Consider the following 144,179-nt stretch of genomic DNA (forward strand, 5'->3'; position numbering starts at 1 on the left):
TCATGGAAATCATCACAGCCAAGGTTTCTCCAAACCTCAATTGACATTTTCCTTGGCGACTTTAACCTGCATTGGAACAATCCCAAGGACCCTCTGGTCAATGCCATCAGAGACTTCTTGGCCGACCAAGCCCTTACCCAAGCCTGCTCACTCCCTACTCATTCGAAAGGCGCCACTCTAGACTGGATCATTGCTAAGGAATCAGTTGTCAAACTTCTCTCTCTTGACTCCTGCGTGTGGTCTGACCACCACACCATCACCTTCCTCCTGCCCAGCACCCACAAAACATGGACACCTCAACCTGTGATTCCCAAACAATGGGTTAGAGACACTAAGAACTTTGATCACGAGAAACTGGCTGCGCATTATGTGTCCAACCTCCCCCACAACCCCTCAGTGCACCTCTGTTGACAACCTAGCGACTCATTACTCCTCAACCATATCTGACATTCACGATGACCTGTCACCACTAAAATTTAAAAGAACCCAGGTCAAAGACTGAAATCCCTGGTTCAGCGGATCCTTCAACAAGAAGAGGAGATCCCTTTAACAGATTGAACGAAACTGGAAACAACACCCTTCAGCAGCACATCTAAAACTTCTCCGCCAGACCAGAAATGCCTACAATAAGAAAATCCTCAACACTAAAAAATTATTCTTCAGATCTGAACTAGTGAATACCAAAATTGACCTCGCAAACTGTACAACAAACTAGCGAAAACCACCAAAGAAACACCTAAACCCCTATTATCTAGCGAGGAATTCTCTTCCTTCTTCTGCGACAAAATCTCTGCCCTTGGAAATGAACTTAGATCCGCTACTCACAACAAAAATCAAAATCTGCCTGCTCCACCTTCTCTCTCCGTGCTGTCCTCCCAAACCTCACCTAAAAACCTAGCGCACTGGTCCAAGTTTAAAATCTATGACGAACATTCTATCTCGAGAATTCTTGCCTCCTTAAAACTGAACAATCACTTTAATGATCCTCTAACTGCCTAGCCGCCAACTCCCAGGCTAACATCCCTTCCTGTACCTCAATAATCAACGCCTCTCTCCTACGGGGCTTAATTCCTGACTCGCTCAAGGCTGACCAAGTTATCCCCATCTTAAAAAAACCAACACTGGACCCTGCCTCCGCCGAGAACTGTAGACCCACATCCAACATCCCTCTCCTTGCCAAAGTTCTGGAAAAATGTGTGCAAAAGCAGCTAAGTCTACACATCAACAACTTTCACCTGCTAGATGACTTCCAATCAGGGTGCAGACCTGGTCACAGCACAGAAACCACCCTCCTCCACATAATGGATGTCGCCCTCCAAGCCCTCGACCTAGGCAAAACCTGTCTCCTAATCCTCCTAGACCTGTTCTCTTCCTTTGATACGGTTAACCACAAATTCTCCTAGAACGCCTCAAATTTAGGATGGGGTTAGATGGCACGGTCCTTGAATGGTTTAGATCCTTCCTCCAGGACCGCTCACAGACAGTTTTCATCAACGGTAATCTATCCGCCCCCTCTCCGGTTACGGTTGGAGTGCCCCAAGGATCAGCCCTATCCCCTACCCTCTTCAACCTTTACCTTGAACCTCTCACCGAGAAGCTGTGTGCCGCCAACATCTCCTACCTTATGTACGCATACGATACTCAGATCTACATAAAAATCTCTTCCCCTGAGGACATTCTCTCCCTGAACAAGGGCTTAAAGCTGACAGTCCACTGGCTCACCGCCAACCACCTAAAACTCGACCAAAATAAAACTGAATTTCTCCTGGTCACCCCACCCAAACCCAATCTAGACACCCAGGAATGGATCAAGACCATTACAGAACTAAACTGCCCTCCTACCATTGTTGACTCAGTGAAATCTCTTGGAATAACCCTTGACGGCAGCCTGAACATGCGCGGCCATACAAACTCGATGGGCAAAACGGCCAGATTCTACCTGAGTTACCTAAGAAACCTAAAACCCTTCCTCGATGTGGCCGACCTTAAAATGGCAACCCAGGCACCAGTCATCTCCAGACTAGAATATGGATGCTCTACTCTTGCAGGGCTACCCAAGAACTCCCTAGCCCCTTCGAAAGCCTGCCTTAACACTGCCGCCAGACTCCTAACTGGCTCAAAGAAATTGACCACATCTCCCCCACCTCAAAGCTCTGCACTTGTTTCCCCTAGAGGCCAGAATCCGATTTAAACTGGCCTGCATTACTCACAAAGCACTTTTCTCCAATTCCCCTTCCTTTCTCGCACACAACTTGTGGTATCCAGAGGATCTCAATCTGCCAAAGACCTGCTGCTGCAGCCAGCACGCTTCTGGAAGAACAAAACCTACAATCGGGCCTTTTCTGGGGCCGCACCAAGAATTTGGAACTCTCTCCTACCCGCCATTATAAGACTTCCGTCCTTGGCACACTTTAAGAAGGAAAACAAAAAAATTTTTAATGGAAAAATACCTCGCCTAACGAATACTTTCAGTCACCACATTGACTTGCCCCACTCTCCAACTCGGCAATATCCATGGTCTCTATGGATGATACCTATTCTGTACTCCTGGGAATCCCCCCAAGAGCTGAAACTGCGTGCCTTCTTGTATAATGTATCTACCTGTTTTATTTTTATGTCACATGTAGCCTGGACTTTAAACGTGCAGCGTGCTCTTCCTGTATAATGTATCCCCTACCTTTCCCAATATGATCCCTCCAGTCCCTACCCTTGTATACTACCCCTTAAACCTGTAAATCGATCTGATACCCTCATGGGTCTGGTTCGTGCTCTATAAAACTATACAATAAATAAATAAAACATCTAAAAATGTGAGGCTCATGGTGCTGTGGTTCAGACTGAATTGAATGTCTGGGTTTCGTTCCTTCAAACATACATGAAATCTCAAAAGTTCATCCTCTGTGCCGGTCCAAATGCACCAGATATCGTCTATTTATCGATACCATTGGGCCACCAGATGACCAAAGGGATTATTGTTGTAGACGTACCGTTCTTCATACCTCGCCATGTAGAGAACCGCCATCTCCGGTGCGAATGGACATCCCACGGCGGTACCTTTGACTTGGACAAAGAAGTCAAACTCAAATTTGAAATAGTTTCTTTTGAGGGCCAATGATGCAAGCAATAGTATGAATTGAGTGGGGACCCGATGGGGGCATTCTCTGCTTTCCAAGTACGATTCTAAAACATCCAATGCATCATCCTGAGGTATTTGCGTGACACAACATCCAAAGAAACTAGTCTGTGCTGATCCGGGTTGAAGGCGAAACCTTCAACTTTATTAACCCCTTCACTGCGGCGGCAATTCCGCCGCAGTGCTAGGGGGAGGAGGGGGATGCGCGGTGCTCCCATGCTCGTGACGGAACCGCTCCGTCACGAGCCTCGGGCGCACTGTGCTTGTGACGGAGCGGTTCTGTCACGGCCCCGCCCACTCAATGGAACGTCCAGCGCAGGCGCGAAATCAGCGCCGCGCAGGCGCGCCGAGCGGGCCGTGACGGAACTGCTCCGTCACCAGCACAGCGCGACCGAGGCTGGTGACGGAGCGGTTCCGTCACCAGCATGGGAGGGGTTAATAAAGTCAGTCAAATCTCTCAGATATGATGGAACATTATGCACAAATTCTTTCAGAAATACATCTACGTATTTGGAAATGGGTTCTAGCTCTGATTCACACCCGAGACTATGGGGCAACCCGGGGGTACAGTTGCGTTCTTATGAACCTTCGGAAGGAACTAAATCACAGGTGTCCTTGGATGTTTCTTTATAAGATACTCGTGTTCACTGGGTCCAAGATTCCCAGATCTAGGCCTAAAGCCACAATATTTTTGATTTCATTCTGGATCTGTTTGACCGGATCTGATTGAATTTTTCTATACCATGTTTGATTGAGGACGTGTTTACGCCCCTGTTCCAGGTATGCTGCTCTTGCCCAGACAACCATGGCCCGCATTTGTCGGCTGGTTTAATCACCACATCTTTGCCCTCCTGAAGTCGTTTATTAGCTAGCCTTTGGGAAGATGACAAGTTGTTTTTAACAAACACTTTTTTGGTCTTGAGTTGGTTGAGAGATGAGAGCACAGTTTGAACAAATGAGACATGTTTTTGGGGACACTATGGAATGGATGTAGAAAGGTTGATTTGTTTCGAAGTCCCGATACTTCTGCCATGATTGGCTCCTCTGTATCTTTGAAAAAAGCATGCAGTTGGATATTCTAAAAAGTTGCATGGCTTCAATTTAAAGGTACGCGAGATCCTGCTTACAACTAGGAATACATTTTAATCCGAGTTCTAGTACTGCTTCTTGTTCTGGTGTTAATGTCTTCTGGGATAAATTAATGATAGATGTTTTTTTCACGATTTGTAACATTGGCGCCGGGTGTGCATTTCCCATGGTTGTGATTTGTATTGCTCCTGTTTTTGTTGTTGGCCACTACCTAAAAAAGAATTATTATTTTTTTGTTGTTGATTGTAGCCGGATGGTCCCTCTCCTGCGTCTAGTTCTCCAATCGATTTGGATGAAGATGTCTTTGAGAAGGAGAGGAATTTACGCCTTGATCTCCCCTGATTCTCTGGTAGAAAATTGCGAGAGTCCTCCCTAGTTTAGAAATCTTCTCCTAGGTATGGGTATACCATTTCAAGATTAAAGGATTTTTTTGTCACGTTCAAACTTGGAGTACTTAAAGTTAATTGAATTATCTTTGTGGAACTCGCGTTATCAACATTACCAACGGGGAAGGCGGCTGGAGACGATTCATTGCCATTAGAATTCTATAAATCTTTTAAAAGAGTATTGCTTTTGCGTATGTGTAAAGTGATACAATCTGTGGCAATTAGCGGGCAGGTACCGGAGTCATGGAACACAACACAAATTGTATTTTTTTTTTTAAAAGGGCAAACTACCAACAGAGTGCGGATCATATCGGCCTATTTCCCTTATCAATACTGATGCTAAGGTCTTTTAAAAAATCTTGGCGACTCGCCTAGCTCCGCTTATGCTGCGGCTAGTTTCTGATAGACAACATGGGTTCATTGTGGGGAGAGAGACTACCGCCCACGTCAACATGGCCATTGGGGCATTCGATTTTGCAGATAAGAAGGTAATCGACTTTGGCATGATATTTTTAGATGCCGAAAAGACCTTTTGACCGAGTTAGGTGGGATTTCTTATGGGCCGTACTGGCCAAAATCGGCCTTGGATCTCAATTTCGGTCTTGTGTACAGGCATTATACGGTAACCCACAGGCCAAGCTGTCATATGGGGGAGTGTGTTCCCCTCCATTTCAGATCTTGTGTGGGACGAGTCAGGGATGCCCCCTGTACCCGTTATTATTTACCCTTTGTATAGAGCCATTTCTATGCACACTACAAAATTGCACACAAATCAAACCATTAGAAGCTGATATCTCTAAACTTAAGATCACGGCTTACATGGACGATATTGCAGTTTATGTAATTAATCCAGAGGAGGCCGTGATAAGTATCAAGGAAGAAGCAGGCAAATTTGGCAAAGTTGCAGGCTACAAACTGAATGCTGACAAAACTCAGGTACTTACCTCTGCTGGGATTCAGAATTCTACTACTGGATCTTGTGTTACTGTGATTTATTTGGGTGTAAAGATAATGGCTAAAATTAACCGGATTATCGATTTAAATTACGAACCCCTTTTAAAAGAAACTACTAAATTGTTAAAAATTTGGTATAGGCACCCTATAGGCTTGCTAGGCAGGTGTAACTTGATCAAAATGAAAATTCTACCTAAATTTTTATTTTTGTTTAGTTCTATTCCTTTGAAAGTCCCTAATATATTTTTCAAAAAACTCAAAGGGGTTTTTAGCAGGTTTATTTGGGGATATAAAAAACCGAGGAGTGCGAACGAGCTGCTTAAAACCACATTTGATCAAGGTGGGCTCGGCTTTCCAGATTTTAAACTTTATTTCTGGGCTGCTTTCACGGGCTGCTTTCATAGTCTGCTTGCTGTAGATCAGACTGATTCCATGTTTGCGTGTATGTTAGGGAACCAGAGGGATAAGTTCCTATATGGAATTAGAGATCCAAATTACTTTAAAAGGGTAACATTTAAGGTCGTCAAAGATACTGTATATATTTGGCAAGCAATGTCTACTAGGTGCAATTTACCGATATTCCATAAAAACTACCCATTGTGGGGGAATCCCACTTTTCCTGAGGTGTTTCAGGATCAAGCTGGTAAAATTTGGGTGATTTATATAATGATAGAGGGATTAAATCATTTGAAAATTTACGACTAGCTTATATACTTCCGGCCCATTTCTTTTTTAAGTACCTGCAGATTAAGGACTATTTGGCCTCTAATGTGGCAGCAAAAGAAATAAAACACTCAATCGTCTGGGATTGCATTTATGGGGGGAAGTCCAAATCTCTTATCGGCTCAATGTATGCTCACTTACATAGTTTCAGACCAGATGGAAGTGAGAAACTAACGGAACGCTGGACTCAAACCCTGGGGATAATGGTTTCACCTAGAATGATCTAACGGGTCTTAGGCTATGCTAAGGACTTGGTTCATTCTGTTAGTTTGCAGCTCCAGCAAATATATATTACCTGCATGTTGTATTACACTCCAGCTAGAATAGCTAAATGGGCCCAGGGAAATAATATGGGGGATAAGAGAGATTGCCCAAAATGTGGACTATATGCTGCTAATTTGAAACATATTTTTATGGAATGTCCAGAATTGAGTGGGTACTGGAAGAAAATCGAACAAATACTTCACTCTAAACTAAGATTGGATCATTCACTTACGGATCTCGAAATTATGTTGGGATATAAAGATGATGACCCAGCAGTAGCACGTCTTTTTACAATCTTGATGGCGGCTGCTAGGCTGGCTATTGCCAGGGTATGGGTCTCTGCTACACCACCTGTGGTGCAGGATTGGTGGGCAATCATTAGAGATACTTATGGCTTAGAGGCAGCCCTGGCAAAGGCAAGGGGTATTAGATCACTAGCCAAACTAGAGGCGCTATGGGGACCATTGGCTCTGGATGAACTAAGGTAGTTAGATCAGGTTAATATGAAATAAGATGTGTATCCCTTAAAACATCTCCGTATTCGTTATGTTATTGTGAGGTTTCTTTTTCTGGCTTATGTATTTTCATTTTTGTCTTTTTTATACTAACTTCCAGATTTTGTTTAGTGTATAAATTTGCCCTTTTGGATGAAAAAAAAATTTAAAAAATGAATTATCTTTGGATATGGCAATCTCTTTATCAATATTTTCTAATAAGCTGTCGGCTTCAGTGACTGAATGATTGTCTTTAATCGACTGAATGAATTGTTTAATTTCCTCTACTTGTGTGTGGCAAAGTCTCTGGGGAGTTTCAATAGAGTGCACCATAAGGTCTCTACTACATTTGGGGGGTCATTAGGATGACGGGCGAACTTTGTCTGCCCGTCGTCCTAGCGGTGAAAGGGACCGCCCGCCAGAAGGGCGGGGGTCCAGTGGCCAGCATTAGGATGCGCCCGCCACAGTGGCGGGCTCATCCAGCATTCCTACCATTGTGGCGGGCGGTGCACTCAGCACCGCCCGCCACAATGGCAGGAAGGCATGCTGTGTGTGCACTTCCATACACAGCATGGCAGGCACTGCGCGGTGCCTGCCATGCTGTGCATGGAACTGCTGGGGGTACCATAGGTACCCCCCATGTGCACCCCCCACACCCCGGAGTCCATGGGGGACCGCATCGGGCCACGAGTAAAACTAGTAAACAAAAGGGAGGATTAGACGTATCAATAACTTGAGTTTCTTTAGAATAAACCTTCTTTTTGACAAATAAACAAGGTTTGGTGTTCTTATTTCACCTTTATACTTTCACCGTTAGTTTTTGACATAAAGAGAGACATTGATTCATGTCATAAAAAAAGAACAGACATATACATTATACAATACATCAAAGATTAAATACAGTCTTTTTTCCAACTTGTGGTGTTAGTTGTTGTCATTAATGTCTCACTGTCATGTAAATATCAAAAGTTAAATATTTTGTATTTAGTCTTTGATGTATTTTTTAATGTTTATGTCTGTTCTTTTTTTATGACATGATTTCAATGTCTCTCTCTATCTCAAAAACTAACAGTGAAAGTAAAAAAGTGAAATAAAAACACCAAACCTTTTTTATGTCAAAAAGAAGGTTTCCCAAACACCTAGTGGCCTACAGAATCTGCTTCATAGCCTTAATGAATATTGTAAAGTGAAAGGACTCTAGGTGAATACCACAAAAAACGGAATACATGACTATTAGGCCCCCACAGAAGTTTCAAGAACAAATTATACTTGAATGGGACAGAGCTAGAACGTGTATCTAATTTCACATATCTGGGGGTCACTTTGCACTCCTGGGCCCCACAGATAGGGAAGTCAAAGCCTATATTGACACAAAATGCTACCCCCACCAAAATGGGGTCGCACACTGCTAATACACCAGCGGGATCGCCCCTAAGGACCATGGTAACTGTAGTACTGTTCTCTGCGATGCATCTTCTTTCGAATTCTCGCGTATCTTCAAATCTTCGCCATCCCTGTACACGTGTTTCGGGGTATTTACCCCTCATCAGCAGGGATTAGGCCATCTTCTTATCTTCTGGGGTTGCTGCGTGCTGCCAAATATTACCAGGTATATTACCACACAAAGGCGCGCAGGTGCGGGGTCCCGAGCTCGTCAGCTCAAAGCTCCAAGGAGCATAAACATTCACCAAAATGGGGTCGCACACTGCTAATACACCAGCGGGATCGCCCCTAAGGACCATGGTAACTGTAGTACTGTTCTCTGCGATGCATCTTCTTTCGAATTCTCGCGTATCTTCAAATCTTCGCCATCCCTGTACACGTGTTTCGGGGTATTTACCCCTCATCAGCAGGGATTAGGCCATCTTCTTATCTTCTGGGGTTGCTGCGTGCTGCCAAATATTACCAGGTATAGTACCACACAAAGGCGCGCAGGTGCGGGGTCCCGAGCTCGTCAGCTCAAAGCTCCAAGGAGCATAAACATTCACCAAAATGGGGTCGCACACTGCTAATACACCAGCGGGATGGCCCCTAAGGACCATGGTAACTGTAGTACTGTTCTCTGCGATGCATCTTCTTTCGAATTCTCGCGTATCTTCAAATCTTCGCCATCCCTGTACACGTGTTTCGGGGTATTTAGCCCTCATCAGCAGGGATTAGGCCATATTCTTATCTTCTGGGGTTGCTGCGTGCTGCCAAATATTACCAGGTATAGTACCACACAAAGGCGCGCAGGTGCGGGGTCCCGAGCTCGTCAGCTCAAAGCTCCAAGGAGCATAAACATTCACCAAAATGGGGTCGCACACTGCTAATACACCAGCGGGATCGCCCCTAAGGTCCATGGTAACTGTAGTACTGTTCTCTGCGATGCATCTTCTTTCGAATTCTCGCATATCTTCAAATCTTCGCCATCCCTGTACACGTGTTTCGGGGTATTTACCCCTCATCAGCAGGGATTAGGCCATCTTCTTATCTTCTGGGGTTGCTGCGTGCTGCCAAATATTACCAGGTATAGTACCACACAAAGGCGCGCAGGTGCGGGGTCCCGAGCTTGTCAGCTCAAAGCTCCAAGGAGCATAAACATTCACCAAAATGGGGTCGCACACTGCTAATACACCAGCGGGATCGCCCCTAAGGACCATGGTAACTGTAGTACTGTTCTCTGCGATGCATCTTCTTTCGAATTCTCGCGTATCTTCAAATCTTCGCCATCCCTGTACACGTGTTTCGGGGTATTTAACCCTCATCAGCAGGGATTAGGCCATCTTCTTATCTTCTGGGGTTGCTGCGTGCTGCCAAATATTACCAGGTATAGTACCACACAAAGGCGCGCAGGTGCGGGGTCCCGAGCTCGTCAGCTCAAAGCTCCAAGGAGCATAAACATTCACCAAAATGGGGTTGCACACTGCTAATACACCAGCGGGATCGCCCCTAAGGACCATGGTAACTGTAGTACTGTTCTCTGCGATGCATCTTCTTTCGAATTCTCGCGTATCTTCAAATCTTCGCCATCCCTGTACACGTGTTTCGGGGTATTTACCCCTCATCAGCAGGGATTAGGCCATCTTCTTATCTTCTGGTATTGCTGCGTGCTGCCAAATATTACCAGGTATAGTACCACACAAAGGCGCGCAGGTGCGGGGTCCCGAGCTCGTCAGCTCAAAGCTCCAAGGAGCATAAACATTCACCAAAATGGGGTCGCACACTGCTAATACACCAGCGGGATCGCCCCTAAGGACCATGGTAACTGTAGTACTGTTCTTTGCGATGCATCTTCTTTCGAATTCTCACGTATCTTCAAATCTTCGCCATCCCTGTACACGTGTTTCGGGGTATTTACCCCTCATCAGCAGGGATTAGGCCATCTTCTTATCTTCTGGGGTTGCTGCGTGCTGCCAAATATTACCAGGTATAGTACCACACAAAGGCGCGCAGGTGCGGGGTCCCGAGCTAGTCAGCTCAAAGCTCCAAGGAGCATAAACATTCACCAAAATGGGGTCGCACACTGCTAATACACCAGCGGGATCGCCCCTAAGGACCATGGTAACTGTAGTACTGTTCTCTGCGATGCATCTTCTTTCGAATTCTCGCGTATCTTCAAATCTTCGCCATCCCTGTACACGTGTTTCGGGGTATTTATGCTACCCCCATTGTAAAAAAACAATTTGCAACGTCCACCAAAGCCATCACTCCTGCTCTGGAAGTATAAAAGGCCAGTGCCCAAACTGCAGCTCTATATGGTGCAGAGATTTGGGGAATTGGCACTCTTAAATCCATAATTACTGTTAAAAATAACATTCTGAGAATGTTTGTTGCCCTTCCCCAACATACACCATTGACACCCTTGTCCTACGATCTGGGTATTAAATGCATCGAGCCCCTAGCAATTTTGAGAACTAAATAGTTTTGTTGCCTAATGGTCAATGTCAAAACACAAGGAGGGTGAGTCTCAATGTACCTTATGCAGAATGGGGTTTGATGAAGACATTGCACATGTTTTGTTTTTCCGCCTGACTTACAAACCACAAAGGTATTTAGGTCAGAGTGCACTCCTTCTCTTTCACGTAATCCATTTGTTTGCTAAATTTTTACTTGCGTGCGTCCGTTCAGAGATCCGTCCCAGGACTCTAGTTCAAAAGTGAAATTCACAATGGACTGTCAATGCAATCCAGACTTCCGCACTACTGAATTGGGAACTTTTCCCTTCCAAGTATCATACTTATTGCCATCTTTCATCAACAGTTTAACCATATCCACCAACATTATTTGCTCCTCCACTTGCTTGAAAACATCATGGAGACAGCGAAATCTCGTAAGAATGTTTATTACTCATTTTCATAAACCAGCCAGAAGGAAATGGATAAAACCAATAGCTAGGTGCCTCAGTGTTAGGAGAATGAACATCATGATGAGAATATTAAAAACCGATAACTCGCGTCTAATAATTTTTGCCCTCAGCCGATTCCTACTGGCTGTTAACTTTACAAGGGAAAAGGGAGGGAAAAAATTATAATTTTACAGTTGGTTACCAACCCAATGCACCCAATAGGAGGTAACACTGTGAATCTGGCAAGAACAATCTTGATTAAATTACTTGTTCTGTTTTGTATTGGCTCATATAATTTTAGTAATGATTCAATGATTTTAAGAATTGACAGCCCCTTCCCAATATATGCATTTTACAGAATTTTTGGGGGGAATTTTAAATCCTCCCTGTGTATTCTATTTTTCGAAATATAAATTCACCCAAGTCGATGATCGAGTTTAATGGTAGAGTATAAGATTCTGCTACATCAAGCATGTATTGCATATGCACTTTTTAGGAACCAGATATTAATGTAGAACAAGCAGTATTTTACTTTGATTACATTGCACATGCACTTTATAAGCGAGTTATCCCCAGGTTGTTAAGACCAAAAATGGAACTTATCTAGACTTAAAATGAATTATAAAGAACCATAAGTACATAGACCTGATGAGGTGAATATCGGAGGAATGAGTTTTTTTTTTAAACATTTTTATTCTCTATGTATTGCATTTTTTTGTTCTTTTACTTTTATGGCCCTACAGGCTGAAATAAAGTATTTTGATGATGAAATAAAAATCAACTTTTGACATCTTGGTGACATTTCCTGCATAGGGTAAGAACCCTGCAAAGCAAGAATAGGATTAACATGCGATTCAAACTTGAAGTTGACCTTCTAAGTATTGAAAAATAGAAATCCAAAAGTCATCTAGTTTGATACATTGCCACATAAAGGGGACCCAACTTCCACTGTCTGCAGATTTGCATATAAATTAAAGATTGGGGCACCCTGCATTGATTTTGTTTAAGAACTGTGTCTGATATATAATCACTTGGAGTAAAATTGCTTTACGCAAATCTTTGCACCTCTTAATGCAGAGAAATGTAATTCAGACATTGTTCCCCACTTTTATAAGTTTAAAACAATGTCTTCTCATTTTACCCATTTACTAGAAATGTTCGGAAAGATATCAGTATTATCAATTGACAGCAGAAATTTGTTCCAGCTCCCTAACTTCATAGAGTGAGGACTGCCCATTAACTACACCACCAAGTCATTACTACTAATTAATGTTTTGAGATCAGTGTTTTTTAACACATTATGCAGGTCTGGGCCAACCCTCTTACCATTTGTTATCCGTGGACCTTTTCTCGCCGACTGAAAGGTAAAGGGGGTTAGCAATAAATCAATCAATTTAATTAACAGTGCAACCAATTTGGCTACACAATAAGAACCAGAAATCAGAGACTATACTTAAAGCAGATTTAGCACAAGTTAGCAGTCAGGTTAAGATAAACAAATCTTACTATGATGCTGTAAAGATACAGAATAACAATCGGGTACCTCAACCTCCCAAAAAAGTTTTGGCAGACAAGAAGTTCAGTCACTGCAGTACAAAAGACCAATAACAGAATGTGATGCTCAGAGAAAGGTTTCTGATTCTTGCTTCTATACATGAGTGAAGTCATCTTAGTTAAAGTCAAACTAATGAGGAAGGTTTAATAACCTAAAGGAAGATGCGTGAAGGTGTTAGCATTTAAGGAGCTTAGTCAAGAGTCTTCTTGCGATAGGGGTATACGTGTTAGCCTAAGGCACACTCAGCAAAGAGGAAGAGGGGATAAGCATAGAGGTCTACACCCGTCACAGTCCAGCGGAAAGTTCTCTGACATCAATCAGTGAGAACAACAGTTATTACCACAAAAGTCTCCAAAGTAACACCCCTATGGTCACATCATCAGGGGCTCCTTTGTCCTTTCCAATCTCACGTTAGCAGTTGAAATATTAAAAACTTCTCCCAGGCCACACATGGGAAAGGTATTGTCCTTTGTTACCTGTGATTCCTTGCAACAATAATAAATGGACACTTTCAGTTGACACTCTGGCTCTCTGTGTTCCTTGTCAAGGTCCTTTTTTCAGGCTCCCACTCTATCACTAATACAGTGTTGTATATATTCAAACTAACAAACCCTCTGAATTGTACCTGCAAAGAAAAGACATGCAAGCAGAAAATGGAAAACAGCATTTCATGCAGAAAGAAACACCTACATCCCAACCGGTCTGCACACCTTCCCCTGACCCATGTTACTAAAAGACCTTGGAAGACACACTTACCGGATTTATGCCGTCTACATCGCTGCTCCTCGCTACCGCCACTTGGGACTTGAGCAGGACTCCAAGACCCCCTCTAAAGGGTCTGATCCACTGCAGGAAGCTGTGGAAAAGTAAATTTTGCCATGTTGTATGTGCCTACGTGTTCCCCATGTTATGCTATATGTGCATGATCGATATGCATGTATTCCCCTCTGATCAATTAAAGACGCAATTACAGTTGTGTCCATCTCTAGTATGCCAGTTTCCAGTCCTCGTGAATACAACGAATATCAGGCCTATGTAATCCTACGTTGCCACATTTTACAGTGTGCACGTAAATTCATTGAATTGTCCCCGTTTCTAGGCCTCAAAAGGGCCCGGACTCAGATTCAGCTCCTGTCTCCTGAACCCTCTCCGAGGAGCGATACAGCCCCCACCTGTATCCCTGACCCTTCACTTACTTTCATGCCTCGCAGTGCCCAGCTCGGCCTGGCTCTGCCTCCCAGTCTGCCAAGAGTATGTTATGATTCTAGTTATCAGTCCAGCCCTCCTTCTCTGCATTCCTAAGCTACTGAATCGCATCAATAGTTTCCGTCATGGTCTAGCCTTTATGTCTCCATGTAAGAGAAATACTGTATTAATATTCATAGAATATTCCTCGCACACACACTACATGTAGAATTATGCATGCACCAGTCTTAATGTCTGTTAGCCTTTGCCCTGATAACTTTTGGATTCTATCAACATGTTCTCTAAACACGAGATACTAGATAGGCTTTAGGTACATGTCGCTCTGACACTCCAGACTTTCGTCTCCTCTTCTAGCGCAGAAGTCATAGCCCCCCAGTTCTCTCTAGTAACACGTCATTGTCAGTTTGCGCGCACCACTAGGTTAGAGGTCCCAGCTGCTCAGGTAGCCCCCTCCATGTTTCCGCCCCATTTATGACATATTCTGTTACGTTTGCATCACATGTCTATGTATACGCCCTGTACACACCTCTTGTTACACCCACTTTATGCCTTATCTTTCGCGACTGCTACAAACTCCGCCTACTGCTACGCCTACTGTATTGAATTCAATGTATTTTGTTTAACTATATAAACCAATGTACTGTTATTAAAAGTCATGCGCATCATTCCCAGATCCTGCCCCGGCAGCTGCCGGGCCCTGCCATCCTATTCCCGTACAGGCTGTCCTGTTCCAGTCCTTTATGCTTAATTAAAGCCTGTCAACTCCAGCTACCTCGAATCTTGACTCTTATTTATTGAGCTATCTGTTTATATTATATCCAGTCAAAAATAGAACCGGTAATTAATTATTTATTTACCACATAATGGCGCCCGAATAGGGACTTGCCCTTTCCCCACGCGCCGGAGAAGCCACGCAGGCCCCCTGATCCTCTGCAGCCGTGACAGAACCATACCGTGCACGTGCAGATATTTCTGCTTCAAGTATCCCTCAGGCCCACGGAGGAGACGGAGGTTGCGGTCCAGCATCCAGACGAGGCGGTGGAGGAACGCGGCGAGTCCCGACCAGAGCCCAAGCCGAGAGTCCAAGGTCCGAGGTATCCGGAGGCCCACCTGTAACTGAAGTCCGAAGTTCGTCCGTCCGTCGTCGTAGCAGTCCAGTCCAGTCCGAGGCCTTCCGTTCTTGCTGCCCGGTGAGTACCGTTGCTGGGGTAGTATCTAGACAGGGTCAATTAATTTGTCTCTGGTCCGTGGGTTTGGGTACACAGATCCAACACGAAGTGTCCACTTAGGTGGATGCGGGTCCTGACGTGTCTCTTTATGAGACCGGTAAGTTTCGTACTGTTTTAGCAGTGCATCTAGTCATTCCAGTAAGTTCTGTTCTGTTCTCGAGAAATTCATGTGTTCTGTTTTCAGTATTTCAGGTAGTATTCTGCCCGAACTGTTATTTTAAATGTTATTCCATGTGTTTTCAATGTCGTGGTATGAGTGATTTGTTTTCTTAAAGTTATTATTGTGTTTATCGTGTATTGTATTGTGTTCAGATTCAGCCTAAAGTATGCCTCTGTTCTCAAAGTTACGTCAGTTAAAAACTAGAAAAGGTCTGCTCGAGGAAGCAGTTCCTGTCCCGCCTAGGGACAGTCCAGGTCATTTTATGTATCACAAGCATGGCATAAGTGCCATATTATATCTAGACTTATGGGTCGAGTATACTAAAGATCTAGAAGAGAAATATAGATGGCCTGTATCAGGTACATGGGATGCCGAGTGCATCATGCGAGTAGAAGAAGTATTATGGAAAAAGAAATCCAGACAGTCCCAGAAAGATGCCATCGAGTTATGGCGCAAAGAATCTCATAAAAGAACCGAAAAAGAAATCAGAAAGTCAGAATTAAGTAGAGAATCCTCTGAAAGAGCCCAAGAAAGGGAATTAATCGAAATAGGTGAACGAGTTAAAGCCGAACAGTCAGACAGACAGAGAAATGCCCTCATTAAGGGTATGTATCCTCTTCTTGCCGAGGGCTTGCCAAAAGCAACCCCGGAAGCACCATGTAATTTTCCGCCGCCATTAGTTCCGATTAAGCTACGTCACAAACCGACCGCAGCTGATATTTTTCTCTCGTCCTATTTGGACGACAGAGTCCCAGAATATGCAAATCCTGTTCCGCCAGCTCCTGTAAATAATGTAATTCCTGTTCCTCCAGCCACCGGGGCACCTGTTACAGCACCTGTTACGGTACCCCCGGTCCAGCCCGTAGTACAAGTACCCGCTACATCGGTCACTCTGCCAGCACGAAGAGTATCCGTCGACGATTCCAGTTTAGGGGCCGCGGGGGGAGGTCCTCCTGGTACCCCGCCACCACACAAACATGTAACGTTAGTCGAGTTACATGAACGTGCGTTACAGCGTACGCCCAAATATCAGTCCGTTGCAGATATCAGACGAGCTCTCACCGAATGCCGTTATGATCCAGTCCCAGGCGATGATAATATGGTTATATATTCATTGCGTGTAAGACGGGTGACCGAGTATTTGGACACCCTACCGAATATGAAAGAAGATCTAGACAGAATATATCGTTTCATCCGTACAGGGGAAGATCCAGAAAGTATTGGCGAAATCATGTCTCTAAGGAAAGCTGAGACCCAGCTCATGTTATTAAAATTTCTAATTAATTGTTTAATAAGGGAACAAGATTGTCCGACTAAAGATCCGACCGAAATGAAAGTTCTGACAAGGTGGAGTGATAATATAGCCGAGGGTAGACACAAGACACTCAGTAGTATAGAGAGTATGTACAAGAAAATTCGTAAGGAAATAATAAGGTTACACGACAATCGTAAAGCAGCACAAGTAAGTGAGAAAGAAAACGACTCTTCTACTGAAGAGGTAGAAGACGAGAATCCTACCAGAATAGCGTATGTAGGTAAATCTAGATTTCCAGACCGACATTTACGCCTAGAACACAAGAAAGTCGTTCATCTTCCAGCACCAGAACAAGGTTCTCTAGAACAAGTATTTCAAGCTACCGATCACATTCTGAAATCACGTATCGGTTATAGTGAACTTAGTACCATGCATGAACAAGAACTAGCCCGATCAGCAGTCCGATGGATTACTGATTCTACCACTTTTCCAAACGAAATAGTGGCACAAATGTTTCTGAAACTGCCCCCAGCCGAGCAGCGACTGGTGGGTATGTATATGATCCAGCACCTCATTACACTGTATGAGGGACAGCATTCTGATCCAGGTCCGTTACATGATGTTCTGAATGAGTTACTCCAGTATAGATGGAAAGGTTTAGGTACCGATTTAATTAGTATCATTCTAGAACAGTGCCACAAATATAGAACGTTTCTGAATCCGCATTTTGTTCATGTTTCACCTCCAGAAAGTAAATCATTTTACATAGATAGACAGCATCCGTTACGAGAAGTACACCCAGTTAGAGGAACGGGTGGCGATCTAGAACGAGTATTTGTTTACACCCCGATTACCAAGATGGAACTCTTAGAGATGAAGAAGTTAATTCCCTGTCACAACAAAGATCCAGCATGGTTCCACCGAGAATTAAAAGACATGCTCCGTATGAGAGAATACACGTATCCAGATATCATTAAAATGTTAAAGGTCCTGTTGCCCGCAGGGGTATATGAAAAACTCAAGGAAAAAGAATGGGAGGTGGGAGAGAAAAAGATTGATTGGACAGCTCTAGAAGCTGAAGATAATGCACGTGTACCAGGTACCGGTCTTGGGGACAAATGTAAAGAATTGCCAGAGTTATTGATTCAGGTTTTGCCAAGATTATTAGCCACGAAAAAGGAAGATTGGGATGCCATCTCAGCATGCAAACAGAAACAGGATGAAGACACTAGTGATTTTTATTCTAGATTCGAGAAATGCTTTATCATTAACAGTGGTCTGAAGACAGGTAGCGAGTCATACCCTCATCTTTTTGTTACTAAACTAGTCGAGAATTCAAGCCCACAAGTTAAAAATCGAGTTTTGAAAGTCGAAAGTACCTGGCAAGCTAATACCCCGTCACAAATGCTTCAGATGCTCCAGTATCACCAGAATAGAATCAGGGAAGAGCAAGAACACGAAAGGAAACGTATGAAAGATACGAAAATGAAAGTATTAGTTGCCCAATCTGTTCCACAAGACAGTCAGAAGAGGGGTCCGAATCAAACCAGTCATCCTGCAGCTCCCGTTAAAGGGACATGCAACTATTGTAAACAGCCAGGTCATTTTATAAACGAGTGTGCAGTTCTGAAACACAACATAGCCACTGGTAAGACTAAAGAAAGACCACGTCCGCCTAGACAAGAACAAGTTACACAGACTTCACAGCCACTACAGAATGCACAACAGACAGTTCCAGCACCGCAGCCTATCGCTGCAACACAGCATGTTTCACAGCAGATGTACCAGTATGCCCAGACAGAGTATCCAGAGTATCAACAGTATTCATGAAACAGCCTAGAGAGGGAGGTAGGCTTGCCTCTCATCGAGATACCTGTAGATCAAGAGGGTCCCTATGTTCACAGTCAAGTATTAGGGAAAGACAGAAAGTTTCTGATTGATACAGGGGCAAGTAGGACTACTATCAGTCACGACGAGGTTCCAGGGGCTCCGCTCTCAGGCTCTAGAAATGTTTCCCTTGGATTTTCAGGAAAGCCTATTGTAAACGAGATATCAAAGCCAGTTACTCTAGAAGTTGGTCCATTGTCCCGAACTACTGATTTGTTACTTACGAAATCATGTCCAGAAAATTTGTTAGGCATTAAAACATTGAAAGAATTAGGTGCAGTTATTTGCTGTTCTCCAGAAGGAGTCCGATTGTTTTTGAGAGACTTTAAAGGTCATTATGTATTACGTGATTTTGATCCAAGATTGTCAAATGTACCGCAGCATTTATGGGCGCAAGGTCCAACTGATGTTGGTTGTATGCAAATCACACCCCATCGTGTGGCCCTCAAGCAAGGTATAGTCTTGCCAAGAATCAGACAGTACAGATTGCCACCTGAGGCTGTAGCAGCCTTATCCAAAATTATTGACGAGCTTATTGCTCAAGGAGTGGTTGTAGAAACTGACTCCAATGTATGTAATTCTCCTATCATTCCAGTCATGAAACGTACTGATCCAAATGCACCTCCAGTATATCGATTAGTGATTGACCTTCGAGAACTTAATAAATGTATCATACCCCAGTATCCAGTAGTCCCAGATATTTCATCTCTGTTGACAGCTATTGATTCTGAAGCCATATTTTTTTGCTGTGATAGACCTCAAGAATGCATTTTTCAGTGTTCCCATTCATCCAGACAGCCAGTACCTTTTTGGTTTTTGTTTAAATGGAAGGAGCTATAAATTCACACGAGCTCCTCAAGGTTTCACAGAAAGTCCTAGTATTTACAGTCAAGCACTTAAAAGACAACTAGACAATATTCACATGCCAACTGACACTGCCCTGCTCCAGTATGTCGATGATCTACTGATCACAGCCCGTTCTGAACGTGACTGCGAGCGTGCGTCACTTACAGTTCTGTATTTCCTAGCCGAGATGGGGCACAAGGTGTCCCCTTCGAAGCTCCAGTTCTGTGTCCAGCAAGTGATCTACTTAGGCCACTTACTGTCCAAGTGGGGTAGGCAGTTGACACCAGATCGTATCCAGTTAATAGCGAGTCTTCCACAGCCCAAGACACAGAAGGAGGTACGTGCTTTTATTGGCCTCACTTCTTACTGCAGACAATGGATTCCTCAGTATGCATTTCTAGCCAAGCCACTGATACAGTTAACGACACAGGAGGCAGCCGTATCGACTGTCCTCCCTTGGACATCTGAACATACACTTGTTTTTAATGAATTAAAGAAAGCCTTATGCCAAGCACCTGTTCTAGCTACACCGAACTACAGTAAGCCTTTTACACTTTTTGTCACAGAACGTGATGGTACTGCATTATCTGTTCTCACACAAGATCAAGCAGGACAGTACAAGCCTTGTGCTTATTTTTCGAGCACATTAGATCCAGTAGCCCAGGCTCTGCCTGCGTGCCTCAAGTCAGTTGCAGCCACAGCTCTAGCTATCAGACAAAGTGATTCCATAGTATTAGGACACTCCCTGACAGTACAAGTTCCACACTCCGTGGAAGTTCTTTTAAACCGAACACAGACTCAGCACTTGACAATTGCACGTTTAACAGGTTATGAACTGACACTGTTCCAGCCACACATAGAAATCAGACGCTGCAACATTCTAAATCCTGCTACACTGTTACCGTCAGTTACTTCAAATCCTGCCACACATGACTGTGTGGAAGTCATTAATACTATGACTAAGCCAAGACAAGACCTGACAGACATTGCATTACCTGATCCCGACCTGACACTTTATGTGGATGGTTCATGTATGAGAACTAGTACAGGAGAACTAGTAGCCGCGTATGCAGTGACTACTGAAACTGAAGTTATAGAAACACACCGTATTGACACCCTGTCTGCTCAAGCAGCAGAGCTAGTTGCTCTGACCCAAGCCTGCATACGTGCCAAGAACCTGAAAGTAAATATATACACAGATTCACGTTACGCATTCGGAGTTGTACACGACTTCGGAGTGCTCTGGCAGGAGAGAGGTTTCATGACTTCTCATGGAACCAAGATTCAGCATGGTCTCCTCATTCAAGCTCTGTTAGATGCAATACATTTACCGACAGCTATCGCTATCATGAAGTGCAAGGCACATACGAAAGTTACTGACATCATTTCCCAAGGTAATGATCTAGCAGATCGAACAGCCAAGCTCACAGCTCAGACACCAGACATTCCAGTTAACAAGACACAGACATCCATTCCAGAACAGACTACTTGTATGACAGTCAAGGACCCTACACAAGATGTCATAGACATACAGTTACATGCTACTCCTGAAGAAATCAAGAAATGGTCCGAACAAGGAGGGGTCCAGACAGATCAGGGATGGGTGACGAAGGGAAAAGCCACATGGTTTCTCCCCGACTCTATGGTTCAAGTCATTATCAATACCGCACATAGTCCAGCACATCTAGGAGAAAAAGCTATGTTAGACAGTATACAGAACCTTTGGTTCAACAAGCACTTACGAGCTGCAGCCAAGCAGAAAGTCCGTACCTGTATGATATGTTGCCAGTTCAATCCAGGTAAAAGTGTCCCGGTGGAACAAGGTGGAGTCCAACCTCCTGACCACCCTTTTGAAGTCCTCCAGATGGATTATATTCAGATGGAGCGATGTCGAGGTTTCAAGTATGTTCTTGTAGTTGTATGCGCTTTGTCCAGGTGGACAGAAGCATATCCAGTTCCAGATTACACAGCAGCGACCACTGCCAAGCAGTTGGTTCGTGAATTCTTCCCCCGTTATGGACTCCCTAGGGTCGTGTATTCTGATAACGGCCAGCCTTTCTCATCTGAGTTAATGAAGCATGTTTCCCTTTTGTTAGGGTACCAGTGGAAGTTCCATTGTGTACGCCATCCTGAAGCAGCCGGTCTCGTAGAGAGACATAATCAAACCCTGAAAATCCGTATTGCTAAGACATGTAAAGAGAAAGGTGTAGACTGGCTAGTTGCCCTGCCAGTTGCTTTATTCTTTATGCGAATGGTCGCACACTCCAGATCAGGTCTGTCCCCTTATGAGGTCGTATTCGGCCGCCCCCCAAATATGTGGGGTACACCTAGACCCCGCAGTATTACAGATGTTTCCAGTAATATGTTGACAGATTACCTAGCTTCCTTGATGTCTGCCCTACACTCTTGTCGTTCACAGGTTGTCGCCGCATTTCCAGACAATACCGAGGTGAAACCGCATGAAATCGTTCCAGGAAGCCTCGTACTGGTCAGGAACTATGATCGTTCAAGTCCGCTGGACCCCCGTTGGAAGCAACCTCAACTAGTCCTTCTGACCACCCGTACGGCCGTGAAGTTGGAAGGCCGTAAGGGTTGGGTCCATCTGTCGCATGTCAAGAAATTTCATGGACTCCGAAACAAGACTTTTAATGACATTTCTACAGACATTTCCACTTCCAAAGACTGCCTGAAACCAGACTCTAATCCTGACATTAAGTCAAATCCAGAACTGAATGTTCCTCTGTTAGAGAAAACTCCGCAGCAGGAGTATAAATTAAAGCTCCGGTCTAGTAAAATAAGTCAGCCAGTTTAATTGTCTAAGTCCCTCTCGGGTGAAACGGTTAGACAGGTATCTGACATGTATGAGATAGACCCCCATAGTGAGAGAGTTAGTCAAAACTCTATCCGATGTATCATTTTTCTAAGTTTTCTATTATTCTTAAGTTTGATGGTTACCTGCACAAGTTATGCATTGCATTTATGTTTTCCAATCATCCATGTAAATAAGTTTTCTAATGCTACAGTAGAGCACACATTTAGTGATCTGCCTCCTCACGAGTTATCCTATCGTCTTGCTATGCGTAATAACACATTCATCAGAATGTTACACTATTCACACCAGACTAGCAATGCCACTAATTGTTGGGTGTGTGGTCGACTCCCCCCTTTCCAGACACCGAAGGGAGTTCTGCCACTCTTTCCTTATCCGTTTTCACATAATGGTTCGTGTGGAGCATGGTCCATGTTAACATCATCTTCAAATGATATGTCCCTTCTGAATAGAACATGTTTTCCAGACAAGCAAGGTCTCCCCCATAGAACAGGGTTAGATCTAGAAAATGAAGTTTACAATTTGGGAAATTATTCTTCGAATTTTATGGTCCTGAATGTTCAGTCTGATACTACTCCAGACTTACCTGCTATTTCAGTACTACCAGTCAAAGGCGAATTATGTGTCCGAAAGAATGGTTCCGCACATGTAGGACATAGTGATTGCACTACTATTGTCGAGTATAGTGACAGTGGGAAATCTATTTTCAAAGCTTCACGTCATTCTTATTTTGTTTGTGGTCAGACCGCATATGTTCGTCTGCCCCTCGATTGGGATGGAATATGTTACATTGCCTTCCTACTGCCACCAGTTTTTCTAGCCCCATCTGATTATCACAGAAACACACATCTAGTACACATTAGACATAGAAGGGAGATTGAGTCCCCAATTGTCGATCAAACTGAAACTGCTCTAGAACAATATCAAGATTTCAATAAAGGTTTTTTCTTCTTTATAGGCCCTGTCCAGAATAGTAAGTTAATACGTAGACTAACCAGAACCCTTGAAGCAGTAGTGAATGAAACTACTTCTGCTCTAGGTAATTTAACCGAAGAGCAATCTGCTATGAGATTTGTCGTGCTCCAAAATTGTCTCGTTCTTGACGTCATACTGGCCGATAGAGGAGGAGCATGTAGAGTCATCGGATCTAGTTGCTGCATTTTCATTCCTAATAACGCGCCGTCTGTTGATTCAGCTATAACCAGACTTCATAAAATTGCCCATCAGTTACACCAGAATCCAGGCACCTGGACATGGTCCAGTTGGCTCTGGAGTATTATATCTGCCTGGGGATGGAAAGTATTGTCATTTCTAGGTATTGCAGTAATGATCATATTCAGTTGCTGCCTCTGTATACAATGTGGCCCTGCGATTTGCGGCATTTGTGCTACCTCTTGTATTCCTAGTCCTAAGTCCCGTTCCAAGACAATTCGAGACGAGCAAATGATGCTATATGAAATGATAGATGGTATCATGAATATAGATGTTTCCTGATGGAAACGTAGGGCACAAGGAGGGAATGTGGAAAAGTACATTTTGCCATGTTGTATGTGCCTACGTGTTCCCCATGTTATGCTATATGTGCATGATCGATATGCATGTATTCCCCTCTGATCAATTAAAGACGCAATTACAGTTGTGTCCATCTCTAGTATGCCAGTTTCCAGTCCTCGTGAATACAACGAATATCAGGCCTATGTAATCCTACGTTGCCACATTTTACAGTGTGCACGTAAATTCATTGAATTGTCCCCGTTTCTAGGCCTCAAAAGGGCCCGGACTCAGATTCAGCTCCTGTCTCCTGAACCCTCTCCGAGGAGCGATACAGCCCCCACCTGTATCCCTGACCCTTCACTTACTTTCATGCCTCGCAGTGCCCAGCTCGGCCTGGCTCTGCCTCCCAGTCTGCCAAGAGTATGTTATGATTCTAGTTATCAGTCCAGCCCTCCTTCTCTGCATTCCTAAGCTACTGAATCGCATCAATAGTTTCCGTCATGGTCTAGCCTTTATGTCTCCATGTAAGAGAAATACTGTATTAATATTCATAGAATATTCCTCGCACACACACTACATGTAGAATTATGCATGCACCAGTCTTAATGTCTGTTAGCCTTTGCCCTGATAACTTTTGGATTCTATCAACATGTTCTCTAAACACGAGATACTAGATAGGCTTTAGGTACATGTCGCTCTGACACTCCAGACTTTCGTCTCCTCTTCTAGCGCAGAAGTCATAGCCCCCCAGTTCTCTCTAGTAACACGTCATTGTCAGTTTGCGCGCACCACTAGGTTAGAGGTCCCAGCTGCTCAGGTAGCCCCCTCCATGTTTCCGCCCCATTTATGACATATTCTGTTACGTTTGCATCACATGTCTATGTATACGCCCTGTACACACCTCTTGTTACACCCACTTTATGCCTTATCTTTCGCGACTGCTACAAACTCCGCCTACTGCTACGCCTAGTGTATTGAATTCAATGTATTTTGTTTAACTATATAAACCAATGTACTGTTATTAAAAGTCATGCGCATCATTCCCAGATCCTGCCCCGGCAGCTGCCAGGCCCTGCCATCCTATTCCCGTACAGGCTGTCCTGTTCCAGTCCTTTATGCTTAATTAAAGCCTGTCAACTCCAGCTACCTCGAATCTTGACTCTTATTTATTGAGCTATCTGTTTATATTATATCCAGTCAAAAATAGAACCGGTAATTAATTATTTATTTACCACAAAGCTCTGATCGCTCACACCCTTCGCTGCCGCCACCAGAATTGCTTCAGGACTCAGATACCCCGCTAAAGGGTCTGATCCACTGCAGGACGCTCCGATCGCTCCCACCCTTCGCTGCCGCCACCTGGATTGCATCAGGACTCTGAGGCCCCCTCTAACGGATCTTATCCTCCGTGGGACGCCCTGATCGCTCCCGCTCATCGCTGCCGCCACCTGGATTGCAGCTGGACTCCGAGGTCTCCTTTAACCGGTCAGACCCACTGCGTGATGCCCGATCGCTCCCACGGTGCACTCAGATCGACTGAGACGAGCCCCCCTCCACCCCCGACCGCAGCTGAGGGTTTGTCTCTCTTTTTCTCGCTGTCACCTGGCCTTTGATGCTGGTGCTCCATTTCCTCCACTTGCCCCCTCTATTCCGGGGATCTCTCAATGCCGCTGCCCTCGTCTCCCCCGTCATGCTGAGAGGTGCATGAGCAATCAGGAGCTGGGACTTCCATTGTCCAGACCGCCATCCTGACGAAACCTCCTGGAGGTGTTGTCTCTGTCTCGGTCTTGCCCCGTGACCGGCCTGTGCTCTCTCCACTGTCTGGCCGCCCGGTGCTTGTAAGTGTTCCGACTCGGCTTTGCTGGTCCTGGTGCCTACAATTTGACGCTCCACTCCTACTCGGGCCTGTCTATTGGGTCCCGAAAAAGGCTCTCTCTCCCTACAGGGTCTGGCCGGTCCAGATCTAGACGGAGACTCTACCCCGCAGCTCTGGCCCCGGTGCACCCTTCCCGAGCGAACTCGCCTGAGCCCCGGCTTTCCTGCTTTCCTGTCTTGGCGCCTGCAATCCAAAATCTCAGATTGCTTTGCTCTGGGCTCCTTGGTTGGCCTCTTTTCCTCACTCAACTGTACTTCATGGTTGAGGCCAGCCCTGCCTCCCAGCTACCTCCCCACGTCCTCCACTGATCCCAGCCATATTTGCTGCAGCAACCCCTCTTGGTGACTCTCAGATGGCTGTTGCTCACTTGAGTTTCTAGGGATGCAAAGATGGATGGTGGAACTGTAATCTGGATGACACATGATCCCGCTCTTAGTAAAATCCAATCTCCAGGTTGTCCTCCTTCACCCCCACCATCCTGGTACAGAAGGCGACAGAGAAGAAGGACTCTTTTCTCCCCTCAGCCTCGGTTGCCATCTTGAGAGGGAGTCAGCCTTGTTTTGGGGTTTAAATTTTGAAAACCTAACTACCCTGTCATGCTCCTAAATATGTTTTTTTTCTGTCAAAGCCCTACCTCTCCTCCCCCTCATTAGATTCTCTCCTCCCCCTCTTCCTAGTTTTCCACCTTGAAATAGCCCTTCTCTAGGATGTCTGGCTTTCCTTTCTCTGCTCTACCTATTTAAATGACAGGATATTACTTTTCCAATGAGTTTCCTTCTTCTAATCCCTCTTCTGCTTACTCTTACAACGTGCCCTCATTGTCATTACCTCTCTATGTTAAGTTATTTGTTTACTGTCAAGATCGTTCTTGCTGTTTTGACATTTATCAATGATTGTTGCTATTTGTTACTTACCCTCTCTGCTAATTTATTTATTTACTGTCATGATCATTCTTGCTGTTTCGAAATGTATCAACGAATGTTGTTAATTGTTACTCACCTTCACTAACTGTTCTTCCTCCTCGTAGTCTTATCCCACGGACTTCTTTATTCTCATTACCCCCATCAGTCTCGTTCTCTCCCCCCTCCTTCTGCCCAATCTGCTCTCTCTCTCTCTCTTTCATCTCCTTGGTCCTCTCTAATTTGTCCCTCTTTTTCTTACTATTATCCCTGGGACTTCTTTATTTTCATTATCCCCCTCAGTCTCACTCACCCCCCTGACCTCCCCTTACTTCTTCCTACTCTCATTCACTCCTGCTGGTTCCACCTTCCACTCTCCTCCCTCTCCCACTTTTCCCTCCCTCTTCTCACCTCACACTTAATCCTCCTCCTTTCTTGACCCCCCTTATCTCTTGGTGATACCACCCCTCACTGTCGTCCCTCTGCCCCCTTCTCCCCTTTTTCTCCCAATTTCACCACTAGACTCACAACTTCCCCCCCCTGCTTATCTCCCCTTTGCACCACCTGACCACTGTAGCGAATCTCACAATGCCTCCCTTCATCCATACCCCCCTGGCTCCAGAATCTCCCATCCTTAGACATGGCCCAAACTTTTGGTCCATCCTGTACCCCCCAAACTTTACCAAAAATGGCAAGAAAAACTTCAAACACAAACTGCTTATGCTTCACCAAGAAACCCTATTTGCTGACATCTACCTTAGCCCTACCGCCATCATAAAAACAAACTACATGTTCTATTCTAAACGTCCCTCTAAATGGAAAAGTATCTTCCTCCTACACCTTCCCATCTCCAATTCCTGCAAAATCCCGTATGGTATGAAACTTTCCACCACTCTGTCCCTAACTTTCTCTGGTGAAATCGACATCTCTATTTTTAAATCAGGTAACATCATTATCCAAGCCTCCGAATACCACCTCTCCATCTTTGATCGTCACTTCAGCTCCTTTTCACAATACCTTCAACCTTCCTTTACCCCTGACCTCCCAGACTCCCAAACACAAGCTGCCGCTTTGGCCCCCATCTACCCTACCCCTTCTCTCTCAGTCCCTGACTCACTTAACTTCATCGAGTCCCCCAACGCTCTGATGTATTCCCCCACGGCTGCATTAGCTTCCCCCCTCCCCGTCTCTCTTACTACCTCCTCTACATCACCCCTCCTCCCAACTCTCTTACTACTTCCATAACTTCCCCCCCTTGCTCCCCCGCCCCCCTGATCCCCCTTCGACCTCTCGAATATCTTCTATCTCCCTGTCTCCTAGTTACCCTACCATAATGCCCTCTACTACCTCCACTTCACCTCCTCTTGCTCCACCTCCCCTAGATCCTCCATCAGCTCCACGCATTACTCCTATCTCATCGACAACCCTATCCCCCACTCCTGCTACACCTCCCTGTGATCTCCCATCAACTCCGCGAATACCTCCAATCTCATCGACTACCCTAACACCACTTCCTCCTGCTACACCTCCCCTTGATCTCCCATCAGCTCCTCCAATGACTCCCATCTCTTCTCCTAGTAGTCATCGCCCACTCGATCTAACCTACTGCTGCCTACCCTCCTCCCATCCTCTACCTTACTACCTTAACACCCCTCTCTCTCCCCCACCCGGCTTCCCACCCTTCCCTCACCATGGACCATCATTCCCGTCCAACTGGGACCTTCCTCCCCTCCCCTCTGATCTCCAAACCCCCTTCCCTTTCTCTCTCCTTACCCAATCTCTCTTCAATATAGAACTCCACCTCTCCACCCTCATATTAGAACTCTCTTCTCTCAGAAATGATTTCAACTCCCCCCCCACAAGGAACCTCTCTAATCACTCCTCTCCCTCGGACTCCACTCAAACCCACCCCGCACCCCCCAACCTAGTGAACCCGCCTTGTTATAATTGTTCACCTAGTTCACCCCTCTCCCCTAGCCATTTACCCTCCCCTGACCTTAACAAAAATTACCCCCATAACTCTCCATTTACCAACCTCTCTCCTCCTCCCTCAGCTATCCCGGTGATCCTGGGATTGAGTAGGTCCCCGTCCTCCCCACTGTCGCCTAGACCTCCCCAACTACTCACCACCATCCACTGCTCCTCTACACTATTCAGCGACCCTAAACCCCTCAACTGCATGCTGGTCAACTGCCGATCGGCAGCCTGTCATGGTTTAGAAATCGCTGAAACCATTCACAGTGAAAGCATTGTCATCGCTTTCCTCACGGAAACATGGCTCAATGCCCACTCCTCTTCTACCCTTGACATGCTTTCTCCCCCTTGTTACTTCATCATCATCATGACAAAATTGGAGGGGACATCGCCTTAATCTATAAAGAAGAACTTCAACTTCTACCCATACAGCACTTTAGTTTTTCCACTTTGTAATACCTTGGTGCTGTACTGACTACTCAGGGCTCCCCCCTATTCAGCTCCATAACATCTACCATCCCCCTGGTGACCCTCTTTCCTTCGTTGAGGAACTGTCTGATCTCCTTATTCAATCTTCAATTTCCAAACCTAGAAACCTCTTCCTTGGAGATTTTAACTTCCACTGGAATAAAAATGACAACCCCTCGATTAAACTCATCAATGACTTACTTGGCTAGGGCGATGACTCTAGAATCTGGGGATCACGGTTCGATCCCTGGCACCGGCGGCAGATTAGCCTAGCACCATGTGACTCTGGGCAATAGCTGCTTAATCTTCCCACGGCCCCCAGCGCCTAGAGACCCTTACGGGTGATTGTTCGCGCTTTACAAATGTGGATTATTATTATTATTATTGATATTAGCGACATGAACCAGCTCTGCAACTCTCCTACTCATTCCAAAGGTGCCACCCTTGACGCTAATATCTCTAGCAAGGATCTGGCCTCCCTCTCACACATCATCCCCATTGACTGGTCCGACCACCACCTCATCCTCTTCTCAATCAACTGCTCTGTGCCCCCTCCCCTCTCCCTAACTCATTCAAACAAACAGAAGCTGACCAGAAATCTTCACCTTATCCCCCCGGGCGAACTGGAGTCTAAAATCAAAGCTCACCTCCAGGCCACTCCCCACTCCCAAAGTGCTTGCGATCTTACAGAGCATTACAACAATTTTATCATTGAGGCTCTTGACCAAATCGCCCCGGCCAAACTAAAACTGCAAAAAATAAACCCTCTATATCCTGGTTCAATACCGACCTCAACAATGAGAGATACGCCCTCAGACTGACTGAATGCACCTGGAGGCAACAGCCTTCCCCCTCCAATCTGGTACACCTCAGAGCCGCAATGGTCAACTATAAAAACCACATCTTCAATGAAAAAGCTTCCTTTTTCTGCTTTCAACTAGACAGGGCTACAAATCCACCTAGGGAACTCTTTCACATAGTTAAAAAGCAAACTGCCTCAGCCCCTCCCAAACTACTGGCCACAGTCAAGAGAGGTGAAGAAATTGCCAGTTTCTTCTCAGATGAAATCTCTAGGATTGATCAATCCTTCGTACTATCCCCCCTCCCCCAATGCCAGTCTATACCCATCAATTTGCCATCTTTTTCTCCCCCCACCCCTACGCCCCCACCGCATTCGGCCCTTCTCCCTCTAGCTGTCACCTCCTCTGATTCCTCCTACCTCACCCCTCAACTAAAAACACATGGCTTCCTGTAATAATCTCTGTCCAGTCTCAGGAAGGGATGTCCTCAACATCATCTTCAAGCTCAAACCATCCTCCCATACCAAAGGTCCCCTCTCTGCCTATCGTGTACAAGACCTGAAACACATCATAGCCCTATACTGGACCACTATCATCAATTCCTCCTTTGCCTCTGGTGTTGTTCTTGCGTCCCTCCAACTAGGTCAAATCACCCTCATCATCAAAAAAGCCACAAGCGACCCTATTGACTTAAATAACTTACGCCCGATTTCTAACCTTCCTTTCCTATCCAAGGCCCTGGAAAAATGTGCCCTACTTCAATTGGACAACCACACTGACACGTTCAACCTTTTGGATGCCTTACAATCAGGTTTACAAAAGGATTGTAGCACAGAAACAGCCATGCTTAACATCATTGATGACATACACCACTCCCTTGACAAAGGGGAATCCTCCCTTCTTATTCTTCTTGACCTCTCGGCTGTTTTGATACTGTTAACCATGCCGCCTTACTTAATGTTCTCAAAGACCGCTTTGGCTTTGGCTGTACCGTCCTCAAATGGTTCACCTCCTTCTCCCAACACAGAAACCTTCATGGAACCCCTCACCCTCATTCTCAAACAAGCTAAAATCAGTTATCACCTCTATGCTGATGACAACCAACTTTACTATAAGATCAAATCTCATGCTGATGTCCTCCATCTGAGCGATGCCCTGTCCAAGATGTGGTTCTGTTGCAACCACCTGAAACTTAACCCTAAAAAAACTGAAATCATCCTATTCTCTCCCAAAAACAACTCTCTCCCTATTCAACTCTAGATTTCTGACATCAAAGCCCTTAACTGCTCTCTCTCCGTCTCTAACTTTGTCAAATCTCTCGGCATCAGCGTCGACCTGAGCCTCAGTCTTACACCCCACATAAAAGAATTCGGCCAAAGTTTCTCTCTTCGCACTACATCATCTATAAAAAATTAAACCCTTTATTCCTGCTACTTCAAATCAGTGGTGCAATCATTAGTCCTGTCTAGAATCGACTACGGCAATGCCACTCTCACCGGTACCCCTAAATCTCACCTTGTCCCTCTCAAATTCGTCCTGAACCTTGCTGCCAGGCTCATCTCTGACTGTAAGCGTTTTGAACACATCTCTCCTGTCCTCAAAGACCTCAATTGGCTCCCTTTTGAAGGCAGATACACCTACAAGACTGCTTGCATCACACACAAAGCCCTCCATCAAAATACCCCATCCTACCTCTCCAACAAACTCCACATAGCTGGTTGTTCTAGATCATTGAGGATCACCATTGCTCTTGTCCTTTCCCCCCCTCTATTAAAAAAGAGCTCAACACAATCTCGATCGTTCTCTGGCAACGCACCCTCCACTTGGAATGCTCTCTCCAAAGAACTACGTTGCACCTCCTCCTACTCCAGCTTCAAAAACTACCTCAAGCGTCTACTTCTCAACAAATACTGGGATCCTTATGTTATCATCACTGGCTTCCACCTACTTCCCTTCCTAAACTCTTTACTCTCTCCTCTTTTATGTGTCACCCCCCCCCATCCCATCCTATTCTCTCATTCGGGCCTCCCCTTCCCTACTTCCCAGGATTAACCTTCTTTCCTACCCCTGCTCTCTCCTTCCCCTCTCCCTCCCTAGTTGCCCTCACTCCCCGGCCATCCTCTCCCTCTTTCCTTACCTCGCATTCTTCCTGTCCCTCTATCTTTGATCTGCTGTTCAACCTAGATTTCTTTCTTTCCTGGCAAATTTCTCTCCATTTAAGTCTATTATGTCTCTAACCTCCTAATCGTCTCTGGACCCTGATGTACTTAAGACATACTGTCATTTCTGTTTCTTTTACCTAAGCCTGTATTACCTAAATTCCTTTAAAGTGCTCTGATACTCTTGGGTCCAGCCAGCGCTATATAAAACCTTTTTAAATAAATAAATAAAATACAATGAATGGAAAATTTCAGTACATTATGTTGCATACAGATTAAATCTTAAGCACTTGTGTAAATGTGACTAAGACCATATATTTAAATGCAAATATAAAAAACGAGTGCACAAATTACTAAATCCTTTTTGTTTCTAAAGTAAATTCATGTTATTAGTGTAAGGATGGTTTATTCAATCACCTAAACAGTAAATGTAATCTAATGAGTTAAGGCACACAGTGTATATTTGAATCTCCAACTCTATAGTGAATGCACTTTAATAGTGATGTCAAGTGCAACACTTTACATTAATATTGTTAGGACACACAAAGTACCTGTGCGAAGTACACACATATATTGCATATTTGTGGCATGTACGGGTGGAGCCAAAATGTCCCTGCTCCAATCACCCCGCTGATGGCAAATCAAGCCTATTGTCAAGAAAAGTATCTCTTATGGACAAATCACAGTCTAATTTTCATCATCTTTCTTCCTCCAAATGTCATCATAGTATTTAATCACATATAGAACATTTATAGATTATAAACAATATCAAATTCATGCGATTTGAAACAAAATGAAAGAGCGGGGAGTCTTGACACTTCTTTTCATCATATAATCTTTATTTTCATTTCCAACCAGAACTATAAAGCCCAGCCAACGCGTTTCGTACAATAGATGGACTTCATCAGGGCTGTAAAACTGTTAGCAAAAACATTATAGAAATTATCCAAAACTTATATATATATATTTACACAAGGTCTTTCGAAGAAGACCTATATTATACAATATACAGTAAGAAAGGTCAGATAGACATGAACATGATAAATAGGACATGAGGCAATTCTACCTCTAATAATGACAATTTCTCTCAATACTGGAATTGTTATCCTGTAGTAAGATGCTCCCTGCCTATATCCATTCTTAACATTTGTTTCCAAGGTTATGGTATTTGTGTTTTTCATATGGAAAAGCAGCCTACATATAATCCAAAAAATTATCGGACAGGTTTCACAACATATAATCCTCATTGTTATTACAAATGCTCTCAGTTCAGACATGATCTGTATATAGGCGTATCAAAGAAGAAAAAAGTGGACATCCAGATTATAATCCACAAATATATAACGTATTCTACGTCCCATTTATAATACCTGAAAAAGTAGTCAATGAGGTACTTCCTATGATTTGAAGTACAGCAGTACTGAAGGGTTTTATGACAGTTGGAAACAATAGCACATTAACCCACTAAGGGTCTATTAAATAAAATATTTATATAAGTAGCACTCACATGTGAATCAGTTCACAAATATCAGCAAAGCAAAGCAATCTACGGATGTGAAATCTTGAAAGCCAAGAGTTTTGTGACATCTTGTTAATAATATATATCCAAGCAAAAAAGAAGAAATCAAAATCTGTCATGGTTATAATCAATACATCCATCCAATATTCTCTGAGAGGGCTTCAAGTTAATTATTAAAAAAAAAATTGATTTCCCACTTAAATTATCACTCTCGTTGATCTGGGCTTGGACGACTCTATTGTTATTCAAGAAGCTGATAAAAGCGATAATATTGTGATTTTACGTATCCAGGACTATGATTATGAACTTAAAAGATACTTGGAAGATTATAGCAGTTATATGAGGCTTGCTAGAAAATATGGTAGAGGCTACCAATTTGCTATCTATGAAACTACACTCATGGAAGGAGACAGGTCTATTAGACAAAAAGGATTTTGGATATCCTAATGTACAGCATCCCAGATCTCCCTTCATATACATCTTACCAAAGGTACATAAGTCAAAAAACAATCATCCAGGGAGACCCATCATCTCGGGCATTGGGAGTCTGACTGAGCACCTCTCGGAACATGTTGATTTATTTCTTAAACCCTTAGTGGTTAACTTACCTTCTTACATCAGAAATACCACAGCATTATTGACTAAATTACTTGATGTAGAATGGGATCCATCTTTAATGTTTGCCACCTTGGATATAGTGGGACTTTATATATGCATAGAGAACAGACTGGGGCAAATAACATTGCAACACTACCTATCCAAAAGAAATGCAAGCTTAAGAGAACATTCGAAGATGATTTTGGAGATGTGTGACTTCATATTGCAGAATAACTTTTTTCTGTTAAGGGATTAATGGTACCATCAAATAAGGGTAACAGCCATGGGCTCAAGGTTTGCTCCCTCTAACGCCAACCTGTTTATGGGTTGGTTTGAGAGGGAGCATGTCTGGCCCCCCGGGGCTGCTACTTGGACAGACAACGTAATAGTTTGGGGTCGTTTTATTGGCGATATTTTGATTATCTGGAGAGGCAATAAAGAGAGTCTGAGAAGTTACGTTGAATATCTAAATGACAACATGATGAAGGTAAGCCTTACTAACTTTTGTAGTAAAACCCAAATTGATTACCTGAATGTACGGCTGTACATTGCGGATAACAAAATACCCAGTAAACTTTACAGAAAAGAGACTTCTACTAACAGCTTATTAAGGGTAGATAGTGCCCTTCCAAGATCTGTCATCCCAGGCATTCCTTATGTTGAGATGATACGCTTAAGAAGAAATTGTAGCATGGAGCGAGAGTTTGTAGACTCTTTGGAGGACCTGAAACAAAGATTACGAGACCACGCATACCCTGAGCAACTTTGGCTAAAAAGAGAATTATGAAGGTCAAAAGATCAGACACCTTAAAACCTAAAATCAAGAGAAAAAACAATGACTGCATAGCTTTATTAACTATGTATAATCAACACCATCATAAGATTTACAAAATTCTAAAAAAAAAAAAATGGAACTTACTCAGAGGTGAGGGCCCACAATTAGAAACAAGATAACGAGGAATTACGAAAAACCTCCAGTGAGTATTTCAGCTGGTTCCTCATGGCTAACACAACTAAGAGGTTTTTATACTTGTGGCAGTTGCATTATTTGTGAGAATGGCTGCAAATGTGAGGATTTTCAGTATAACACACACAATACATTTCTAATTAATCAGTTTATTAATTGCAATAGTACTTTTGTGATGTATGTTATAATTTGTAATTGTAGTAAAATCTACATTGGCAGCACTATTAGATCACTCAAGATGAGGATACAAGAACATAGGAGGGCTGTCATTAATAAAGATCAGAAATCACCACTTGCACAGCACATGCTCAAATGTCATCCTAACTGAGAGTAAGACAAAATGCGGCAAAATGGATTAGTAGATTGAGAAGTGTACAGATGGGCCTCAATTTAGAGAGTGAACTGCATTTCTTTCTATAAGTTTATACGTATATCTCGAAAATCTAATGACCTCATTATAATGACTAACTAGTTTCTTTTGCTGTCATTTTTTCTGAACTGGTTTTAAGTTTGAAATTGAAGAAGAACATTATGTCTGATATGCAATTTAGGACTATATCCTGTGTACATTTTAATTAACGCAGAGTTACTCATTCCCAGAATTTAGAAAGACATTTAGAGCTTGCACTCTAGAAACGTATACTGTTAATTTAAAATATCTTATGAGTAATTAAATGACTAAAACAAGTGTCACAGAAGATGAGATTTGAACTATTTGTATTCAAAATTGTACGATTATTTCACTCTCAGTTTGGAATGAACTGTAAGTATTCAACCTCATTTTTAAACCTTGGGAATTGGATTATTAAAACAACTTTGTGCTTTTTTGAAGGTCTTTATCATATTTTAGAATCTTAATGATTGGTTGGACTTGTTTTTTCGTTACATTTGCACAGGAACTGGAGGTCTGATTGTTACGGTGAGTAACAGGCTCTTGCAATAAAATTCTCTCTGAGCTGCACTGGAAAGGAAGTAACAGTAAGAGCACCATTCCACTCAATGGAATTGATTCGGCAAGTCTGTGCAATTCAGAGGAAAGTACTATGAACTTGCTGGAACCGTTGCGTCAGTATTCTGAGGTTGGTTGGATTGCAAATCATTTTGGAATAAGATTAACTTGCTTGAATGTAATTGGAGTATGGATCGCAATGATGAACTCATTCGGATCTTTCAATTGACATGTTTTGGAATGAAGGGAAACTTGTGCATTTAGAATCTTCCTTAGGAGCAATCTGATTGGGCGATACATCAAGTGGACCAGAGAGGGAATCACATGTATGTAAATAGACTGCCTTTTTAGGTCTCGCTAGACGTAAGCAAAAGCGAAGCTTTTGCGTCTAGCGAGACAACTTATGTTGTTACTTTTCAGGGAATGAGGACAGCAAAGTGCTACGCGCATTGCAGGCCGAGATTCGACCTCGTGAGCGCGCACGTCGTCACTCACGCATGCGCACAAAGAAAGCCATAAACACACTGCATATACACACACGCACCCCCCCTTAAACATACACACGCGCACACAGACAGACAGACGCACGCACAAACACACTCAAACAGACACACACACACGCGTACACCCCACCCCCACCCCCACTCACCCCTCCTCTCACTCAACACACTTACCTGTTCTGGTGGTGCTCGGCGGCGGATCAGCATCTCGGGCGGCGGTAGCGCTTTGCGGGGCTCTCTCACCACATGAGAGCCCCGCCTTCCCCATGCGCCCGGCCGCTCTTCACCCGGTCCCCCATCTCGGGACCGGGACTCAATGCGGAGCCTTCGTGGCTCCTCGGGCAGCTCTCTCTGTCTCTCGCCGCGATGGGGCGGGACTTCCGGTTGGGGCCGCGCTGTGATTGGCCGGCTTCCCAACCGCTTCCGGGTCGTCGCGGCGGCCCGGCGGGAATTTTTTTAGGAGGGGCACGGGGTCCGGGGAGGTAGCCTGCCTCGCCGGTGTTGGTTCCCTCGCAGCCCCTCTCATCGGCGTGCGAAGTATCCCGCAAGGTTCGGTGCTAGGCGGTACTCCCGGGGCCTCAGTCTTTAAGCCTCTTCCCATCCAAGCCTTGGCCAGTTCATCGAGGAGTGGGGTGAGGGGTATTGGAGTTCTGTCTGGCAACCACTGGGCTGCCGTGCTATCGCCCGACCACCCTCGGGTGGGGGGGGCTCCTGACTCCTGTCCCTCTCTGCTCACCGTTGACGGGCGGCCCCAGACAGCCGCGGGCTTCACATTTTCCCCCTGCGATCTGCTGAATGCCAGGTCAGTTGTTTCTTGTTAGGGGGGAAGGGGTGGGGGAGACTCCTCTCTTGCTCCTTGTGTCTTCTCTTGGTGGGTTCCACTGGGGTAGGGGGAGACCAGGGGGGGGGCACCCAAGCCGTCAGAGCCAGCGTGTGGGCTCGAGCACAGTGTTGTGTGGTTGGACGTATTTGGCACCAGCTTAACTACCCAGTACCTCTTTCACCATCAGGAGGCCCTCTCTCCCCCCGCATCCTTTCAATCCATTAGGGGGCAGATCCTCTTCCCCCGTTTGTGAGGTAGCCGCTGGGCCCGAGGCTTCTTATTTGCGGTTTTCCTCTCCGTCTCCACGCCGAGCCAACCAGGTAAAAAGCAAGGTAGCCCTTTCTTTTCTTATACCAGTGCGGCCTCAGACCCTCTCCATATCACAGTATCCTCTCTAGATGGCATCCCACTCTTGAGTCGTTGTTTCTGCCGGGGGGGGGGGGGTGCTGCCCTAACCCCGCCCGCTCTCATCCACGTGCAGCCCCTCTCACCTGCGTATGGATTTGGGCCTGATGTCATGCGTTCCGATGGATGCAACCCTGTGAACCACAATCTAATGATGGCACGGGCCGTGCGGTCCGATAAACCTGTGCCCTCTCCACAATCGCTTCCTCGTTTCAAGGGGTGAACCACAATCTAATGATGGTACGGGCCGATGCAATAGGTCGCGCATTCACTAGAGTTTGAGCTATTGGCATTGTAGATTGCAATGCCTTTTATTAATGTGTTGATTTTTCAAACAAATAAATAAAAGGCATTGTCATTTACAATGCCAATAGCATAAACTCTCGCAAATGCGAGACCTATTGCATTGTAAATGCTTGTTTCATTACCTAGGAATAGCTGTAGAATATTGGGGATTGGTTCACTGTCTCTCTTGTAGTGAGTGGCTTAAGGTCTTTCCCGTAGACAACACATTTCTCACTTTTTATTGGTGCATTGGATTGACAGGAAACGTATGTATTTTGAATGTTTTTCCCTTATGAGCAATCCTATTGGGCGATACATCCAGTGGACCAGAGAGGGAACCAAATGTATGTAAATAGATTGCCTATTTTCTTTACCTAGGAATATCTCTATAACATTGGTGATTGGTACACTCTTTTTCTTGTAGCGATCGGCTCAATGACTTTCTTGTAGACAACACATTTCTCACTTTTGATTGGTGCATTTTACCCGGACCAGAGAGGGAATGTGGGTTAAATTTTGATTTTTGTTAGAAAGGATCAAATTGGTTTTCCATATTGTTGCACCAAAGTGATTGGAGCTTTAAAGGGGGTGACTTTAATGGCACATTTTTCTTGCCTATGATTGGCTAACTACTTGTATAAATACTCCTTGAAGGTTGACAGTAGACTAGGCCTGGGCATCAAATTCCGTTCCGCTCGCGAAAATTGCGATAATTTGACATTTTCGCGTTCCCCGGAGAGCGCGAAAATCCGCAGTGTAGCGGAAATTTTTTTCATACTCGCGCTGTAAAAATACGTTCTCGCGCACACGATCGCCTTACCTGGATCCCCACGTTCGCCGACAAGTTTTCCAGATCCGGTCGCGTGCTCCACAAGATATTGGATTGTTGGTAGCCATTTTGCGCTATCTCGCGATCAAGTTATTCGTCTCGCGATCATGCACCGCGAGAGTATGAGATCTCGAACACGTCATTCTCCACCGTGAGTGAGAGCGTGAGGACGCAATCACGTCATATCGAACGCGACATGGAGCGAGAGAACCCAAACACGTCATATCCAACGCGACAGGGAGTGAGAGAACGCGAACACGTAATTTTGGACACGCCATCGACTTCCGGCGCAAGTAATGTGAAGCTCGAGAACTCGAACATGTAAAATTTTCAATTTGGAAAAGAATATCAGCTCTAGCAGCACAAAACCTTCTGCAAATGATGATGTGGATGAAAAAACTCCTCAGATTGACATTTGGCTGTCCTTTTTTGTGCAAAGAGTCCTTTTATAAAATGGAGGGAGAGGGAGGAAGTGCCACAGAATCTCCAACTTCCTGTTCTTGTCCAGCAGGCTCCTCCCAGTGCTTTGTCCATCTCCTGCTCATTCTGCCTTTGGATTTTGAGCTGGAAAGATCACTCTTTTTGTCTGCTGCATCATTGCAATTGGATTTGAGGATTTTTGAAATGGATATTTTACAAGTAAGTGGTTGTTGTGTCTGTTTGATTGTGGGCATTGTAGTTGTTGCAACTACAATTTAATTTTGGTAACTATCATTCCTTTTTTTTAAAAATGTTGTCAGTTGTAGTTAGTAGTAGGGCCCGAGCTAGTCATGGCCTCATGGGTGTGTGCATGATGAAGCAACTGTTCCTTAGGTGTTTTTTTAATGTATTTCATTTTCAAGCATCATTTAGGGCCTGGATGGCATTGGATTGAGTTGAGAAATTTGTTTTTTGGGGTGGGCTTTCTGTTGCTGGGCCTGGCCTTGTGGCTGGTTGCCATTATGAAGCCTAGGCCTGCAAGCTTGTCTGGCCTTGACAGCCAACAGGCCTGCTTTCATCCAGTAGGCTCAGTGCAGGTAGCCACAGCTTTATTAATCAAGTGTTTCTGTGTGGTCTGTTGAATTTAGACATCATTTAGGGCATGGATGGCATTGGATTGAGTTTGGAAATGTGTTTTTTTGGGGTGGGCTTTCTGATGTTGGGCCTGGCCATGTGGCTGGTGGCCATTATGAAGCCTAGGCCTGCAAGCTTGTCTGGCCTTGTCTGCCAACAGGCCTGCTTTCATCCAGTAAGTTCAGAGCAGGTAGCCACAGCTTTATTAATCAAGTGTTTCTGTGTGGTCTGTTGAATTTAGACATCATTTAGGGCATGGATGGCATTGGATTGAGTTGGGAAATGTGTTGTTTTGGGGGGTGGACTTTATGTTGTTGGGCCTGGCCATATGGCTGGTGGCCATTTTGAAGCATAGGCCTGCAAGTTTGTCTGGCCTTGTCTGCCAACAGGCATGCTTTCATCCAGCAGGCTCAGAGCAGGTAGCCACAGCTTTATTAATCAAGTGTGTCTGTGTGGTCTGTTGAATTTAGACATTATTCAGGGCATAGATGGCATTGGATTGAGTTGCGAAATGTTTTTTGTTTAGGTGGGCTTTCTGATGTTGGGCCTGGCCATGTGGCTGGTGGCCATTATGAAGCCTAGGCCTGCAAGCCTATCTGGCCTTGTCTGCCTACAGGCCTGCTTTCAACCAGTAGGCTCGGAGCAGGTAGCCACAGCTTTATTAATCAAGTGTTTCTGTGTGGTCTGTTGAATTTAGACATAATTTAGGGCATGGATGGCATTGGATTGAGTTAGGAAATGTGTTTTTTTGGGGTGGGCTTTCTGTTGTTGTGCCTGGCCATGTGTCTGGTGGGAATTATTAGTGTCCTGCTTTTGCCATATGGGCCTGCATTGTTTTCCTATTGGCTTACTGTTCCATCCATCTACCCCATTTGCCAGTAGCAGCTCCATGAATGATATGATGCTCAAATAATTTAATGGCAAATAGGGTCAACCCCACTTCCATTACATTTTTATTTTGGTGGTTCTTATTCTCCTATGCTTCCTGAGAGTGTAGTGTGTGTACACAGTAGTATAACATAGCCCTTGTTGACAAAGTCTCAGAAATGGCTAGACTGTATCTTTTGTTTGCACTAGTACAGTAGTAACTTAACCACAACAACAAATGCAACATTTCACTAATGTTCTTCTCCTGGCTTATTTGCTTTTAGGTGCACAAAAAGCCAGAGGAGGAGGTGTCTTCATCATCCCCCGTTGTACTGCCAGCCAGCCAGAAGTCCTGCTGCGCATCACGTCCATGTGTGACCACAACTTGTTGTGCATCTGCATCCTGCCTGACATCTGAAGAAGATGGCCCCAGGTCCAGTACCAAGAAAGTTGCCGGTGAAAAGAAGGAACAGAAAAAGGAAGTGCCATTAACCACGACTGGTGTGGGACCAAAAAAGTTACCCCTGCAGCAGTGTTGTTCGGGAATCAAGCTGGGAGCAGCACCTACGCACCAGCGGACTAACCTAGGCCCAAGCCCTTGAGTGTCGCAGAGGTAGCCAGTCTACTAACGAGTAGCGATGTTGAAAATTCATTATCGTAAAGTAGTACATAATCAATGCAGGAGGAAACTCAGCAGATAAGTATGTGGGTAGAGGTGGGTGGAATTTGCGTAATCGCGTTACGCAAATCGCCGCGAAACAGTAAAAATTCTCCACGAACACGCGGAATTGCTTGTTCTTGATGCTTTTTTACTGTTTGCAATCGTTGCTTGCGTGCTAGGGGGGAAATATCTCACGAACACGCATTTTGTGAACGGCAACAAGCAAAAAAATTGCGAAGTCGCGGAATGCAGAATTTTGGGCAATTTCGCGTTCTCCGTGGAACGTGAAATTACCCAAATTCTGCAAATTCCGTGAGCGGAATGTAATTTACCACCCAGGCCTTGTGTGCAGCCGCAACAACAGCAGCAGCCACAAGAACAACAGCAGGAGCCGCAAGAACAACAGCACAAGCCACAAGAATAGCAGCAGCAGCCACAAGAATAGCAGCAGCAGCCACTAGAACAACAGCAGCAGCCGAAAGAACAGCAGCAGCAGCCGCAAGAACAGCAGCAAGAACAGCCCACAATAGTAATTGTTGCTCCTGAAGTAGGGGCATTTCAGGAAATCGAGCTTCCTGCAGACAAAGTGGAGCAAACCACTGTTTCAGAAGATCTATTGTCTTCCAGACCACCAGCAAGGAAAAGGAAGCTTAGTCCATCATCTTCTTCTTCAAGCCCCGCTTCTGATGATCGTGATGCCACTTGGCAGCCACCAGCTCAGTCTGAAAGTGATGCACGCCACAAGACAATGCTTCCAGAAAAACTCAGAGTTATGGAGGTAGATGTAGAAGAGGGGGATGATGTTGATGAACATGAGCCAGTCATCACGCACATCACTCCCGCCTCAGAGGGGATGGAGACCGACATTATCACCCTATCCAGAAAGGCTGCTACTGAGCAGGATGTAGCACGGATGCCACCAACACAGATTACACCACCACGACCTCCAGCTGCCATATTTTCAAAGGCCCGGCAGGGACCTACTACATCCAGCTCAACCATCTCAGTAGGTAGCGGTATTAAAAGTCACAGTGTAGCTGCACAGAGTCACATTCCAAGTACACCCTCCAGGTCATCTGGTATTGAAAGTGGCACATCCAGCAGTGCCAGAAAGTTCTCCTTCCCAGTTTGGGACTTCTTTTCTGTTAGCACCAAGGATGAGAACGTTGCTATATGCTCAATTTGTCGACAAGGTGTTCGGCGGGATAAGCTTGGTACAAACTATGGTACCGGAGGCCAAGCAAGTCATCTCAGAATACACCACACTATAGTGTGGGAGAATCACCTACTTCATTTAAAACAAAGTAAACTCAACCCATTGAAGTTGGGAATGAAGAATCAGGGGACGATATTATTGCGGTGGAAGGTGAAGAAGAGGGAGGCATTTCTAGCCCTGTCCCCAGTAGTGCAGTGGTACCGCCCACATCCTCCTCAGTAACATCTGAGTGGCACCGCAGTAAGAGTCATACTCAGAGTCAGCCTGGGACACCAAGGCGACCGAGTACTGCAATGAGACAAACTGCGTCGTTGAGCCTAAGTGGGTTTATGAAAACAACAGGACCAAAAAGGAAAGTAATCCAGCCTACCATTGAGAGCATGCTTAGGTTGGAGGGGCAGTTCCAACGCAACCACCCAACGGCATGGTTGTACAGTGCGAAGCTGGCTAAAATGTTAGCACTGGACCTTGTTTCTTTTTCATTTGTGAAAGGGGTGGGTTTCCTTGAATTTGTGTCAGCCATCTGCCCTAAATGGAAGGTTCCCAGCCGGTCCTATTTCGCAAGAATTGCTGTTCCGGCACTACTTCATGATGTGCTGGAATTGGTTGGACAAGCTTTGCAGCAGAGTGCTGTTCACAATATCCACCTGATAACAGGCATGTGGACCAGTTGCCAAGCCACAGATTACATGAGCATCACTGCACATTGGGTCTCTTTTTTGGAGGTTAGAGATAAGCTATCTGAACTAGGTGTTGTTGACACAGCTGAGATTTTTAAAGCTACTCGAAAACATGCAACTATAGCCATGTTCGCCATGGAGAAATCTCATACTGCTGTAAACATTTTGGAGGAGTTTCGCAGCAAGGTTTTTGAATGGCTGTGCCGAAGAGGGCTTCGTATTGGTTTTGTTGCCACAGTTGGCAGTAAAGTACTTAAGGCCATGGACCTTGGTTCCTATTTCAGGGTTCCGTGTTTGGCGCACTGCATAAACATTATAGTTCAAGACTTTCTGAAAAAATAACCCATAGTCAGCAACTTACTAGCCACCTGCCGAAGAATATGCACTCATTTCAGCCATTCTTTTAAAGCTCAGAAGCAGCTGAGGATCATTCAACGTGACTATAAGATGACAGTCAAAGCACTCATCCAGCAGGTGGCAACACGTTGGAACTCAACGTATTACATGCTTGATCGTCTGTTTGAGCAGTACAGGCCACTCAATGAATATGTCATGCAAAGACTGGATGCTACTGTGAAAGGCATGACCCTTCAGATGGACCAATGGAGCCTAGGTAAATGCCTGACTGAGATGCTTCGTCCTTTTGAGGTCTTCACATGTGAAGTCAGCAAGGAGGACTGTACAATGGGCAAAGCTATCCCATTAATGCAAATACCAGAGCATCAGCTGAAGAAGGTGTCTGAATCATACAAAGGTGTAGAGAAAAAAAAGGAAGCCTATGACTTAGTGGAGAGCTTAGCCCATCGCTTAGCTGAAAATACAAGGGTGCACAATAAGATTTTGTCACAAGAACATTACATTTCTGCCACAATTCTGGATCCACAGGGAAAATTGGGACTGAAGACATTCATTCCTTTTTCAGAGATGGATGTTGCCCGCTACAAAACGTGGATAGCTGAGGCAGCGAGTAAGTTGGAAAATGAACGCCTGCTAATTGAAATGAATTTGTACTTGTAAAGCGCACTTATACCCCAACTGGGGTTTCCTGGCGCTGTACGCATACCATTGTGGAACCCTTCCTGGCTTTTCCCTGTGAAATGTCCACTCCTGGGCACCCCCAAGGTGAAGACAGGCATCCCAGCGCTGTTGGGGCCGCTGTGGAGATTAAGCAAGCTATTGCCCAGAGTTGCCGAGTGGGACCCATGATTAGAATAGGCACCGAGGTGAGAATGATCAAGTCCGAGGAAATTGAGCCCAAGATCTGCCGAGGCGGGTATTGAACCCTGGTCCCGGGCCTGACCTCTGCATCAGGGTCTGCCGCTCAAACCATTGAGCCACACTTCTCCACTAATTAAAAGCCCGCAAGATCAACCCACAAGAAGTACTGCAGCAGGGCAGGTAGCATCAAGTGCAACTTCAGAGGCTGAGGGTAGTGTGTTTGGCTCACAACACTCACCATCACTATCAACAACAGCAACAACAACGGGATCATTAGGCCCAGTATAATCGTTAGACGATTGGTATTTACAGTTAGACATTAATAAACACAGTGCTGATGCACAGAGAAAAGAGCCCGAAAGGTTAGCAGCAGCACCCCTGAACATTGAGCGGATGGTCCAGGCCTATCTGGACGGCCCAACAGAGATGTACATTGATCAAAACCCATTGCACTATTGGTATAGGAAAAGGGCTGAATGGCTACTGTTCAGCAGGCTGGCGATAAGCTATCTGGCTTGCCCTGTTGCAAGTGTCTCTTCCGAACATGTTTTCAGTGCTGCTGGTTACATTGTAACAGCGAGAAGGACCAGTCTCTCGCACAAAAACTTGGAGAGGTTAACAATGATCAAAATTAATCAGCACTTCATACCACCGAATTACACAATACATGAAGCAAGGGAGGAAGATGAGGACAGCGGCTCAGGTGACGGAAGTAGTGTGTCACATGATTACCTACTACTGGCTGAACCCCCAGAGTTTGAGGATGAGCTATACTTCCCTGACAATTAGGCTTGCACTTACTGTCTTCCTCCCTTATTTTCCTTTATTTGTGTGTCTGTCGTTCCAGTTACAAACTTTGAATCACAACAAATCCATTACCACCGTCTTCTACTCTTCTTATTTCAATATACAAGTTTCAGGTGTCTGCTTTTCACAGTACAGTCATCCGAGTCCAGCTCCTCCGCTCCATCATACTGAATCTCCCTATATCCATTGCCCTCATGATGATTGAATGATGGAAAATAGAATAAAAAATAAAAAAATTCTAGTCTCGTCAAAAGAAGTGGAACATGATGACTACTATAGCTATCCTCCTTTCAGAGCAGAGAGAGACTGCCCATTAACTGACAATTATATGGAAAAGGTAATGATTGATGCCATGCATTGTACGCAGTGTCGCAGACCGAGTGATTTTGTTGTTGTTTGTTGTGCATGAAGTTATGTCATTGTGCACTAATCATCTTTCTACAGTACACACTAAACGTAACTCAAGGCAATTTTCCCCTTCTTGCAAATATTTTAATAAGAAATTTGTACTTCTACTGAAGCTTGATACATTGCTTTTGATTGAATACAGGAAGGGGACTCAATCTGCACACTGAGTATGAAAAACAGCTGCCTACAACTAAACACCAACAAAACAGAAGTACTCATAATGGGCCCAAACCCCGACGCCTGGAGCGACACCCGGTGGCCCACCGCCCTCGGAAACCCGCCAACCCCCACAGAACACGCACGAAACCTGGGAATCATCCTGGACTCCGAGCACAAAATGGCCTGCCAGATCAACTCCATCTCATCTTCCTGCTTCCACACCCTCCGCCTCCTTCGTAAGACCTTCAAATGGATCCCCCTCGAACACTGAAAGACACTCACTCACGCCCTGGTCACCAGCAGACTCGACTACGGCAACGCACTCTACGCCGGAATAAACAAAAACCTCATCCGCAAGCTACAGAACATCCAGAACGCCGCCGCAAGACTGGTCCTCAACCTGCCAAAACACTGACACATCTCCCAGCACCTGCGCACACTCCACTGGCTCCCCGTCGAGGCGAGAATCACCTTTAAGATGCTCACCCACGCACACAAGGCCCTCCACGGCACCGGACCAGCATACCTGAACAGCCGACTCAAATTCCATGCACCCCGAAGGACCCTATGATCAGCCCAGCTCTCCTACGCCGTGGTCCCCCGCACCAGAAAGACCAGATCGGGAGGCCGCTCCTTCTCCTTCCTCTCGGCCAAAGCATGGAACGCCCTTCCGCTCCACCCCAGACAGACAACATCGCTCCCCATCTTCGCAAGAAACCTCGAAATCTGACTTCGACAGACCCCCTCCTTGATGGAATGGAACCTGCACCCCCCTCCCCACCCCTAGCGCCTTGAGACCCTTACGGGTGAGTATTCACGCTTTAACAAACCCCTGATTGATTGATGGACAACAGCACCATCCATGATGATGATGGCGAAAAAAGACGGCCCGTTAACTTAAGATGAGAAGGAACAGGTAATGAAAATGAATGTTATGCATTGGACACCTGACTCTGAGCGATTGGTGTTTGTGTTTTTGTTGTTTTTTTGTTGTGCATGAAGTGAAGTCAAAGTGTACTAGTAGTCTTACTGTACACACTAAAGAGTGACTCAAGTCAACAATATTTCAACTCTTGTTGTGTAATAACAAAATTGTACTTCTACTGCAGGCCGATCTTCACAGTCAGTCAGTACAAGTACCAGAGATGATTGATGGAATAATAACAAGTCAAGAGGACGTTTCACGAGTGGCATAAAGGGGTAAACACGTCAACAACAACCACAGCAGACCCAAATGTCTGTGTAGAAGTGGAGTAGAGTGTAGCGGTGGGATGACTGTGGTGCATTGATTTACTAACTTAAATTGTAAAATGCTATGTTTGGATATGTGCTTTGTCCAACGCTTTAAAAAAAGTACTGTAAACGGAGGATGTGCTAAGCGACGTGCCGTCACTGTGGGCCTGCCCTGTCCTGTTGTTGTTGAAGGTCAATGCTGGAAAAAGACTAGAGTAGAGATTATGCATACATGTTGCCTCAGAAAGTGTTCTTGTTGCACTACACCATAACTTGTGCAATTCTTTCAACTTTGTTTCTCAATATCCCTTTTGTTTTCCCTCTACAATTACAGGCCGGGCCTTGCCCTATACTTGGGAAAACATGACAATGCACACTTACCTTACCAATAAATCTACATTTTTTTTCCAGGCGGGCAGTGGTGACTGGCGACACCCAAGATTGATGGACAAGAGGAGGACCAAGAGGAATGCAGAGATGCAAATCCAGTCTACATTTTTTTACCAGGATAGCACAGTAACAGTATCAACTTTCATCATCTTTTAAATAATTTGATTCATTTTTTTGTCCACAGTCTTTACAACAGTGTGTTCTTCTTGTTGTTGTTATTATCATTAGGTTTGCTCTCTGTTATAAAAAAATGTTTTGCTATCTGTAAAAGTATTAAGCCCGGATCAACTGAACAAAAAGTGTATGTGATGCGGAACTCCTAATCAATCATCATCATGCATGCATTTCCTTTTTCTCCCTTAACATATTGATATGGATATGGTAGTCTACAGAGTTTGTTGTTAGGTGTTTGTCCATGCATACTGTCTGTTTTTCATTTTCAAACCTTTCCCCAAAGCCCCCCTTCCCATCCATTTACCAAACCCTAACCCTCTTCCCCCGGGCTGTGTGACTTAATGAGGTGTGACTAAATTAAATGTACACCAATAATTAATCACACGCTTGCTGGGGCGGGTGTGGCGAAAGCAACAGTACTTCAATTTCAAGGCAGAGCGATGATCTTCTTCTGCTTGCCCACCCATGAGCAGTATATTTTAGAGGTGATTTTTATTTAACAAAGGAACATATGCCTCCGCATTAATTGCCGGCATCGATTGGATTTGTCGTTATCCTCATACACAACACTAACTGTTACGCTGTAGGCCTAATAAAGTGACTCGACACAACTATAGTTTGGAACTCTGTCTAGTAGGCTATCCCCACCACCAGTATGTTTTGGTGTAAAATATTTTTGCATATTATTGTTGCTCGGTAAGTTCTGTACTGTACTTCATTTTACTTCTCCTCGAACAGTCTCTCAAAGGCGACTGACTGTCTCATTTTCTTTTTTTGCAAATGCTACTTCCCTGCCAGTGTCTACTACTACTACCACCACCACCCCAATCATGGCATGTTAGAAAAATTAAACCATGCAGCTATCGCTGTACCTAAGTTAAACATCAAGCAAAGATAAGAGAAGTTTGGGGGAGGAATAATTAATAATAATAATGGACATGTTTTCAATTAATTCACACACCCCTTTGAGTCCAGATAAAGAATGCATAGACTTGAAGAGAGAGACTGAAAATACTAGTAGGACAACTCAATCAGTGAGGGGTGTCGCATCTATCTGTTTGTGTCTTACACAGTCAGCCAATTATTTAAATCAAACACTGGCTATGGGCAGACCTGCACCAGCAAGGAAACAGTGTGATGTAAAACAGTAACCCCACCTACAAAACATTGACAACATTGCATTTAAAGTAGAAATATAGGGGCAGATGTATCATCCGTTTTTTTTGTCGCAAACGCTGGATTTGCAAAATAGCAGCGTTTGCGACAAAAAAACGGGATTTGGAATGTATCATGCAAAAAGCCTCGCAATATTAAGGAATCGCAAATTTTACTATTCCTTAATATTGCGAGGCTTTTAAGAAATGGCATATTGCGATTTCTTATTTGAAATGTATTAAGCATTTCAGTGTTGCCATTTTTGACTAAGAATTTGCAAATTACCACCAACTTGTAGTTGGTGGTAATTGGCGATTCTTTTCACAATGCACTTTTTTCAAATTCTAAAGGTGCCATATGACGCTCATACATGCCCTTAGGGCATGTATGTGTGCCATATGCGCACCCATTTCAAATTCAGGGGTGCAGCAGGGTGTCCTTAAGACACCCTTGCACCCTTGAAATTATTCTCAATTTGCGATTAGCAAATTGCTAATCGCAAATTGAGAATAATTTCACATTCATTCCTATGGGCCTCCTGGCCCATAGAAATTAATGGGAAATTATTCCTTAATTGCGATTAGCAATTTGCTAATCGCACTTAAGGAATTTTAAGAAAACGCTAAAAAATATCGAATTTCTACATACATACAATTTTGCACTTCTCAAATAGCGATTCCTTAAAAATCGCTATTTGAGAATCGCAAAATGGTATCTTGATACATCTGCCCCTAAGATTTAATATAACCCTAACAAAAATAAAATATGTAAAAAAATAAAAAAAAACCTGACCCACCCCCCTCCCTAACCCCAACTAATGTCCGTAATGAGAAATTCCAAATGTCCAAAACCCCAAACTCCCAATTCCCACCCACCAAAACAAGAATTAAAAAAGGGGCAATAGACAGGGACTCTATGTGTGGCGGGATTGAAGGACGACACTCATTTGCTCCTCTAGTCGGGCGACGCGGCGCTTTAGAACGTGGCAGTTGCAGCCACAGTGGGGGGGCACCAGAGATGGAAATGCGGCGGCGGGCGGCCGCCAGACAGTGGCGCTGTACTGCTGGAGGGCGGTGGCTGGGTCCCGGGGCACTGGAGGAGGCTTCAAGTGCTGAAGCGTCCTCCTCCTATTCCAAGACCACCAGCCGCCGATATTCTCGCTAGACTGCCTCAAGCTTGCAGCGCCATGCCTTGGCGGCCAACTCCTTCCGATCAGGTTTGGAAGGAGTAGCTGTATATCAAAAAGAAAAAACAAGACAATTGTAAAATATACTCTTAGAAAAACAGTAGGACAAGTTAATTATACACATAGTGGCATGGTAGCACTATAAAGCACAGTACATAACATTTGTGGTATGTATCTATCCTCCCACTTGCTTGGGCTTTAACATTTGCAGGATTTTTTTCAGGCATTCAACCAACCATGCATCAGATTTTTTACTATCAGCCACCTTTGCAATTTGCATGCTTGCATCACACGTATCCTTCTCTCTGTCAGTCATAAATATATAATCTCGCCCGTCCTTCTTCCTTCCACCCGTCTTTCACTTTTTAGTTCAACACCAGGTGACCTGATCTGACTTTTAGTCTTCTCCATAAAACTTTCAAAGCGGAGTTGAAATCACAGATAGATGAGGCCATTGGTTACTCAATACTCCCGCCCCTAATGCCTTTACTAATGCCAATTAAAGGGTGTCTTCACTCTTCAAACGTTCACAACTCTTACTTACTTAGGGCATCATTAGGATCCTCACGCTAAAAGGGACCGCCCTCCATAAAGGCGGGGGTCCCATGAGGGCAATTAGGATGCGCCTGCCACAGTGGCGGGCGCATCCCATATTTTTAACATTGTGGCGGGCGGTGCTGAAAGCACCGCCCGCCGCAATGCTAAAAATACATGTTGTGCTTTTCCAAGCATAACGTGACAGGCCTGCCACATTGTGCTTTGAAAGACAGGGGGGTACCATAGGTACCCTCCATGGCGGCCCGCAACGGGCCCCCCAAGCATACTCCGCATGCCTTTGAGGAATTCCAAAATGCACATTATATGGCTGGCGGTGTGTTTCAGACACCGCCACCATATTGAACCCTTTTCAGCGGACTGTTTCTATCCGCCGCGGACCCCCCAGCCATTGTAATATGGCGGGGAGTCTTTTATACAGGGATGGCGGGAGGTTAGGTTTGCCCCTGCCGGGCCGGTGGTGAGTACCGCCGGCCCGGCGGGGGCAATCCGCCTGCCATCCTAATGGGGCCATTAGTCTCAACAGTACAGTATACATACAGTACACCCTTGCAGTGATTGCAATGTCAATAGTTAAGGATTATGAATCTAACTTACCACCGCCCGCCACTGGTGCTGGCTCGCTCCAGTGGCAACTGCCGCATCCTCTCCATCCGCGTCGCCTTCACCGCTGGCCCTGGCAATGGTGGTCAGTAGTGCGCCTAGAAAACATTACACATTTTGTAAGGGTCATATACACCTCCCCCTATTGGTCAGTAGCAAGATTGAAAAATGAGTTAATAGTATACAACATACATCACTAGTACAAATCAGGTAGTAGTAGAGTAGACACTAGTAGTTATATATGGTCCCTAGGGTCATTTTAGCCTTTGTTTAGTTAGCCCAAGCCATGCAACCATTTTACCTTTGTGTCTTTTATTTTTGCACATGTGACGTTACCTTGCAGCTTGTTGTATAAGACACATTTGAGCCCACATGACCAAATGCTGCTACTGTCTAAGCGCTGCGTACAAGGTCAACCTAAACATTAACAAGCCACTTTTTTAATGAAGTTCTTGTGTACTGTTAGTCCATATTGCTTATCCATAAATGCTACACTTTTTGGTACAGCTGAGAAATGCTTGCAATATACTAACGCGCACCATTTTATTTTCGCATTACAGACGGAAGATTCCCTTCTACGAACCAGAGCTTTGCAGAGCTTATGATGCAACAACTACCAGTACTAGGTTCTTCTAAGGTGAGGGGTCCCCAGAATTCACTCAAAGATCTTCATTTATTAATGTATATAAACTATATTCCTACCTAAGGGATGGTGGTGCTTCCACCACTGTTCAGTTATCACGTTTTATTTCCCAACTGTAAGTAAGTGTAACTATGTTTATTGTTTTAATGTTATTGATTTTCCTATTGGTGCTGCATTATAAAACAACGTGCAGAGCTTGTCAATTCAAAATACAAATTTTGAACTTACATAGACTTGGTGGTATTTAGTATGGACTTACACGAGTGAGCGAGCGAAAGGAAGGGTGTGCATGTGCATTGCTTCCACAACTGAGAGGTTGGGTGTGTTATGTTCTGGGTTGCCTACTTGTTGGGTATCTTGGGGGAGGGTTCGGAGAGCTAATAGTGACAAGACACTACTATAACTAGTCGGGCAGGGGATTGTGGTGGGTTTTGAACTTCTGATTGAGGTGTGTGAGGGAGGTCCAACCTCCCATCACCAACATCCTATTTTCTTGTGCAAAGTTCTGTATGTGCAAAATCCCTACAACAGTAGTAGTATGTCCTATCATATCAAAATAGTAATAAATCTGGTTGGGCATTTGTTGGTGTGAATTGTCAAAGCCTCAAGATTAACAAAGACTCAAGATCAATAAGACCAGAAGTAGTACAAGAGGACGACCCAAAGGACTGGACTCAATGGCTACTGGTGAATCTGAGTTTTATTTAAAACCTTTTAAATAAAGAGTGGCCAACTGGGCAAGCTTAGCTACTACAGTACAGACAGACTAATAGTAGTAGTAGTACAGAGAGTCATCATAGCAGAGGCAGGGATAACAAGATTTTCGAAACAGTACAGATCGAAAGATAATTGTTGGTAAAAAATAGCATTAGGAAACGGAAACAATAGTTCGGGAAAAATATGGTGCAGTAAAAGTTATGGAATAAGAATTATTATTAAAAACAAGAAGACTTACTAGGGCCAGCAGAAGACCCTGCGTTGGTGCCCTCCTCTTAATGTTGGTATCCCGCCGATTGGGCCCCTGTCTGCCTGCCCCTGGGTGCTGAACAGGAAAGATATAAGAAAGAGACAAACATTGATGGATGGTGTCAAACAAATAAAATATTTTTAAAGAACGGTAAAAAACACTTATGCAAAGAACAATTGCAATAACTCAATTGACCAATCTCCTCTGGTCAACAAGTAGTATTGGGGGATTCGCGGATCGACTACTTTATTTATCAACACTAATGCAGTCTTCCATTCTGATTCCAGAATACTAACTAAGCCTAAATACGACGTACCACCTGACCTAGCCCACCTATTCCATGTGTGCCAATTGTACATTAAGTATGCATTTCCACTTCTTTTAGTCCTCAACAATGCATATGGTCAAATGGAGGACACATGACTACATTTTTCTATACACCAAATTTTTGATTGATTGATTGATGCTGATGTTCTGCTAGTGCTAAGCCTATTACCACTCATTGAGCAAATTAGAAAAGGTTCTAATAAAGACTAGGGTACTAGCATCACGTGACGTAACAAAGGGGGCACCACGCATACCACTAAAAAATTACGAACTCCTACAAAGTAACTAAACCTAAGTATCAATCCGCCCCTATCTCGTCGTGACAGAACAAAGTAAGGACTAGAGTCACTATAGCATTACGTAACTTAATTTCTCTAAAATAAACTCTTACATAATCACGCTAAGCGAGCGCAAACGCAAAGTTGCAAACAAGTGAGATTAGTAGTAGCGCAGAAGAGCACCTGCGTCATAAGAATCACAGAAGACTTTTAAACATAATAAATAACCTGTAATGTAAGCAGCAGCATTCTAGCTGGTTGGAAAAAATAGATATTCGCAATATAATTATATAACACAGAGCAGAAGAACAGACACAAAGTAGTAATAATTAAATAGTTACTCACCAAGACCCGGGACCTCCACTCCTAGCAGGTGCAGCAGGTCCTGCTCCCGGTCCAGGATGTCGGTCCACCGGTGCGTCAGCTGGACCTGGGTGCGCCGAACCCCAGAGCAGCGGAACACTGCCCGGCGCACCTTCCCCCACCGCTGCTGACACTGCCGGAGCCCGTACCCGGACCCAGGCCAGCCACCTGCTGCCAGGGTTAAGGGGAGGTTGCGCTGCACAAAGAAAATAAGTGCAGCCAACTCCATCTCCCCAAATAAGGCCCGTGCCTGCACCCCTTGTGGGCGCCGCCTTCCGCAAGGAAGGCGGTCGCGGCTCTGGCTCCTGCGGCGAGCCCTACCCTTGTAAATGGTTCTGGGGTAGAGAGAGAGTGAGACGGGGCGGGAAAGAAAAGGTAATCAAATTAAAAACGTAAGTAAAAGAAATTAAAATAGCAGGCAATAGAAAAAGAGTGAAAAAGTAGCTAAAAAAACACACAAAAAGTAGACAAAAACCAAAAATATAGAAGCAGGAAAATAGTCAGAGAGATAATAAATAAAAAAGATTTTAAAAAAGTGTCTTGAAACAAAGGATTGGAAAGATACAGGGAGGATTGAAAATCAGGCCCTAGAACTATATCAATAGAGTGAAAAACAAGATGGCCGCGCCCATTGTGACCACGTGCGCAAGTTCGGGCGATATATTCTCCACGAGCACTCAAAAAAGCACCGCAAACACGTAAAAGCGTTCCCGAACAGGAAATACGTACCGCGAACAAGAGCGAGCATGTATTACACGACTCGGAAAAGGAAGTAAGCATCGCGAGCGGGCGGGACAAGTGAAAACAAGATGGCCGCGCCCATGAGTGACCGCATGGGTAAGTTGGTGAGACGCGATCACGCAGAAAATAGCGCAAACGGGCGGAAAAAAACTTCTGCGTCTTCGTGATATTTCCGCAGGTTTGCGGAGATTTTTTAAATTTTGCGCGATAGTTTGCAAAAGTGAATTTCGCAAATTCTGCCCAATCCCCTTTTCACTTGTGCATGTTTGTATCCCTTACAGACTACAAATGAGAATAATCCACAAAGAGCAATTAACAGGAGGGGTTTCAAGATTCTTCCAACAATTCCACTCCGGAGTTTCCAAACCATCTGCCTACAGCAGAAAGTCCATTCCCAATTGCTTCCCATGCTTCTTTTGCTTCCAACCCATTCAAATCTGTCTTTATGTTAGTAATGTTCTTAATACATCTCTTCAAGTCCTTACTCTCATCAGGAATATAAGTACAACATTGTTGAATTATAACATCCGTCACACTATGTCCTTTTTCGCAAAGAGAACATCTGATGCAAATCTATTCTGAAAAACCATGGATCTGATAGCAATCCTCTCAGTATCTAATTCTAAAAATTCCCAAGCCGTACTAGTAGACAACTTATCAACTACAGTGGAAAGCTTTCTAATCTTATGCAAATGCAGTATCAGTCCTACAGATGGTAGTAGGAAAAATACGTTTCCCACAATTTCACTAGCACTGTCACCTGTTTGTTCTCACCTGTTTTTCCCCTGTTGGGTCAGCAAGATATCCCACATGATAGACTTTTGGAAAAACTATCCCTATATAACATGTTCCATATCATCTCCTAGGTAACCTGTAATAAGCATTCTTCCCACAAATATACGAGACTTCTGGACCGGAGGATGGCTATATCTGAATATAATCTCCAATCCCCATGGATTTCAAAAGCGTGGTCTCTTTCCCTTTAACCTACAAAATAGGTTTCTAAATGAGATTTTCTAGTATATATACACAATTTCCCACGAGGTTGCCAATCTAATTCTGGTGCGGCTATGTTTCCAGCTAACTTATGCTCAAGTTCTTCTTTAGCCCATGTTGTTACATTTGTGTGATTTGCTGCTCTGGCCATAATAATTCTTCTCCTATCTCCTACTGATTCTATAAATGTATTCTCAACATTTGTCAATATGCAAGTCAAATCGTGTCTATGTGTATAAGGTGTATATAATGTTGGGTTTAAAGGGATTTCTAATATCTACAGTGTTCTTGCAACCAGTTGACGATTCAAATATTTCAGCAAAGGAATTTCTAAAAAGACTAAGGCTCTTACTACAACTTTAGCAGTCTTCGGCTGGGACCATCACCGCCGCGATGCTAGGAAGACCACCAAAGCCATGGCAAGCCCACCCGTCAGATTGTGACTTTAATTAAAGGTGGGCGGGCGGTGCTGTGGCATTCTGACTATAGAGAGCCTGCAGCATGTTCCTGCACCATCTGGTGCATGCCACACTGTGCAGGAACAAGGGTGCCACTCCAGAGGGGCACAACATGTGCCATCACATGCACCCCTAAGACCAGAATCGGCCGGAGGCCCTGTAAGGGTCTCCTTACCTGCATGTCCGCCAACCTTTTCATAGCGGGGTCCCCGCCATAAAAAGTGGATATGCAGGTAGGAATATACTCGGCTATGCCGGCAAGGGCACTGACAGCATATTCAGGCTGGTGGTCAGACCGCCACTGCAGTGGAATCCTTGATCCCGGTGGAGGCGGCGGTATTGTAGTGGTCCCACCGACACACTCATACTAGGGCGGACAGGTGGTGGTGGTCAGACCACCACTGCAAGTACAGGAGTCTCAGGACCGTCGTACTTGTAATAAGACCCTAAGTCGTAATTTTAATAATAATATTGGAGATGTCCCTTTCCATAGAAAAGACTCATCAACAAACTACAAGACACACCATAAGTCAGGGGAATATGATGATAGGCAATACCTTCTGCTTTAGAGGCAGGCAGTCACTAACATCCATAGTGTCAACATATTCATAAAGCAATTTAATATAAACATTCAATGGATAGGCTCCTCTAGATGCACCTACATTTAAGCCTTTCACTCCTATTGAAGGTAAACTACTGTCAGTAGGAAATGGTTTCGAGGAGCACTTGTAGACCTAACCTCCTCTACTTGAGAAACAGTGGGTAAGCTCAACATTAAACACAAAGCAATTAATATCAAAGTCACAAAGACAAATACTCCTGAACAGAAGGATCTACATCTATCAGGGTCCATGATTTCTCTGAGGCTAGACAGTTTGGATGTAAAATAGCAGCATAGTCATCTTGGTATGGTTCCACCTGTGCAACAGCAGAACAAAGTTCAAGTGCCTTTTCAGCAAAATATTTCATGAGACTTCCTTAGCCCTACTCTGTGTTCTTCTAAATAACAACCTTATGCTCCTTCAGCAGACTCTGGCACTAAACAGCTGTTGCAGTGACAAGCTGACTTGGTAGAGGCCTCACCACCAAGTTTCCAAGCACGACTTGCATATGTGCTTCTGCACCAGGACCCAGTCGTCAGGATTGAGGTCATGGCACTGCTGCTGTTGAGGCAGGGCTGTAGCCTCACCAACCTGATGGGACACTGAATGCACAACATCAGGCAGTCCTTTCCAATAATCAAGAAACATGTCATCTGTAATGTTCACAAGCACATTTGCATGCACAGCGGGCAGTCTAATGGATCTGCCCATGATTACCTCATGGGGAGACAATCCTGTCCTCCTATGCGGAGTAGTGCGTAGGCTCGTCAATGCAAGAGGCAAAGCATCAAGGATATTGAGGCACACCCTTTAGCCAACCAGGATTTTAAAATCCCATTTTCCTGTTCCACAATACCGGAAGCCTCCAGTCGATAAATCCAGCATAGCCTCTGTTCGACTTGCAATGCTGCACACATCTTCAGGGCCTCTTTATTAAAATTAGTGCCTCTGCCCGACTACAGAGAAGTCGGGATCCTGAAACGTGGCATTACCTTCCTCAACAACAATTAGCCATTATGATACTATAATTTCTCCTGGTCGGCCCTGCTTCAGCCCAATGGGAGAAGATGTACACAATCACTAGGATATATCCCAGCCCATTGCACACAGGCATCTTGATAAATTCCAGCTGCATCCTGTTGATGGGACCAATTGAACTACCCTTCGTGACTCAGGGTTACTGCAGTTCTCCTACCTACATGCTGCTGCTGACACATAACACATCTGTGACATAACCCTTCTGCCACCAGTCTGAGCCTGGTGTCTCTATCTACATGTGCAGGTTCATGATAATGTCTCGCCGTTGGCGGCCACAAGCTATCTGACCCCCACACCTGCCAAGAGGTGTCACAATACAGATTGCAAGAGGGGGGTTCAAGTATCTGGGCATGCATATCACGCCGCAGCCAACACAATTTTTCTAGCGTAATCTACTGTCACCCCAGAGGAGGCTCCGTAGTGATGTGCAATACTGGAACTCCCTCCCACTGACGCTCCTAGGCCGAGCGGCCCTGTTCAAGATGAAGGCTCTCCCCAGGTTTTTATATGCTCTACACAACACGCCAATCCCGGTCTCCCATTCCTATTTCAAGTCAATTGAGGCGGAGGTAGGCCACCTCCTCTGGGAAGGGAAGCCTCCCCGCATAGCAATGTGCAAGCTGGTAAAGGGTTTGCACGATAGCGCAATTGCCCTGCCCAACATTCAACTATACTATTGGGCCTCCCAGCTCATAGTGGTTAACCAATGGCTTCAAGCCCCACAGGACGAACCAGCCCTGCGCATGGATAGACACACCTTTGACACAGATGGAATCCTGGGCACACTATATAATAAACCCCGGAAACACGCATTGATTGGCCCTACTGCGCACACAGTGCGCATCTGGTTTATAGTAACCCTGGGCGTAGTCCGCGTAGTAGAGCTATGCATAGCTACGCGAAGTGTACTTCGCACTATGCGAGCTACGCAAACTTCCTAGTGCGCTGTGCAAAATGCTGATTGCACAGTGCCGGATGCTTGTCCGCACTGTGCAATCAGTGCAAACCACATCTTACACAGTGCAAGCGGTTGTTATCCGCCGCTCGAGTAGATTTCTACTCGAGCGGCAGCTTTCTCAACTCGGACTGGTAGTTTCTCATCGCAGGCGGTCGCGAGCATATGCGACCACTCGCAATGAGAAACCTGACCTCCCCGCGTTGAGAATCTCGCAGGGAGGTTTATTTTCCACGGTCGCGATCGGCAACTTGATGTGGGGGACATGTGGAAAAAGGGTGGGTGGTCACCTTTACTCATTTACAAGCAACGTACCAGATGGCAGAGATGGAGCAATACAGATACCTACAAATTAAACACGCACTTACGAGAGCCATTCCTCTGGGAACTGATCTCCCCGAGTCTTCGCCGCTTGAGGATCAATTACTGACAGACTGCCTAACCAAAAAAGCAATTTCTCTAATATATCGTAAGTTGGTTAACCATCAGTAAGAACCCACATACAACCTTAGAGAAAAATGGCAGGCTGAGTTGGGAGAAATGGACGAGCAGGACTGGCAGGAGGTGCTAGCATCCCCACACGAAGTGGCAATCCCCTCCAGACTCCAACTAGTGCACTGAAAATACTGCACAGAACATATTACACCAGAACAACACTTCACAAAATAGGCAGGACTGATACACCACTGTGTATGTGGGGCTGTGGGTTGGCTGGCATCTTCTACAATACACTGTGGGACTGTCCCAAAATCACACAATACTGGGGGGCTGTCATGGCTACAATTACTCAGGTATGTGGCTTCAGAGTCCCCCCCTGAACCAAAGAGGTGCCTTCTCAACATCTTGGAGCCAACTGACCTTAACCATGCAGCTCAGGACTGGGCGACCCTGGTATCACACTGGCTAAACGGAACATTGCTCAACATTGGGGAGCGGAAACGATCCCCTCCCACCAACAGTGATGTCGCAACCTAGACAGGGCCATGGTAGCGGAAAAGGCAGTTTTTATTCACAGAGGGTGTCCCCGAAAATGGACGCGAGTGTGGGGGAAATGGAACTCATTTGGAGAAAACATATGACCCGGAATTGAGTGACTAACAACACTAATGACAGGCCTCATGGGCAGATTGTTATTAACTGTGGAGACGGGCATAGGGGGAAAGTTGGAGAAGCGAAAGCACCTATATTGTGTTTACTCTAATGCACTACCTTGTACAATGTATGAACCGATAAATACATATGTTTGTTATCAGCATTGTTTTATGCAAATATCAATAAAATGTTGTTTAAAAAAAGCTATCTGTCAGCATAGGTCTTCCATCTCGTGAAACTCAAATGCCGTCTACATCTCTTTTGACACAACCAACTCTAATCCAGCCTTGATGTTCTGCTTCTGACACTTCCTCCCGTAGCCTCTTAACTTCCTACCATGCATCAACAGTGGTTAATAACAGATTGCAATTTGTCTCATCTGTTTCTTTATTTAAAAGTACAAGCATTTAAGGCACAGTATCTGGCAGTCTCATCTGCATGCTTGCTACCCACTATTACATATACAGGTCAGTTGCGGTGTCCAGCACACTTTAGGACCACAATCTGGGCAGGTTGGTGTAACACCTTCAGCAATTTATGTACACTTTCCCCATTGCAGATTGGCGACCTCAAAGAAGTCATAAATCTGCGTTGTGATCATAACTGTCCAGTCGTGAAAAACACCAAAGCCATACTGACTGTCAGGGAAAATTGTCTCTCTTAGCTGGTCCGAAACACAGCATGCTCTGGTAAGAGCAATGAACTTAGCCACTTGTTCAGAAAATAGTCTTGGAAGCCAGGAGGCTTCAACCACACCTGAGACTGTATAGACTGTGTAAGCAGCTCTCAGGTTTCCTTCATGGTCTCATAAGCAGGAGCCATCAACAAACATCACATAATCTAATTCAGGCAGTAGCACATTTTGTATGTCAGGTCTCTGCTTGGTGCAAAGGTCAGTAACATCAAGACAGTCATGCTCAACCTCCCCTTCCATGACATCATTCCCAGGTACAGGTAAAAGAGTAGCAGGATTGAGGGTAGTGCATTCCTTTGATTTTACATACTCTGCCGCACGTATTACTTGGTCATAATTTGCCAGGCAACTCTTGGTGAGATTCTGCGTTTTGGTGTGGGTTAATAGTACCTCCTTAGAATTCAAAAACAGTCAGAGGATGACCATAACAATGCTCTCATACTGCTCGATGTTGACACGTGTGGAAGCCATGGCTTTGAGACAGACGGGCAGAACAGCAGCTACTGGGTCAAGTGTAGCTGAAAAGTATGCTACGGGTCTGTGGGCATTCCCGTGCTTCTGGGTTAGCACTGAGAGAACGCAGCTCTCCCTCTCATTGCAAAAAGAAGCAAAACATTTGTTGTAATAAGGCATTTCCAGTGCGGGAGCATGACAGAGACTTTATCTTGGCTCTGACAATGCATGCATGCAGATGTCATCCATGGTACCGGAACTGGCACATCTCTGTGTGTCAGCCTCTGTAAAAACATGGCTACTAGGGGAAAAATAGGGATCCACTTCGACACCTTCCTTGCTCCCTTCCCAATGTGCTATCATAGGTACAAGACGTCTCTTTTACGGTACTGCAGTTTGGTTTGGAACACTTACGTCCATTCTCTGCTAAGTGCTTCAACAAAGCAATTATGTCTCAATTTACAGCCTTCTGTGTATTTGATGCCATCAATGTACTAGACCATGAGTGAGTGGTAGGGCATCACCAGAGACTCCCAATTCTTTTTAAGTATCTTGTTGAAGATGGACTCTTCCATATATCCTTGTGAGACTCGACACTGTGCCGAAACACAGCTGCCGAACTGAAAAGCAAAGAGGAACTGGCTGTCCTCCTGAAAAGATATGGAGAAGAAGGCTTGGCACGAATCGATGAGAGACAACCATTCAGCCTCACATCGAATTTGAAACAAAATCACCGATGGATTTGGTACCACAGGACAACAACGGTGTTGATCTTTCTCAAATCTTGCATTATGTGATACCTGCAATTGGGCTTCTGCAAACTCATAATGGGTGAGTTACACAGGCTCACCATAAACTCCTTCAAAAAGCCTTGCTGAATCATCGAGTCAAACACAGGAGTTATCCCAGCAATGATTTCAGGGGTCAAATTATACTGTGGGATTTTTGGATACTCAGCATTAGGTTTCACTGGGTTGCAATGTGGTTCAACACCTTTAATGAGACCTATGTCTTTCCCTGAAGTCCCAGATTTCAAGTAACACTGTGTCTCTCAACTCTGGGGGCAAATCATCTGTTGCCAAAATAGGGTAAAAGCTGATCCCCGTTTTCTGACTGACAAGTTTATAGGGAAAGTCTTTATCATAAATCAGCAATTCAAATGGCATTTGGGGTACAGTAAATGGAACAATTCAGCTTGTAGGAAAGGTCTTGTCCAAGCACATGTACAGGAATCTTCTCACACCCCACAAATTAGGGCTGCATTTTATTTTTTTTAAAATAATCTTTATTGAGTTTTTCATATTTTACCCCCCGCAAGCAAATCAGCATATATATACATCAGACAAAGTGAAGAAACACCCATCAATGAGAAAAAAAACAGAACAATAAAAAAAGAAAAAAATCTCCAAGTCTTACTAGTGTACAGGGATCTTCACTCTAATCCATAAAACACAGAATTATATTTCAGAACAGAGAAAGAAAACCATCAAAGCAGCAAGAGAAAAGAATATTATCATGAATTCAACCCCAAACTATATTCATCATTCTTTTTTTTCTCCATTTTATTAACGGAGCCCAGATGCATTGTCCCAAAATTTTTATTTCCTACCCTTCCTATCATAAATTGCTCTCTCTATTGTGTATATAGAGAGTAGGCGAGCCAGCCATTGCTGAAATGTGGGAGGGTAAAGGATCTAGCCAGGCAGAAGCAATTGTAATCCTTAAAACAGCCATAGCAGCAAATAAAAACCTATATGTGCACTCCACTTGGGTCACACTGCTAACTCCTAACAGAATTAATTCATGGGTTAATTTGATTTTCACCCCATGTGACTGATCTAGAAATTCCTCAATCAATTTCAATAGCTCTTGCAGATGGGGACAAGAAGCAAACATATGAACCAAATCCGCATCCACCCCACCACACCTTGGGCAGGTTATCCCTGATGACCCGCCCCACTGAACAATTCTGGCTGGCGTGTAATACAGCGAAAACACAGTTCTATAATGCTGTGCCTGAAGCCCAGCGGAGCATAGAATCGCCTGACCCATCTCTAAAGACCTCAGAAGTACACCCGGAGCGGTTCCCACTCGCTCAGCCCACTTAGTCTCTTGTTTGAGTAAATCATCTTGCTTTAACCTTATTAATTCTGCATATATCAACTTAATGCCCCCCTTATTCCTTCCTTGCATTATATCAATGATGACATTACTATCGAACCCACAATCCCCCCTGTTTTTATTAACAAAAAAGCTATGAATTTGTAAATCCTGAAGGTACTGTGGCCTCTGGGACACGGTTGTGGATAGCTAATGCGGGCAAAGGCACAATGTGACAGCCTATTGTACTGGAGGCTCGGGCGCCACATCGGTGATATCTTCGGTGGGAGCACAGGGTGTTTCTTTGATCCCTCCACATAGTATTCAGTGCCTCGATGCAAATGCAGAACGCCAGCAGAAGATAGTCCGGATGGATTTTCTGGGAGAGAGCCTGGTGCAGTCTGGGACAGGCAGTTCTGGAGCAACAAACAGAGGAACTGGTGGTGTGGGCTCCAGCAGCCTGTGTCAGCAGGAAGTAGCGCTCACTGTTGCTGCTTTGTGCGATGCACTTCAATTGCCGACCTTAAGCGCGATGGAAATGGACGGTGAGAAAGGGCAAGGGGAGAAAGAGGGGGCTACACCTGTTTGTGACCCTATTAGCCCCAGTAACCCGATTGAGACCACTGGTAGAGGTAAATTTGCAGCATCTATAGCACTGGAGGCTAGCGACGAAGTCCCAGGCATGCAGCAATTGACATCGAATCTTAAATCCTCTCAGAGCCGGGAGATCAGTAAGAATCAGGATGGTGCTGTATGTAATCCAGCGCATAATGGAGGGGTTGCGTTGTCGTGGGTTGATGCCACCCTGCAGTCCCCAGATGGGGATAAGTTCTCTTCCTTAAATGATGACACTGGCACTGACACTTCACAGGCAAGCGAGCAGGAGACGTTACAAGAAAGTGAAACTGGCTGGAAGTCTCCGGATACATTACCAAGGCGTCATAGCAAACCTGCGAGTTCAAGGCGGAGAGCTAGTACCAAAGGCAGATCCCCAGATCCGGCAACGCGCCAGCTGGAGTGGGATCATTCGACTTCCCACTTTAACAGCGTGGAATAGTAATACCCCTGAAGAGCTTGGTGAGGGGGCTAGAGGTGGGGCTAGCAGCACTAGGCCCACACTGGAATTATTATATACAACTTGAAAAACAACGCAGGGGGAGGCTAGGCAGGAGAGCAAAAGATTGCAGCTTGCCACCAAGAAGCTTGAAGGGGCCATTAGGGAGACGAATAAACTTTGTTCGGATATGGCAGATCGCATCGCTCAGGTGGAAAATTGCAAGGCAGCTGTTGAGGAGGAAGTTGAGAAAATCCAGATTTTCAAAGCTGCCCAGGAGAAACAAGTCCATGATATAGACTGGAAGCTGGAAGACTTTGAAAACCGGCAGCGCCGTAATAATATTCGCCTTCTCGGATTGGAGGAGGGAATTGAAGGAGATAATGCTCTGACTTTTGTTGTAAAACTTTTGAGGGGTGCCTTCCCAGAATTGGCACAATGGAATTGGGAGTCAGAAATACAACGGGCGCATCGATTTCCATGGTTTAAAAAGGCCCAGACCAATAACTAAGGCGCCCAGCCCAGAGCCCTGCTGATTTTTGTTTGCAATTTTTTGCTGAGACAGGCAATTATGGATCGGGCCAGACCGGATTCTAAAAGATCATTAGAGAGGCACACATTCTTCGCTCAACCGGACTTTTGCCACACTACGGTCGAGCGGAGATGGAGACTGCGCCAACTGATTACCACCTTCCAAACTGAAGGTTGTGAAGCTTTCCTGCTTTTTCCGGCGCAACTTTAAGTCATACACAAGGGGAGAGTCAGGATGTTTGTTTTAGAAATTAAGGCCCAGGATTTTCCCACTGAAATCACAGATTCAAGAGTATGAAAATCTCTTGGGAATGCTTTTGAAAAGGGGGCCACTGGAAAGGATTGAGATATGCTGTATTGGAATGGACTGATTTTTGTGGCTCTCTGGACTCAAACTGTTAACTGTTATCTGGGGTTTGTTTGCTTTTTTGTTTAATAGGTCATAATATTGGGTATGTGGGTGGAGGATTGTGCTGGGCACTGGCTGGGTAGGGTTTGTTGGGCAGCGGGGTATCCGGGGGGGGCAGGCGCTGACGGTCAAGGAGTCACAGCAGTCATATCTAGGTCATGATCGACCTAGCTGCCTGTATGGGAGGTAGAGGGTGGGGGCGGGGAGTGGGTTTCGGGGGGAACACAAGTCGGGAGTATGCAAGCAGTCAGCATCGCAGGGGGAACTTTGTGTTGTAAGATTCTGTGAGGAAGAGTTTAGGTGGACACAAAAGAAATGCAGCTGGTTAGTTAATATCACTCAGGAAGTGACTCGTAAGACGAAATCCCAAAATGATCACAAAAAAAGATATTGTAAATAGGCTCATTGGCGATGGTGCTCAGAATATTGCAGCGTGACCTTACAGTTTCTGACAGTAAATATTTGTGGTCTTAGTGACCAGGTTAAGAGGAACAAGGTAGCAATTTGGCTAAATACCCTACATGTGGATTTTGTGTGTATTCAGGAAACGCACATTGAGGACTGTAGAGCACGTGTATTAGTACAGCTTGGCTATAAACTATTGGTTCATACAATGCAGGGTTCACGAACCCGGGGGGTGGCAATTCTAACCCGGAGGAATGACATCACCGTGTTTAGAAAATCTGCTGATAAATAGGAGCGGTGGGTTTTGGTGGAATGCTCGTTTAACAATTTTAAATTCACACTTGGTTCGGTATACGGGTCCACATGTGATGATGCAGAGATATTGGAATACCTAGATTCTAATCTGGCAACATGGCCTGCCCAGATAATCATTAGTGGGGACTTTAATATTAATGGTCTGGGGGTACGCTGGGAAGATCCGCTTAGCAAATATGTAGAGAAAAAAAGGAAGGTGGGTTACGCCTTGTCTAACTTAGTCTGTAATAACGGGCTATTTGACACATGGTCCTACTTGAAACCGCTGGATGCAGGTAGCACATTCTTTTCTGCACCACACAAGGCTGTCTCCCGCCTGGATTACTTTTTTGTGTCTAATCAGTGTATTTCCCAGGCAGGGATTGAGAAGTATCCCCAAACTATTTCAGATAACAATCTTAATTGAATCTTAATTTTACAATGTTGGATAGAAGGAATAGAAGGAATGTTGGGTGGACCTTTGAACGGAGGTTATTATATGACCCTGATTATATCTTATATATGAAAGTGTGGATTAGGGAGTTTTGGGAACATAATCGAGGTTCTTCGCAGGTGGGAATTGTCTGGGATGCGTTCAAGGCTGCTGTAAGAGGGGAGACAGTGAGCTATAGCTTGCGTCGTCAGAAACGGGATAGATTAAGGGATGGTGAAATAAGGCAGGAACTGGTTAAGCTCAAGGAAGCATTGGGGATGGCGATTATGTTGGGTGAAGCGCTTGATGAACTATTAGTGAAGTTAGCTATGAAAAAGGCGGAAGCAGGGGATCACTATGCCAAAAAAGCAGCTGAAATCTATATGGCTAAAAAAGAACAGAGCTATGAATTTAATGAACGGGTGGGCCATATCTTGGCTGTGAGAACCAGGCAAAAAGTCTCTGCGAGTGAGGTTTCTGAAATCTTTGATGGTAACAGAAGGGTTATCACGGAGGCTGCAGGCATTCGAGAGGTTTTTAGGCTTTTTTTTCATCAGTTATATTCTGGCTGTGCAAGGGTGGTGTTGGAGGATATCCGTGAGTACTTAGACGGAATTCCAAATCAGAAGGTAGATCGTAAAGACAGGGAAAAATTGGAGATGCCATTCTCTCAGCATGAAATAATGGAGGCTCTGCAAGACTTGCCTTCTGGTAAAGCTGTTGGCCCTGACCAAATCCCGCTCGAATTCTACAAAATTTTCAAGGATGATATAGGCTCTGATTTAATAGACGTAATGACACTGGCACAAAAAGGGGGGCCCGCTCCGGAATCATGGGCAGGAAAGCCAAATATACGTATTAAGACCCTTGTATATTGCCATATAATGACCTGGCGTATGTTTGGTTTGTGACTCTTTCCTCTTTCTAACAGCCACCTTCACATCTCCCCTTATTAGCCTTTGCAGTGCTTTAAAAAATGTCATTTTTGATTTAAAAAAATACGCAAAATTCATAAATGACTTTTCATTTCCTATGTCTGGCACCGGGGTCTCATTCCCTTTGTCCCTTCGTCCAGGCTGTGTGGCACCCAGTGTCCTCACACTGCTCAGGGTCATTGTCAGATTGCTGTTTCGCGGCCGTTCAATGCCACCCATGTCCGCCGAGGATCTCGTGGGCAGAAAGGAGTTCCCGCCCCGAACCTTTCACTGTCAGGTACTGTCAACACGGTTGTTTTGCTGGATTAACCCATGTACACGTCTTGAGTCCTCGGGCCACTGCGTACCGCAACATTTGGCTGACTCAGACCACACATTAGGAGCACTCCATACGTTCTGGGGCATTCACGAGGCAGCGCCAGGCACAGCCCCTCATCATCTCGATCACTGCCGGGGGACAAACGCCGGCATCACCGCTGACTGGGCCCAAGCCCGAACCGCCAGATCAGGTCCTCCCTGGACTGGAAACAAGCATCCTAGGACCGGTTTCGGGCTTTCAGGGCTCATCAGCCAGGATAGCTTGACTCCAGTGGCATGGAGAACACGGGACTCACCTCTGGGCATACTCGTCCCACTCGGGGTGACAAATGCAAAAAGAACATTGATGGACAGAATGCAGAACAATGTCATACATTCTCCCCTGTACAGAGATCTGGGCCTAAATCCATTGTTTTCTTGCTCATTATGCCATAGCAGATTGGACCCAGCCATATGCAAATCAGTCTTGACCCTGCACCCAGTGGGAACAGTCCAGCCCGAACTGCCAGGTCAGGTCCTCTCTGGACTGGAAACAAGCATCCTAGGACCGGTTTTGGGCTTTCAGCCCTCTTCAGCCAGGATAGCTTGACTCCAGTGGCATGGAGAGCACGGGACCCACGTCTGGCAATACCCGTCCCACTCGGGGTGACAAATGCAAAAAGAACAATTGATGAAAAGAATGCAGAACAATGTCATACATTCACCCCAGTACAGTTTCTGCTCACCATGCCATTCCAGTTTGGACCCAGATATATGCGAATCAGTCTTGACCCTGCGCCATGGGGTCGCGAAGTGGGCAAAAGAACTATAGATTTAAACCAGATCTTTTGACTGGGGGAGAATGTTTGCATGGTCAGCATACTGTCCATCATTTGTTTGCTGTAACATTTTTCGCTCTAAGTGGGATGGGTATACCCAGACGTGGGTCCCTTGCTCACTGTGCCACTGGATTCAAGCTAGCCTGGCTGAAGAAGGGTGACATACCCTGAAACCGGTCCCAGGATGCTTGTTTCCGGTCCAGGGAGGACCTGGCCTGGCAGTTCGGGTTGGACTGTTCCCATGGGGCACAGGGTCAAGACTGATTTGCATGTGGCTGGGTCCAAACTGGGGTGGCATAGTGGGCAAAATAACAATGGATTTAACTCAGTTCTTTGATTGGAGGAGAATTTTGCATTGTCAGCATTCCGTCCATCATTTGTTTGCTGTAACACATCTTTGTGTGCTATGCCTACAAACCACTGCCCTGGCATACATCAGTCATCCCTCTAGCTGTGTACCCTATGCCAGTGGTGAGGGTATAGGTGCATGAGCCCTGTCCCCCTACAGTGCCCAAGTCCATTCCTGGGCACTCTAAGTGCATTGCTGCCATTAAGAATATATGCTGCTGGGAGTTTGTCACTGCGAACTCCACAACACCATAATGGGTGCACTGAAGACTGGGAAGTTTGGTATCAAACTTCTCAGCACATTTAACCCACACTGATGCTAGTGTGGGATTTGATTAAGTATGGGTGCTGCTCCGCTTGCAAAATTTGTGAATTTTCAGCAATTTCGCGATCCACGAATCTCGCGAAATTGCCGAAAAATTCGCGAATTCACGAGCGGGCGGATTTTTTTTGTTGGGCCCAGGGAAGCACAGTTAAGGTAGGTGCTAGAGTTGAAGCTAACTTTGTAACCATTTTAGAATGGCACCGGCAAGCTGCCAGAGGGCTTACTGGCGCCATTCTAAAATGGTTACAGCGTTAGCTTCAACTCGGGCACCTGCCTTAACTCTGTAAGTGCTTCCTGTGGGCCAAAAATTAAACCTCAACAGGAAGCACTTACAGATATAAATAAAGCAGCTGCCCGAGTTGAAGCTCAAATTCAGTAACGTTTTAATCAGTCCAAAATATTAGTGAGCACGGTCGAGGCTGGGTAAGTGTGCTTTAACCCCATATCTGCCGTCGAAAATTATCTGTAATACCCGAGGGAGGTCTTTGCATCCCTGAGTTTCTCGAGCACAAACCCCGTTCCTGGGACCAGGAGGCTGCTTTCTCCCCCCCTGATGCCCTGCTCGCTCTCTGACCCTTCATACACAAGGCATGTTGACACTCATAGAAGCCCCGCACCACACACTAGCGGTATCAAACGTCTTCCCGCCCTTTCCCAACTATGATGGACAGCTCACTCAAGGGACCTCGGCGCCTTTTGGTGCTGTGGCAACGTTACAGGCACACATGGTCAGTGGAGACAAATCTTCTGGCCCTACGCAGCTGCAGTGTAGGAAAAGCACTATCATTTACCCAACGAGGTAGCACTTACTGTATTAGCCAGTAGTACTCCAGTTGAGTAGAGGTATTGCACAAAACTGTGGTATCTTCGTGGATAACTATGCAGGGCAGGATTCATTCTGTCACTAGGCTCCTGTCACAAAAATTAAACCTCAACAGGAAGCACTTACAGATATAAATAAAGCAGGTGCCCAAGTTGAAGCTAAAATTCAGTAACAATTTAATCAGCCCATAAGCATTAGTGAGCACGGTCGAGGCTGGGCAAGTGTGCTTTAACCTATATCTGCCGTCGAAAATTAGCTGTAATACCCGAGGGAGGTCTTTGCATCCCTGAGTTTCTCGAGCGAAATCCCCGTTCCTGTGACCAGGAGGCTGCTTTCTCCTCACCTGCTGCCCTGCACGCTCTCTGACCCTTTATACACAAGAGGCATGTGAACACGCATAGAAGCCCAGCACCACACACTAGCGATATCAAACGTCTTCCCTCCCTTTCCCAACTATGATGGACAGATCACTCAAGGGACCTCGGCGCCTTTTGGCGCTGTGGCAAAGTTACAGGCACACATGGTCAGTGGAGACAAATCTTCTGGCCCTACGCAGCTGCAGTGTAGGAAAAGCACTATCATTTACCCAATGAGGTAGCACTTACTGGATTAGCCATTAGTACTCCAGTTGAGTAGAGGTATTGCACAAAACGGTGGCATCTTTGTGGATAACTATGCAGGGCAGGATTTATTCTGGCACGAGGCTCCTGTCACAAAAATTAAACCTCAGCAGGAAGCACTTACAGATATAAATAAAGCAGGTGCCTGAGTTGAGGCTCAAATTCAGTAATATTTTAATCAGCCCAAAAGCATTAGTGAGCACGGTCGAGGCTGGGCAAGTGTGCTTTACTCCCATATCTGCCGTTGAAAATTTGCTGTATTACCCGAGGGAGGTCTTTGCATCCCTGAGTTTCTCGAACGCAATCCCCGTTCCTGTGACCAGGAGGCTGCTTTCTCCTCACCTGCTGCCCTGCTCGCTCTCTGACCCTTTATACACAAGAGGCATATGAACACTCATAGAAGCGCCGCACCACACACTAGCGGTATCAACCGTCTTCCCGCCCTTTCTCAACTATGATGGACAGCTCACTCAAGGGACCGCAGCGCCTTTTGGCGCTGTGTCAAAGTTACAGGCACACATGGTCAGTGGAGACAAATCTTCTGGCCCTACGCAGCTGCAGTATAGGAAAAGCACTATCATTTACCCAACGAGGTAGCACTTACTGGATTAGCCAGTAGTACTCCAGTTGAGTAGAGGTATTGCACAAAACAGTGGCATCTTTGTGGATAACTATGCAGGGCAGGATTCATTCTGGCACGAGGCTCCTGTCACAAAAATTAAACCTCAACAGGAAGCACTTACAGATATAAATAAAGCAGGTGCCCGAGTTGAAGCTCAAATTCAGTAACGTTTTAATCAGCCCATAAGCATTAGTGAGCACGGTCGAGGCTGGGCAAGTGTGCTTTAACCCCGTATCTGCCGTCGAAAACTAGCTGTAATACCCGAGGGAGGTCTTTGCATCCCTGAGTTTCTCAAGTGCAATCCCCGTTCCTGTGACCAGGAGGCTGCTTTCTCCTCACCTGCTGCCCTGCTCGCTATCTGACCCTGTATACACAAGAGGCATGTGAACATGCATAGAAGCCCCACACCACACACTAGCGGTATCAAACGTCTTCCCGCCCTTTCCCAACTATGATGGACAGCTCACTCAAGGGACCTCGGCGCCTTTTGGCCCTGTGGCAAAGTTACAGGCACACATGGTCAGTGGAGACAAATCTTCTGGCCCTACGCAGCTGCAGTGTAGGAAAACCACTATCATTTACCCAACGAGGTAGCACTTACTGGATTAGTCAGTAGTACTCCAGTTGAGTAGAGGTATTGCACAAAACGGTGGCATCTTCGTGGATAACTTTGCAGGGCAGGATTAATTCTGGCACAGGGCTCCTGTCACAAAAATTAAACCTCAACAGGAAGCACTTACAGATATAAATAAAGCAGGTGCCCGAGTTGAAGCTCAAATTCAGTAACGTTTTAATCAGCCCAAAAGCATTAGTGAGCACGGTCGAGGCTGGGCAAGTATGCTTTAAGCCCATATCTGCAGTCAAAAATTAGCTGTAATACCCTAGGGAGGTCTTTGCATACCTGAGTTTCTCGAGCGCAATCCCCGTTCCTGTGACCAGGAGGCTGTTTTCTCCACACCTGCTGCCCTGCTCGCTCTCTGACCCTTTATACACGAGGCATGTTGACACGCATAGAAGCCCCGCACCACACACTAGCGGTATCAAACGTCTTCCCGCCCTTTCCCAACTATGATGGACAGCTCACTCAAGGGACCTCGGCGCCTTTTGGCGCGGTGGCAAAGTTACATGCACACATGGTCAGTGGAGACAAATCTTCTGGCCCTTTACGCGGCTGCAGTGTAGGAAAAGCACTATACATTTACCCAACAAGGTAGCACTCACTGATTAGCCAGTAGAAAGTACTCCAGTTGAGTAGATGGAAATCCCCCAAAAATCTGCGATTTCGTGTGAAAATCCGCGAGTTTGTGGACTTTTTTGCTATTTCGCGTGAATTTGCGGACCGCAGAGCCGTACAATTTGCCCATACTTACATTTGATGTAAAATGCACAACAGAGGGCATATTAGAGATGCCCCCTGAAACTCGACCAACTCCTAGTGACCTGACTTAGGGGCTGGTTAGGCTGCTACCACCAGACATGTTTCTGGACCCCTGGGTCGAGAGCTTGCTGCTCTCGGGGACTGAAACAATGCACATCCTGGGACGAGGTGCCAAGCCTCCTCCCCCAGGATGGGAAAAACAAGTGAGGAAGAGAGGTGTGCCCTTCTCTGCCAACTCCAACCTCAGGTGGGGTAGGCGAGGTGAAGCACAACCTCAAGTCCCCGCCATCTTGAGAATAGGGGGACCTAGCCAACCAGGTACAGGCTCCCGCCCCCTCCCACTGGAGGGTGGCACAATAGGGGGTGTACCCAACCCCAGTGAAGGGACCCTTTGGTTCCTGCCCTTACCTACCTGTAACGTCCCTAAATATAGTATTTACCTTGCTTCGGCAGATCCAGAAAAGTTTCTAAGTGTGGAGTTTTGAAATCTAGGAATATTCTTTAAAAATTGTACAAATAACCAAAACGTGTTTACTTACCTGTTTGCAGGCAATGTCCCAGTGCTGAATCTAGGTATCCAGCACTGAGTTAGAAAAGTAATGTGAAAAGTAACTTACCTGCAATCTACTAGAAAAGCCTATTCATTTTAATGTACTGCTCCAAAAAGTTTCTAAGTGTGTAGTTTTGTAATCTAAAAATATTCTTTACAAATCATGCAAATAACCAAAACGTAATTACTTACCTGTTTACAGGAAATGTTCTCTTGCTGAAGCTAGGTATCCAGCACTGAGAAAAGTAATGTAAAAAGTAATTTACCTATGTACTCCAGCAAACACCCTGTCACTTCCCGTGCACTCCTCCAGTCAGCCATCCAGCACCATGTACTAATCCAAACACTGCACCAAAACCCAAACAGTTATAAATTCACCCAGGCACTCTACTTGAAGTACTCTAATCATTCAGTCAGTACCCAAGTACTCATGCAGTGACCCAGGCCTTAACAAATGCACTGCTACAAACCCCTCTCCACTACGCATGCAGGCCTCTAACCACCTACACACTTGTCTTTCACACCTTCAATTACCCAGGCAGAACCTATACGATCTAGCAACAAGCCTGTCACTCCCCATGCACTCCTCCAGTCAGGCATCCAGCACCATGGACTAATCCAAATACTGCGTTAAAACCCAAACACTTATAAACTCACCCAGGCACTCTCCTTGCAGTACTCTAATCATTCAGTCAGTTCCTAAGTACTCATAAAATGACCCAGGCCTTAACACAGACACTGCTACAAACCCTTTTCCACTACACATGCAGTCCTCTAACCACCAACACACTTTCACACCTTCAATTACCGAGCCAATACCTATACAGTCCAGCTAACACCCTGTCACTCCCCAAGAACTCCTGCAGTCAGCCATACAGCACCATGTACTAATCCAAACACTGCACCAAACCCAAAAACCTATAACTTTACCCAGGCACTCTCCTTGCAGTACTCTAATCATTCAGTCAGTACCCACGTACTCATGCAGTGACCCTAGCCTTAACACATGGACTGCTACAAACCCCTCTCCACTACGGATGCAGTCCTTTAATGACCTACACACTTGTATTTCATATCTACTATACCCAGGCAGTACCTATACACTCCAGCAAACACCCTGTCACTCCCCATTACCTCCAGCAGTCAGCCATACAGCACCATGTACTAATCCAAACACTGATCCAAAACCCAAACCCTTATAAATTCACCCAGGCACTCTCCTTGCAGTACACTAATCATTCAGTCAGTACCCAAGTACTCAAGCATTAACCCAGGCCTGAACACAGGGACTGCTACAAACCACTCTCCAAAATGCATGAAGTCTTCTAACCATCTATACACTTGTCGTTCACACCTTCATTTACTCAGGTAGTACCCAAACACTACAGCAAACACCCTGTCACTCCCCATGCACTCCTCCACTCAGCCATCCAGCACCATGTATTAATCCAAACACTGCACCAAAACCCAAACACTTATAAATGCACCCAGGCACTCTCCTTGCAGTACTCTAGTCATTCAGTCAGCACCCTAGTACTCATGCAATGACCCAGGAGGCCTTAACATATGCACTGCAACAAACCCCTGTCCACTATGCATGCAGTCCTCTAACTACCTACACACTTGTCTTTCACACCTTCAATTACCCAGGCAGTACCTATACACTTTAGCAATCACCCAGTCACTAATCATGCACTCACATCACCCGGCATAGGTGGGAACCATATTTAGGAGAGATAAAAACCCGCAACATTTGGTGTGGGGCGTAACCCTGTGATTACAGCCGCTACTGACTAATACACATGTGTGAACTGGTCAAAGGCAAGAGCCTTAGTAACACAAATAATATGCGGAAATATCGTGGTCATAGACAGAATACAAGCCTTAATAGAGAGCCCCAAAAAAAGAGCCCAATTAATCTAATGTGAAGGGAATTAAAAAGAGTGCGAGAGACATGTAAGGTGGATATCGCTGGGCCAAATGTAATGTCACTAGGTACCTGTGTGGAAAGTTCCAAACTCAGTGTAGTCTAAAAGAAATGATATACAAAGAGAAGAAGGTGGGAGTTGTTACTCCGAGTGTGGGAACTGAATATTTGAACATAGTAGTCCTGGGAAATACGCTAAAAAAACGTGACAGTCAAATCCTTACCCCTCAGCTAGTGATAATTCCAACCCGGTGAGGTACAAGTCCATCAAAAGGGCAAATGATTAAGCGCCAGAGGTTGCAGAATGACTTTAATGACCTCAGCCACACCCTGAGAAAAAGTCTGAATAAACACTGGGGTATTCTACTGGAAGACTGTTCTCTGTCTGGTATCATCACTACTCGCCCCCAGATTACATTTAGACGTGGCAGGACACTACGTACCCGACTTAGTCCTACTGTTCCCAAAGCTAGCACCACTCAGACTTGGCTTACACCCCACACCTTGGGTGGGGTTTTCACAAATATGGATTCTGTGGGGTTTGCAAGTGGGCGAAACACAATGTCAAAAGCTATAACAACAAATCGTATGTTATAAGATCTAACATTAACTGTACCACAAGATTTGTGATCTACATTATTGAATGCACATTTGGCTGACAGTATGTGGGCAGCACTATTAGGCCACTGAAAGAAAGAATTGGAGAACATGTGAGGGCTTTACACCAGCAGGACGTGAGATACCCTGTAGCAACCCATGCTGCACTATGTAATGCACAGGGCCCACAAAAGATTTTTATTTTCCTTGGGATTGAATCCATCAACCACAGCCCACAAGATGGGAATAGAGAGTTACATCTAAGACGAACAGAAGCCATGTGGATCATGAGGTTACACACAGTAGAACATGGGCTCAACTGTGATTCTAAGATGTAATATTTCTTGGGTGATTGAGTACTCAGACGATAAATACGTGTTTTTGTGTGCTTCGGTAATGCTGTCCTGTAATTTATGCCATGGATGCACCTTTTGCCTCAACAGGTGGAGTGTATGTTGCAAACTCCGTTACCAGTTAAACGCTCTGTAATGCTTTTCACTATGAATTAATCATTGTAATTGATTATGGGTTCACCCCGAACAACCTGAGGGTCGGTACACGTGGGTACCAGTTATTTGATGTACACCACTTTTCTAAGCACCGTACCAACAGCCTTGGATGCACCCTAACCCAAACATGACATTTGTATATTGGTGTTTTTGCTCTTTAGATTCTTTCTTGGAACACATGAGCTATGTGAATATACATTTGTTTCCCAGTTATGGGATTTGATGAACTACGCTTGCTACGTGATAACATGTTTGTTCAGCAGTAACTTGTTTTGTTTAGCCAATGCGCAATTTTGCATGTTAAGAATCGATTGTAATATGATGACTGTGCAATTTTGATTGCCTCCCTCCTTTCCCTTAGTTTTACACACATGAGCAATAGCGCATCCGTGTTTTATCTCCACCCGCATAACCCCCCCCTCGGTGACTGTTCGTGGGGTACTTCTTTCTTCTTTCACACTTCAATTGCTGGGCTTTTCCTCAACATACATTATTGTAGTTGGGCTAACATCTGATCGGTTCAGATCACCTTATCCTTTCATGGAACTTTATTGAAAGGGTCACCTTATCCTGTTGTGGATTTATGAATATAATACGCATTCTCCATCAGTCATGACCTTAACACATGCACTGCTACAAACCCCTGCCCACTATGCATGCAATCCTCCAAACACCTATACACTTGTCTTTCACACCTTTAATTACCCAGGCAGTACCTATGCACTCCAGCAATCACCCTGTCACTCCTCATGCACTCCTCCACTCAGCCATCCAGCACCATGTACTAATCCAAACACTGTGCCAAAGCCCAAACACTTATAAATTCACCCAGGCACTCTCCTTGCAGTACTGTAAGCATTCAGTCAGTACCCAAGTACCACTGTGCAAATGCACCCCCTGGCAAGTTGTAAGTTGGGGAATTAATTCCTCTTCAATACTGAGGGTCCCTGGGGGCAACTAGCCCACCAGGTAACTCCAGTATGCACCAGGGAGCTGCGTTGCCGAGATGTGTTCAGATGCCACGCCCCTTTTTACACCTCTCTGAAATGCAGCTCTGGGGCGCTCACTAGAGGTACCTAGTGGGCTAGTTGGACCCTAGGTTCCCTCAGGATTCAAGGGGACTTAATCTGCCAACTTAAAATGCCCACAGGGTGTGTTTACACAGTGGTAAAGGGAGGGGATGGGGCTTGAGGTGACGTGTGCAAGCACGTCCTGTGGAGCGTTTTCAGTTGGGGAAATAATTCCCCTTCAATCCTTAGGGCCTTGTGGGGCCAACTAGCCCACGAGGTGCTTCCAGTAAGCGCCACTGCGCTGCGTTGCAGAGAGGTGGCCTAGGCCGTGTCCCCTTTTTACACCTCTCTGCAACACAGCTCTGTGGCGCTTACTGGAGGTACCTAGTGGGCTAGTTGGACCCTAGGGACACTCAGGATTCAAGGGGACTTAATCTCCCAACTTAAAACGGCCACAGGGCGTGTTTACACGGTGGTGAAGGGAGGGAACGGGGCCTGGGGTGACGTGTGCAAACACGCCCTGTGGCGCGTTTTAAGTTGGGGAAATAATTCCCCTTCAATCCTGAGGGCCCCTGGGGTCCAACTAGCCCACCAGGCGCTTCCAGTAAGCGTCACTGTGCTGCATTGCAGAGAGGTGATCTAGGCCGTGACCCTTTTTACACCTCTCTGCAAAGCAGAGCAGTGACGCCTACTGGAGGTACCTCGTGGGCAGTTGGACCCTAGGGACCCTCAGGATTCAAGGTGACTTAATCTCCCATCTTAAAATGGCCACAGAGCATGTTTACACAGTGGTGAAGGGAGGGGACAGGGCCTGAGGTAACGTGTGCAAGCACGCCTTGTGGCGCGTTTTAAGTTGGGGAAATAATTCCCCTACAATCCTGAGGGCCCCTGGGGGCCAACTGGCCCACCAGGCGCTTCCAGTAAGCGTCACTGTGCTGCATTGCAGAGAGGTGATCTAGGCCGTGACCCTTTTTACACCTCTCTGCAAAGCAGCGCAGTGACGCCTACTGGAGGTACCTCGTGGGCAGTTGGACCCTAGGGACCCTCAGGATTCAAGGTGACTTAATCTCCCATCTTAAAATGGCCACAGAGCATGTTTACACAGTGGTGAAGGGAGGGGACGGGGCCTGAGGTAACGTGTGCAAGCACGCCTTGTGGCGCGTTTTAAGTTGGGGAAATAATTCCCCTACAATCCTGAGGGCCCCTGGGGGCCAACTAGCCCACCAGGTGCTTCCAGTAAGGGCCAAAGCGTTGCAGAGAGGTGGTCTAGGCCATACCCCTTTTTACACCTCTCTGCAACGCAGCTCTGTGGCGCTTACTGGAGGTACCTAGTGGGCTAGTTGGACCCTCAGGATTCAAGGGGACTTAATGTCCCAAATTAAAACGGCCACAGAGCGTGTTTACACAGTGGTGAAGGGCGGGGACGGGGCCTGAAGTGATGTGTGCAAACACGCTCTGTGGCGCGTTTTCAGTTGAGGAAATAATTTCCCTTCAATCCTGAGGGCCCCTGGGGGCCAACTAGCCCACCAGGTGCTTCCAGTAAGCACCACTGTATTGCGTTGCAGAGAGGTGTTCTAGACCGTGCCCCATTTTATACCTCTCTGCAATGCAACTCTGTGGCACTTTTTTAGACATACCTGGTGGGCTAGTTGGCCCCTAGGGACCTTCGGGATTCAAGTGAATGGGATTCAGTACTCTTGGATTCATAGAAACTACGTCAATGGCAAAGAATTGTTGAATATTGGAATTGTCTCTGGAATAACACGAGAACCCCAATGTGGGTTGGAATTATCACCACATTCATAATTACTTCCAGAGTTACAATTTTGTGCAAATCTACCTATACTTAATACCACGTATCTGAGGATTTACTAATATAACCTTTGATACACACACTCAAAAATAGAAACTAACATTTTCAAAACAATGGAGATACCAATACCATTTACAACACATCTATTCAGTAATTCCAAGATCTACACACACATCCACTCATTCGCCAACAGTTCTATACAGTCACTCATACATGTACTCACTCATCATATGTACTCATACACCTATACATCCTGTTACACTCTGATACTAATCCATATTTTTATTTATTTATTTATTTTATTTTAAAGGTTTTACATAGCGCTGGCTAGACCCGGAGGTATCAGAGCGCTTTACATGAGTATCAGATCATAGTTACAGGTTACACAGTTATTAGAGCATGGCAACATAGTTACTTGTAAGGTCGAGATAAAAAATAAGCACAAATACGTAAGGGGAAAAGCAGGCAAGGGGAGAGATTTAGGGGGTTAGGAGCAGGGGAAGAAAACAGATAATGAAGGCGGGAAAGAGGAGGGGAGGGTGAGAGACACAGCATGGAAAGAGGAGGGGAAGGGCGACGGGGACACAAACCGATAGACGAGTCAAAGAAACGTCCAAAGTCCAGTCAGCTATGATCCCAGGGGAAGTAGTATCATTTCCCAATCTCTGTTGCGAGAGGCTCCTTTTACGCAGTGGACTCTCTCAGAGGGGTCTCTGAGACTCCAAGGCCTACATACCAGATCCTACCCCAAAAAGGGGAGAGGGAGTGCTTTGGCAAGTGGTGCCATACCATACCTCGTCTGTGAGTGGCTCCCTTGGCGCAGTGGACTCTCTCTCAGCGGGTTCGCTGAGACTCCAGAGTATAAATATTGGATCTTTCCCCAACAAGGGGAGAAGGAGTGCTTAGTCAAAGGGCACAAAGGACAGGGGGCTAGGCAGAGTAGCAGGCAAGGGGAGAGATTCCGGGGAGAGGGGATAGGAGCTAGGGAAGTAGACAAAGAGAGAAATAGTACTAAATGGGAACATATTTAATAATGTGTTTTATATAGCGCTGGCTCGGCTGCTGTTCCCCTGCGGGATCTCTCCTGCTCATCTCAGGTCTGGCGCTTATGCGGCCACCATTTTGTCGCCGACCCTCCGGTGGCTCACCACTGTAATAGCTCAAGGCAGCCCCAGCAGCCACCGCCGATGTAGCCGATTTCGTGAGCCCGCTCCGCCTGCTCTGCTGTGAGTTTCGGGTAGGCACTTCCCCCGGGACCGCTACATGGCAATCTAGCGCGGCAGAGCTCCGTAGCCTTGCTACCGCACAGGCGCCATCTGGAGCCGCGCCCCATAGAGTTACTCAGACACATAGTCACACATGCAAACAAAGTATCAAACATCCAGTTACTTGTATATACAGTTATACACACACCACCACACTTACTTCTACAGAAACTTACACTTACTTACTCTCTTAAACAATCACTTATAGAAACATATACTTATTTATACAGGAACTCTTCCAATCTCTCAATCTCACATACACCAATACTCACAAATACTAGTTTAAAACACATGTATTTACTCATAAAGGCACTATTGAGACAGTCATTCACTCACTGACACACCCATACAGTCCTGCATACATGCTGTGTTCAACACATACAAACAGTGAGTCACTCATTCATGCATCTATGCACTAATACCCCCCACCTAACCATATAGACACTAAGACACTCATACTGATGGTCAAAAAACCAACTAATAACCCATATAGACACTCATGTAGCTACTCACCAACCCTTGCAGACACTTATACGCAAAGTGAGAGACTTATTCAGATATTTACTTATTTAAACATTACTCACTAACCCATATTCACTAAGATACACTTAGTCAGTTATACAATCAATTTAACAAAAACAATCATCCATTTAGACACATATACCCATTTATCCTTCCATCGACCTTGAGATGTACATATATAAAACATATTTAATTTTCAGTAAAACACACATTCACTGGATGATGTCATCAGTGATGTCATTTGAGATATCATCAGTGATGTTATGAGTGATGGCACTGACCGTGTCATGAGTGATGTAATATGTGACGTCATCAGCAGTGCATTGCGAGCGCGCGAGTTATAGTTAGCTAACTAACTATAACAGAGGAGTTTCCATGGTTTTGTACGAGTGAAATGTGCAACTAACTATAACGCCCCTGAAACCTATGTTTTTTTCAGTGAATATATACATATATATATTCACTGAAAAAACCATAGGTTATAGACCATATATAGTTAGGAATTAGCATTTACAAAACCTTATTTTACTCACACAAAACCATTGAAATTCCATATATAGTTAGTTGCACTAACTATATATCGCGCACCCGCAATCCACTGCTGATGATGTCACATATTACATCATTCATGACATGGTCAGTGACATCACTGATGACATCACTGATGACATCACTGATGACATCTCATTTGACATCATTCTTGTGCTAATACGATAAACCTCTTCAGACTCTAATATAACCTTAGATACACACACTGTCACTCATCCATGGAGTTACTCACACACCTAGTCAGTCATGCAAAGAAACAATCTCACCTCCATTTCCTCAACTATACAGTTATACACACCTTACTTATTCAAACATATACTAACACATATTTACTCTCTTATACAATCCCTGATACAAGTTCACAATGATCCATACAGCCACTCACACATTCACTAGCTCTCATGCACAGTTATTTATATATGCCAACTCTCACATGTACTTTGTTTTACATATGTACTTACTTTGACATGTAGCACTGAGATATCCATTCACTCACCAATACACTCATGCACACAGTCAACCGCCCATACAGGTGTTTCCACATGCACTCTTGAACTCATACACCTAGTGAATCAACTGCTCACACATCTATGCACAGAGTCACACACCTCCCAGCCACCCCCACACAAACTCAATCTCCCATACAAATACTTGGGCAACCAATCAATAACACATATAGCCTCTCGTATAGCTAATGATCAACACATGCAGCAGTTTACATCACAACAGACATACTGATGCACACATTCAGACAGTTTAGTCACTAACCCATGCATTTAGTACGACACATTTATTCACTCACTCATACAGTCAGTCACGCACCTACTAAATCCTTCATCCAGACACTTATACATCCACTCATTCTTCAATATATCAAACATATTTAAACTTTACAGAAACACACAGTCACTGGATGATGTTATCAGTGATGTCATTTGAGATGTCAAATGAGATGTCATCAGTGATGTCATCAGTGATGTCATTTGAGATGTCATCAGTGATGTCATCAGTGATGTCACTGACCATGTCATGAATGATGTAATATGTGACATCATCAGCAGTGGATTGCGGGTGCGCGATATATAGTTAGTGCAACTAACTATATATGGAATTTCAATGGTTTTGTGTGAGTAAAATAAGGTTTTGTAAATGCTAATTCCTAACTATATATGGTCTATAACCTATGGTTTTTTCAGTGAATTTTCAAGGTTTTGTAAATGCTAATTCCTAACTATATATGGTCTATAACCTATGGTTTTTTCAGTGAATTTCATTGGTTTTTTAACAGCTAATATCTGTAGCTGTAAAATGTATTCTTCTTTAAATCCAAAAATATATTTTATATGTTTATTAATAACTTTTTTTTTTAATATTTTTTTTTCTTCGTTCCCGCTTCGCGAATCGGGAAGCTTCCCGTTAGCTGACCTTGATGCCGCGAAATAGACCGCGAGCCGGTAAACGTTTCTTTACCGCAACTGCCGTGTTAGAAAACAACATCGTGACGCCTCCCGTCCGCATGACGTTTCGCGTTGTCGCGTGATACGTCATATGACGTGCTACGTTAGCGAACTCGTACGCTTACCGAGTCGCAAAGCACAGGTTTCTGGAAGCAAACCGGGAGGCCCTGCAAAGCGCGTAACGTAAACACAGCAGGTCATGTGACTTGGTAATAACACTTTTCATTGGTTCATTTCACTTTCGGTTTCCTAATGATGTAAGACTAGGTCATATGATCTAAAATGAACACTTTTCATTGGTTGAGAACTATTTTTTTTCCCAAATGGTGAAAATCCCTCCTTCTTTCCTCACTCTGACTTTCATCATTGTGAGAGAAAGACCCTTTGTTACCAGTGAGCAATGGCTTCTTTACTAGCTTCAGCTGGTGCTTCCCCACCACCTCCACCACATCCAAGGAAGAGTGGACCACCTGCTAAAGTTATAATTCAGCAAGAAGAGGAAGAAGAGGAACAGGACGACCTAGATAATCTCCCTATTATGGCCAGAAGATCTGTTGTACCGGAAGTAACGGGACCAGAGGGCAGGGAGATGGTGCCAAATATACAAACGAGATTTTGTGAAGTAAAACAAGTCTGCGTACATTGCAGTGGATTCATTTGCTACGGAGAAAGTAGCATCACTCTGATCAACAGAGCTATTGACAATCATGCTCATGTTTGTCCGAAACTCCCCAAACAATAAATTCTTTTTTTTTGTTTTCTTGCTCCTGTTGAGCCCTTTACAATGAATCGTTTTCGTTGCCCCCTCCGAAAAAAAAACAAAAAAAATATAAAACTGTTCAGAAAAATTCAAAAAAAGTAAAAAAATGTTCAGAAAAATAATAAAAAAAATATAAAACAACAAAAACAATTTAAAAAAAAGTTCTTTTCAGAACTACCTCCCCGTTATTAAAAAATTGGTACAATATTTGCAACTGTGCCAACCTCTATTTCTCTTAGTTCGCTTCCCAGTTCGCTCCCTGGTACGCGAACCGGAAGCGAACCAAAAATTTTTTTTTTTTAAAAAGAACAGTAAGTATAAGGGAAGGAAACAGACAGTTATGTTAAAAGAAAGACAGCTATAGGGGAGTAAACTAGAGATACTATTACCCGTAATCCACTGCTGATGATGTCACATATTACATCATTCATGACATGCTCAGTGACATCATCAGCAGAGGATTGCGGATAACAGTATCCCTAGTTTATTCCCTATAGCTGTGTTTCTTTTAACATAACTGTCTGTTTCCTTCCCTTATACTTACTGTTCTTTTAAAAAAAAAAAATTTAGATCAGTCAGAAACAGTGAAAGTAATGAAATATAAAAGACTACGTAGAATATGAGCACTGTATGCAACAACTTTGACACTTACAGAAGCCTCACCTTCTCCATGCCTCCTACACAGTTCTACATGTACATCATAAATGCAAACAGAACAGAATTAATTATACATGTTAAATGGTTTATTTTTGCTGTTCTCAGAATGTATCAAATTTCACTAAAACAGTGACTTGAAGGTATTCATCATATAACAGCGGGGAAAAAACAAACACAATCAAAATGATTGTGTTTAAAAAACCCATACAACATTACAAATCAGAATTCAGAACTCCTTAAAGTTAACTTACTTTCCATGACGGCCAAGGATGTCCTATGAACAGCTTACACTCTGTTGTGCTGTTATTACTTTCAACCCGCCACTTTCTGAAAGAAAACCTCCATCGTTTTCAAAAACATGTTACATACAATAAATGACTTCTTGCTCTCTACCACAAGTTTCCCCAAGGCCAAATCTTGTCAGAGCCATGTATAACTCTTGGATTTCTTGTTAGCCAATCCCGTCTTTTCGCATTTCCGCAACTTTCAGAATTAAAATGTTGAAGATCATTTACACAATCCTGGACTAGTAATATCTTCCCCTTCTTGCTCAATCATGTTCTACATTTCCTATCACACTGATACTGCTTACTATGAAGCAGACTTACACTACCTTTATGACTAGTACAATTATTTAATTCTCTACATCACTTTTAATCACAAAGCAATGTAAAACAGTAGACAGCATTGCAGACTTACATTCCCTCTACTCCATGTTTTGATTGGCTGCTTCAATTAGCTTATAAAAAGAAATAGTTTTTCTGAACTCATTCAAAGTGCACGTATTTCTCAATAACGTCCAGTGTTATGGTAAAAAGTTATGTCTCTGTACTACACTTGTCCTCAAGGCCAAATAGTGTAGGAGCCATGAAAACTTCTTGAAATTCCTCAGAGCACATCCCGAGATTCTTTCCCTAAAATTTTGGTTTTAAAAACACCAGGTAAGAGTTTTTAAGGTCATATGGCAATTTTTTTTGAAAATTAAAACAGAATCATTGCAGAATGACCAGCCATTTCTACACTTTAAATAAGCTGTATAATGTCCTGATGTTATTGAAGGACCATCATGATATATAATTGCTACAGTTACAAAAGTCCTTCCTGATATTGACAACTGTGAAGCCACAAAATTTTTAATTAAAGTTGTCAATTTTGTTCCATCAGGCCTACATCGTTGGAACATTAAAATGACATACTGGCCATATGTTCGTATAAATAATGTGGACATCATTTCAGATTTACATTGCCTACACTCCATATTGTGATCAGCTGCTTTTACTAGCTTATTAAAAGAGACTGATTTACTGTCTGGCAAAGTTAAATATATAAATCTTTCTGAGTCTACACTAGTACTACTTGATACCCTACAGTTCTCGCAGTCATGCTGCCATTGATAAGAAAGCCCAAACAGGTGATCTACATCTACACCTTCAGCATGCAATACATCAAGCATATACATTAAAAACTCCTGACAATCTTGCTGACTATTTTGAGAGAATTGTGTTTGGCCTGAACATCTGTCTAACCGATTTCGAATTTCAGACACACTTTCTATGTTTGTTCTATCAGTGCTACATTTCTCTAACACAGAATTTAACAAACTGCAAAATCTTTGATCAGAATTGACCACAATCTCTTCTTTTACATTTTGTAGAGAAAACAAAACATTAACCACTACATTAGCATAGCAGTTGACACCAGAACTGTTTTCAAATTGAAAACCAACAACATCTTCAACAGAATCCTTTTTGTTTCTGCTTATAATTTCAGGTTCATCGACTTTTCGTCTTTTTGCTACAACCTCCCCAGTATTGGTCACATTTCTTCGTTTCCGGCCTACCACACGTTTCTCAAACAAAGGATACTGAGGCAAATGTGGCGCATACTCTCTTCTCAACCTATTGTATTCCTTAACACAATCTAGATCCGCACAAATGTTTGTGACATCACACTCAATCAAGTACAATCCCGATAAAGTCCTAACTCGTGACAATGCCACATATGCCATACCCTCCTTGAACACAGAACTGCCAATATTCACCAATGCACAGTCTACACTTAAACCTTGCGATTTATGGATTGTCACCGCATATGCCAAGCAAACAGGAAACTGCTTACGACGAACATATAAGTCTTTTACAAGCAAAAATCTAGCAGAACAACGAGCAATTAGCTGTACTTCCTCAATGCCATCAAATTTAATTTTTAAAAATTCAATTCCATCTCTATTTCTGTATTTCACAAAATCAACAACATTACCCATTGATCCATTTACCAGACCTCTTTCAACATGTAAATTCCTTCTTAAAATTATACGGCAGTTCAAGCACACATTCAGAGTCTTTTCAAAACCCGCAGTTTTAGATATACTCTTCTCTAATGAATCCAATTTTGTTTTCAGATTCTCAGACAAAATAATTGTTGATCCCATATGCTCTACTCTGTCAATAGCTTCCAATTTCACAATCTCTTGCTTTTCTAAATGCAACATTTTGTTGTTGAATTTGGCACATTGTGCAAGAGTTGGCATCAAACATATTCCAGATTTTTTCTCAGTAACTTTCTGAAAAATATTCTCAGGCACAACATCTTCGTCTGGATATAAATTTGTCAGTAATCGTCCATGTAAAGCTTCTTTCCCATGCTCGGTCACTTTTCCAATTCTAACATCTTGTAGAATAGTCTTGTAAACTTCATCCTTTGCCTGACGCATATTTTCATGCAGTTCAGCATAATTGAAGTTTAACCATATATTGACGTTGCCAATACTCCCTAAGCACTTCCTGGTATCTTCATGCGTGAGCATTTTGAACACAGGTTGCCCTTTCACTGGTGTCAGCTGCAGAAGATCTCCGAAAACAATGATGTGTTTGCCACTAAATAACACATCATAATCTGTTTTGAGAACTTCTTGCATTCTCAAATGCACAAAGGCAAGCATGACATTGGAAACCATGCTTACTTCGTCAATGATAAGAAGTTTCATTTTCCTCAAGACTCTTGAAACTTCAAAACAAGCATCTCCAGATAGCTTGTGATATTCTAATTTGTTGTCATGCTCCACTGGCAGCATCAGTAAACGATGTAAAGTAATCCCTTTAATGTTATGTGCTGCCAGTCCAGTTGGAGCGGTGACAACACAAGACAGCGATGACTCTGTCCTTTCCTGCAAATAACACGAAATTGCTTTAATAAGGAAACTTTTTCCAGTTCCCGCTTCTCCACTCACGTACAGTCGGACAGGCTTCAACGACGTACATGAGCACTCTTTCTTGTCATGACGTAATCCATGATCAATTTGCATGGTAAGTTCGTCATATATTTTCCTCTGCTCAACGTTGAGTTGTCTTTCCAACTCTTCTAAGTTAACCGCATCCTCCTGAGCATGTGCCATGGCTCTTTCCACTTCATTCATAGCAGTGGCAGCTTCATTTTCGATAAGAGGTCCTCCTAGTGGATCCTGACTCAATGAAGCAGAACTCTGACTGTCCTGAGAACTGTCTCTGGCAATCTCGGCTGCAATCGTTGCTTCCTGCTCAATTTCCACATTCAACATTTCTACATATTTGGGAAAAGCAGGACATTCTATGGTCTCCTTGGCAGCATTGAATGAGTCTTCGTAACAAAGGAAATATCCAAGCAGTTCTCTCTTCTGCACGCCAAGGCTTAAAAAGTTGCAAAAGTGCTAAATAGAAAAACTCCTTTTTTTCAGGAGATTCGCCACTCAATTTTCGATGGTTTATCAAGTGGCATTTTCTTTGCTTGACCAGACATCCCTCACTTCCTATTACAGCATACACTCCTTTCTCAGTATCTTCTTTGATGTTCCTCTTGAATATGTAATTTTGCAGAACCTCATACAGACAAACATTCTCGAGGTGACTGCTTCGATTTGGATAATATGTATCCAACATGTTGCTCTTCAAAATGTCGGTACTGTTTGGCTCCTTTTCCGCCAAATACTCAATTTCCCGCACAGGTTTCAGAACTCGATTACGCGTTGCAGCAAGACCAACACTCGCCCAAACGATACTCCTGGACTTGGCATAGAGACTTGCTGAAGACAACCGGTCAGAACATTCGTAAGCTCCGATTTCTCGATGCAACAACATCTTCAGACTGAAACTGTACAACTTCTTGCTGAGGCTCTTTTCATGGGACATGTCCTCCCACATATCCTTCAATTCTGTCTTCTCTTTTTTGGTGATGTAAGATGTCACATACCGAGCCACAGCCATACAGTTATCAGCCACAAACTGTATATCCATGTTAGCATTCCACATGGACAAAATCACCGGGTTGTAGTCGTTGATGTACTTAGACTCTTCGTTCCTCTTCAAATTGTATGTGTTTTTAGGTGATTGCTTCATCACATTATGTCGCAGCGAAGACATCAAACTGTTCACTCTTCCTTTAGAAATCACCGATCGTGGAAAGCCGAAACGACATTTGGTGTAGAACTTGTCTTTGTTCCGGAATTTACGACGACAGTACTTTCCACATCGATGGCTTTGGAAACGTAGAACTTTTTCTCTTAGGCTTTTTTTCTCCTTTGCGTTTGGAACAGCACACGTAGAATACTGTTCTATGAAACTCATCACTGAGTCGTCTGCATCCGTTCCAAATTTAGGTGCATCCTTGATCCACAGCAACATATGTATATGAGGAGCACCTCTTGCTTGGTACTCCTTCCTCCAGAAGAAATCCAACACCTCTCCAAGAGGTGGATTCTTCTTATTCATGATGAAAGACATCATACCTTCAAATCTATGATTGAAGTACCTACATACATTGACTGGATCCAAAGAGCACAGTTCTCCGGGTGTCTTGAATTCGATGTTTTCTACGTTAGCATTTGCCTCTCGTAGAAATTCAAGTAAGTCTTCCCAGCCATACTCAGCACAGCTCAAAGTGAGGAACCATGTGGGAGTTCCTAAGTTCCTCAGCATACATTTTAAATCACCATGACGACGGTACCAGTACTCATTAGTACCACGCTGACACGCCATGAGATTAATCAGGTGAGAATCCAAAATACTGTCTTGGACATTGACTTTATCCATAAAGTCACTTGCCGAGATGTTTTGCATGTGTATACCACTTTTCAAGATGTGGTTCAGTGCATATGACAGTCCAGACAGATCGCTTTCAAACAGGAGATGAAACAAATAAGGAATGCATTGTCGAAACCTAGGATCTCCTGCATACAATCGCAAAGTCCGGTATTCAGAAGCAGGAATTTGATGAGGTCGCTCATCATATCTTCCTCCCTGACCTGTTGGAAAAAGCTGTGGGAAACACCGAGCTTCCAAACTTTCCTCCCAAACACTAATGGGACTCCCTTTCGCTTGTTTCATTTGAAACAACTCAATAGCATTCCCCATGACTTCCTTGGAATGCAAAGGATGAACACTATAATGTTCATATATTTCTTCACTAGTACAGGGTTCTACTTTCTCAATTTGACCAGCACACAAATCGCTATCCTCTTCCTCACTTACTTCCTCTTCTGCAACATATACATTTTTATAGTATTTATTATATTTTTTCAAATACAATGTTGCCCTTTTGACTTTCCTAACATCTACTAAATCTTGCCATATTTTCTTATTCTTTGTCGGAACCCCATTAACTAAGATAACAAGAGGTTCCTCTTCCACTTTTTCTACTCCAATTGTGTTAATGTTTTTCTTCAAATCTAGAGGCAAATAAACAACTCTTCCCTTTAATCCTCTCTGTAAATCTGATGGAGGCAATGTCCCTGTCTTTGGCTCCATTCTTACAATAGCCTGAAAGGGATGGATACTTTGAATCAAAATAGATTCATAAGTATTTAAATCCTTCAATTCAGAAGGAATCTCAACCAATTCCAGATTATTATGAACTGCTCTAGCAGGCATCTGGTTTTGATTTAATTTGTTACAACAATAAGTACACGCACGTTGATCCAATCCCAAATCAAAACAATTTTCTACCATCAAGTATGTTGTAAAATCCTTCCATTCACTATTATTTTCCCTTTCACTTTTTCCATATAAATCCACTAACTTAGTCTGATTCTTATAATAAGTGCGTCGACAACACACACAAGTGAAATTTGGCCTCTCACTTGATTTCACCTCAAACGTCGCAATTTCCCTCTGGAAATTATCTGTACTGGAAACCTGTACACTATCTTCCACATTAATCTCTTCTTCTTGGTCAATTTCAACATTCTCCTCTTTACTTCCAAAGTAACAAAACTCAATTTCTTCACATATATTCTTCACATCTATTTCAGAACCATGCAAAAGAGCAGCACATAATTGTTTAAGCATAATTGCTGGACTCTTAGCATAATACAACATTCTAACTAATTTCCTCACTTTATTATGATGCACTGCTAGCATCCTGAAATGATGAAAAACACTCTGGCATACTCTCCTGGAAAGACAAGCCAGTGAATGACCATGCAAACCTATCACTTCTCTCACTCTGCAAGGATCTAATTCTTGCAACAACTTCATTTTCTGCTTCAAACTTTTCTTACTAAATGACCGTATAAAATCACAAAGCAAATTGATGGAATCCTGTCGTACACTGCAAATACTACTACACTTCCAGGTGTACACAGGACCCTTAGGACGTCTCCCTAAAACCTCATTACCTAACACCTCTTCTATCTCTGTTCTCACAAGTTTTTCTTTTTCAACTGGACAACCATCTTTCACTTCATAAGCTCGACCACTGGTGTCAACTGCATGCACCAAATCATTATCCTGGAAATAACTCTCCTCATTAAAAAATGCCTCAGAGCTTGAACTATGCATCCATTCTCCAGAAAAAACTTCACAAAAATTACTACGATTAACTATTCTCTTCCATCTACTATTTCTTTTGAAATCATAAATTACCTTGTTTAGCTTCCTAATTCTATTGATTGTCAAAATAAATAACTTACGTTTAATTTCAAATGCCTGATCAATAACTTTCTCAACTATTTTTTTTCTCTTATAAAAAACCACTTTCTGCTGACCTTTCTTAATATTTTTTAACAAATTCCCAATTATCCTGTTGCGGAACATTCGTTTACGAATATCCCTAAACTGTTGTTTCCTTCTACTTTCATGCATAGAGTTATCTCTTACTCTAGCAGTAACATTTCTCATTGGCCTTTCCTTACCATTTGAATTCTTTCTCCTTTTCTGGACTGAAACATTTTCTGTAGTAATATTTTTTTTACTACACATATTTCTTATGACTGTTTTTCGACTCTTACCCGGTGCTTTCTTGGTGACTTGACAAATCTTTTTGTTAGAGGACTGCTGCATTATTCCATGGTCCTGCTGTCTTTGACGTTTTGCAGCCTTTCTTACTCTTTCTTTGCTAGGCATCCTAAAATCTTGAAATAATCTGCAGTTGAATCTGTGGTAAAATATAATAAAAAATTTTATTAACCACTATTACCCAACAGTAAATTAATAACAGTCATCAAAAACTTAACACACTACTTAAGTATATAATATACTGAAGCCTATCTCCAATTTTTCACTGAACAGGACTCATCTCTTCTTAACCTTGGATAAACCTCACCTACTCTGTGTCCCCTGCACATAATTAAATGTAAAGGGGCAGATTTATATTAACTAGCACATCCCCAGGGATGCACCAGTTAACGTGCACCGCTGCTCTGCCACCCACGGTGTGCCGCATTTACAATCAGATAGGACAAAGCTACATCAAAACCCTGCGCCTGCTTGAAGCAGGCATAGATCTTGACGCAGGTAGGCTGAAAGCTAAAGCAACAACTAAGTGTCGTGTGCAGAAGTTACAAAAAAGGAAAAATGGCGTTTAAACCAGTAATGAGACCATGCTAACGTAATACAGAGTAAAAATATCCAGGATCTACATCAGTTTGGGGTTCACGAACCTGGCAGGTACAAGGCACTGAGGCTTTCCACCGTGCATGTCTCATCCCAAAACATATGTTGTTTGTGAATGAAACAATTTCCCAGACCAAATGCTTTGGATTGGCTACTTCTAAAAAATTAAACACCCCTACTATCCCGGAGTTAGAGGAATATGATGGTTGGAGTAATTTTACTCGTTGTCTATTAAAGATTTACAGGCCCTACTCCGTAATTCTTCCTTTAACATTTCCAGTATAAATCCAAAAGGTTGACTGCTTTGGCAACGTGCCTTATCCACGGTTTAATAACGCTGCCTTTTGCTTTATATAAGTTTTCAAATTGTATGAAATATATACCAATAGGTCGTTATTAACCTTTAGGTAGTGGTTTTCTTCATGAAGTCTGGTCGCTTCCATACACATACAGATTTTCAAAGATGATCAAGAACTTTATCTGAATGGAGAGGAATGCACTGAGACGCCAGATCATTCACTAATGTGTAGGCACATACAGTTACACGGTTCATGCAACAAACACCGACCAAATATGGCTTGCGTGTTGCAAGGCACACCAGTTCCTGCTATCATCCCCACGTTCAAGTTCTTGGAAAATGGTAGTTATTTGATGCTCAATAATGAAGATTGTTCTGGGTTAATTAAAAGTATTCATTTTATCGTAACAGTAAATGAACAGGTTATTTGCTGCAGAAATGTTCTATTTCCTCCCACACATGAACATAGGGAGTTTTCAATCTGGCCACAAATACCAACCTTGGGAGCACATTTCAACGGCATGGCAAGAATAAGAGCTATTTTGTCTCAGAGAGAGGTGGCCTTGAGTTCGGCCCGTGAAACTTTCGTGCTTCACACAGCGAACACCCGTACAGAGGTGCAGACCCTTTTAAATACAGATTCGCCTTTCCATTTCAGCAAGATGGTTCGGACTATCTCTAACGCGTCCTCCACAAAGGGCCTGGCGCACTTTTTTAAAGTTGTTACCAGTGGTCTCGTGACTTCATTTGAGAAAATCTTTGGAGTCATCCCTGCTTTCTTACATTCTATTTTTTCCACTCTGCTTCGTGGATTCCCATTTTTACTTGCATTACCAGCGGACGCTCTTGTGCTTTTTTACATTTTTAAATATGGATGTCCCTCCTGTGCAAGCTCCCGCCCTGCAGCTGCTGACACTGTTCCGCAATCGCATGCTAGAATATTATGGCACAATGCCGTTGGCGATATTAAGCACGGCATATGGATTATCTTTTCTATGCTGATGTGATTCCTTCAAATCTAAGACACTAAAGTATCGGCACGCCCTAAACCAACACAAAGAGACCTTCTTAGCAAATAATATATTATGTGTATTAGGGAGGGTGAGATATAAGCAGCCGCGGGCCGTGGAGGGAGTTACGGTGGGGCAGGGATGCGGGGAGGGGGAGGGGCAGGGCGGAGCCCTCTCCACCCTGCCCCTCCCCCTCCCCGCCTCCCTGCCCCACCGTAACTCCCTCCACGGCCCGCGGCTGCTTATAAGTGTTGCTAACTCTTATTCATTTACAGCATGTTAACATACTGTCACCATTCGCTTTTTATGTACTATTGACTATGCTGGTAATTTTGCTACTGATAATATGTGTACTTGTATAATCTAAGATACTACGCCTGAGAAGACGGCATTAGTAAATAAACATTTCAAATACACATGTGTTCTTCTTAACTCCATGTTCTCGTTTCTAAGAAATATATAACGACCGACTGTTCATGAGTTCCACGTATCCTGAGGTACTATAAGTTCATATTCTGGATTGTCTAAACATTGAGAGTTTGTTATATCCAATGTGACACTGTACCTAGCTTGCTAAGGGGTTTTGATTACTAAGGTGAGTTTTGGGACACCCTAATTCGCCGAGGTTCCAATCCTCTGTCCACAGTTCTGTGTCAGAACAGAAACCCTGCGACAGGGGCACCCTTCAACCTTACTGGAGCTTCATCACACTTGCGATACAACTCCAGCAATGCGCCAACTTTACGGCACAAATACGTCACGCATCTGTGCTGTTTTTGCCCCATGATGCGCCGCATTGTAAATGCAGCACACCATAGGTGACGGAACAGCGGCACAGAATGACTAACACATCCCTGGTGATGCGCCAGTCATCATAAATCTATCCCTATGCTTCTTATCTTGTTAGAGATAAACCGCCATATGTATCATCAAAGTTTTTTGCATTTCCTAAATAGCGAACTTTAAGGAATAAATAGCGATTCTTTACCATTCCTAGTTTGCGATGACCTATTTGCTAATTACAAATTACCCATTAATTTCCATGCAGCAGGAGGCCCATAGGAATGAAGGTGCAATTTGCGATTAGCAATTACCTCATCGCAAATTACGAATTTTCCCGACGGTGCAGGGGTGTCTCAAGAACACCCTGCTGCACCCCTGAAAAAGAAATTTGGGGTCATATGGCGCACATAAATTTTGAAAACATTCCTTTACCTCAAAAACGATTTTCAACTCATAATTTGAAAACACTGCACATGGGGAAATGACTTAAAATGTCCTTAAGACACATAAAAGCATTTTTTGATTGCCTTTGCAGCATGTTTCAGTCACCTTTAACATGCCTATGTAACGGAAACATTCAAAATCTAAATTTGCCATGCACAGGTGGGAGCATATTTACAAGCAATTTGCTCCACAGACAAACTTCTTACATTGAAATGGGAAAAATAACATCAGAGACTCTCAATTACCTTATAAAGAAGCAGACACCATTATGTCCTTCTCATCAATATTAAAACCATTGCTTTTTCTCAAAAACGATTTACAAGTCATAATTTGAAAACACTCCACATCTCCTATGCACATAAAAGCCCTGTCAGTACTAATACTTCACATTTTCTCCAATTACAATTTCTCAAAGAAACAAAATCTATTTGTGAAACACTTGAGACAAAGCAACATTTGAAAAATACAACTTTCTTCATAATTTTCTCCTTAAAGCACACTATTTTCTATCTAAATTAAAGAAATCTTTTCTCACCTTAGCAAATACTTTGAGTTTCAAAACAGTCTCAGAAACACACCAATTTGTCTTCAGCAGAGCAAAAGGTATGCACTCCAGAGTCTGCAGCTATCAAAAGCACAGAAATGCTGTAATTCCTCACACATATCTCTCATGTCACCCAATCAAAACTCTTCCCTCACTTTTTTTCAAAGCAAAACCCTTCCCCCCTCTGCCCCCTCTCTGCTTTTTCTGCATAGCAACCACCTCTTGCAAGACCTCTCACACAACAATGTTGCAATTGAACTCTGAACTCTCAGTGCAACTGCATATCCAGAGCATTCTTTCATTTAATGATTTTTTCTTCGCCACTCAAAATACATCTTTCAACGAACTCATCCATGCACACTAACTTTCTGTTTTCAGCAATCAAAATCCACCAATCACTCTTACTGCTTCATTAACACAGAAACTCCTCAGTTTTTTTCATTTTACACTCTCATTTTTTCAACTGCCATTTCATTGCCACACTTCATCTGACTGCAGCAGAACCTTCTCTCACCATGTTTTCTGTCTGGATTGTTGGACATAGTTACATATATTGGGCTCAGAGGTACGCTGAAAACAGGAATTTACCTAACCTCAATTTACAAGATGTGGAAATTAAGTGGTTTGGCCACAGAGGATTAAAATGTCACCAATTGATACCATTGGTGAAAACCTTTATGCATTTGCCAAAACCTGACCTGTTAATTGTGCACTGTGGAGGTAATGATTTGGGCACTTTGACTGGGGTAGGTCTGGAAATGCTTTTAAAGGACACCTTTGAGCAATTGATGGCACTTTTTCCTCAGACTGCCTTGGTATATTCAAATATATGCCAAAGACAGAAATGGAGGTGGTCGAACCAATTTTGTCCACAAATTGAGAAATCGAGGAAGCATGTAAACAAATCTGTTTCAGCTTACATGAGAGACCATGGAATGGGCTCCCTGTACAACAATAACTTGCGTTACTACATGCAAGATATCTACAGAGGAGATGGAGTTCACTTCTCAGATGAGGGCAACAGAGTTTTCACTCTGAATTTAAGACTGTGCATTGGTACCTACTTATAAGTACCTAAATGTACCATAAACCCAAAAGCTCTTCTCAGAGCTACCCTACATCTGATCACTCACAATTATTATTTTACTCTAACTTTTTTCACTAATTTTCAAGAAAGTACGCTCCCCAGAACGCTTCCCGGTTCGCGAACCGGGCGCACTCCACGCAAAAAAACTAAAAAAACGGTATATTTTTTTTTGCCCTGCGAGACCCTTTCAAAGCCTCCACATCAAACCTAGGGGGTCAGGGACGATCTACTATGCCCCCTTATGGTCATTTGCCCCTTCGCTTTGGCCTCCTCTTGTCTCTCGATCCTACCGAGAGACAAGATGGCGGCCGCTACAGACTGTTTGGAATGTTTACAGACGCCGAAAAACCAATCAGCTTCGCAAACCTCCGTAATGCGAAAAGTACGCGAAGCGCTGTTACAGATATATATCTTTTTTTGAACGTTAATTTCTCAAAATCCACTGGAGCACATATATTGAGACCTAGCAAAGGCACATCGGGCTACCAGTCCCTACAATTTTGCCAAGTTTCGTGCAAATCCATTCAGCCGTTCAATTATTATTATTTATTTTTTTTTTGCCCCGCGGGGCCCTTTTAAAACCTCCACATCAAACGTAGGGGGTCAGCGAGGATCTACTATTCCCCCTTATGGTCATTTGCCCCTTCGCTTTGGCCTCCTCTTGTCTCTCGATCCTACCGAGAGACAAGATGGCGGCCGCTACGGACTGTTTGGAATGTTGACAGACGCCGGAGAACCAATCAGCTTCGCTTCACAAAGCTCCGTTGCGCGAAAAGTACGCGTCCTGGGACGCTGCCCGGTCCGCTGTTACAGATATATATCTTTTTTTAAACGTTAATTTCTCAAAATCCACTGGAGCACATATATTGAGACCTACAAAAGGCACATCGGGCTACCAGTCCCTACAATTTTGCCAAGTTTCGTGCAAATCCATTCAGCCGTTCGGGCTAAAAGTGAGGCCAACCGCCCTATGGAAATTAACATGGGGAAAACGCGTTTTGGGACCCCCCTTTTTTCTCGGCCCCCCCTTGACGAACCCCCCCAAAATTTTCAGGAGCTGCTCAGAAACAAAATGTGCCATTTTCCTGAAAATTTCAGCCAATTCCGTCCACAAACGCCAAAGTTATTAGACATAGAATTTTCAAAAATCCCATAGAGAAAAAATCCTAACTATATATACCTACTGGCGACCGCCAGTAGGTAATATGTATATATATATATATATATATATATATACATATATATATATATATATTACCTACTGGCGGTCGCCAGTAGGTATATATAGTTAGGATTTTTTCCCTATGGGATTTTTGAAAATTCTATGTCTAATAACTTTGGCGTTTGTGGACGGAATTGGCTGAAATTTTCTGGAAAATGGAACATTTTGTTTCTGAGCAGCCCTTGGAAATTTGGGGGGGGTTTGTCAAGGGGGGGCCGAGAAAAAAGGGGGGTCCCAAAACGTGTTTTTAACATTGAGTTTTCCATAGGGCGGTTGGCCTCACTTTTAGCCCGAACGGCTGAATGGATTTGCATGAAACTTGGCAAAATTGTAGGGACTGGTAGCCCGATGTGCCTTTTCTAGGTCTCAATATATGTGCTCCAGTGGATTTTGAGAAATTAACGTTTAAAAAAAGATATATATCTGTAAGCGCGCTCCAGGCAGCGCTCCGGTCCGCGGACCTTAAGCGTACCGGAACTTCGCGTAGCTAAGCTGATTGGCTCTCCGGTGTCTGTCAACATTCTAAACAGTCCGGAGCGGCCGCCATCTTGTCTCTCGGTAGGATTGAGAGGCAAGAGGAGGCCAAAACAAAGGGGGAAATAACCATAAGGGGGCATACTAGATCCTCCCTGACCCCCTAGGTTTAATGTGGAGGTTTTAAAAGGGCCCCGCGGGGCAAAAAAAACAAAAAAATGTTTTTGTTTTTTTTGCGTGGGGAGCGCCCGGTCCGCGAACTGGGAAGCGTTCTGGGCAGCGTACTGCAATGAAAAATGAATGATAGACTTTTCAAATGCTGTATGTTAATTGATTGTTGTTTTTGTTGATTATTTTTTATTTTCTTTATTTTTTAAGCATTTTTTTTTATTGTGATTGTGTTTCATAATTTATTAAACTTTCTAACATTTCATTGTCAGAAATTTCATAATTATCATGGAATATACATTGTAGTGTCTGAGGGTGTAAAATGTCCTCATTTGCAAGGAGGTTATCTACTGCTTGTACACATTGCAGTAGTTCATTGTCCCAAGTTTCATCGAAAAATTCAATGTCAATTTGATCAATTGTATCAATCAATTCTTGGCTGCTCTCTTGCAGGTCCATTTCAAAAGAAACTTGGTTTTCGCCTTCCATTTTGCCTGAAATTTGGATTAAAAAAATATATATTAGTAGAGATAGGGCAATGTTGGGAATAATTTTAGATAGGCATTTTTTATCAGTGAATTTATCTTTGGGCAGTGTATAGTATCAGAGTGGAAGTAGGAATATAAAAAAGTGTATGTGATTTAACGTAAGTAAATTCATAATTATACAAGAGAAGCCTAACTCCATCCATAACTATAACAGAGAAGTCTCTCTAAATCTATAACTACTACAGAGGGATAGTATACATCTATCAGAAAAAGTTTACCATATTAACTTATAGTGCACAATATACTTCAGTTTTAAAAATAAAAACTTACCTTTAGAAAGAAGTTGAAGGAATTAGTGAAAATACTATTGAAATGTACAGCAAGAAGTAGTAGTCAAAATGGCGGTGTTTTCTTCTCTTCCTTTATATACATTCAGGTATATAACCAATGAAATGTCAGGTAAAAAAAGTAGAAAATGAAAGTAACATTTTCATGTTGTCAATTCCAACACTTCAGATATGTTTTGTGAAGTAATTTACCTCACGGTATTTAGAGAGGTCTACAGGCTAAATGACTAAATGGAATTCCAATCAAATTTGTGAAAATGGTAGGGATTGGTATGTAGTATGAGCTGATCTATATTTGGTGAAATTGTCTCCAGTGGCTTTTCTGTGAACTACTTTCCCACCTTTTTTGATGGTGCGCTTCCCAGAGAGCGACCCGGTACGCGAACCGTTGAGCGCCCCGGTTCGCGAACCTTAAGCGTTCCGGGAGTCCACCATTTTGTGTTTCGGTCGAATTAAGATACAAGATGGAGGGCAAATAATGTTCAGAATGGGTAGAAGGGGGCACGGTAGAGTTATCTTGACCCCCTAGGTTTTCTGAGGGTGGCTGAGGAGGCTTATATGTGCGAAAAAAAAACATTTTTAAAAAAAAATTCGCGAGGTTAGCTCCCGGTTCGCGTACCGGGTAGCGCCCCAGGGAGCGTACTTTGTTGGAAATTAGTGAAAAATGTTAGAGTAAAATAATAATTGTGAGTGATCAGATGTAGGGTAGCTCTGAGAAGGGCTTTTGGGTTTATGGTACATTTAGGTACTTATAAGTAGGTACCAATGCACATTCTTAAATTCAGAGTGAAAACTCTGTTGCCCTCATCTGAGAAGTGAACTCCATCTCCTCTGTAGATATCTTGCATGTAGTAACGCAAGTTATTGTTGTACAGGGAGCCCATTCCATGGTCTCTCATGTAAGCTGAAACAGATTTGTTTACATGCTTCCTCGACTTCTCAATTTGTGGACAAAATTGGTTTGACCACCTCCATTTCTGTCTTTGGCATATATTTGAATATACCAAGGCAGTCTGAGGAAAAAGTGCCATTAATTGCTCAAAGGTGTCCTTTAAAAGCATTTCCAGACCTACACCAGTCAAAGTGCCCAAGTCATTACCTCCACAGTGCACAATTAACAGGTCAGGTTTGGGCAAATGCATAAAGGTTTTCACCAATGGTATCAATTGGTGACATTTTAATCCTCTGTGGCCAAACCACTTAATTTCCACATCTTGTAAATTGAGGTTAGGTAATTTCCTGTTTTCAACGTACCTTTGAGCCCAGTGAATATAACTATGTCCAACAATCCAGACAGAAAACATGGTGAGAGAAGGTTCTCCTGCAGTCAGATGAAGTGTGGCAATGAAATGGCAGTTGAAAAAATGAGAGTTTAAAATGAAAAAACTGTGGAGTTTCTGTGTTCATGAAGCAGTAACAGTGATTGGTGGATTTTGATTGCTGAAAACAGAAAGTTAGGGTGCACGGATGTGTTCTTTGAAAGATGTATTTTGAATGGTCAATAAAAAATCATTAAATGAAAGAATGCACTGGATATGCAGGTGCACTGAGAGTTCAGAGTTCAATTGCAACAAAGTTGTGTGAACTTGCAAACACCAGAAGTCTTCCAAGAGGTGGTTGCCATGCAGAAAAGGCAGAAAGGGCAGAGGGGGGAAGGGTTTTCATTTGAAAAAAAGTGAGGGAAGAGTTTTGATTGGGTGACATGAGAGATATGTGTGAAGAATTACAGCATTTCTGTGCTTTTGATAGCTGCAGACTCTGGAGTGCATACCTTTTGCTCTGCTGAAGACAAATTGGTGTGTTTCTGAGACTGTTTTCAAACTCAAAGTATTTGCTAAGGTGAGAAAATATTTATTTAATTTAGATAGAGAATAGTGTGCTTTTAGGAGAAAATTATGAATTATGTGGCGCAAATTGCTTGTAAATATGCTCCCACATGTGCATGGAAAATTTAGATTTTGAATGTTTGTGTTACATAGCCATGTTAAAAGTGATACAAACATGCTGCAAAGGCAATCAAAAAACGCTTTTATGTGTCTTAAGGACATTTTAAGTAATTTTCCCATGTGCAGTGTTTTGAAATTATGATTTGAAAATCTTTTTGGGGAAAAGGAATTGTTTTTAAATTTATGACAAGGACATAATGGTGTATGCTTCTTTATACAGCAATTGACTGTCCCTGATGTTATTTTTCCCATTTTAATGTAAGACCTTTCTCTGTGGCGCAAGTTGCTTGTAAATATGCTCCGACCTGTGCATGGGAAATTTAGATTTTAAATGTTTGTGTTAAATAGCCATGTTAAAAGTGACCCAACCATGCTGGAAAGGCAATAAAAAACACTTTCATGTGTCTTAAGGACATTTTAAGTAATTTCCCTGTGGGCAGTGTTTTCAAATTATGAATTGAAAATCGTTTTTGAGGTAAAGGAATGTTGTTAAAATTTATGTGCGCCATATGTCCACAAATTTCGTTTTCAGGGGTGCAGCAGGGTGTTCTTGAGACACCCCTGCACCTTTGGAAAAATTCCTAATTTGCGATGAGCTAATTGCTAATCGCAAATTGCACCTTCATTCCTATGGGCCTCCTGCTCCATGGAAATGAATGGGTAATTTGCAATTAGCAATTTGCTCATTGCAAATTAGGAATGGTAAAGAATCGCTATTTATTCCTTAAAATTCGCTATTTTGGAAATGCAAAATAGTTATATGATACATATGGCGGTTGATGTCTAACAAGATAAGAAGCTTAGGGATACATTTATGATGACTGGCGCAATGAAGTGGACATCACTTACTTCATTGGTAGAGCTTTACATGTATTATGTCCTCTGTATTCTTCATCAAGCGTAACTTTAATCTGCAATCCTGAGTAGGCCTCACCTTAAACAAACCTCTGGATAGGCCACACCTTATCGTCATCCTGAATTAATCATTTAAAATGCTAGGGACAGATTTATGATAGGTGTATGCCTCTTTTGCGCCACTTACAAAACACTGTCCACGGGGAAATGACTTAAAATGTCCTTAAGACACATGAATGTGTTTTTTTATAGCGTTTGCAATTTTTTGGGGTGACTTTTAACATGGGTATGTGACTCAAACAGTCAAAATCTAAATTCACCATGCACAGGTGGGAGCATATTTACAAGGAATGTGCTCCATGGGGAAAGGTCTTATAATGTAATATGGGAAAAATGACATCAGAGACACTGAAATGCCTTATAGAGAAGCATACACCATTATGTCCTTGTCATAAATTTGCAAACCATTACTTTTCCCCAAAAACGATTTTCAAATCATAATTTGAAAACACTGCACATGTGGAAATTACTTAAAATGTCCTTAATTCAAAATTTGCTATTCCTTATTTTGCGATTGCACTGAAGGATTTGCAAATTTTGCGATTCCTTAAATGCAATGTATCAAACAAAAAATATGTAAAAAATGATATTAAGGATTTGGAAACTACCACCAACTTCTAGTTTGTGGTAATTTGCGAATTCTTTTCAAAAAGCATTTTTTTCCAAAAAACAAAAGGTGCCATATGACGCCTATACATGTCCTTAGGGCATGTATGTGTGCCATATGCCCCCAAATTTCTTTTTCAGGGGTGTAGCAGGGTGTTCTTGAGATACCCCTGCACGCTTGAAAAAATTCCTATTTTGTGATGAGCTAATTGCTAATCGCAAATTGCAACCTTCATTCCTATGAGCCTCCTAGCCCATGGAAGTGAATGGGTAACTTGCAATTAGCAATTTGCTCATTGCAAATTAGGAATGGTAAAGTATTGCTATTTATTCCTTAAAATTTGCTATTTAGGAAATGCAAAATAGTTTGATGGTACATATGGTGGTTCATCTGTAACAAGATAAGAAGCTTAGGGATACATTTATGATGACTGGCGCAATAAAGTGCACATTACTTACTTCATTGGTAGGCCTTTACATGTATTATCTCCTCTGTATTCTTCATCAAGCGTAACTTTAATCTGCAATCCTGAGTAGGCCTCACCTTAAACAAACCTCTGGATAGGCCACACCTTATCGTCATCCTGGATTAATCTTTTAAAATGCTAGGGACAGATTTATGATAGGTGTATGCCTCTTTTGTGCCACTGTGCGTCACTTTTATGATGCAGCGGCGGTGCAAAAGATTTGCTATGAGGCGACAACATTACAAATTGATGCATTTAGGCAGATATGTCATGGTGTAAAAAAAACGTACCACATGAAACCGATGCAGCAGTGATGCAAAAGATGCACCATGTCGCAAGACAGGCCTCACTTGGGGCCATATGTATCAAGCTAATTAGCATTCGCAAAGATCAAAATTCTACGAATTTCGGCCTTTGCGAATGTTAATTAGACAAATGGTATGTATCAAACAAGTTTGATGCAAAATAAGGAGTATCAAAATTTGCTATTCCTTATTTTGCAATTGCACTGAAGGATTTGCAAATTTTGTGACTACTTAAATGCAATGTATCAAACAAAAAATATGTAAAAAATGACATTAAGGATTTGGAAACTATTGTGGTAAATTGGTGGTAATTTGTGAATTCTTTTCAAAAAGCTTTTTTTCAAAAAAACAAAAGGTGCCATATGACGCCAACACATGCCCTTAGGGCATGTATGTGTGCCATATGCCCCCAAATTTCTTTTTCAGGGGTGCAGCAGGGTGTTCTTGAGACACCCCTGCACCCTTGGAAAAATTCCTAATTTGTGATGAGCAAATTGCTAATCGCAAATTAAACCTTCATTCCTATGAGCCTCCTAGCCCATGGAAATGAATGGGTAACTTGCAATTAGCAATTTGCTCATTGCAAATTAGGAATGGTAAAGAATTGCTATTTATTCCTTAAAATTCGCTATTTAGGAAATGCAAAATAGTTTCATGCTACATAAGGCGGTTCATCTGTAACAAGATAAGAAGCTTAGGGATAGATTTATGATGACTGGTGCATCACCAGGGATGTGTCAGTCATCCTGCGCCGCTGTTCCGCCACCCATGGTGTGCTGCATTTAGAATACGGGGCATCATGGGGCAAAAATGGCACAGATGCGTGACGTATCTGTGCTGTAAAGGTAGTGATTGCTGGAGTTGTATCGCAAGTGCGATGCAGCTCAAGCAAGGCTCAGGGGTGCCCCATCTCCACAATGTTGCGTCAAGACCTATGCCTGCTTAAAGCAGGCGCAGGGTTTTGACGAAGCTTTCTCCTATCTGATTGTAAATACGGCACACCATGGGTGGCAGAGTAGTGGTGCACGTTAACTGGTGCATGCCTGGGGATGTGCCATTTAACATAAATCTGCCCCTTTACATTTAAGTATGTGCAGGACACACAGAGTCGGTGAGGCTTATCCAAGGTTAAGAAGAGATGAGTCCTGTTCACTGAAAATTTAGACATAGTCTTCACCTGCTCAGCATTGCTGGACATGGCTAAATAATAGCTGCAAAATATTACTCTTGTTAAACAATTTTACTATTATAATCTCTGAGATTTGTCTCTTACTCTGCAACATCTCATTGTTGTTATCTTTCTTTAAAGATAAAGACAACCTCAACATGAGCGACAATCTGCAATCAGTTGATTTTGACCTCATCATTGAACTTGTAATTGAAACATCAGTGGATGTTGATCCCTTGGTGATTTAAATCCTGAGGATGAAGAAGAGCGTGATGAGGATGCAGATTTGTCCGAATTATATGACATAGGATGGGAAGCTGACCTGCTTGAGCCTATGGAAATATAAACATTTATTTATAAAATTTATAATTAATAAAAAGTAAAAAGGTAAACCGTTTAATTTAAAAATAAAGACACCTTCAAAAGCAGGTTATGTGTAGTGTCTTCAATAAAATATTAAAATATGCTCATAAAATTAGATCAGATTCACATATAAAATAGCACAGGTAACATAAATATAAATGTCATTTCTTTTCTGCTATTTCTGTATTGTAAATTTGCAAGGACTAAAAAATCTTCTATTTAAAATGTCAAGTAGTGTGTTAAGTTTTTGATCACTGTTATTGTTTTACTGTTTGGTAATAATGGTTAATAACATTTTTTATTATATTTTACCACAGCAGTTCATTTCAAGATTTCACCATGCCAACAATAGAAAGACAGAGAAAGGCTGCAAAACGTCAAAGACAGCAGGTGAAAGAAAATAAGCAGCAGTCCTCTAACAAAAAGATTTGTCAAGTCACGAAGAAAGCACCGGGTAAGAGCACAAAATATTTCATAAGAAATATGTGTAGTAAAAAAAATATTACTACAGAAAATGTTTCAGTCCATAAAACGAGAAGGAATTCAAATGGAAAGGAAAGGCCAATCAAAAATGTTACTGCTAGAGCAAGAGATAACTCTGTGCATGATAGTAGAAGGAAACAACAGTTTAGGGAGATTCGTAAACGAATGTTCCGCAACAGGATAATTGGCAATTTGTTAAAAAATATTAAGAAAGGTCAACAGAAACTGGTTTTTTATAAGAGAAAAAAAAAAGTTGAGAAAGTTATTGATCAGGCATTTGAAATTAAACGTAAGTTATTTATTTTGATAATCAATAGAATTAGGAAGCTAAACAAGGCAATTTATGATTTCAAAAGAAATAGTAGATGGAAGAGAATAGTTAATCGTAGTAATTTTTGTGAAGTTTTTTCTGGAGAATGGATGCATAGTTCAAGCTGTGAGGCATTTTTTAATGAGGAGAGTTATTTCCAGGATAATGATTTGGTGCATGCAGTTGACACCAGTGGTCGTGCTTATGAAGTGAAAGATGGTTGTCCAGTTGAAAAAGAAAAACTTGTGACAACAGAGGCAGAAGAGGTGTTAGGTAATGAGGTTTTAGGAAGACGTGCTAAGGGTCCTGTGTACACCTGGAAGTGTAGTAGTATTTGCAGTGTGCGACAGGATTCCATCAATTTGCTTTGTGATTTTGTACGGTCATTTAATAAGAAAAGTTTGAAGCAGAAAATAAGGTTGTTGCAAGAATTAGATCCTTGCAGAGTAAGAGAAGTGACAGGTTTGCATGGTCATTCACTGGCTTGTCTTTCCAGGAGAGTATGCCAGAGTGTTTTTCATCATTTCAGGATGCTAGCAGTGCATCATAATAAAGTGAGGAAATTAGTTAGAATGTTGTATTATGCTAAGAGTCCAGCAATTATGCTTAAACAATTATGCGCTGCTCTTTTGCATGGTTCTGAAATAGATGTGAAGAATATATGTGAAGAAATTGAGTTTTGTTACTTTGGAAGTAAAGAGGAGAATGTTGAAATTGAGCAAGAAGAAGAGGGTCATGTGGAAGATAGTGTACTGGTTTCCAGTACAGATAATTTCCAGAGGGAAATTGCGACGTTTGAGGTGAAATCAAGTGAGAGGCCTAATTTCACTTGTGTGTGTTGTCGACGCACTTATTATAAGAATCAGACTAAGTTAGTGGATTTATATGCAAAAAGTGAAAGGGAAGATAATAGTGAATGGAAGGATTTCGCAACATACTTGATGGTAGAAAATTGTTTTGATTTGGGATTGGATCAACGTGTGTGTAGTTATTGTTGTTGCAAATTAAATCAAAACCAGATGCCTGCTAGAGCAGTTCATAATAATCTGGAATTGGTTGAGATTCCTTCTGAATTGAAGGATTTAAATACTTATGAATCTATTTTGATTCAAAGTATCCATCCCTTTCAGGCTATTGTAAGAATGGAGCCAAAGACAGGGAAATTGCCTCCATCAGATTTACAGAGAGGATTAAAGGGAAGAGTTGTTTATTTGCCTCTAGATTTGAAGAAAAACATTAACACAATTGGAGTAGAAAAAGTGGAAGAGGAACCTCTGGTTATCTTAGTTAATGGGGTTCCGACAAAGAGTAAGAAAATATGGCAAGATTTAGTAGATGTTAGGAAAGTTAAAAAGGCAACATTGTATTTGAAAAAAAATAATAAATACTATAAGAATGTATATGTTGCAGAAGAGGAAGTAAGTGAGGAAGAGGATAGCGATTTGTGTACTGGTCAAATTGAGAAAGTAGAACCCTCTACTAGTGAAGAAATATATGAACATTATAGTGTTCATCCTTTGCATTCCAAGGAAGTCATGGGGAATGCTATTGAGTTGTTTCGAATGAAACAAGCCAAAGGGAGTCCCATTAGTGTTTGGGAGGAAAGTTTGGAAGCTCGGTGTTTCCCACAGCTTTTTCCAACAGGTCAGGGAGGAAGATATGATGAGCGACCTCATCAAATTCCTGCTTCTGAATACCGGACTTTGCGATTGTATGCAGGAGATGCTAGGTTTCGACAATGCATTCCCTATTTGTTTCATCTCCTGTTTGAAAGCGATCTATCTGGACTGTCATATGCAGTGAACCACATCTTGAAAAGTGGTATACACATGCAAAACATCTCGGCAAGTGACTTTATGGATAAAGTCAATGTCCAAGACAGTATTTTGGATTCTCACCTGATTAATCTCATGGCGTGTCAGCGTGGTACTAATGAGTACTGGTACCGTCGTCATGGTGATTTAAAATGTATGCTGAGGAACTTAGGTACTCCCACATGGTTCCTCACTCTGAGCTGTGCCGAGTATGGCTGGGAAGACTTACTTGAATTTCTACGAGAGGCAAATGCTAACGTAGATAACATCGAATTCAAGACACCCGGAGAACTGTGCTCTTTGGATCCAGTCAATGTATGTAGGTACTTCAATCATAGATTTGAAGCTATGATGTCTTTCATCATGAATAAGAAGAATCCACCTCTTGGAGAGGTGTTGGATTTCTTCTGGAGAAAGGAGTACCAAGCAAGAGGTGCTCCTCATATACATATGTTGCTGTGGATCAAGGATGCACCTAAATTTGGAACGGATCCAGAAGACTCAGTGATGAGTTTCATCCAACAGTATTCTACGTGTGCTGTTCCAAACGCAAAGGAGAAGAAAAGCCTAAGAGAAAAAGTTCTGCGTTTCCAAAGCCATCGATGTGGAAAGTACTGCCGTCGTAAATTCCGAAACAAGGACAAGTTCTACACCAAATGTCGTTTCGGTTTTCCACGACCGGTGATTTCTAAAGGAAGAGTAAACAGTTTGATGTCTTCGCTGCGACATAATGTGATGAAGAAATCACCTAAAAACACATACAATTTGAAGAGGAACGAAGAGTCCAAGTACATCAACGACTACAACCCGGTGATTTTGTCCATGTGGAATGCTAACATGGATATACAGTTTGTGGCTGATAACTGTATGGCTGTGGCTCGGTATGTGACGTCTTACATCACCAAAAAAGAGAAGACAGAATTGAAGGATATGTGGGAGGACATTTCCCATGAAAAGAGCCGCAGCAAGAAGTTGTACAGTTTCAGTCTGAAGATGTTGTCGCATCGAGAAATTGGAGCTTACGAATGCTCTGACCGGTTGTCTTCAGCAAGTCTCTATGCCAAGTCCAGGAGTATCGTTTGGGCGAGTCTTGGTCTTGCTGCAACGCGTAATCGAGTTCTGAAACCTGTGCGGGAAATTGAGTATTTGGCGGAAAAGGAGCCAAACAGTACCGACATTTTGAAGACCAACATGTTGGATACATATTATCCAAATAGAAGCAGTCACCTCGACAATGTTTGTTTGTATGAGGTTCTTCAAAATTACATATTCAAGAGGAACATCAAAGAAGATACTGAGAAAGGAGTGTATGCTGTAATAGGAAGTGAGGGATGTCTGGTCAAGCAAAGAAAATGCCACTTGGTAAACCATCGAAAATTGAGTGGCGAATCTCCTGAAAAAAAGGAGTTTTTCTATTTAGCACTTTTGCAACTTTTCAAGCCTTGGCGTGCAGAAGAGGAACTGCTTGGAGATTTCCTCTGTTACGAAGACTCTTTCAATGCCGCCAAGGAGACCATAGAATGTCCTGCTTTTCCCAAATATGTAGAAATGTTGAATGCGGAAATTGAGCAGGAAGCAACGATTGCAGCCGAGATTGCCAGAGACAGTTCTCAGGACAGTCAGAGTTCTGCTTCATTGAGTCAGGATCCACTAGGAGGACCTGTTATCGAAAATGAAGCTGCCACTGCCATGAATGAAGTGGAAAGAGCCATGGCACATGCTCAGGAGGATGCGGTTAACTTAGAAGAGTTGGAAAGACAACTCAACGTTGAGCAGAGGAAAATATATGACGAAGTTACCATGCAAATTGATCATGGATTAAGTCATGACAAGAAAGAGTGCTCATGTACGTCGTTGAAGCCTGTCCGACTGTACGTGAGTGGAGAAGCGGGAACTGGAAAAAGTTTCCTCATTAAAGCAATTTCATGCTATTTGCAGGAAAGGACAGAGTCATCGCTGTCTTGTGTTGTCACCGCTCCAACTGGACTGGCAGCACATAACATTAAAGGGATTACTTTACATCGTTTACTGATGCTGCCAGTGGAGCATGACAACAAATTACAATATCACAAGCTATCTGGAGATGCTTGTTTTGAAGTTTCAAGAATCTTGAGGAAAATGAAACTTCTTATCATTGACGAAGTAAGCATGGTTTCCAATGTCATGCTTGCCTTTGTGCATTTGAGAATGCAAGAAGTTCTCAAAACAGAGTATGATGTGTTATTTGGTGGCAAACACATCATTGTTTTCGGAGATCTTCTGCAGCTGACACCAGTGAAAGGGCAACCTGTGTTCAAAATGCTCACGCATGAAGATACCAGGAAGTGCCTAGGCAGCATTGGCAACGTCAATATATGGTTAAACTTCAATTATGCTGAACTGCATGAAAATATGCGTCAGGCGAAGGATGAAGTTTACAAGACTATTCTACAAGATGTTAGAATTGGAAAAGTGACCGAGCATGGGAAAGAAGCTTTACATGCACGATTACTGTCAAATTTATATCCAGAACAAGATGTTGTGCCTGAGAATATTTTTCAGAAAATTACTGATAAGAAATCTGGAATATGTTTGATGCCAACTCTTGCAGAATGTGCCAAATTCAACAACAAAATGTTGCATTTAGAAAAGCAAGAGATTGTGAAACTGGAAGCTATTGACAGAGTAGAGCATATGGGATCAACAATTATTTTGTCTGAGAATCTGAAAACAAAATTGGATTCATTAGAGAAGAGTATATCTAAAACTGCAGGTTTTGAAAAGACTCTGAATGTGTGCTTGAACTGCCGTATAATTTTAAGAAGGAATTTACATGTTGAAAGAGGTCTGGTAAATGGATCAATGGGTAATGTTGTTGATTTTGTAAAATACAGAAATAGAGATGGAATTGAATTTTTAAAAATTAAATTTGATGGCATTGAGGAAGTACAGCTAATTGGTCGTTGCTCTGCTAGATTTTTGCTTGTAAAAGACTTATATGTTCGCCGTAAGCAGTTTCCTGTTTGCTTGGCATATGCGGTGACAATCCATAAATCGCAAGGTTTAAGTGTAGACAGTGCATTGGTGAATATTGGCAGTTCTGTGTTCAAGGAGGGTATGGCATATGTGGCATTGTCACGAGTTAGAACTTTATCGGGATTGTACTTGATTGAGTGTGATGTCACAAACATTTGTGCTGATCTAGATTGTGTTAAGGAATACAATAGGTTAAGAAGAGAGTATGCGCCACATTTGCCTCAGTATCCTTTGTTTGAGAAACGTGTGGTAGGCCGGAAATGAAGAAATGTGACCAATACTGGGGAGGTTGTAGCAAAAAGACGAAAAGTCGATGAACCTAAAATTACAAGCAGAAACAAAAAGGATTCTGTTGAAGATGTTGTTGGTTTTCAATTTGAAAACAGTTCTGGTGTCAACTGCTATGCTAATGTAGTGGTTAATGTTTTGTTTTCTCTAGAAAATGTAAAAGAAGAGATTGTGGTCAATTCTGATCAAAGATTTTGCAGTTTGTTAAATTCTGTGTTAGAGAAATGTAGCACTGATAGAAGAAACATAGAAAGTGTGTCTGAAATTCGAAATCTGTTAGACAGATGTTCAGGCCAAACACAATTCTCTCAAAATATTCAGCAAGATTGTCAGGAGTTTTTAATGTATATGCTTGATGTATTACATGCTGAAGGTGTAGATGTAGATCAGCTGTTTGGGCTTTCTTATCAATGGCAGCATGACTGCGAGAACTGTATGGTATCAAGTACTACTAGTGTAGACTCAGAAAGATTTATATATTTAACTTTGCCAGACAGTAAATCAGTCTCCTTTAATAAGCTAGTAAAAGCAGCTGATCACAACATGGAGTGTAGCCAATGTAAATCTGAAATGATGTCCACATTATTTATACGAACATATGGCCAGTATGTCATTTTAATGTTCCAACGATGTAGGCCTGATGGAACAAAATTGACAACTTTAATTAAAAATTTTGTAGCTTCGCAGTTGTCAATATCAGGAAGGACTTTTGTAACTGCAGCAATTATATATCATGACGGCCCTTAAATAACATCAGGACATTACACAGCTTATTTAAAGTCTAGAAATGGCTGGTCATTCTGCAATGATTCTGTTTTAATTTAAAAAAAAAAATTGCCGTATGACCTTAAAAACTCTTACCTGGTGTTTTTAAAACCAAAATTTTAGGGAAATAATCTCGGGATGTGCTCTGTGGAATTTCAAGAAGTTCTAATGGCTCCTACACAATTTGGCCTTGAGGATAAGTGTAGTTCAGAGACATAACTTCTAACCATAGGACTGGACGTCATGGAGAAATACGTGCACTTTGAATGAGTTCAGAAAAACTGTTTCTTTTTATAAGCTAATTGAAGCAGCCAATCAAAACATGGAGTAGAGGGAATGTAAGTCTGCAATGCTGTCTACTGTTTTACATTGCTTTGTGATTAAAAGTGATGTAGAGAATTAAATAATTGTAGTAGTCATAGAGGTAGTGTAAGTCTGCTTCATAGTAAGCAGTATCAGTGTCATAGGAAATGTAGAACATGACTGAGCAAGAAGGGGAAGATATTACTATTCCAGGATTGTGAAAATGATCTTCAACATTTTAATTCTGAAAGTTGCGGAAATGCCAAATGACGGGATTGGCTTACAAGAAATCCAAGAGTTATAAATGGCTCTGACCAGATTTGGCCTTGTGGAAACTTGTGGTAGAGAGCAAGAAGTCATTTATTGCATGTAACGTGTTTTTAAAAACGATGGAGATTTTCTTTCAGAAAGTGGCGGGCTGAAAGTAATAACAGCACAAAAGAGTGTAAGCTGTTCATAGGACATCCTTGGACGTCATGGAAAGTAAGTTAACTTTAAGGAGTTCTGAATTTTGATTTCTTATGTTGTATGGGTTTTTTAAACACAATCATTTTGATTGTGTTTTTTTTCCCCCGCTGTTATATGATGAATACCTTCAAGTCACTGTTTTTAGTGAATTTTGATACATTCTGAGAACAGCAAAAATAAACCATTTAACATGTATAATTAATTCTGTACTGTTTGCATTTATGATGTATATGTAGAACTGTGTAGGAGGCATGGAGAAGGTGAGGCTTCTGTAAGTGTCAAAGTTGTTGCATGCAGTGCTGCACTTCTGCGTATTCTTTCATATGCTAGACTACATCTGCACAATGAGATACCTAAGCAAAGGAAACACAAGTGATGTGATTGTGAAATGAGCAAAATAAATTGCACGTATTTCAATTACATCACCTGTGTTTCCTATCATTACGAATCATATTGTGCAGATCAAGTTTAGGTCTGTCCAGGGAAACATAGGAGGTTTGGACTTTGTTGAAGAGTGCAGTGGACATGACTCACTTCATTGGTAGACCTTCACATGTATTATCTCCTCTGTACTCTTCAACAAGTGTAAATCTCATCTGCAACCCTGAGTAGGCCTCACCTCAAACAAACCTCTGGATAGTAGACATCTTATTGGCATCCTGAAGCAATTATTTAAAATTTTAGTGTCTTGCGACACTTTTCTGAAACAACAGCAATGCAAAAGATGCACCATGTTTTAAGATAGGCCTCACTTCATCTGCATCAAGATACTGTTAGTTTAAAATGTATATCTTTAGGACTGTGTAGGGGGCCTGGAGAAGCAGAAGCTTCTGTAAGTGTCAAAGTTGTTGAAAAACTGTTTGTCCTTCAATCTTTTCCCTTGTCTTTTCTAATTTTTAAATACATGTTTTAATATTTTTCAAATGTTTGTTCTCTCTTTCACAGATTGAAAGTATAAAAACAAAAAGTGAGTAATTTAACGACAATTATAAGGTAAATATTTTGTACTCTTTTCGTTACATTTCTATCACATTTAACTACTATTAGTTCCACTGCTTCATTTCTTTAACCCTCAGTTTCCTGCCTTTGCTACTTCCCTCATTCCTTTCTCTATTACCTACTTACTCAACTCCTTCCACTCTTTTTCTCAGTCCCTCTCTTCTCATAGTTCCTCACTCTTGTTCACTCACTCCGTCTCTATTACTCTTAGTGTCTTTGACTGATCACTCTATCACTACTTGTTCATAATGCTTTCTCTGTGTAGTTGAAGCACACTAAGGGGAATATTATGAACACAGCCAATAACATTATTGCTCTTTTTATTGGCAGAAAACTGGTGCAAAAGTGGTTTTAGCGGCAGTTTTCTGCCACAAAAGCAGCTTTAGCGACACATTTCTGCCAATAAAAGCTGCAAAACTTTTATTGCCTATGTTGATGATATGGCTCTATGTTACTTACATTTCTTTGCTGTTTCAATTAATCTTTTTCTGTTATTTTTTGTTTTCTGTTTTCTATTTTTTCTCTCTGTTATTCCTCATGTTTTAATCTTATTTAAAAATTCACTCACATTCTCCAAGAAACTCTTCTTTGTTAATGTTATACTCTCTTTTTTTTCTTTCACTTCGTTATCTATTTTGTTTTTCACAATTATACCCTCTTCTGTCTTTTCTTCGGTAAATAGATCTATTAAACAGTATCTCTTCTTTACTCCCTATAGCTGTCTTTCTTTTAACATCACTCTCTGTTTACTTTCCTTATACTTACACTTTTTTTTTCTTTAAATTTTTTTGGTTAGCTCCCGGTCCGCGTACCGGGAAGCTAACCCGGGAGCGAACCAAAAGAAATAGAGCTTGCCAGAGTGCTAAACATTCTAGCAATTTTTTTTGAAAGGGAAGGTAGTTCTGAAAAGAACTTTTTTTTTAATATTTTTGTTGTTTTATATTTTTTTTTATTTTTTGAATTTTTTTTGTTTTTTTTGTATTTTTTGAACGATTTTATATTTTTTTTGGTTTTTTGGGGGGGGGGGGTAAACAACAAAAAACAGGCGTTGAAAAGGGCTCAACAGGAGCAAAAAAAAATTACTGGGGGCGGTTAGGGCAATCATGGTGTTCATACGCCAGGTTGAGTGCATTGATGCTCATGTTGCCACAAGCTAATAATGCACGACAGTGCATACATAAGTGAATCATGTGCCCAAAATTTTCTTGAATATTTGGCACAGTTTCCCGTGCCTCTTCTGGTGTTAGAGAAATCGGTATTGTTGGTCTGGCCACAGGAGTTGGTCTTGGATTGTCCTGCATATCCCTTATTTCCGCCCGGCTGTAATTTAGTGGATGCTTCCTTGTCATGTGCCTGTGCATTGTGTGATTTCCATAGCTATATTTTTTGTCCGTCCCTCTGGACAATTGTTCTTTGCATATGCGGCAGGTGACATACCTCGCATTGACTTTTTTTTGGCCAGGAGGGATCGAATAAAACTGCCAGATGAAACTGGCTTTCTTTCTGGAAACCCGGGGCAACTCTTCTAAGAACTGTGGTTCTTCTCCCTCCTCATCCATTTCTTCATCTTCCTCCTCAGTGTTGGTAATGACCTGGGGAGGTGGTCCTCTCTTCCCATGAGGAGGTGGAGGTGGTGGTGGGGGTCCACCAGCTGAAGCTACCAATGAAGCCATTTTCCAACAAGCAAAATAGGTCTTCCTCTCACAATGATGAAAGTCAGAGTGAGGAATGAAGGAGGGGTTTTCATCATTTGGGAAAAACAATACTTCTCAACCAATGAAAAGTGTTATTTTTAGGTCACCTGACCTAGCCTTACATCATTATGAAACCAAAAGTGAAATGAACCAATGAAAAGTTTTATTAACAAGTCACATGACCTCTCACGCTCATGTTACGCGCTGCAGAACGCGCCCCGGTTAGCTTCCGGGTCGCTGAGCTTCGCGCCTCGGTCCGCGCCCCGGGACACTTCCGGGTGCGCTAACGCGGTACGTCACAAGACGCATTACGCGGCAACGCGATACGTCGCGCTTTCGCGACGCGCCCCGGTTAGCTTCCGGGTCGCTGAGCTTCGCGCCTCGGTCCGCGCCCCGGGGCACTTCCGGGTGCGCTAACGCAGTACGTCATAAGACGCATTACGCGGTAACGCGATACCGTCACTAAGTTGATTTTTTACCGGTTCGCGGACCGGGTCGCGGCATCAAATTGAGCTAACGGGAAGCTTCCCGGTTCGCGGACCGGGAGCGAAACAAAAAAAATATAAAAAAAAAATTATTAATAAACATATAAAATATATTTTTGGATTTAAATAAGAATACATTTTACAGCTATAGATATTTGCTATTAAAAAACCATTGAAATTCACTGAAAAAACCATAGGTTATAAACCATATATAGTTAGGAATTAGCATTTACAAAACCTTGAAAATTCACTGAAAAAACCATAGGTTATAGACCATATATAGTTAGGAATTAGCATTTAAAAAACCTTATTTTACTCACACAAAACCAATGAAATTCCATATATAGTTAGTTGTACTAACTATATATCACGCACCCGCAATCCACTGCTGATCATGTCACATATTACATCATTCATGACATGGTCAGTGACATCACTGATGACATCACTGATGACATCTCAAATGACATCACTGATGGCATGGGCGGCCTCGGCTGCTTGCTCTTTGGTTCTGTTGCATCGGAAACACCGGAGCCCACGTTGCTATTCCCCCGTTGTGGCTTCTACTCTTTTGAAAAGGAAGGAGTTTGTTCTGCATATATATATATCCAGAAAACTCCGATATCCTGATGAAATAATCACCCAGGCAAAGAAGCGGATACGGACCACAGAATCGGTGCAGATGAGTTTATTTGGTGCAGTAAGTCGCCATGACGCGTTTCGCGCTGCAAGGAGCGCTTGATCACATGACACAGTGAAACTTTTTTACATTGGTTTAAATATACTGCAAGTTACTGACGTTTTTGCAGGTCACATGGTATAGCATACAAGTTGAACTGACATAGACAAAATACTATATGTAAAAACTACAGATATGTCTTAAACTATGTTTTCATCAAATTAGCCTTTTTACAACAATTGCAATAAACGCAGGTTTTATCACAGTTCACTCAACATAAAATCAAGTCTCGATATAATTTTTCGTCAGTATAAAAAACCAATGACTCAAGTAATAAATGTTCAAAAAAGTACAAAATAGTGCAAAATTGAAAAATTCAATTTGGGGGATAGCAGCAATAGATTGACAGTACATGTTTACTTTCATTAGCAAATAATTGAGCCTGACAACTGTCTAAATACTCTCAAGTAGTTGTATGAGGCCAAGAGTGATATCAGTATCATAAAGACAACATTGTAGCCCCAATGTTGTTCAATTCAAGTGGACAAGTTCACTAATACAGAGTAAAGTGCAAGTGCTTGGTGAATTCAGTTTTAAAGACTTGGTTAACTGGATCTCATAATTTCTAAGACTTTTGCTTATATATATATATATATATATATACACCAATAACATAAAAACATAAATAAAAAAACATATTATCATTTAAAACATTCAACTATTTTAAAGTCTTTAAATTAAAATGTTCAACTTCAGTGAATGCAACAGATCTCATAATTTCTAAGACTTTTGCTTGAGATATATATATATATATATATATATATATATATATATATATATATATACACATATATATATATACATATATATATATATATATTCACTGAAAAAACCATAGGTTATAGACCATATATAGTTAGGAATTAGCATTTACAAAACCTTATTTTACTCACACAAAACCATTGAAATTCCATATATAGTTAGTTGTACTAACTATATATCGCGCACCCGCAATCCACTGCTGATGATGTCACATATTACATCATTCATGACATGGTCAGTGACATCACTGATGACATCACTGATGACATCTCAAATGACATCACTGATGACATCACTGATGACAACATCCAGTGACTGTATGTTTCTGTAAAGTTAAAATATGTCTTATATATTGAAGAATGAGTGGATGTATAAGTGTCTGGATGATGTATTTAGTAGGTGCATGACTGACTGTATAAGTGAGTGATTAAATGTGTCTCACTGAGTGCATGGGTTAGTGACTAAACTGTTTTAAATTGTGCACCATTGTGTCTGTTGTTTTGTAATCTGATGCATGTGTTGATCATTAGCTATATGACTAACTATATGGGTTATTGATTAGTTGGCCAAGTATTTGTATGGGAGACTGAGTGTGTGTGTGGGTGTCTGGGAGGTGTATGACTCTGTGCATAGATGTGTGAGCAGTTGATTCACTAGATGTATGGGTTCAAAAGTGCATGTGGAAACAGCTGTATGGGCGGTTTACTGTGTGCATGAGTGTATTGGTGAGTGAATGGATATCTCAGTGCTACATTATTGTGAACTTGTATCAGGGATTGTATAACAGAGTAAATATGTGTTATTATATGTTTCAATAAGTAAGGTGTGTTTAACTATATAGTTGAGGAAATGGAGGTGTGATTGATTCTTTGCAAGACTGATTAGGTGTGTGAGTAACTCCATGGATGAGTGACAGTCTGTGAGTGTCTGTTTACACTGAGTGTATCTAAGGTTATATTAGAGTCTGAAGAGGTTCATCGTATCATCACATGAATGATGTCATGAGTAATGTCAAATGAGATGTCATCAGTGATGTCATCAGTGATGTCATTAGATATGTCATCAGTGATGTCATCACTGATGTCACTGACCATGTCATGAATGATGTAATATGTGACATCATCAGCAGTGGATTGCGGGTGCGCGATATGTAGTTAGTACAACTAACTATATATGGAATTTCAATGGTTTTGTGTGAGTAAAATAAGGTTTTGTAAATGCTAATTCCTAACTATATATGGTCTATAACCTATGGTTTTTTCAGTGAATTTTCAAGGTTTTGTAAATGCTAATTCCTAACTATATATGGTCTATAACCTATGGTTTTTTCAGTGAATGTATATATATATATATATATGTCACAAAGTTTACCAGAAGCTTGAGGCCGCACAACGTAGCAGGTAAGGTAACGCCTTTTTATTTCGAACATGCTGGCAGCTACTCATCCCCTTTTAGAGTCCTTGGCCTGACGCGTTTCAAAGCCATCATCGCTTCTCATCAGAGGCCGTAACAGCGGAGCGCAGCGGTGAACCTAATATAATGTCGGCAGAGTCTTATCCGGGCTCAATGGAGGGCCAAAGAACTGTGTCCTTAAGTGTGTGTGCGCAGCGGATGGAACCCACCAGAGGGTAAAAATGGGCCTTGATGCAACAACAATTCCCAGCGTGCATCATAAAAAGAAGTACCATCGAGTAGGCGCACTAGTAGCCACAAATGACATCAAACACGCAGGGGAGGCGTGGTCTCAGCCACAAATAACCTTCCGCTGTCTCGGCCTCTGATGAGAAGCGATGATGGCTTTGAAACGCGTCAGGCCAAAGACTCTAAAAGGGGATGAGAAGCTGCCAGCATGTTCGAAATAAAAAGGCGCTACCTTACCTGCTACGTTGTGCGGCCTCAAGCTTCTGGCAAACTTTGTGACATATATATATATATCTATATATATATATTTTTTTTTTTTAAACAAAGGTCCGATCTTTCGGGAGGCACACGTCAGCTTTCCCATTTCCTCCAGGTTGCAAACTTTTTGATCGCACTTTGTTCGCCCTACGCCTTTCGAGGCCGTTCTGCCTCTCATCAGGGGCTGGCAGCTTTCTTCCCCGTCGCTCGAAGGTCTTTGTTTAAAAATAATACTACACGCCTGTCCAGGCATGCGGGAGAGCACCATCGTGAAAAGACAATGAGGCTGGAGTTTGAAACCATGTCCAACTGTAATACAGCACAGCGCCCTGCACCTACCAAGGAGATGCCTCATGATTGCTGATCCAATAAATATGCTGAAATTACCGTCGCTCGGAACTCACTAAAGGCAAAGTCGAATTCTCTAGGGACTACACATCCCAGCGTGCATTAGATAAAATGAGCTGAGCGCGGCACCTCAGGTGCATAATTAATTATGCACGCTTACAAGAGACCTTCGAGCGACGGGGAAGAAAGCTGCCAGCCCCTGATGAGAGGCAGAACGGCCTCGAATCGCGTAGGGCGAACAAAATGCGATCAAAAAGTTTGCAACCTGGAGGAAATGGGGAAGCTGTTGTGTGCCTCCCGAAAGATCGGACCTTTGTTTTAAAAAAAATAAAAAAAAAATATATATATATATATATACACACACACACGTATATATTACCTACTGGCAGTCGCCAGTAGGTAGTTATAGTTAGGACCTTGTTTCTATTCAAAAAGAGTTTTTTCTTTTCTCAATAACTTTGGCGCTGGTTGACGAATCTTCGCAAAATTTTCAAAACTAGTGGGGCGCTCTGATCAGCTCCTATCATGAAAGTTTTGGGTGATTCGGCAAGTGGGGGCAAGAAAAATGGGGGGGGCCCAAAACGTGTTTTTGCCATGTTAGTTCCCATAGGAAACTTTAGACCCGGCTACAGCCTGAACTGCTGAACGGAATTACACCAAATTTGGCACAAACGTAGCCCTGGTTTCAGAAAGAACTATTTTTGTTAAATGGTGTAAATCTGTTCAGTAGTTACTGAGAAAATCAAAAAATAAAAGTTTCGATATATAGAGGCACAGAGGATCCGCGCACCCTGCCGATCACAAGCTGCATTCTAATTGGCTGTCAACACTTCAATCCAGAATTGTTGGCAGCCATCTTGTGCCTCAGTAGAACCGAGGCACAAGAAAGCAGTAAAACAAATGTGCAAAACAAGAAAAGGGAGCAGGGTAAAAACAACCTGATCGCCTTGGCCTGCTCAGGGGGTCCCACAAAAGCATTTTTTATTTTTTTTCAATCGTCCGAATTAGCACTGGGTGCGCTAATCCGTCAGAGAAAATTTTAAAAAACGAAGCGCGGTTCGTTTAATTGAAGTGGCCCAGTAGAAAAAAGTGTGGGGGGTCCCAATCCCCCCACACTGCCCCAGGGACCGTCACCCCCTGGGGCTTTTCATAAATATTTGCAGGGGCACAAGGCCCCTCCGTGGCCCCGGGGATCACCACCCCCTGGCTTTTATTATTTAATTAGCGGGGGCACACAACCCCCAGCTGCCCTGGGGACCGCCACCCCCCAGGCTTTTCAAAACACCTGTGTGGGGGGGGCTCACCCTCATACGCCCCTTGGACCGCCACCTTCCCGGGGCATTAATATTTAAATATTAGGTCCGTAATGGACCCCTAAGCCCTGGGGAGGGGGGCTGCGCAGCTCCTGGAGCCAGTGATGGCCCTGGGTACAGCCACCCCCCAGGGCCAGCTCCTGCAGTGTCCCAGGGTGCTCACCCCCAAGACACTGCTGTTTGCAATGACAGGGCGGGAGCCCCATGGCTCTCGCCCTCTTATTGCAAACTGCAGTCTCGCTGCTCTCGCTTCAATGAAGCAAAGCAGATTGCTTTTCCACAAGAGGAGCTGCATGCCAGCAGGGACCGTGTGGGCTTTGGGGCTCCCCCCACTGTCTCCAGAGGAGAGGGCCAGCCCTGGGGGATGGGGTCCCTGGGGATAGAAGTGGCCCGGGAGGGGGGCCATGTGCCACCCTCCCCTGTGTATTTTTTTTTTTTAAGGAGAGGGCAGGCCCTGTGAATGGGGTCCCTGGGGCCATATTTGGCCTGAGGAGGGGGGTCCCCCACAACAAAAAAAGGGATGGCCAGGCCCCAGGGGATTGGGTCCCCAGAGCCATAAATGGCCCAGGAGGGGGGCCACGCGGCCCCCTTCCCCCTAAAGATAAATAAATAAAGGTGGGCACCGGGATGGGGTCCCCGGAGCCAATAGAGGCCTAAGGAGGGAGGGCAATGCAGCCCCCTTCCTATAAAAAAATAAGTTGTTTGGCCATGCCCCGGGGGATTGGGTCCCCAGGGCCAGAATTAGCCCACGCGGCCCTCCTCCCATTTACATTTTTTTTAAAGGAGGTACAGACCCTGGGGGATGGGGCCCCGAGGGCCACAAAATAGGAAAGGAAAGGGGGGCCACACAGCCCCCCTTCTGAAAAAAAAACACTGGTAACGCCGAGGCCCCACCCCCTCCCAACAGCACTCTGCAAACGTGCCCTGTGGCGCGTTTTAAGTTTGGAAATTAATTCCCCTTCAATACTGTGGGTCCCTGTGGTCCATCTAGCCCTCCAGGTACCTCCAGTAAGCGCCACAGGGCTGTGTTGCAGAGATGTGGTCCAGGCCATGCCCCTTTTTACACCTCTCTGCAACTGAGCTCTGTGGCGCTTAATGGAAGTACCTGGTGGGCTACTTGGCCCCCAGGGACCCCCAGTATTGAAGGGGAATTAATTTCCTAATATAAAACACGCCACAGGGCGCGTTTGCACAGTGGTGAAGGGAGGGGGTGGGCCTGTTGTGACATGTGTGCAAACAAGCCCTGTGGCACATGATAAGGTGAGGAATTAATTCCCCTTCAATCCTCAGGGTCCCTGGGGGCCGACTAGTCGACCAGGTACCTCCAGTAAGCTCCAGAGGCCTGCGCTGCAGAGAGGTGGTCCAGGCCACGCCCCTTTTTACACCTCTCTGCAATGCAGCTCTGTGGCACTTACTGGAGGTACCTGGTGGACTAGTTGAACCCTCAGGATTCAAGGGGACTTAATCCCTCAACTTAAAATGCCTGCCCTATTAGTACATAATAGGGCAGGGGCATTAAAACTACCTCTTAAAATGCGCTATGGAGCGCGTTTGCACAGTGGTGAAGGAAGGGGGCGGGCCTGAAGTGACATGTATGCAAACACGCCATGTGGCATGTTTTAAGTTGGGGAATTAATTCCCCTTCAATACTGGGGTTGTCACCTCAGGCCCCCCTCCCTTCACCCCTGTGCAAACGCGCTCCATAGCTCATTTTAAGAGTTAGTTTTAATCCCCCTGCCCTATTATGTACTAGGGCCTTACAGAGGAGGTCATGCTAATCACAGGGTACCCCAACGCATAGTGTTGCCTAGTGTATGTAGGTGTTTTCACTGTATTCTAAGTGTTTTTTAGCATAGCACTGGCTCTAGGCCTGGTTAGTGAGAGTCAGTTACCACCAGTACCCGTCTGAAAAAGTTGAAGGCACAGGAGGATTTTGCAATTAGGCCTCTTTCTGCTCCCCTCTGTTGGTTCTTTCTGCACATGTCTTGCTTCTTCCTGCACTTTTCTTCGTCTTTGTAGACTTCTGTTGCTTCTTTCTGCATTTCTTTTGCTTCCTTCTGTGCGTTTTGTCTTCTTTCTTCACATGTCCTACCTCTGTAGGCTAGTTGGAAACTAGCATTTAAAAAAAAAAGGTTTCAGGCACGTTATAGTTAGAAATGAGCATTTAAAAAAACATTGAAATTCACTGAAAACAACATAGGCTTCAGGGACGTTATAGTTAGTTGGACATTTCACTCATTCAAAACCATAGAAATTCCCCTGTTACAGTTAGTTCAGCTAACTATAACTCGCGCCCCCGCAATGCACTGCTGATGACGTCACATATCACTTCACTCATGACATGGTCAGTGAAATCACTGATGACATTACTGATGACATCTCAAATGACATCACTGATGACATCACTAAAGACATCATCCTTGTGAGAGAGTGGCAGACCTCCTCTCACCCGTATATAACCTTTGATACACACACTCTAAAATACAAACTACCATTTTCAAAACAATGGACACACCAATACCGGTTACAACATACCCATTCACTAATTCCAAGATCTACACACACACATCCACTCCTTCACCAAAGTCCTATACAGTCACTCATACATGCACTCACTCATCATATGTACTCATGTACCTATACATACACTTACACACCGCCACTCATCCATAGAGTTACTCACACACATAGTCACACATGCAAAGAAAGTATCAAACATCCATTTACTTGCATATACTGTTATACACACACCACCGCACTTACTTCTACAGAAACTAACACATACTTACTCTCTTAAACAATGACTTATAGAAACACATACTCATTTATACAGGTGCACTTCCAATCTCTCCCTCTCACATATACTCACTTACATACACCAATACTCACATATACCAGTATAAAACATATGTAGTTACTCATAAAGGTACTACTGAGACAGTCATTCACTCACCAACACACCCATACACAGACTCATCCACCCATACAGTCCTGCACACATGCTGTCTTCAACACATACAAACAGTGACTCACTCAATCATGCATCTATGCACAAAGTAATACCCCCAACAAAACACACAGACACTCCTACTGATACTCAAAAAACCAACTAATACCCATATAGACACTCATGTAGCTACTCACCAACCCATGCTGCCACTTATACACAAAGCGAGGGACTGATACAGATATTTACACATTTAAAGATTAATCACTAACCCATGTATTCACTAAGATACACTTAGTCAGTCAATTATACAATCAGTTTCACACAAACAAAATCATCCATTTAGACACTTTTATATGCACTTATTTTTCCATCGACCTCGACATATACATATATACAACATATTTCATTTTCACAAAAACACACATTCACTGGATGATGTCATCAGTGATGTCATCAGTGATGTCATTTGAGATGTCATCAGTGATGTCATGAGTGATGTCAATGACCATGTCATGAGCGATGTAATATGTGACGTCATCAGCAGTGCATTGCGGGGGCGTGAGTTATAGTTAGCTGAACTTACTATAACAGGGGAATTTCTATGGTTTTGTACGAGTGAAATGTCCAACTAACTAGAATGCCCCTGAAACCTATGGTTTTTTAGTGAATTTTTAAGGTTTTTTAAATGCTTAATTCTAACTATAAAGTGCCTGAAACCTATGTATTTTCAGTGAATATATATATATATATATATTACCTACTGGCGGTCGCCAGTAGGTATATATAGTTAGGATTTTTTCTCTATGGGATTTTTGAAACTTCTATGTCTAATAACTTTGGCGTTTGTGGACGGAATTGGCTGAAATTTTCAGGAAAATGGCACATTTTGTTTCTGAGCAGCCCTTGAAAATTTGGGGGGGGTTCGTCAAGGGGGGGCCGAGAAAAAAGGGGGGTCCCAAAACGTGTTTTTAACATTGAGTTTTCCATAGGGCGGTTGGCCTCACTTTTAGCCCGAACGGCTGAATGGATTTGCACGAAACTTGGCAAAATTGTAGGGACTGGTAGCCCGATGTGCCTTTTGTAGGTCTCAATATATGTGCTCCAGTGGATTTTGAGAAATTAACGTTTAAAAAAAGATATATATCTGTAACAGCGGACCGGGCAGCGCTCCAGTACGCGTACTTTTCGCGCAACGGAGCTTTGTGAAGCGAAGCTGATTGGTTCTCCGGCGTCTGTAAACATTCCAAACAGTCCGTAGCGGCCGCCATCTTGTCTCTCGGTAGGATCGAGAGACAAGAGGAGGCCAAAGCGAAGGGGCAAATGACCATAAGGGGGAATAGTAGATCCTCGCTGACCCCCTACGTTTGATGTGGAGGTTTTAAAAGGGTCCCGCGGGGCAAAAAAAAAAATAATAATAATAATCGAACGGCTGAATGGATTTGCACGAAACTTGGCAAAATATTAGGGACTGGTAGCCCGATGTGCCTTTGCTAGGTCTCAATATATGTGCTCCAGTGGATTTTGAGAAATTAACGTTCAAAAAAAGATATATATCTGTAACAGCGCTCCGCTTCGCGTACTTTTCGCGTTACGGAGCTTTGCGAAGCTGATTGGTTCTCCGGCGTCTGTCAACATTCCAAACAGTCCGTAGCGGCCGGCATCTTGTCTCTCGGTAGGATTGAGTGACAAGAGGAGGCCAAAGCGAAGGGGGAAATGACCATAAGGGGGCATAGTAGATCCTTCCTGACCTCTTAGGTTTGATGTACCATTTTGCCAAGTTTGGTGTAATTCCGTTCAGCCATTCAGGCTGTAGACGTATGTAAATGTCCTATGGAAAATTGCATGGGGAAAACACATTTGAAAGTGTTGAAATTTAGAACCAATTAAAATGTTAGTTTGGTTTTGTATTTGTGTGTGATGAAAGTTAATTGGTTATGTATATATGTCAAATGAGAGGAAACCACAGCCATTTTGTGATACTACTGTCTGAGGTACATTTGTGAGGAATTTTTGGTGGTGAATTTCTGGTGTTTGATTTACACAGTAAAATGTAAATGTAAATGTAGGTGTACTTATATAGCGCAAACCTGTCACCCAAAGGGCATCCTGGCGCTTGCTTAGGGAACCCGTCCTGGTATTCCCCTGTGAGAAACCCCGGCAGGGTGTCCACAAGGTGAAAGCCAGGCATCCCGCCGCGAGGGGCCGTAGTGGAGATTAAGCAAGCTATTGCCCAGAGTTGCAGAGTGTGACCCCGTGATTCGAGTAGGCACCGGAGCGAGAATTGTCGAGTCCGTGGAATTTTGAGCCCGAGACCCGCCGAGGCGGGGAATCGAACCCTGGTCCACGGTCGGTCTCAGCTTCCGGGTCTGCCGCCTCTAACCACTGAGCCACGCTTCTCCACAGTACTAACACTTCTCCTACTTTTAAAAAGGTGAGTTGTTAATTTGTAAGGGGAATTATGTTGTACACTTGAAGATAATTTGAAAAATGTTTTCTGTTATTTATTTGCAGTCCTTCTGTTATACTAAATACTTGATAAAGTTAGTTTTATATTATGTATTACTAAAAACGATAAATGAAAGTGATTATTTTTTTCTGCAATTTACAGCAAGCAATTTCAAAATAAAATGGCTCACAATGAAGAGACCGTGGCAATTTCTTTTGAATTGTCCACTACATTGATTGAAATTGAGAGCACCAATAATGAAATATTGTCACAAGGAGGAGATGACTTGTATGATTCCATTAGATTGATTGAAATGGACAGCACCAATAATGAAATATTGTCACAAGGAGATGACTTGAATGATTCCACTACATTGATTGAAATTGAGAGCACCAATAATGAAATATTGTCACAAGGAGGAGATGACTTGTATGATTCCATTAGATTGATTGAAATGGACAGCACCAATAATGAAATATTGTCACAAGGAGGAGATGACTTGAATGATTCCACTACATTGATTAAAATTGAGAGCACCAATAATGAAATATTGTCACGAGGAGATGACTTGAATGATTCCACTACATTGATTGAAATTGACAGCACCAATAATGAAATATTGTCACAAGGAGGAGATGACTTGAATGATTTTTTTGATCAATCTGTTGATGGCGAATTTATCGAATGTTTGGAGACCATAGAGTTAGAAGAATCATCATTGCAGACTTTTCATGAGGAAATTGCTGATGAGGACATGTTACTAGTTCTTTCAAATTTAGAAAATTCTGAAGAATAAATTTATATTTAGAAATCAAAAATTGTTTGAGACATTATTCATTTTTATTTTTAATTTATGAGGTTGTAGCGAAGTGATTGTAGTATAAAATGAGACTTATAGTATAGAGTGCAACATTTTTATGTTACATGGTAAGTTTACTCATATTTACTTCCCTTCTGCCACTATATTATCTCCAATGTGTATTTGACATCTCTTCTTCATCTCCGGCCTCCTTTCTCTCACTGTGTGTCTCCGATGCATCTTATCGCTGCTATTTTGTGTAATTACAGAAGAGAGTAAAATAAAATAGTTCAGAACGTGAAAAGGGGGCAAAGTAGAGTACTCCTCACCCCCTAGGCCTTTTTAGGCGGTCCCAAAAGGATCAGTTTCTGCTTTCCTGAGAGATTATGGTATGAGTTCCATATACCACAATAACTTGCATTACAACATGCAAGATATCTATCTCCTATTACCAACTTTTGGAGATATTCGCGCTAAGCGCGAATATCTCCAAAAAGTAACACCTGCCCTGAGCAGTTCTTAGCCATGTTATCCAATGGGAGGTGGATAACATGGCTAAGAGCATTAGCTCGGTAATGCATGAATATCGCTGAGTTTTTAGCGATATTCATGCATTGCGGCCGTTTATTATCGCATTTGCGATAAACCTTGATAATAGCAAGGTTTATCTTCGATAATTTCTGACGATGCTTAGCGGTAAAAAATTCGTTGGTAAGCATCGTTAGCGATAAATATCGCTTAACTTTGGTAATATGCCCCAACGTCTGTTAACGTTCGATTCGAAGGAAATGAGGAAGTGTTGAAAAACATTGTCTGCGCCATCTTGCCTTTTTTGAAATGCCACACTTTTGTCGTGCACGGCAGCCATTTTAGATGCCTTGACCAGACCCACTCTCTGCACGCTGTCGATTCGTAGCATGGCTCCTCACCCTCGCAAGCATCTTCCCCAGGCACTGGTCACCCCCGCTCTCTGTCTTATGCATGGGCAATAAACCTCCCCCCATCTGCGCTGCTCTTCCCTGAGAATCACACTCTGTGCCCGCCCGACACCTCCCTTTCGCCCTATTCACTACCGCACCCTCTGACACTCCTCTTCCTCTGTGTCCGATTGTCCAGGCTATCACCTAGCCCTGCAGATGTAGTTTATGGCCCCAGCTGTAAAGAATCACCCCTCTTCAAAGGAGTTATAGTAGATCAAGGCCCACACCCGATGAGATCCGTCACACCACATGTGTTCCTACTATCTGAAAACCATCCTGTATTGTGATTGGGGAGGGGACCGAGCCTGAAGCGGAAGATTCCAGGAATGACTCTTTGTACATCAAAGTTTTTACAATTATGTGTCACATTAAAAATATATAGCACTCCAACAAAGTAGTAGGAATATAAAACTTTAATAACATATAAATATATACAACAAAACAAAAACAGTAAAAACATTTAAACAACGAAGAGACCGTGGCAATTTCTTTTGAATTATCCAATAGATTTATTGAAATTGACAGCACCAATAATGAAATATTCTTGTCAGTAGCGGTCTGTTGTGCGAATAGTTCCAAGGCAGCAGAACGCGCTGAAATCTAGATGGCACGAAAGTGATGTCTAGTAAGTTGCCGCCCAGCAAATAACGGCGTGGGGCGCCGCGGGGGTGAGTGAGTCCAGTAGGCAGTCCAGTAGGCACCACAGCTATTCTTACCGGCATTGCAGAATTACTGCTGGGGACAATGCCTGTGCTGTAGCAGGGTCACAGCAGAAACAAAAAGGATTCTGTTGAAGATGTTGTTGGTTTTAAATTTGAAAACAGTTCTGGTGTCAACTGCTATGCTAATGTAGTGGTTAATGTTTTGTTTTCTCTAGAAAATGTAAAAGAGGGGGAGGCAGTCCAAAGTTCCGTTAAAAGGGCAAAGGAAAGGATCGGTGGTTTGAACTATCAGTCAAAAAGGGGAGGGGGTGCAACAATTTTTCCTACCGGGTCACACTGTGCTTTCACCGGAACTGAGGTCTGCAGGATTCTAGTAATTCAAAGTGAGGCTGGCGCCAGCATGGGAGCGCCGACGTCCCGCGGATACAGTTTCGTCACTCCACGGGCGATCATGGCAGTCATTCCCCATCGGGGGTCGGAGACTCCCGCGGCTCCTCTAGAATCTTCAAGGTCGTGGAGGACTACGGTGGTGGAGTCAACCAGTGACCGGGCCATTTCTTTATGCTGGGCCCGCTCTTGCCAGGTCGACCGCCATTTTGAGAGTTCGGTAGCTACTGGCGATCGCGGGGTCAAATGAGCGGACGGGCTCCACCCTGCCGGGCGAGACGTTGCAGCATGGCCACAGTGGAAGAACCCTTTTCCGGGCGCCTGGAGCGCTGAGGGTGCAGCTGGGAAGCCTCCACCTGGGGAGGCGGGAGAGGCCTGTTCGCACCGTCTCTCCCTCCCAGTGCACCCCACGGCGTCTCGCTTGAGATTTGTTATGGCCGGACCAGGCGATGAGGACGAGGGGGAGGGGGGTCGGAGGCATGTGCAAGACATCCCCCCCCAGTGTTGTCGCAGCCATTATTCATGAAAGAAGAAGTGTCCCGTCCGTCTTCGGGCCGGGCTTCCGGTAGATGTCGGCCGGACGCCCCTGGCTCTGGCCCCATGAACGGGTTTCTTGGTTTATCGGCTGCAGCCGGATCCCGTCGGCCTCGGCCCCCCGACCGTTGGTGGCCGGACCGGAAGAGCATGTGGCGGGAGTACCTGCAACTCTCAAGGGCCACCGCGGCCGGACTGGGAGAGAGAGGGGAGGGTCGAGGAGACATTCCCCCCCCCTGCAACAGTTCAGCGTTGTAAAGGCAATCCCCTGGCCGGGTCCCACTGGCCTCGGCCTCTCCTCCGGCTACACCCTACGTTAGGATCTCCTGGCCGAGGCGTGGCAGCAGGACCTGCCTTATATGGGCTGCTCCCGGCTGGGCGTAGCCGCAACCCTGCCCCACCTTGGAAGTTTCCAGAGTGGGGGCGGATGTTCTACTGACTTGCATTTTCCCTAGTCTATCGATTTTTTTGGCGTGGCAGGCGGTGGGACAGCGAGGGGTGATTTGGTTTCTCTTACTGTTTTTCTGGTCTCTCACCACTGGCATATTTTAACGTTTTCTTGTTTCTAGGACATTAATAGGTTTTATCATTACGTTATGTTATCGTTTCTTTGTTCGTTGTTTAATAAAAGTTCATGTTCATCAGTGGCCTACTGATTTTCGTTTTCCTATTCTTTTCTTTCCAGGTTGTTTCATGCTAAAGTTTCTGTTAACAGGATACAGTGATCACTTCGTTATTATTGCATATGTCCTTTTCACTAGGGGTGCTCTCTGGTCGGGCCAGATGACGTATCTCTAGTAAATGGTCCGGGTGAAACAGGTGCATCAATCAGTGGGGAGTAGATAGGCATGACAGATTACAACGGGGGAGAAAGGTCCGCATTACGTACCCTTTCACTACTTGCAAAGATTTTCCTACGTTTATTTGCAAACAGGGAATACCTCCAAAAAGAACTAATTCCCAAACAGTCAATGTTCGGACAATCAATCAATCAATGAGGAATGAAATAGGTACGACGTGTTAAAGGCTTGCGTTACCTACCCTTCACTATCTGCAAAGGGAGAGAGAATATTTCTATTCTTCCTCGTTTGCAGGCAGAGAAGATCCTTAAGAGAACCAACTTCGAACAATTCAATGCTCGATTCAAACAATCAACAAGGGGTACTGTGAACACAAATGAACACCGCTTATGTACATACGCATTGCTATTTTCAACAGGTTGTTCCTAATGTTTCTATTTTAGCGAGGTCAAAAAGAGATCCCATTAGTGGCCTACTGATTTTGCTCGATTCCTTTTGTTTTTTTACACGATTTTTCGCTATCTGCAAAGACTAAACAGAGTATTGCGACTCTGTGCTTGTTTGTAAATAGAGAATGAACCAAAGAGAACAATCAATCAAATGGAGAGAGAAGCAGGCACAACGGATTACAAAGGGGGCAAAGGGCTGCGTTAACTACCCTTCACTATCTGCAAAGAGAGAGTACTCCTAATAGAAATGAGGGGTGGGGGGCAGCATTCAAAGCAGATCAGTGTGCATAAACACGAAAATGTTTTTACTTACCACGTACTTGACATTCGACAGCTTATGATATTTGCTATTAAAAAACCATTGAAATTCACTGAAAAAACCATAGGTTATAGACCATATATAGTTAGGAATTAGCATTTACAAAACCTTGAAAATTCACTGAAAAAACCATAGGTTATAGACCATATATAGTTAGGAATTAGCATTTACAAAACCTTGAAAATTCACTGCAAAAACCATAGGTTAGAGACCATATATAGTTAGCTGGACATTTTATTGACATAAAACCAATGAAATTCCATATATAGTTAGTTGCACTAACTATATATCGCGCACCCGCAATCCACTGCTGATGATGTCACATATTACATCATTCATGACATGGTCAGTGACATCACTGATGACATCACTGATGACATCTCAAATGACATCACTGATGACATCACTGATGACATCTCATTTGACATCAATGACCACATCACTGATGATATCATTCATGTGACAATACAATGCATCTCCTCACATTTTAATATAACCTCTGTTTCACCCAGTGTTAAAAAGAGAGTATAATTTTTGAAACCATTGACACACCAATACTAGTTACTACATACGCACTCACTGATTGCTACGTCTACACACACCTTCACTCATTCACCCATACAATCATTCATACATACAATCACTCATCTTTACAACACTATCATATGCACTCATACACCTATACAGACACTCACAGTCTGCCACTCATCCATGGAGTTACTCACACACCTAGTCAGTCCTGTAAAGAATCAATGACACTGCCATTTTCTTGTCTATACAGTTAAACATAGAGCACCTTACATTTTCAAACATATACTAACACATACTTACCTTCTTATACAATCATTGATACAAGTACAGATTGATCTGCACAGAGTCACACACCTCCCAGCTAGCCACACACACACTCAGTCTCCCATACAAATACTTGGGCAATCAATCAATAACCCATATAGTTACTCATATAGCTACTGATCAACACATGCAGCAGTTTACAGAACAACAGACATAATGATGCACAAATTAAGACAGTTTAGTCACTAACCCATGCACTCAGTGAGACACATTTAATCACTCACTCATACAGTCAGTCATGCACCTACTAAATCCTTCGTCCAGACACTTACACATCCACTCATTCTTCAATATGTAAGACATATTTAAACTTTATAGAAACAAAAAATCACTGGATGTTGTTATCAGTGATGTCATCAGTGATGTCATTTGAGATGTCATCAGTGATGTCATCAGTGATGTCACTGACCATGTCATGAATGATGTTATATGTGACATCATCAGCAGTGGATTGCGGGTGCGCGATATATAGTTAGTGCAACTAACTATATATGGAATTTCATTGGTTTTATGTCAATAAAATGTCCAGCTACCTATATATGGTCTCTAACCTATGGTTTTTGCAGTGAATTTTCAAGGTTTTGTAAATGCTAATTCCTAACTATATATGGTCTATAACCTATGGTTTTTTCAGTGAATATATATATATATATATATATATATAAAGCTACAAGGGCAGCGGTTGCCACCAGGAACTGTTCTTGGTTTGGGACCCCAGAACATTTTAAAATGATGGACATGGGTATCGTGGGAGAATCACATCTGTAGATTGAAGCAAACATCACCCACTGGAGGGTACGATTATCGGGGCTGGGCGACACACTACAAGAACCAGCATGCTGCATATTGAAATACATTGGGAGTCCACCAGAGGGCAATTACTGTGCTAATTAACAGAGAACTTGCCGGGTTATAATGTGTGTCTGGGCAGCCTCGGGATGTTTGCAGCTCCTCCTCTGAAGAAGGCCAAGGTGGCTGAAATGCATAAGGACATAGGAGCGTGTTTTTAACTGCTGTATTAAAACTTGAATTTCACTGCGATGTTGTGCGGCTCACTCTTTCCCTTCGGGAGAGGTTTGGTAATATATATATTACCAAACCTCTCCCGAAGGCTCACTCTTTCCCTTTGGGAGAGGTTTGGTAATATATATATATATATATTACCAAACCTCTCCCAAAGGGAAAGAATGAGCCGCACAACATCGCGGTGAAATTCAAGTTTTAATACAGCAGTTAAAAACACGCTCCTATGTCCTTATGCATTTCAGCCACCTTGGCCTTCTTCAGAGGCTGATATATATGAGGATGATATATATATATATTATATATATATATATATATATATATATATATATATATCTGCTCCAAAGTTTCTCAAACCACAATCACGCGGACAAAGAGATGGCAGCACTCTCAGGGTAAATGCACAGTATTTATTCAAAAGAACGCGCTTTCGGCACTCGGCCTTCTTCAGTAATGAGTCAATAGTCACGGCATGCCTCTCCCATTTAAAATCATCACATGACGTGTAGACAAAGAAAACGGACTTAACTGTAAACATATATGTGGTCGCCATATTGGAACGGGTAATAATCATAACGATAGATGCATCTATACATCCTGTCATCTCTAATTCATCAATATCGAGGTGCACATTTCACCCTGTATGGGTATACCCTTATCAAATGCAAACAGTTAATTGAATATAATATAGTCTGTACTTGTTAGTCAATCGACAAGTTGTGATCTTGCCCTGAATGGGCCTAAAGTCCAATTCCTCTGTCTATGTCAAAAAAATATATACATTGCATACATAATAAAAGTCATGTATCACATCAATTACATATTATCATAATTCAAAAATAACGGAAACATCCTCAAACTCCATATTGTTAATTATATCAAATGAACTCCCAAATCTTCATGGATGTTTAAACCCATTGGCATTTTGGTTTGCAGATCGATTATGTATCGCGACTCTAATCGTCTAAGTTTCTGTAGCCTATCTCCTCCTCTTTCATTTAAGGGGACAGAATCTAGACAAAAATACGATAACAGATCCCTGTTACGAGCATGTTCTAGATCAAAGTGTCTGGCCACAGGATAACTTGCATCTGCATTCTGAATTGCCCTCTGGTGCTCTAAAATCCTTAGTTTCACCGGATTTGTAGTGCTGCCGACATACCTCCTGCCACAAGGACATGTCAAGCAGTACACCACATAAGGTGTGGTACAAGTAAGGAATTTCAGAATTTTTCTAGGTTTCTGCAACCCAGGAACATTGTACTGTACAGTTCGCTTACTTCCCTTACACGCCTTGCAGCGACCACACGGAAAGAAACCTTTCAAGGGTTCTGACTTGGGTTTAGGCTTGTTCTCCTTATGGTGACTATGTACTAGATAGTCCTTTAGTGCCCTGGCTTTCCTAAAGGTCACCAACGGGTGGGAGGGTAGATCTTTCTTTATGATATTGTCAGTCATCAATATACTCCAATGCTTTCGCATGATGCGTTTTAAATCTGAAGCATTGCTGGAGTAAGTAGTAATGAGTCTAAACTCTCCACCTTTCGATTTAACCTGTTTCTTGGCTAGAAGTGTCCTTCTGTCTAGCTTACTAACTTTATTCAAAACCTGTCTGAGGACCCCATCTTTATACCCTCTGGCTTTAAACCTCTGTATGCTGCTGCCTGCAGCCTTACAAAATTCCTGGTCATTGGTGTTTTTCCTCTTAATCCGGAGTAATTCACCATACGGTATACTGTTAACCAGACTGATGGGATGGCTGCTGGTGGCATATAGCGTAGAATTCCCAGCGGTTATTTTCCGAAAAAGTTTAGTTTGCAGGCTGCCATTCTCGATAAACACTGTCAAATCTAGATAATTCACCTCTGTCTGGCTGATTTCCCCCGAAAATGTTAAGTTGTGATCATTGAGGTTTAATACTTCAATGTATTCTTCAGCCAATTCGACTGACCCCTCTATAATAATAAAGAGGTCGTCAATGTAACGATACCATCCCTTCACAATATCGTTCCATTTTTTATTTTCGGGTGACCAAGCTACCTGCTCCTCCCACCAACCCACGAAAAGATTCGCGAAGCTGGGGGCGGAGCAGGTACCCATCGCCACGACTGTCAGCTGTTTAAACAGCTCCTTACCAAAAAGAAAAATGTTGTTGTCCAGAGAGAATTGCATAAATTCAAGCAGCATTTTGTTGTGCTCAAAGTATTTAACAGGTCGACTTTCAAGAAACCATGCAATGGCTGACAGCCCGATCTCATGTCCTATACAGGTGTATAATCCAGTAATGTCAATGACCAACATTGTGTACCCTTCCCGCCATTCAAATTCGTCCATGCAATTCAAAAAATGTTTGGTATCCTTCAAATAAGATTTCAAATTAACAACATAAGGAGAAAGAAAAGAGTCTATATATGTAAATGTAAATGTAAATGTAAATGTAGTATACTTGTAAAGCGCACAGCTGCCCCAGCAACGGGGCGTCCCGGCGCTGTATAACTCTGGGGAACCCGTCCTGGCTTTCCCTGTGGGATGGTCCCTGCTGGGAGTCCCCAAGGTGGAACCAGGCATCCCCGGAATTGGTGGGGCCGTTGTGGAGATTAGGCAAGCTAATGCCCAGAGTTGCCGAGTGTGATCTCTGATTAGAGTAAGCACCGAAGCGAGAATTATCGAGTCCGCTGACCAAGGTCCACGACCCTGCCGCGTCGGGAATCGAACCTTGGTCCCGGGCCGACTTCTGCTCTCGGGTCTTCCGCCTCTAACCAGTGAGCCACACTACTCCACTACATTTACATTTACATTTACATTTACATTTACATTTACATTTACATTTACATTTATATATATATATATATATATATATATATATTTATATTTATATTCTTCAAGAACAAGTCTCACCAAAAAGCTTGCCGAACTCACAGCAGGTGCTTATGCTTACATGAAGGTAGAATCACAGTACATATAAACCCACACAAATTGCAGAACACTCACTGGGTCAATTGATATTCCTTTTTATCAAAGTTGACGCGCACCCGTGTTTATGCCTTCCTAAGTACTTATAGATTAAAAACATTTGGCACATTACGATTACAATAACGATCTTTAAAAGGTCACGTCTTGACTCTCATTGGTGGACATTTATCGTCTTAACCAATGGTAGGGGACTGCAGTCGTCTTCACTTAATGTTTGTAACTCTTGGCGCCATGTTAGCATGCGACAGTCCCTGTGTTCCCACACATGCCATAGTTTTCGGTTCATTGTCCCAATACTTCATCACTCCCCATTGGACATAGGAACATACAGGGGCTGAGATTCTCACTCAATGCTAACCATTTGAATAAAAGGAATATCAATTGACCCCATGAGTGCTCTGCAATTTTTTGTGGATTCATATGTAGCGTGAGCCTACCTTCACATACGCAGAAGGTGCTTCTGCGAATGTGAAGGTAGGCTCACGCTGCTGTGAGTTCAGCATGCTTTTTGGTGGGACTTGTTCTTGTTATTTATCAGCAATGTGCCTGAACCGTCGCATTGAAAAAGGTTTCCGTCCAGCATGGTGGTGAGTTATTCAAACTCGAGGATATCTGATTATTCAATCGATACCCACAGACATTCTGTTCCTATTTTTCGGTAAGCGAGGAGTCATTGGCACGAAATATGGGACAGGACTATGTGTGAGGAGCCATTGTTAGCATTGAATGAGAATCTCAGTCCCTGTGTGTTCCTATGCCCATTGCAGAGAGATGAGTATTGGGTCTTCACGAAGAGACAGCGTGGCTCAACATTGATGCACCACCTGCATCGTGAAGGGGTCGACGCCAAGGCCTTCATTCACTGTGTGAATCGGTGGTGACGCTTCACCTCCCTCCACGGGATCAAGGCAGAGCTTCCCTAACTCCTTGCAATGAGTCTTTGACGTCGAGATTTCCTCTAGCCAAGATACTTTGTCAGCGAACCTGTTTGAGTCTGTAGCCGGCCGTCCATCGCAGTTGAACTGAACTATAGATTTACACCGGTTTAGCACAACCTCATGTAATCCGTTAGCGCTATTGACTTCTAAGCACTATTTTTGTGTTATTCTTTAAAAATTCATACTTTCGGTTCTTCTTATTGGATTTATATAATTTTGGTGTTGTTTTACTCATAAAATTATTCTCCATTTTTTAAACTGGTGAGGAGTATTTTTCTGGTGCGTAGAAATAGAGGAAAACTGCTACAAATGAAAATAGCAAAAAACTTCTCATTAGCACCCAGCCCTCCCTGATCGTCCAAACCACAAAATGGGCAGCAGAAAATCTGAAACATATCCAGTCACTTCCCTTCTCCAGTTAACATTCAGTAGAGTGGACCATGACCAGCTATCTGAGAAAATCGTTTTTATGGCTCTGACCCCTGCTATGCAGATCATTCACCCCACACCACGAAAAAGGGTCTGTTTTAGTGCAGATTACATATCTCAGGGTACACACAAAATAAAGCCATGTTTGATCATTGCGAGAAAAACACAATGGAGGAAAGATACGGAAAAGACCTTCCTATCACGTTGGCAGGTCAGTCAAGCTTGGAAAGATTGAAAACAATGGGCCACTCGGACTGTGTACACGACCTTTGCTTCCTCGTTTGTCAGTCACTCTATTGGTTCTTGTCTAGAACTGAGAGAATTGCTTCATTGATGGGCTTAGGAAAAGGCTAATAGTATCAGGAAGAAACCTGATTACATAACGTCCTTCTGAAGAGAGCATGTCAAGCGTGGGTGTTGTAACTCAGAGTTCACAGGGTGAGACTGCAGATCACCTGCGTAAGTCAACACAGCATGACTAATACATGTCTCCTTCATGCCCCTGATTATATCTCAAGTGCTGTTCAAGTATGTTGTCATAAATTCTGCTCAAACAGCAGAAATAAACAGCCTCACAGGCATATGTCGCAAACAGGGTGCAATAGACTCTTCGGTCCATGGAAGCTAAATCAAGCATGGGGATTAAAGAGGTCTGGCACACTACACAATTGTTTACTTGACTCGGACAATGTGTAATGCCAGGCCAAAGGCAACTTACAATTAAGATTTTGTAATATTTAGTTGATGATGGCTCTTGTTTTGAAATATTGTCATGAACAAAGCAATGCAAATATAACATTGAAATAGAAGGCAAATTAGATAACAGAGATACAATGAAGTACATTCAATCTCATCAATACAGCTTACAATGCTTCCCTTATGCAAATTCATTGTCATTATATTGTGAGTTATTGTCTCTCCTGAAGGAGGTATCAAATTCAGCTCACTGCTATCCAATAAAAAGTATGACTCCAGAATCGAAGAATGAACATGGTAGTAGAAAAGAAGAGTCTTGTACAGAGTTTCTCAACTTCAACATTGAAGCTCTTTTGCCTTAAAGTTACTTTAAGGAAATGTAAATGTAGGCGTATTTGTAAAGCGCACTGATACTTCAGAGTGTCCGGGCGCTGTTCTCATACCGCTAGGGAACCCTTCCTGGTTTTTCCCTGTGAAATGTCCACTCCTGGGCATCCCCAGGGTGCAACCAGGCATCCCTAGCGCTGTTGGGGGCTGTTGTGGAGACTATTGCCCAGAGTTGCAGCGTGGGACCCATGCTTAGAGTAGGCACCGAGGCGAGAAATCAGGTCCGGGGAATTATGAGCCCAAGATCCGCCGAGACCAGCCGAGGCAGGAATTGAACCCTGGTCCCGGGCCAGACCTCTGCATCAGGGTCTGCCACTCTAACCATTGAGCCACACTTCTCCACTATTTGACCAGTGTACACTACTGAACAGTCGATACCACTGGATGCTGCTGGAGACAAATGGAAACTACAAGAGTTGGCAGCTGTCGGACTCCTAAGGAAATCCCCAGAAAGACAAGCCAGCAGTCATGCAAGCACACACAAAGGTCCTCTGTTTAGGCAAAGACAAAACTATCTACCCTAGGCATATGCACAACAAACCAGAAAATCAAAACCCTGCTCTGACAACAGGATATGATAATGAAGCACCTCTTAGACGCTTTCTATGTTCGCATTGCACCCCTGCTTAAATTGCAAGTTAACAGTGTGCAAGTTGTGGCATCTGGCAAGATGTGTAGTACATGCATACATCAGTCTTTGTTGACATGGTTGTCCATACAGCAAAAGAGACTTGTAGAGAGCAAACTCTCCCGATGTTTCAATCAATCCTTTTCTGTCATATGTTGGGTTGAATTCATGCAGGTATTTTTCCATAACCTTATGTTGGTACAAATGTTATTTATAGTAGGTAGAATACAATCAGTGATTTTCTATTCTGGCGAAATGTTCAATAAAAACAGCTTAAATATTAACATTTCTTGCTGTGCTAGAACAGGTTATTCACTCCCGGTGATGGGTATACATCAATACCCTAAGTCGGTGCGCCCCGAAGCAGTATAGTTCCTGCAGCACCCCATTTTATATTTCTGGCAGCTTTGCTCTACCTCAAACCATATCAGACGTTTATTAAAAGGTGTAGATTTACTTTGTTGTGATAATAACCAAATCCAAAAATGAACCATAAAATCTAAGATCAGCCAAGGGAAGCTGTCTCACACTTATAAATACTGTCTTTTCAATAAAGTGAGGTGCTGCGTTGTCCCTAGCAGGACCACATCCCTTTAAACTTGATTTACACTCAACATGCAGTTTTCATTACTTCTGAGGAGGCAGCAAATCTTAACTCAATTCTATACCGTTCCTGGAAACTCCAAGAGTAGCTCACTTTTAATGTGGAGAAAAGCAGAAGACAAAGGAAAACGATGGGAGCCTAAACATAAGTGAGGGAAGCTTGTCTTGGTAGCAGGCAATTTATACCATTCCTACACCCAGAATTTTGGCAATTGTTGGGAGAAAAGAAATTGGCCTGGGGTTTGCTAGACGTTTTAGGTTGGCATTGGCCTCTTTGAGAAGGGGTGTAATAATGTCCTATTTGAGTTTATTGGGAACAACTCCTGAAGGCAGAGAAGTGTTGACCAATCTTGTGATAACGGGCACTAGGGCAGATGGACCAAATTTCGGCCACATTTTAAGATTTCAGTTTGTTAAGGAATTTCTTGATATTGGGTATGAGTGAGCAACAGCCGTAAGCAACTAGGATGTGGAAAGAAGTTTTCTGAGGGTGAGAAGAAAGAATTCATATTTGACTGGAGTTTAAAAGCTTAGAACCCGATTCCAATCTTGCTAGGAAAGCCCTCCGTACGACTTGGATCCGGAGCGCTTCCAGGGCGAGACAAGCTCCAGGATTCCGAATGAGCGAGTACGATGCTGCTGTATGCTTACAGACTCGGTTCGCTCGGACTCCCATTGAGCTCCATGGAAGCCTGTGTACAGACGAGTATACAGGCTCCCATAGCAGAAAATGGGTGGGTGGGGAAAAGTGTACACCCTGTGGCGGGTACCCCATGGTGCCCGCCACTCTGTGCATGCCTGGATCGGGGGGACCCATGGGCACACCCCCGTGACTGATTTGGAGAGCCCCGGGTGAAGGGGGCCTGCTACAGCCCCATGAAGTACGCTTCAGACAGCCGTTTCATCTCACTGAGACCAAGGCGAAGCGGCTGTCCGAATCATGCATCGTACTCGCTGGGTTGGAATTCGACTCCATAGGGCTGCACATTTCGGCTACTTCCGGGAAAGCAAAATCCGATTCGGAAGCCTTCCAAATGACATTGGAATCGGGCCCTTAGTTTTTGAAGAAAACCTTTATGCGTTCACAGAACTGTTGAGAAAGGTGAATGTTAGGGTAATGTGAATGGGTTGTGATAATTTCTTGATACACCTAAAAGAATTCCTTTGTGCAGTTATTGACTGTGGAAATAGAAGACTAGAAGTAAGTGGTTTTGATCCGACTATGGCAGTTTTTTAGCCTCTATTTTTAAATTAGAATAGCACAAAAATGATTTTCCCACGTTCTCGGTTTGAAATGAAGAGCTATTAACTGGCCCAGTCCCAGCACACTTATAGGCTGAATACGAGTCTGGCAGTGTAGAGGCATCCAAATGCTTGGCAGGGCCGCCACGGTTCTGCCCAGCATATTACGAGTTTCCTCTCCACCAGAGTTTTCATGGCGGTTCTGTGGAAAAGTAAATTTTGCCATGTTCTGTGTCCCTACGTGTCATCCATCATATGTTATGTGTGCATGACCAATATGCATATGTTATTCCCCATGTCCGATTAATGACGCAATTATAGTTGTGTCCACCTCTGGTATGTTAGTTTCCAGTCCTCGTGAATACTACGAATATCAGGCCTATGTAAAGTAATGTTGCCACGTTTCTCAGTGTGCACGTTATTCCATTATAAAGTCCTCGTTTCTAGGCCTCAAAAGGGCCTGGACATCAGATTCAGCTCCTGTCTCCTGAAGCCTCGCTGAGGAGCGATACAGCCCCCACCTGTATCCTCGACCTTTCACTTACTTCCTGCCTCGCAGTGCCCGGTGCAGCTTGGCTCTGCCTCTGAGTCTGCCAAAAGTATGTTATGATTCCAGCTATCAGTTCAGTCCTCCTTCTCTGCATTCCTAAGCTACTGAACTGCATCAATAGTTTCCGTCATTGTCTAGCCTTCTCGTCTCCACGTTAGAGAAATACTGTATTTAATGGTCATTTAATATTCTTCATCACGCACTACATGTAGAATAATGCATGGTCCAGTCTTAGAATCAAGTTAGCCTTTCCCCTCATGACTTCTAGTTTATATCAACATGTTCTCTAAACATCAGATACTAGATAGGGTTTAGGTACATGTCGCTCCGACTCTACAGACTTTAGTCTCTGCTCCTAGCACAGAGTTCATAGCCCCCAGCTTCTCCTCGTAACACGTCATTGCCAGTTTGCGCGCACCATCAGGTTAGAGGTCCCGGCTCCTTAGGTAGCCCCTCCTATGTTTCCGCCCATTCATGACATATCCTGTTACGTCTGCACCACATGTCTATGTATACGCCCAGTTACACCTACTTTTACTCTTATCTTTCGCGACTGCTACGCGTCACGCCTTCTGTTCCACCCACTGCTACGCCTACTGCAATGTAATACTATGTGTTTGCGTTTTGTATATAAGCTCATGTATTGTTATTAAAAGTTAGCGCGCTCATCCCAGACCCAGCCCCAGCAGCTGCTGGGCCCCTGTCACCCTGCTGGGCCCCTGTTCCTATGCAGGTTGTCCTGTTCCTGTCCTTATGCTGTATTAAACCTGCAATACTCCTACTACCTCGAATCTTGACTCTTATTTATTGAGCTATCTGTTATGATATATGTCTAGTCAAAAATAGGGTATTATTTATTTATTTACCACAGTTCTTCCTCCATGAAACTCTGGCGGAGAGGAAACAAAGAGGGCCCGCCTCGGTGCCCTGTGGATGCATATAGGGGGGCACAGCATGTGACTCACTGTGTGCTTGCACACCAGTTCCTGCATGACATGGACTTTTTAGTCCATGCCATGCATGGACTTTTTAGTCTATAACAAAAAGTTTTTTCCCTTGGCAAACCGTTCTTACATGAGACAACCTGGAATGGTTGTCTCAAACTACCCAATGGGCCCACTCAATCCCTTGCAGGACCCCTTACTATCTCATACACTTATACAACAAAAATGTAGTTCATTGTTTATTATTATAAAAAGTTCATACAAATACAATCTAGTGTTAAAAACAGCTCATTGCGAGCCTATGTTAAAATCTCATGAACACATTCATAGAATACAATTTCTACTGCACATAAAGTTAAAAACAATAAACGCCCCTCTGCACGATCAAGAGATCAAAAAACCTAGCCTGTAGAAAAATAATTCTATATGTCCAGGATTGTGTTTATGCTAAATCTCAAAAAACGTGCAAAATTTATTGACAATTTTTATGTCTTTGTATGTCTCTCCTTTTCGTATTCTCTAGTTTGATATAATGTGAATCAATTGTTGTTTTTTTATTGTTTTTAACTTTATGTGCAGTAGAAATTGTATTCTATGAATGTGTTCATGAGAACTACATTTTTGTTGTATAAGTGTATGAGATAGTACGGGGTCCTGCAAGGGATTGAGTGGGCCCATTGGGTAGTTTGAGACAACCATTCCAGGTTGTCTCATGTAAGAACGGTTTGCCAAGGGAAAAAACTTTTTGTTACTGTTAAAGTACCCTATTCCCCTGGTTCGTAGGGGGTCTCTCTCGAATTTGAAACTTTTTAGTCTATGCCTGGTAGGAACTGTTTTTGCCGTTCCCATTGCAGTGCCCACCGTGGGAAGCCCACCAGACAGGATGAAACTCCTAATCTGGCGGCTGGCCTCACCACAGGCTTGGCGGTACGGCAGATCCAGCTCCGCACTGCTAAATTTGTAATCGGGCCCTTAGTGAAATTGGCGAATACAAAAGAGATGCTCAATGGGGCTAGCTGACGGCTATAGAGCGTGAATTGATGAAGATGCTGGTCTGCATAGCTAGAGATCTAAGTTTATGCCAGAGTTCTGAATCACATCTACCTGTTGTAGTCAAAAGAAGAAAACAATATAATGCTGGTAACACACAGAACATGATTCCAAGTCACTCAGTAGCCACAGAATTGGACATGGCTAGCTTCCAACAAGAATCGTGTTTTCCGTAGCAGAGTGTGAAGGAGAACGAGGTAAAAAATATATAACTCTCGCTAGGAGATATTCAACTGAAATGTTATGTTCTGCATTGGGCGTGAAGTACCTGTTGCATGTTTGGTTTTCTGTTTGTACATACTGTCAAGCGAACGAGTAAGCACCGAAACATGAGCAACGAGACCATTGCTGACAAAAGCAAAGAGTTGAGGGAATACTCGGCAGCTTTAAAGGTATAAAATATTGCGAAAAAGAAAGGAGGAATCTGAAGAAAGGAGTGGATTCTTCTAAATATAGTGAAGGGCAGCGATAGGGTTGGGACGAAACAATAAAAATGCCATGGCTTGCACTTCTTCCTAGTACTTGGCCCACTCAAGGCAATCAAGTCAAAGGCACACCTGCGAAGAAATAAATCAACTTTTTTTATTACAAAGCTACAAATATTCTTAAATGGTGCGAACAAATTAATGATGCATAAGTCATACAAACAAAGGCAATACCTATTCTTGACAACCTGCCAGACTGAGCATTTGTGTCTTGTACAAAAACAATGGACTAACCCTTCACAACGGCATTTACATAATACTGAGATCACAATGTGCGCTGAAAACAATACTGGTTATGTAATCATTAACTACGTATTGGGATTAGTAAATATTATTGTCCCAGAAACCAGGGGTTTCCTCTGTTGCTCATTGAAAGCTTCCTTGTAAATTTAACAACAATTAAGATTTCCTTGTCTCTTGAACAGAATTATCAGATGAAATGGTAAAATAAAAGGCTTTCAAATACTGTGAACTATACAGACAGGATACGGTTTTGATGCGTCATATGTTTCACAATACTGCAATATTGCTTTTATTATTTATCTAGCCTGTGCTCTACAAAGACTATTCATTGTGAAATGTACAATAAAAATTAATGCATGACTAAAAACATCAAATATAGTCAACAATTCAAATTGACTGCTTGTATAATGAAGGTGTCCCTACACTCACACAAGTTCAGATGTAAAATGTATGTGAGTGTGTGCGTGCGTGCGTATGTACGTGGATGTATGCATGTGTGTACGTCTTCTTCCGATGGATAACACAATAGTGTAGTGGTTTAAAGAGTGTTCGGATATGGGCTGAACAGTGAAATAAATGGGAAGAAGTTCTCGACAGAAATCTAAATTTATGTTGACTCCATAAAATTACTTAAGCTACCGTTAAGGCACCTGCAGGGTCTTTGTGCATGCTCTCATCTTACATTCCTCCTTAAAAGGAAGTGTTGGCAAGACCATGCCTATTAATCTTCAGAGCTATATAA

The sequence above is a fragment of the Lissotriton helveticus genome, chromosome 3_2 (assembly GCF_964261635.1).
Source record: "Lissotriton helveticus chromosome 3_2, aLisHel1.1, whole genome shotgun sequence".
In the NCBI taxonomy this organism is placed as follows: domain Eukaryota; kingdom Metazoa; phylum Chordata; class Amphibia; order Caudata; family Salamandridae; genus Lissotriton; species Lissotriton helveticus.